General features: G+C 47.0%; 3 protein-coding genes across 5 annotated transcripts; all 3 read left to right on the top strand.

Annotated features, from left to right (window-relative positions):
• Nucleotides 1-4,692: 4,692 nt before the first annotated feature.
• LOC141174109 (catalase-like) lies at nt 4,693-38,005 on the top strand. 2 transcript variants are annotated; one of them, XM_073658777.1, is made up of 13 exons: nt 4,693-4,786; nt 26,587-26,755; nt 28,676-28,786; nt 29,139-29,269; nt 30,429-30,533; nt 32,276-32,401; nt 32,473-32,664; nt 33,020-33,172; nt 33,997-34,135; nt 34,531-34,661; nt 35,144-35,252; nt 35,528-35,605; nt 36,757-38,005. In XM_073658777.1, the coding sequence occupies exons 1-13, from the start codon at nt 4,730-4,732 to the stop codon at nt 37,131-37,133; spliced, it is 1,878 nt and encodes a 625-aa protein (XP_073514878.1). In that variant the 5' UTR covers nt 4,693-4,729; the 3' UTR covers nt 37,134-38,005. The 2 variants fall into 2 exon arrangements, with proteins under 2 accessions (XP_073514878.1, XP_073514879.1); XM_073658778.1 differs by having other exon boundaries at nt 35,144-35,248; nt 35,525-35,605; nt 36,757-36,939.
• An 8,657-nt stretch (nt 38,006-46,662) lies between these two features.
• On the top strand, nt 46,663-60,417 carry LOC141174107 (catalase). The gene is made up of 13 exons (XM_073658774.1): nt 46,663-46,821; nt 51,062-51,233; nt 51,528-51,638; nt 51,719-51,849; nt 52,702-52,806; nt 53,540-53,665; nt 54,176-54,367; nt 54,487-54,639; nt 54,997-55,135; nt 56,356-56,486; nt 56,964-57,071; nt 58,532-58,618; nt 59,955-60,417. The coding sequence occupies exons 1-13, from the start codon at nt 46,756-46,758 to the stop codon at nt 60,018-60,020; spliced, it is 1,587 nt and encodes a 528-aa protein (XP_073514875.1). The 5' UTR covers nt 46,663-46,755; the 3' UTR covers nt 60,021-60,417.
• A 1,240-nt stretch (nt 60,418-61,657) lies between these two features.
• On the top strand, nt 61,658-110,766 carry LOC141174108 (catalase-like). Of its 2 annotated transcripts, none has more exons than XM_073658775.1 (13): nt 61,658-62,734; nt 70,124-70,295; nt 71,473-71,583; nt 73,270-73,400; nt 75,708-75,812; nt 76,615-76,740; nt 77,084-77,275; nt 87,133-87,285; nt 88,206-88,347; nt 106,694-106,824; nt 107,276-107,383; nt 109,789-109,875; nt 110,229-110,766. In XM_073658775.1, the coding sequence occupies exons 1-13, from the start codon at nt 62,702-62,704 to the stop codon at nt 110,271-110,273; spliced, it is 1,536 nt and encodes a 511-aa protein (XP_073514876.1). In that variant the 5' UTR covers nt 61,658-62,701; the 3' UTR covers nt 110,274-110,766. The 2 variants fall into 2 exon arrangements, with proteins under 2 accessions (XP_073514876.1, XP_073514877.1); XM_073658776.1 differs by having other exon boundaries at nt 61,703-62,728.
• Nucleotides 110,767-144,179: the final 33,413 nt, after the last annotated feature.

Here is a 144,179-nt window from a genome sequence, read left to right as displayed (position 1 = left end):
GGCTCTTTCTTTCCCCGCACATTCACATTCAATGGTCTTCGGTCATAAATCAGCTCAGAAAAAAAAAAAGCTAAAAGAATTACAAACTCCCTATCAGACCGAGAGAACGAGCTCACTGACGGATTCTCAGTTAGCTCATTCTGCAGCCAGCCTGCAATAAATAATGCAATGCAGAGGCTATAGAAAGCAAACGGTGCAACATTTTTAATGAAACACATTTAGAAAAAGGATTTTTAGCCCAAAATATATGAGTTTGGCCACGACCCCACTATCAGTATTTGGTCAGTATTTTTTCTCAGGAGTGGAAGCCAAAACCAGGAGTGGGTGATAAATGCAGAATTGGTGACTTGTTTCTATTATTCCTTTTCTCTGTTTGTTCCTCGCCTGGTTTTGGCTCCCACTGCTGAGAAAAAATACTGACCGAATACTGACCAAATACTGATAGTGGGGCCGTGGCCTTATGATAAAAAAAAATCCTCACCATTGACATAGTTGCCAACATTTCCCGGGAACATTCCCACTCCTAAACATTGTCCCTGGAAATCCAGGACCCTTGGCAGGAATGTAATGATGCCAGTGGCTTCAATGAATGTCTCTAGCCCTGGAGGACCCAGCAGGTCCCTGCGTCCCACCTCTGGGACTTGCACCTATCTGAAGAATGAGGCCCCATTTCGTTCCTCTGGGAATAGAGATGTGACCGCACGTGAGACATTCTCTCTATTAACTTTTATGGAAGTTCCAAATAATATATATAACAAGCGCACGCGGCAAATCCCTTTAATTGTAGACCGTAAACGAACATAATGTCTAGGTTAGGAAATCACCTATTAGCTAATAAAAGTCCTCATTATTCCCTGCGCTTTGGCATTGACTGTTTTGATTAACCCTCATTAAAATGACCCATTTGGCCACATTGATTCGTGGAAGAAGGTCGACTGCTCTGACAGAATAGTTAAGGCTGCGATCAGTGATTAGCTGCAGTGGTCCCGTGACTTGCCAACAATAGGACTCTGAGGGCTCACCTCCTCCTCCTCCTGTACAATGACTGATAACACCTCTATATACAGTAGATAACACAGGATCCACCATTCACAATAGGCGATGTCACAGCTCACCACCTCCTCCTCCTGTACAATGACTGATATCACCTCTATATACAGTAGATAACACAGGATCCACCATTCACAATAGGTGATGTCACAGCTCACCTCCTCCTCCTCCTGTACAATGACTGATAACACCTCTATATACATCAGATAACACAGGATCCACCATTCACAATAGGTGATATTACAGCTCACCTCCTCCTCCTGTACAATGACTGATAACACCTCTATATACAGTAGATAACACAGGATCCACCATTCACAATAGGACATATCACAGCTCACCTTCTCCCTCTCCTGTACAATGACTGATAATACCTCTATAAACAGCAGATAACACAAGATCCACCATTCACAATAGGTGATGTCACAGCTCACCTCCTCCTCCTATACAATGACTGATAACACCTCTATATACAGTAGATAACACAGGATCCATCATTCACAATAGGTGATGTCACAGCTCACCTCCTCCCCCTCCTGTACAATGACTGATAACACCTCTATATACGATAACACAGGATCCACCATTCACAATGTGTGATGTCACAATGACTGATAACACCTCTATATACAGTAGATAACACAGGATCCACCATTCACAATAGGTGATGTCACAGCTCACCTCCTCCCCCTCCTGTACAATGACTGCTAATCCCTCTACATACAGTAGATAACACAGGATCCACCATTCACAATAGGCGATGTCACAGCTCACCACCTCCTCCTCAACATGTTTGACCCTTTGTTTTTCACCCCTTGAGATAAGACACAAGGGTTGTCCATCAATGACTTATACCCTTCTCCCACCACCACTGTATGTTTATGGTCCGGCATAGGAGAAGAAGTCAACAAAAGAGAACTTTTATACCTCTGCCGGGAATCTGAGGGGTACAAAGTTACAATTGGCTTCCATAGACTTATATGGGTGTCATATTATAGAGTAGATATAGCATGAATTAAAGGGGTTGTCCGGGACTGACATATTGATGACTTATCCTTAGGACAGCTCAATATCAGAGTCAGGGGTCAGACCGACCACAAATCAGCTGATGCCTGGAGCTGCGACCACGGGAAGTACAGTGCAAGGAGCTGGAGCACCATGGCGCAGTATACGGGACCCGCGGCTCGGCTGCCATTCACGTCAGTCCTAATGATAGTCCTGTACAAGCCATTAAGCCTAAACAAGGTGGTGAGGCTAAAGAGGGATTTGGCCAGTTAGGTTTGAGGAGGAGACTAAGCGCCCATGAGTGCACATTTATAAACAGTGTCGTCTGAATGGCGTCCTGACGTGCGTTACTCCACTTCGGTGCAATGTGTACTTGACAAATGCGTCAATTTTGCCCCAATTTGGTATTTCGAACTGAGCATCCAACTGTAGATAATAACAATTATAGAAATCGCAGCCATCACTAATAGGATTATTAATGACATAAGGTGCAGGGTGAGAGTACCTGACTACCGCTGCCGGATTTAGTCATGCTGTTCACAGTACCAAGCTTACAAGGTGATGCCTTCATTAATGGATTACTTCCAAATCATTAACTTGGCACCAAAGTGACACCACCCCCTGTGTCAGGCAACGTTCACACTGAGTGGATACGCTGTGGATTTTCCGTCATCACTTGGGAGCAAATTTTATGCTTCATTCAGATTTTGCCGTGGATTTACAGCAGAATTTGCTTCCAAATCTGCCACAGTCTTTTATTCTGACCCGTGTGAACGAGTCCCTATAGTGATCATTTTCCGTGCTTGGTGTCAGGATAGTGATTCATTGGACCCCAGACACACATTTATTTTGGGGTGGTTGTGACCCGTAAAGGGATTTGTTTCCAGTTTAAAAATTTCCCTGTTTTCCTAGAGGACAGTTTCTAAAAGTTGGCAAGTTATCTCCTGAGAACCCATTGGAAGAAAAAAGTACCAAATTATTGGCATTGTGCAATCTGGATTCTATGTTGTCTCATTCTTATCCACTCATCATTGGTGCAAATTGATGATTAATTTCGTTCCATATTGCTTTTATATTGTTCTTAATATAAAGAGCTGAATAGTGATTCTGTTACAGTGCACTTTCTTTAATCTGGCGAAAACTGGAAGTTTTAGGTGCTGAACCCTAAGCTATTCTGGAGAAAAACTCACAAAACCCAAAACTTACCCAGAGACATAACTTGTAACTCTTGGGCTGTGTGCATACAGAGTATTTTGTAGGAGGTTTTGGAGCAGAAATTGGCTATGTACACACATCGGCTTATTTTTCAGCCAGTTTCAGACCCAGAAACTGCCTGAAAACCAATGGTGGTGCCACTATAGGAAAAAGCCTCCATCCAAAAACTCTGGTGGCTGCAAGAACACAGTGTACACATAGCCACTGAGCAGAAACTCTCTAAATCCTACTCAAAGTCAAAACTTCTCTAAAACTTGGAAGTTCTGCTAAGTTTTTGCTCCAAAAACTCTGCTTACTTTTAGGAGTTTCATGAGGAGTTTTTTTGAGTGAGTGTATCCAATCCATAAAGAAAATTCTGGAAAATTTGCTTTAAAAAAAAACCCCCAAATGCTTGAAAGACTCAGCTTGCTGTTCATATGTTCAGTCTTTTGAGTGTTTTTTTCCACTTCAAGTTTGGAAAAACGATACGCATGGTGGGGAAAAAAAAGTGCATGACACTTCTGTGAAGCGGCTCTTGGTGGAATCTGCTCCAAATTAGACACCGTCTGATCAAAAGGCTGCAAAAATGCATCAGCAAAAAAAAGGCTCTTCCAAAACTATTCAAAACTGCTTCAGGAAACTAAAAACTCCTCCAAAAAAAAGGAGCGCTTCCTGAAGCAGTTTCCATCAGAAAACTCATCATTTTTGACCACCTCAAAAACTCTGTGTGCACATATCGTTAGTGAAAAATCTGTAGGGTATGTTCACGCTGAGGTTTTTTTTTTTGGAGTTTTTGGAGCACAAATTCTCCAAAAAGTACAAGGCGTTAAAAAAAACATGAGTTTTAATTCGGGCTTTGAAGTATGTGCAGATGACTTCTTTTAAAATCAATAGGGCGCAGTCAGACAGCCATATAAATCGGACTGAGATCGGACCACTATGGACGGACTGGCCGACGAGTCTCCAGACCTGAGCGTGACAGCTTCATATATTTCTATGCAGCTGTTACGCTTGGGTAAGGAAAGCCGCCGGCCAGTCCGAGCTCTGAGGTCCGATCTTGGTCAGATTTATAGGGCCCTCTGACTGCGCCCTAAGACAGACCATCAACTGCTTTAATTCAGCATTGCCCATTAGGGTGTATACTCTCCCAGGAGGACTTTTTGACAATATAGGTATCCCTAGAGTCTTATGTATCATGCAACTTTTCCATGTGAATACAGCTGTATGGACTCTCTGTGCCGCTGACTTTGTTGATGCCCGCTTGCACCATACTGGTAATGTTGGCTCGGGAGTCAGGGTGGATGTGGTGCTCGATCTATCAGGGTGCAGGCATCCTCCTTGTTTTATAATGCCATACTGTATAATTAGGAGGTTTATTACCTGCAATGTTTTACATACCTGAGCTGGAGGGAGGTGTACGTGTCACCAGTACTATATAAATGTCACACTCATTAACTTCAGAGAACACACATTTGTCATCATGGCTGGACGATGTCTGTATAGTGCTCAGTTCCAGAAGGAAGCCCAGGGTGCTCAGGTAATCACGTTCATTTTCTAAACGTTTTTAAATCAGAATGTTAGGAGTATTTTTTTTTACAGGTAAGTGAACTGCTTTTAATGAAACCTCTCCAAAAAACCACCCTCAAAAATGACCATCTCTGATCCAGACCAGAACTTTCGATGATATATTTTGGAATCCCTATCCATACAGGTCCTCCTAAAGAGATGACCACCCCTGATCTAGAATAGATCTTTTGATGGTACATTTAGGAATCTTTATCTATACTGGAACATCTTCTGTTACATGAGCTGACCACCCCTGATCTAGACCAGGTGTTTCGATGTTATGCTATCCATACTGAAACTCTTCTGTTAGATGAGATGACCACCCCTGATCAAGACCAGAATTGGAATCTCTATCCATATTGGACCTTCTCTGATCTAGACCAGATCTTTTGATTGCACATGTTGGAATCCCTATCCATACTGAACCTCTTACAACATATGAAATGACCACCTCTCATCTATACCAGATTTTTCTATGATGAATTTTGGAATTCCTATCCATACTCGACCTTTTCTATGAGTTGACCACCTCTGCTCTAAACAAGATGTTTCGATTAAATATTTTGGAATCCCCTCCATGCTGGACCTCTTCTTTAAGAAGACCACCACCGATCTAGACCTGATGTTTTAATGATATATTTTGAAATCCTATCCATACTGGAGCTCTTTTTTTGAGACGACCACCACTGATCTAGACCTGAACTTTTGATGATACATCTTGGAAACCACAGCCATATTGATCCTTTTCCATGGGATGACCACCAATGATCTAGACCTGATCTTTCAATACTACATCTTGATATCACTATCCATATTGGACCTCTTTTATGAGATGACCTGTTCTTTTGATGACAAATTTTGGAATCCCATCCATACTAGACTTCTTCTATGAGATAACCAACCACCACTGCTCTAGACCTGAACTTTTGATGATACATCTTTGAATCCATATTCATATCGATCCTTTTGTATGAGATGACCACCAGTGATCTAGACCAGATATTTTGATGATATATTTCGGAAAATGATCCATTCTAGACCACATATTTCGATCATACATTTTTGGAATCCTGATTTGTATTGTATCTGGATTTTGGAGATGACCTCCCTGGTAGTATTACTTATAATTCTAAAATATATACAGGTGAAATAGCCTTCTAAAATCATGGCAAAAAAACGGAGAGGTGGTCCTCCAGGGAAGAAGGTTACTGTATGTAAGATATAATGGAAATGATATTCATCTATCTGTACATGGTCAGGGTGGTCTTCTAAAAGAGGTGGTCTTTCAGTGAGGTTTAACTTTGTTTTATTTAAAGGAACCAATCAATGGCGAATTTCTACTGGTTGCTAAACCTCGATTTAGACTACTAGGTCTTCTAGGTCATTGGTAGTTGTATCTCTGAGAGTTTTGTGTGGGGGTCATCTTTATGGACTATGTACAGTAGTTTGATATTCCAATCCAATAATTTAGTGCTGACTCTAGAGATTCTCAGTAGGAAATATTGTAGAACAGTGATGGTGTCCAATATGGCAAAGGAAGAAAAGACTACTTGTGGTCTCCACTGTACATCTGACATTAGGATGATTCCCTTTTTTTTTGTCAACTACCATCACTGCAATGGATGATGATCGCAAAACAAAAATTTGCAACAGTGCATGATCCATTGGCACAGGTCTTATGGGGGTTGCATCGCATTGCATGTTCACCATGCTTTCAAGAGACTAAGAGCCTAGACATGACCATATCCACAGCGCTGGATTCAGGTTGCTTGGAGATCCAATCCCACCTCTGGGATTTGGACCTGAACCCCTAGTGTAGCATACGTGGGGCTGTCTACACTGGGCCGCTCCTTTAGGATTTAGTTCCATACATGCATGGCCCCCGATCAACCTCTGTATTGGTGGATAGGATCATTGAATAGCCATCGGGGAGGACTGGTAGTGAAGACCTACTAGGTCCCCTACGTATTTGACTATCCCCAATTGTAAGACATGCCAACAATTATCATCTCCTTTCCTGACTGCGTAGACCTAGATCAGCCGCCATGATTCGGCAATGACTAATTCCCTGTGCAAATAGGACGCGCTGTGTACGGACCGGACCGCCGTGTAATTAAAGGGCAATGTCATCACCCAGCGTCAGTCTTAGACATCATATTGTCATGCACGAAAAATATTTTCTTTTTGCTTGGAAACATTTAATTACTACTAGTGTTAGATATCTGACGAGGGCGATCTCCTGCATCACGTGCCTTACAGCTGCCCCATCACCTGATCGGGTGCCAAAATCACTATTTTTTTAAGAGAATATGATAATAATAATAATGCTGGTAATAGATGGGAAAAGTTACTCCTGAACAACATTCAGGAGGCTCTTGGTAAAAGAAACATACATGGAAAGATCCACAATATGGAGAAAAGTATGTGCCCCCCACATCCACCTCCGGGGGCTTCTCTGTCCTCATCTACATCCATAGACATTAATATGGAGGAAAGTATGTGCCCCCCACATCCACCTCCGGGGGCTTCTCTGTCCTCATCTACATCCATAGACATTAATATGGAGGAAAGTATGTGCCCCCCACATCCACCTCCGGGGGCTTCTCTGTCCTCATCTACATCCATAGACATTAATATGGAGGAAAGTATGTGCCCCCCACATCCACCTCCGGGGGCTTCTCTGTCCTCATCTACATCCATAGACATTAATATGGAGGAAAGTATGTGCCCCCCACATCCACCTCCGGGGGCTTCTCTGTCCTCATCTACATCCATAGACATTAATATGGAGGAAAGTATGTGCCCCCCACATCCACCTCCGGGGGCTTCTCTGTCCTCATCTACATCCATAGACATTAATATGGAGAAAAGTATGTGCCCCCCACATCCACCTCCGGGGGCTTCTCTGTCCTCATCTACATCCATAGACATTAATATAGAGAAAAGTATGTGCCCCCCCACATCCACCTCCGGGGGCTTCTCTGTCCTCATCTACATCCATAGACATTAATATAGAGAAAAGTATGTGCCCCTCCACATCCACCTCCGGGGGCTTCTCTGTCCTCATCTACATCCATAGACATTAATATGGAGGAAAGTATGTGCCCCCCACATCCACCTCCGGGGGCTTCTCTGTCCTCATCTACATCCATAGACATTAATATAGAGAAAAGTATGTGCCCCCCCACATCCACCTCCGGGGGCTTCTCTGTCCTCATCTATATCCATAGACATTAATATGGAGGAAAGTATGTGCCCCCCACATCCACCTCCGGGGGCTTCTCTGTCCTCATCTACATCCATAGACATTAATATAGAGAAAAGTATGTGCACCCCCCACATCCACCTCCAGGGGCTTCTCTGTCCTCACCTACATCCATAGACATTAATATGGAGGAAAGTATGTGCCCCCCACATCCACCTCCGGGGGCTTCTCTGTCCTCATCTACATCCATAGACATTAATATGGAGGAAAGTATGTGCCCCCCACATCCACCTCCGGGGGCTTCTCTGTCCTCATCTACATCCATAGACATTAATATGGAGGAAAGTATGTGCCCCCCACATCCACCTCCGGGGGCTTCTCTGTCCTCATCTACATCCACAGACATTAATATGGAGAAAGTATGTGCCCCCCACATCCACCTCCGGGGGCTTCTCTGTCCTCATCTACATCCATAGACATTAATATAGAGAAAAGTATGTGCCCCCCCACATCCACCTCCGGGGCTTCTCTGTCCTCATCTACATCCACAGACATTAATATGGAGGAAAGTATGTGCCCCCCCACATCCACCTCCGGGGGCTTCTCTGTCCTCATCTACATCCATAGACATTAATATGGAGAAAAGTATGTGCCCCCCACATCCACCTCCGGGGGCTTCTCTGTCCTCATCTACATCCATAGACATTAATATGGAGAAAAGTATGTGCCCCCCACATCCACCTTCGGGGGCTTCTCTGTCCTCATCTACATCCACAGACATTAATATGGAGAAAAGTATGTGCCCCCCACATCCACCTCCGGGGGCTTCTCTGTCCTCATCTATATCCATAGACGTTAATATGGAGTTGCCCCTCTGCATATATTACGGCTCTCGCTCTTCTGAGAAGGATTTCTACAAGATTTTGGAGGCGTCTATGGGAATTATTGCCCATTTATGGGGTCAGACCCTGATGTTGGGGTGAGGCCGGGCTCACAGTCTCCATTATAGGATGGGGTCGGGGTCCGGAATCTGTCATGTTCCTCTCTCCATGTCTATATGGACCTTGTTGGACCTTGTGCACCGGGAGCAGTCATGGGGAACAAAGAAGGGCGAACCCTAAACTGAAGCTACAATTGTCCGCAATGTCTTGTGCTGAAGATGAAGATTTCCCATCACTGGAGCTGAGGGTCCGCGGCCCCCCCCCCTGATAACAACCCATAGCATCATCCTCCTCCACCATCGGTACAGGGGGCACAATGCAGTCAGGGGGTAACGTCCTCCTGGAATCACCAAACCCAGACACCTCCATCAGATGCAGATAGAGAAGTGCGATCCATCACTGCACAGAACACGTCTCCTCCAGAGTCCAGTGGTGGCGGCTTTACACCACTCTATCCAACGCTCGGCATTGTGCTTGGTGATGTACGGCTGCAGGCAGCTGCTCGGCTATGAAACTCCCGGTGGGGGGCGCAGTGCTTGTGCTGATACCAGAGGAGGTCTGGACTCTGCAGTTATGGGGTCAGCAGAGCAATGGGGACTTTTCTGCCCTCTGCTCCTCAGCACTCGGCCCCCCGCTCTGTAACATTACGCGGTCTCCACTTTGTGGCTGAGTTTCTGCGGTTCCTTCCACTTCCCAATAATATCACTCACAGGTGATGGGGGAAGATTCAGGAGGAAGAAATGTCATGGACGGACTTGTTACCCCGGTGGCTCCTATTACAGGACCGCGCTGGTATCAGGGAGCGCTGCACCACCGCCGATCTGTCACATGGTAATAACAGCAGACGGCATGGCGGGGGGCCGGAGGTTATACACCAGGGGGCTGGACGTTATACACCAGGGGGCTGGAGGTTATACACCAGGGGGCCGGAGGTTATACACCAGGGGGCCGGAGGTTATACACTGGGGGTGATAGGACTAATTGAGAAACCTGAATTCAGTGATCAAGACGTGAGCCCCAATAGTTTTGTCCATATAGTGCATATTCTAAGAGGGCATTGCCTTTTAATATGGACATATATCAGTGTCATTAATTATTCATCATGTCCTGAATTTACTCTAAAATTAGTATTTTTATTCAATATTTTTGTAAGCCATTTTCATATTTTTATGAACAATTTTTGCTTCTGAAGTGTCACATTTTGGCCACAATAATAGGCAGTAGTCAGCCAACCCTACCATTAATGAGAATGATTTTCAGCATTTTGCAATGTTCGGAGACATTTATAACCTCACCCAGGATTCCTAGAAATGCCTCCAGGCCGGGGAATGATGCAGCAGATAAGTATTTATATACTACTGTTTTATGTGGAAGGTCTCATAGCTGCGGCATGTCAGAATACCACATGTATAGAGGTTAATCATTGTATAATGGACAGTTCTGCAAGTTTATTATATACTTTGTGCTTAAATTCTTCATGATCTTCATCTTTTCATGACATAATAGTATGATAAAAACGGAAAATGTCTTAGTGGCACTGGGAGCCAGTACTTACTGATCATGATGGCGATCACAATAGGTGATGTCACAGCTCACCTCCTCCCCCTGTACAGAGAATGATAACACCTCTATATACAGTAGATAACACAGGATCCACCATTCACAATAGGTGATGTCACAGCTCACCTCCTCCCCCTCCTGTACGACTGATATCACCTCTATATACAGCTGATAACACAGGACCCACCATTGACAATAGGTAATGTCACAGCTCACCTCATCCTCCTCCTGTACAATGACTGATAACACCTCTATATACAGTAGATAGCACAGGATCCACCTGTGTCACCCCAGGCCTGGATGCCACAAACAATAATCTGTGTCTGAGAGCAGGAGGGAGGTTCCCTGGTTAGGGACCATTAGCATGCAGCACCTCCTGTCCCAGGCCAGTAGGGGGAGCTGGCTGCCCTATAAAAGCTGGAACTGGGGCAGGGTTAGAGAGACCAGAACCCACTTCTGAAGGGACCAGAAGGGTTCTCAGAGAAGAGGGACAGGTCAGCAGCAGCTGAGGAGTCCGTGAGGCAGAGGAGAAGCTGCGATCCAGGGACAGAGGCGACGAGAGCTGGTCCTGGCTGAGAGAACCACACAACCGGACATTGGGGTCCGAGGTGTCAGGGTTGTAAGCCCAGCAGCAGAGAACCAACCAGCGAGGGATTTCATGTCCCTTGGCCTAATAAGCCTGGAGGCTCCGCCACACAGAGGGACCAGTACAGCGAGGAGAAAGCAAAAGGTACACAAGGCCTGAGTCGCAAGCCATACAGGCGAAGTACACGGCCAGCTCAGGGACGTGGGCTATTACACCACGAAGAGGGGGATAGTCAGAAAGAGCATAGAGAGAACGGTAGGCCTACACACTCACCCTGACCAGTGGGGCTCGCCCGAATGCTCTCAGACACCCAGGCCCATTCCTACCCGGTACCACTGTTGGGTCATTAACCCCTTAATAACATCTGACGTACTAATACGCGTCTGTGCCCTGGGACTTAAGAGCCAGACCCGTATTAGTACGTCATCGCGATCGCGCGCGCACACAGGCTGTGCGGGCGCGATCGCCGCCGGGTGTCAGCTGATTGTCACAGCTGACACCCGGTACTATGTGCAGGGAGCGGTCCTGCACCGTTCCCAGCACATTAACCCCCGCGATGCTGCGATCGAAGTCGATCGCGGCATTGCGGGGGCAAGGGGAGGTGATCGCCGATACTCACCTCCTCTTCCGGCTTCCAGCGCAGTCTGCAAAGGCTTCCCGGGTGTTGCCATGACGACCCGATGTCGTCATGACAACATCCGGGTCACCAGAGAGCAGGAAGATTGCTTGGACATGCGCAGTGCATCTCCAAGCAATCTTCACACTGTGCACTTCTGACAGCCTTCATGGCATAGGGATGGTGCTCCATCCCTATGCTATGCAGGCGATCAGAAAAAAAAAAGTGAAAGTCCCAGAGTGGGACAAAGTAATAAAGTGTATAAACTGTGTGAAAGTGGAAAAAAAAAAATAAAATGTGCAAAAATATTATAAAAAAATAAAAAAAATAATACACCAAAAATAAAAATATAATGTACCCATCAATAAATATTATTATAAAAAAAATAAAAAAAAACAATAAAAGTACACATATTTGGTATCGCCGCGTCCGGAACAACCTGACCTATAAAACTGTCCCACTAGTTAACCCCTTCAGTGAACACGGTAAAAAAAAAAAAAAAAAACGAAGCAAAAAACAATGCTTTATCACCATACCGCCAAACAAAAAGTGGAATAACACGCGATCAAAAAGACGCATATAACTAAAAATGATACCGCTGAAAACGTCATCTCGTCCCGCAAAAAACAAGCCGCCATACAGCTCCATCAGCCGAAAAATAAAAAAGTTATAGCTCTCAGAATAAAGCGATACTAAAAAATATTTTTTTCTATAAAATAGCTTTTATTGTGTATAAGCGCCAAAACATAGAAAAATGATACAAATGTGGTACCGCTGTAAACGTACTTGACGCGCCCCTGGGCCTGTGTCGCGCTGCGTTGCGCACGCGGGAGCTTACCCGGAGCCGGATCTGTTTAGGGTTGTAGTCTCGTGGCGGTGACCCGGTCCGTGCCCAGGGAGTCAAACTGGACGGCAGTCTGTTAGCGGTAGAAAATGGTTGATGACTACGCCACCCGTTGAATGCAGCCAGGGGGCTGCTGCTGCAGGGCAGACCGCTGAGGCCGGTGGAAGGATGGTGCAGCGTGATAGTATAACCCCCAACGGGAGGGGTATGGCCTCAGGGCAGCCGACGTGGATGATGGGGGTAGCAGGAACCACTCAGAGACGGTATGGTAGCGTTCAGGGTCTTTACTGGTAACAACGATAGACCCTCCCGGAGTACTTGCTAGCGAACGGGGCCTGGTCAGTCCTTGAGCAGATGGGATCTCCCCTGGCCAGGCGTAGTTGTAGGCCTCCCAAGCTGACTGTACTCTTCTGGCTACCTTGCTAGAAGCTGATGTAAGTAGCCCACGTCCCTGAGTGTACCGTGTGGTGCTCACCCGTATGGCCGGTGACTCGGGCTTCTGGGCCAGGGGACCTGAAATCCCCTGCCTGACGGATTCTGCTGCTGGGTAGAAGTTAGTCCCCACAGCCTCGGACTCCGGGTCCGGTAAAGAATCTTCTTAGTCAGGGCGAGCTCTTTAGCTGCCAGCCCCTGACTCCTTGTGACTCTGCTGCTTCCTATGCTGCTCTTGTCTCTACTCTTCCTGGACTCACTAACCCTGCCTCAGCCCCGGGTTTATACAGGGGAAGTTCTTCCCCTCCCAAGGCTGGGCAGGAGGTGTGGCATGCACAGGATCCCTGACCAAAGGACCTCCCACCTGCTCTCAGACGTAATATCTCTATCACTGTGACAACCAGACCCCTGGGGTGTCACATACTGACCCGAAGAATAAAGCTACCTCATCAATTTTACCACACGCGGAACAGAATAAAAAAAAACCAAAAAAAAACAATTCCTGAATTGTTGGTTTTTGTTTATTCTGCCTCCCAAAAATCGGAATAGAAAGCGATCAAAAAATGTCACGTGCCTGAAAATGGCACCAATAACAACGTCAAGTCATCCCGCAAAAAAACGAGCCGTCACATGACTGTCTGCCAAAATCTGGAAAAATTATAGCTCTCAAAATATGGCGATGCAAAAACTAGATTTTACAAAAAATGCGTCTTTTAGTGTGTGACAGCTGTCAGTCATAAAAACCCCATATGATTCTGGCATTGCTGTAATCACACCGACCCGAAGAATAAAGTCGTCTAATCACTTATACCGCACAAGGAACGGCGTCAAAAATAAACTCTTGGGTTAGGATTGGGCTAGGGTTAGGGCTGGGTTTGGGGCTAGGGTTGTGCTGGGGCTAGGGTTGTGCTGGGGCTAGGGTTGTGCTAGGGTTAGGGCTGGGGTTGGGATTTTTTTCAAAAGTAAGAAAAAAAGATGACGATATGGCGACTAGTGTTGAGAGCAAGTGCTCGCTACTTGAGTTTGCATCGGGTGCTCTGGTATGCATTGAGTATCGTGGGTATTTGAGTGACATGCTCGAGTCTCTGCCCCATATGCTTCGCGGCCAAAAAACTTTACGGGGATTGCCTGCCATGCACGAGCGATCCCCGCATGTTTTTTTTTGGGTGTCTAATAACCGTGAAACATGCGGAGCAGGGACTCGAGCATGTCACTCGAGCACACGCTGTACATGGTGCATACCTGAGTACCCGATGCAAACTCAAGTAGCGAGCACTTGCGCTCAAGAATAATGACAACTTATTCAATATGATGACCTAATGTAAACAAATTCTGTGCCGTACCTCTGGGTTCAAAATGTTCACTATACACCTTAATAAAATCCTTGAGGGGTATAGTTTGGACACTTGTGGGGGAGCTCCACTGTTTAGGCACATCACGGGCTCTCCAAACGCGACATGGTGTCCGCTAACAAATTGAATGGAAAATCGGCTCAAATTGTTAGCGGACGCCATGTTGCGTTTGGAGAGCCCCTGTGTGCCCAAACATTGGAGCTCCCCCACAAGTGACCCCATTTTGGAAACTAGACCCCCCAAGGCACCTATCTAGATGCATAGTGAGCACTTGGAATCCCCAGGTGCTTCACAAATTGATTCGTAATAATGAAAAAGTGAAAAAAAAAACACTTTTTCATTTTTATGAATCAATTTGTGAAGCACCTGGGGTTCCAAGTGCTCACTATGAATCTAGATAGGTGCCTTGGGGGGTTTAGTTTCCAAAATGGGGTCACTTGTGGGGGAGCTCCAATGTTTGGGCACACAGGGACTCTCCAAATGCAACATGATATCCGCTAACAAATTGTCGGCTCAAATTGTTAGCGGATATCATGTTGCATATCCCTGTGTGCCCAAACATTGGAGCTCCCCCACAAGTGACCCCATTTTGGAAACTAGACCCCCCAAGGCACCTACCTAGATGCATAGTGAGCACTTGGAACCCCTAGGTGCTTCACAAATTGATTCGTAAAAATGAAAAAGTGTTTTTTTTTTCACTTTTTCATTATTACGAATCAATTTGTGAAGCACCTGGGGGTTCCAAGTGCTCACTATGCATCTTCCATTCAATTTGTTAGCGGATACCATGTTGCATTTAGAGAGTCCCTGTGTGCCCAAACATTGGAGCTCCCCCACAAGTGACCCCATTTTGGAAACTAGACCCCCCAAGGCACCTATCTAGATGCATAGTGAGCAGTTGGAACCCCCAGGTGCTTCACAAATTGATTCGTAACAATGAAAAAGTGTTTTTTTTCACTTTTTCATTTTTACGAATCAATTTGTGAAGCACCTGGGGTTGCAACTGCTCACTATGCATCTAGATAGGTGCCTTGGGGGGGTCTAGTTTCCAAAATGGGGTCACTTGTGGGGGAGCTCCAATGTTTGGGCACACAGGGGCTCTCTAAACCCAACATGGTGTCCGCTAATTATTCAAGCAAATTTTACAATCAAAAAGTCAAATGGCGCGCCTTCCCTTCCGAGCCCTACAGTGCGCCCAAACAGTGTTTTTTCCCCAAATATTGGGTATCTGCGTGCCCAGGGGAAATTGCACAACAAATTTTGCAGTCCATTTTTTCTTGTTACCCCTGTGAAAATAAAAAGAATTGGGTCTAAAGTAACATTTTTGTGAAAAAAGTTAAATGTTCATTTTTTTCTTCCACATTCAAAAAATTCCTATGAAGCACCTGAAGGGTTAATAAAGTTCTTGAATGTGGTTTTGAGCACCTTGAGGGGTGCAGTTTTTAGAATGGTGTCACTTTTGGGTATTTTCTGTCATAAAGACCTCTCAAAGTGACTTCAAATGTGATGTGGTCCCTAAAAAAATGGTTTTGTAAATTTTGTTGGAAAAATGAGAAATCGCTGGTCAACTTTTAACCCTTATAGCTCCCTAACAAAAAAAAATTTTGGTTCCAAAATTGTGCTGATGTAAAGTAGACATGTGGGAAATGTTATTTATTAACTCTTTTGTGTGACATATCGCTCTGATTTCAGGGCCTAAAAATTCAAATTTTGAAAATTGCAAAATTTTCAAAATTTTCGCCAAATTTCCATTTTTTTCACAAATAAACGCAAGTGATATCGAAGAAATTTTTCCACAATCATGAAGTACAATATGTCATGAAAAAACAATCTCAGAATCAGGGGGATCCGTTGAAGCGTTCCAGAGTAATTACCTCATAAAGTGACAGTGGTCAGAATTGTAAAAATTGGCCTGGTCATTAAGGTGCAAACCACCCGCGGTGCTTAAGGGGTTAATAATACCTACAATAAAGACCCTGGACTGTTTGAAGTGGACTCTGTAATCTTACTATTGCGGCCTGCACTATCACCCCCAGCATCCACCTACACTGCCCTGAGGCTACACTCTTCCCGTGGGGAGTTATCCTACCTCTGTGCTGCACACCAACACCAGCCTCAGCGGTCTGCCTCGCAGCGGCGGTTATCCCTGACCGCAATCCACGGGTGGCGTAGTCGGACATTCAAAACACTGATAAATAGACTGCCACAATTTGGTCTGACCACCCTGAGCCACGGGATCTGGTTGCCACTACTACCCCCAGCATCGTACAGAAGCCCGGTTCCGGGTATCCCACGGCCCAGGGGGTGAGTCACACCATTCACAATAGGTGATGTCACAGCTCACCTCCTCCTCCTCCTGTACAATAACTGATAACACCTCTATATACAGTAGATAACACAGAATCCACCATTCACAATAGGCGATGTCACAGCTCACCTCCTCCTCCTGTACAGAGAATAACACCTCTATATACAGCAGATAACACAGGACCCACCATTTACAATAGGCGATGACACAGCTCACCTCCTCTGCCTTCTGTACGAAGGCTTCAGTATAAAATATAGAGTCTGAGTTAGTCTATTGCTGTTAATGCACATGTAGATTTCCTGAACCAAGAGGAAGTTGGTTATTTTTTTATTTTAATACAGATTATGATATGAAAAAAAAAAAACATTGACAAAAACCTGATTTAAATAATAGGCCATTTCCTGATGACACATTCCATTTAGAAGTGCAGTAAATCCTCTTAAAATTATATAAGAAAGACAAGCCGCCCACAAAAAAATAAAGAATAAATATGATTACTTTTAATCATAAAAACCAAATAAATACACGTTATACACTGCTCAAAAAAATAAAGGGAGCACTCAGATAACCCATCCTAGATCTGAATGAATGAAATCTTCTCATTGAATACTTTGTTCTGTACAAAGTTGAATGTGCGGACAACAAAATCACACAAACATCATCAATGGAAATCACATTTATTAACCAATGGAGGCCTGGATTTGGAGTCACCCCCAAAATTAAAGTGGAAAAATACACTACAGGCTGATCCAACTTTGATGTAATGTCCTTAAAACAAGTCAAAATGAGGCTCAGTATTGTGTGTGGCCTCCACGTGCCTGTATGACCTCCCTACAACGTCTGGGCATGCTCCTGATGAGGCTGAGTATTGTGTGTGGCCTCCACGTGCCTGTATGACCTCATTACAATGCCTGGGCATGCTCCTGATGAGGCTGAGTATTGTGTGTGGCCTCCACGTGCCTGTATGACCTCCCTACAACTCCTGGGCATGCTCCTAATGAGGCTCAGTATTGTGTGTGGCCTCCACGTGCCTGTATGACCTCCCTACAACGCCTGGGCATGCTCCTGATGAGGCTGAGTATTGTGTGTGGCCTCCACGTGCCTGTATGACCTCCCTACAACTCCTGGGCATGCTCCTAATGAGGCTCAGTATTGTGTGTGGCCTCCACGTGCCTGTATGACCTCCCTACAACGCCTGGGCATGCTCCTGATGAGGCTGAGTATTGTGTGTGGCCTCCACGTGCCTGTATGACCTCCCTACAACTCCTGGGCATGCTCCTAATGAGGCTCAGTATTGTGTGTGGCCTCCACGTGCCTGTATGACCTCATTACAACGCCTGGGCATGCTCCTGATGAGGCTGAGTATTGTGTGTGGCCTCCACGTGCCTGTATGACCTCATTACAACGCCTGGGCATGCTCCTGATGAGGCTGAGTATTGTGTGTGGCCTCCACGTGCCTGTATGACCTCTCTACAACGCCTGGGCATGCTCCTGATGAGGCTGAGTATTGTGTGTGGCCTCCACGTGCCTGTATGACCTCTCTACAACGCCTGGGCATGCTCCTGATGAGGCTCAGTATTGTGTGTGGCCTCCACGTGCCTGTATGACCTCCCTACAACGCATGGGCATGCTCCTGATGAGGCTCAGTATTGTGTGTGGCCTCCACGTGCCTGTATGACCTCCCTACAACGCCTGGGCATGCTCCTGATGAGGCTGAGTATTGTGTGTGGCCTCCACGTGTCTGTATGACCTCCCTACAACGCCTGGGCATGCTCCTGATGAGGCTCAGTATTGTGTGTGGCCTCCACGTGCCTGTATGACCTCTCTACAACGCCTGGGCATGCTCCTGATGAGGCTGAGTATTGTGTGTGGCCTCCACGTGCCTGTATGACCTCCCTACAACGCCTGGGCATGCTCCTGATGAGGCTGAGTATTGTGTGTGGCCTCCACGTGCCTGTATGACCTCTCTACAACGCCTGTGCATGCTCCTGATGAGGCTCAGTATTGTGTGTGGCCTCCACGTGCCTGTATGACCTCCCTACAACGCCTGGACATGCTCCTGATGAGGCTGAGTATTGTGTGTGGCCTCCACGTGCCTGTATGACCTCTCTACAACGCCTGGGCATGCTCCTGATGAGGCTGAGTATTGTGTGTGGCCTCCACGTGCCTGTATGACCTCCCTACAACGCCTGGGCATGCTCCTGATGAGGTTGAGTATTGTGTGTGGCCTCCACGTGCCTGTATGACCTCTCTACAACGCCTGGGCATGCTCCTGATGAGGCTCAGTATTGTGTGTGGCCTCCACGTGCCTGTATGACCTCCCTACAACGCCTGGGCATGCTCCTGATGAGGCTGAGTATTGTGTGTGGCCTCCACGTGCCTGTATGACCTCCCTACAACGCCTGGGCATGCCCCTGATGAGGCTGAGTATTGTGTGTGGCCTCCACGTGCCTGTATGACCTCCCTACAATGCCTGGGCATGCTCCTGATGAGGCTGAATATTGTGTGTGGCCTCCACGTGCCTGTATGACCTCCCTACAACGCCTGGGCATGCTCCTGATGAGGCTGAGTATTGTTTGTGGCCTCCACGTGCCTGTATGACCTCCCTACAACGCCTGGGCATGCTCCTGATGAGGCTGAGTATTGTGTGTGGCCTCCACGTGCCTGTATGACCTACAATGCCTGGGTATGCTCCTGATGAGGTTGCGGATGGTCTCCTGTGGGATCTCCTCCCAGACCTGGACTAAAGCATCCGCCAACTCCTGGACAGTCTGTGGTGCAACGTGACGTTGGTGGAAGGAGCGAGACATGATGTCCTAGATGTGCTCAATGGGATGCAGGTCTGGGGAACGGGCGGGCCAGTCCATAGCTTCAATGCCTTCATCTTGCAGGAACTGCTGACACACTCCAGCCACATGAGGTCTGGCATTGTCCTGCATTAGGAGGAACCCAGGGCCAACCGCACCAGCATATGGTCTCACAAGGGGTCTGAGGATCTCATCTCAATACCTAATGGCAGTCAGGCTATCTCTGGCGAGCACATGGAGGGCTGTGCGGCCCTCCAAGAAATGCCACCCCACACCATTACTGACCCACTGCCAAACCGGTCATGATGAAGGATGTTGCAGGCAGCAGATCGCTCTCCACGGCGTCTCCAGACTCTGTCACGTCTGTCACATGTGCTCAGTGTGAACCTGCTTTCATCTGTGAAGAGCACAGGGCGCCATTGGCCACTTTGCCAATCCTGGTGTTCTGTGGCAAATGCCAAGCGTCCTGCACGGTGTTGAGCTGTGAGTGTTAGAACCCTCCTGTTTGTTTTTTCCATCTTGTGTTTTGCGGTCACGTGACCATCTGCCTTTATATTCCAGCTCCGCCCTTTTGACTGTGTTGGATTTCAGTGTTTGACTGTTTCTCTAGCCTGGTGCTTTGGTGCCTTTCTCTGTCAGTTCGCTTGATCCTTCTGGGACCTCTAGTACCTTTTTGTCAGTTTGTCTTTTTGTGTTCTGCAACAACTTCTTTGTTTAGGAGGTGTCCCATTTTTGTCCCAGTCCTTAGTTCTTTTAGGGACCCCTCCCCTTATGCTATAAGTCTTCGTTCAGAGTAGCCGAGGACTAAGGTGGGTCTGTTCGTTAGGAACAGGCAGCCCGCTACATAGTAGGGATTCAGCTTGGTCTTACTGTAGGGACAGCTTTCTCCTGTCTTTCCTTAGTACTTGTTGCAGATCATAACAGTAAGTCCAGCCAAAAAAAAAACTAAAAGGAAAGAAATTCGGGGATCAGTATGGTTTCCGTCCAGGATTTGGCTTAACGCCTGCAGGGATTGTCTCTGGAGGTGGCCGAGCTACAGCAACACGTGAGTAGCTGTTCCTGGAGCTACTCTTCCCAAGAGTCGTTTATTTAATCTGACTATCCCTGAAAGAAAGGCCTTGGAGGAATACATAGAGAGTAGCCTGGCTGCTGGTCACATTAGACCTTCTAAGTCACCTGTGGCAGTTGGATCTTTCTTTGTTAAAAAAAAAGGACGGCGGTTTACGACCATGTCTGGATTTTCGTGAAATTAATAAGATTACCGTACGCAATCCCTACCCATTGCCGTTAATTCCTGACTTGTTTAACCAGTTAGTGGGGGCCAAGTGGTTCTCTAAGATTGGGGGGCATACAATTTGTTACGAGTGAAGGAGGGTGATGAATGGAAAACTGCTTTTAACATTCCGGTAGGTCATTTTGAGAATCTGGTGATGCCTTTTGGTCTTACCAATGCACCTGCATTTTTTCAGAACCTTATTAATGACATCCTGAGACCTTTGATTGGTAAGAATGTGGTTGTGTATTTGGATGACATTTTGATAATTCACTCTTTGCTAAGCTGGAGAAATGTGAGTTCGCTGTGCAGAGAATTAGTTTTTTGGGCTACATTGTCTCCAGCGAGGGCTTTGAGATGGACCCTCTGAAGGTTCAAGCTGTACAGGAATGGCCTAGGCCTATTGGTTTGAAATCTATACAGAGATTTTTGGGTTTTGCCAATTATTACAGGAAATTCATTAAGAATTTTTCTGTAATTGTTAAACCTCTAACCGATCTCACCAGGAAAGGTGTGAATACGGCCCAGTGGACTACTGAGGCCATTGAAGCGTTTGAGTATCTCAAAGAGAGGTTCAGTTCTGCCCCTATCCTTATGCAGCCTGATGAGACCAAACCTTTTTTGGTCGAGGTTGATGCTTCATCGATGGGGGTCGGAGCAGTTTTGTCTCAGGAGAGCAGGGATGGAGTACATCCTTGTGCATTCTTTTTGAAAATTTTTTCAGAAACCGAACTGAATTATGATGTTGGAAATCGGGAGTTGCTGGCTATTAAACTCGCGTTTGAACATTAGCGTCATTTTTTGGAAGGCGCTAGATTTCCTTTTCAGGTTTTTACAGATCATAAGAATTTGATGTATCTGGATGCTGCCAAGCGCTTGAATGCCCGTCAAGCTAGGTGGGCACTTTTTTTTTCTCGGTTTCATTTTTCTGTTACCTATATCCCTGGTACTAAGAATGTTAAAGCCGATGCTTTATCTCGCAGCTTCTCTCCTACGGTCGGTGCCGAGGAGGAGGAGAGCATTTTACAGAAAGGAGTTGTGGTGGCGGCATTGGACTCCGTTTTGGAGGATGGGATTCTGAAAGCTCAAGATGATGCCCCATCTAACACTCCCCATGGGAGGTTGTTCGTGCCTAGAACCTTTAGGAAAGATTTGTTTGTGGAGTGTCATGAGTCTCGGTTGGCAGGTCATCCAGGAATTTCTGAGACTAAGAGACTTATCAGTCGCAGTTTTTGGTGGCCTGGATGGCAGAAGGAAGTCATCAAGTGGGTGCGTCAATGTACTGTGCGTGCTAGGTCAAAGGCTTCACATACTCCTGCTGCGGGGTTGCTTTGCCCTCTGGAGGTTCCTAGTGCGCCTTGGACGCATCTCTCTGTGGATTTTATTACTGATCTTCCTGTGTCTGAGGGTTTTACTGTCATCTGGGTAGTCGTGGACCGTTTTAGTAAGATGTGTCATTTGGTTCCATTGGTTAAGTTGCCCTGCGCCGAGACACTTGCTAAGGCGTTTGTTAAGGAGATTGTCAGGCTCCATGGCGTTCCCACGGATATTGTTTCTGATGGAGGACCTCAGTTTGTGGCTCGCTTTTGGCGTGCTTTTTGTGACAGGTTGGGAGTCCATTTGTCATTTTCGTCTGGTTATCATCCTGAGTCTAATGGACAGACAGAAAGAAAGAACCAGGATGTTGAACAGTTTTTGCGTTGTTTTGTGGCGGACAATCAAGAGGGGTGGTCTGAGTTTCTGCCTCTCACAGAATTTGCTCTTAACAATCATACATCCTCCTCTGCTGGGTGTTCTCCTTTTTTTTGTTTACTGGGAGACATCCGTCTTTTGGTTCGTTCTCCAAATTGGGGTCGGCGGTGCCGGAGGAGGAGAATTTTTCCAGTGATTTGGAGAGAGTTTGGACTAATGTACGTTGTAACCTGCAAGAGGCTAACAAGAAGTCCAAGAAGTATTTTGACAGGAAACGTAAGGATGTTTTGTTTACTGTAGGTGACATGGTTTGGTTGTCCTCGAAGAACCTGCGGTTGAGGATTCCCTCTAAAAAACTGGGTCCTAAGTTTGTGGGTCCATTTAAAGTGTTTCAGGTTGTTAACCCGTCTGCTGTTAGGTTGGATGTCCGTACCTCCTGGAAGATTAATCCTGTGTTTCATGTTTCCTTGTTGAAAAAGGCTGACGTATCTGATAGGGACGCCACTGTCACAGTTCCTCCTGTGGTGGAAGACGGCGAATATGAAATTTCTTGTATCTTGAATTCTAGATGGCATAGAGGGAGATTACAGTATCTTGTCTCCTGGAAGGGTTTCGGTCCCAAAGACAACTCCTGGGTAAGGACAGATGATGTCTCTGCTTCTAGGCTTGTTAAAGCTTTCCACAAGAGATTTCCGGATAGGCCTGGGCCTGGAGGAGCCGGAGGATCCTCATAAAAGAGGGGGTACTGTTAGAACCCTCCTGTTTGTTTTTTCCATCTTGTGTTTTGCGGTCATGTGACCATCTGCCTTTATATTCCAGCTCCGCCCTTTTGGCTGTGCTGGACTTCAGTGTTTGACTGTTTCTCTAGCCAGGTGCTTCGGTGCCTTTCTCTGTCAGTTCGCTTGGTCCTTCTGGGACCTCTAGTACTTTTTTGTCAGTTTGTCTTTTTGTGTTCTGCAACAACTTCTCTATTTAGGACGTGTCCCATTTTTGTCCCAGTCCTTAGTCCTCCACTTATGCTATAGGTCTTCGTTCAGACTAGCCGAGGACTAAGGCGAGTCTGTTCGCTAGGAACAGTCAGCCCGCTACATCGTAGGGATTCAGCTTAGTCTTACTGTAGGGACAGCTTTCCCCTGTCTTTCCTTAGTACTTGTCGCAGATCATAACAGTGAGCACAACCCCCATCTGTGGATGTCGGGCCCTCATATCACCCTCATGGAGTCGGCTTCTAACCGTTTGTGCGGACACATGCACATTTGTGGCCTGCTGGAGGTCATTTTGCAGGGCTCTGGTAGTGCTCCTCCTGTTCCTCATTGCACAAAGGTGGAGGTAGCGGTCCTGCTGCTGGGTTGTTGCCCTCCTGAGGCCTCCTCCACGTCTCCTGGTGTACTGACCTGTCTCCTGGTAGCGCATCCAGCCTCTGGACACTACGCTGACAGACACAGCAAACCTTCTTGCCACAGCTCGCATTGATGTGCCATCCTGGATGAGCTGCACTACCTGAGCAACTTCTGTGGGTTGTAGAGTCCGTCTCATACTACCACGAGTGTGAAAGCACAACCAACATTGAAAAGTGACCAAAACATCAGCTCAGAAAGCATTGGTACTGAGATGTGGTCTGTGGTCCCCACCTGCAGAACCACTCCTTTATTGAGGGTGTCTTGATAATTGCCAATAATTTCCATCTATTGTCTATTCCATTTGCACAACAGCATGTGAAATTGATTGTCAATCAGTGTTGCTTCCTAAGTGGACAGTTTGATTTCACAGAAGTTTGATTTACTTGGAGTTATATTCTGTTGTTTGAGTGTTCCCTTTATTTTTTTGAGCAGTGTATATCCTTTTAATCTTTACTACTTATAAAATATGTTTAAAGCATAAAATTAGTGAAACTGCTGAAAAGTTAAAAATAGAAAAAAAGCTAAATTGAATTTTTTACATATTCCGCTTGAAAAAAAAGACATTTTTTTTTACAATAAGAAATAAGCCCAGAAATGCAAAAACAAGACCTCACACAACAACGACAGAGAAAAACTACAAAAATGAAATTATGATTGTCAGAAGACACAGAGACAAAAACAGAAAAAAAAGCTGCTTCCTGAAGGGCTGCGTCCTTCCCTAAGAGGTGAAATAATAATGCCTTGCATTGTTCTGATGGGTCTGGTTGTTAAATATTCTATTCATTTTAGTAGCAAACACCCAGAGATAATTGTGGATGATTGACTTTACTAGCTGATTCACAAACATTCATTGTTCGGTGTATGGACGCCCTGAAGGGGTTTTTATGATTGCAACATTGATGGCCTTAGTGTGAACAGTGGCCAAGGGTTCGCGCACCATTTCGCCCCCTCGATCAGTGTGCCTCATACCTCCCCTTAGCATGTCTGACAGCAAGCGAGCTCTGCCTGAGTTGAGTCCTTTCCCCTCCATGTCTGCACGGACACTGCAGGAGCCCAACTGGGTTGCCCCGTCTCCTGTCTGCAACCCTCACTCCTGTCTGTGACCCCCTCTCCTGTCTGCGGCCCCCCTCTCCTGTCTGCAGCCCCAATCTCCTGTCTACGGCCCCAGTCTCCTGTCTGCGGCCCCAGTCTCCTGTCTGCGGCCCCCTCTCCTGTCTGCGGCCCCAGTCTCCTGTCTGCAGCCCCAGTCTCCTGTTTGCGGCCCTCTCTCCTGTCTGCGGCCCCCTCTCCTGTCTGCAGCCCTCACTCCTGTCTGTAGCCCCGTCTCCTGTCTGCAGCCCCCTTCTGTCTGCAGCCTCCGTCTCCTGCCTACAGCCCCCGCCTCCTGCCTACAGCCCCCGTCTTCTGTCTGCAGCCCCCAACTCCTGTCTGCAGCCCCCTCTCCCTAAGCAGAGCGGCCATAGATATGTTCAGGATCCGGCCCTGGACTTGTGAGGCGCTGAGCAGCGTCCGGCCGCCTCCTCCCTGTACAAACTGCACAAATCTCCTGCTGCCTCTATCACTGCAGGAGCCCACAAGATCCAGCAATGTCCGACCTCCCCTGCTGCTCACAGGCTGAAGCTCCTCTTTGGCGGGAGGAAGCAGGTCAGCGAGAGGTGCGTGGTGTCTGCTGTGCTGCAGCCGCCGGGCGGCACCTCTACACATTTGGGTCTGTGTACATGTTGAGTATTTTGTGTGCGGATATTTTTGCACCATTTCTGGATCTCTTGGCAGGAAAACACAGCCTCAAAAAAAGTTGCGTTTTTCATTGAATTCAATGGGTGAAAAAATGCACAGAGAATTGACATACAGCAAATTATTTTCTGCACCAAATCTGCAAGTAAAAAAATAAGCAAAGTGCATGACACTTCAGGTTTCTCATTCACTTTGCTGGCATCAAGAAACCTTTCAGGTTTTGCTAGCAAATCCGCAACGTGTGCACACAGCCTTAAAGCTATGTTCACATGTTGCGTTTTTTTTAATGCAAATTTTAAGCTGCGTTTTAAAGTACCAGCAAAGTCTATGAGATTTCAGAAATCTCATGCACACACCTTGGTTTTTTTTTTAATGTTTTGTCAAAAAAAAAATGCAGCAAGTGACTTCTTTCAGCGTTTGTGCAGCGTTTTTTCCCCATAGAAAACAATGGGTAAGTGCAAAAAACACAACAACAAAAAAGCAGGTATCAAGTCTTGCTGTGTTTTCGGTCCAAAACTTGAGGAAGTTGAATCATTAGCTTTTTTTTTTTTTTATATGCACTAAACTTTATTAGCATGCACAAGAGACACATGTACCCTAACAAAAATGCAGTAAAAACGCATCAAATCCTGCTTTTTTGATGTTGCCTCTTTATCGCCAAGACAGCAGGTTTTGACTGTGGAAAAAAAAATGCAGCAAAAAACGCAACATGTGACTAAGGCCTTAGACACAGTACCAACTGCAGCCTCTTAAGCAGTAGATGGCTGGGCGGCCAACTGCATGGCTACCGGCCTGGGGGGCATGTGCCCCTCTGCCCCTTCTGCCTCTGTCGGTGGTGGCCGTCTGAGGTCTTGGTGGACCCTCATTGATCATAACGGTGACCACAAATCCTATTCCACCATGTTGTGAGTTATCCATAGTGATGTCACCATGGCGGGTCCACAATTGCCCTCAATGTGTAATAGACTTCTATGATTTGCTGTGGAAATGTCCAGTTATTTTATTCTCTGTCTCTCTATAGCCCGAGCTGATGACCACGGCCAATGGGGATCCCATTGGAAACAAGACCACGTCACTGACCGCGGGCCCTCGAGGGCCAGTTCTTCTTCAGGATGCAATATTCATTGAAGAAATGTCTCACTTTGTCAGGGAGCGTATTCCAGAGAGGGTGGTGCACGCTCGCGGCGCCGGTAAGAAAGTCTAGCAGAATGGTGTAATAATAATAAAAAAAAAAATCTAAAATTTACATTTGCTTACTTTTTTTATACTGTTTTCCTATGTACAGATATAAGATGGTCGGCACTGCTATGTATAGCACAAGCGATCAGACAATCGCAGTTTCAAAGTTCCCTAAGGGGACTTTTAACCCTTTTATGACATGGTACGTATTAGTACGCCCCACATCATAATCCCCTGTTTAGAGCGGGCTCCGGCACTGAGCCCGCGCTAAACCGAGCACATGTCAGCTGATCTATACAGCTGACATGTGCCCGCAACAGCCGCGGGTGGAATTGCAATCCACCCGCGGCTATTAAATAGTTAAATGTCGCTGTCAATCTCTGACAGCGGCATTTAGCAGTGCCGCACCGGAAGCGCGTCACTTACCCCGCCCATCGGTGACCCCGTCACGTGATCGTGGGTCACCGATGCTTTGCCATGACAACCCGGGGTCTGCAGCAAACCCCTGTGGTTGTCATGGCCAGATTGCTATGAGCGCCACCCAGTGGTCGGCGCTCATAGCAAGTGAGCAAATCTGCTGCATACAGGCGATCGGCTCGTTGCCTGTATGCAGCAGACGCGATCTGACAGTTGTTGCTTCTAGTATCTTATGGAGGCTATTGAAGCATACAAAAAGTGTAAAAAAAAAAAATAAATAAAAATAAAATAAAATAAAATAAATACAAAAGAAATAAAAAAAAATAAAATAAAAGTTTATATCACCCCCCTTTCGCCCCATTCAAAATAAAACAATAAAAACAAAATAAAAACACACACACATATTTGGTATGGCTGCGTTCAGAATCGCCCGATCTATCAATATAAAAAAAAGAATTAATCCAATCGGTAAACGGCGTAACGAGAAAAAAAATTCTAAATGCCAGAATTACGTTTTTTTTTTTTGGTCACCGCAACATTGCAATAAAATGCAATAACGGGCGATCGAAACATCGGATCTACCCCAAAATGGTATCAATAAAAACGTCAGCTCGGCGTGCAATAAATAAGCCCTCGTCCAACCCCAGATCCCGAAAAATGGAGACGCTACGGGTCTCAGAAAATGGCGACAAAAGCGAAAACCTTTTTTCTTACAAATTTCAGAATAATTTTTTTTTTCACCACTTAAATAAAAAAGAACCTATAGATGTTTGGTATCTGCGTACTCGTACTGACCTGAGGAATCATATTATGGGGTCAGTTTTACCATACAGTGAACATGGTAAGTAGAACCCCCCCCCCCTAACTCCCCCCCCCCCCAAAAAAAAGTGGAATTGCACTTTTTTTTTCCAATTTCACCGCACTTGGAATTGTTTTCGTGTTTCCCAGTACATTATATGGTAGAATGAATGCTGTCATTCAAAAGTACAACTCGCCCCATAAACAGCAAGCCCTCATTCGGCCATATTGACAGAAATATAGGAAGTTATGGCTCTTAGAAGACGGGGAGGAAAAAACGAAAAGGAATAATAAAAAATAAATAAATAAAGGCCTGGGAGTGAAGGGGTTAATTTTTTTTTTTTATTATTATTATTTTATGGATGCCAAATCGGGATAGTCGTTATATAACTGCTATCTAAGCTCCCATAATGCACTGCTCTATGGAATCCAGCACAATTTAAAATTTTAAACTTCGAATATAAATTAAGGCAAGCAACATCTTTACTGTTTGCACGAGAGCAGTTATGCAAATTAGCAAAGCTTTTTATGGCGTGCTGCAAAGTGGATTTTTTTTTTTTTTAAACATTATCATTTCCATAAATTTATTTTTTGCTTTTGATCCACTCTTATCAGACCAGATTTTATCCAGCTTTATGGGAGAAGCAAGACATGATGGGGGGAGTGCGGTGATAAGTAGACCGCCCACCTTAATTTACTATGTTTTTATATTTTAGGCGCGTTCGGTTGCTTTGAGGTCACTCATGATATCACCAAGTATTGCAAAGCCCAATTGTTTCAGTATGTTGGGAAGAAGACGCCGGTAGCTGTCCGTTTCTCTACTACCAGTAAGTTCTAAGCTTTGTTAGAGCAGCGTTTTGTGCTCCAGAGCTGCTCTTCCCACTGTGACAAGTGGCAGAAATGATTGCTTAAAATCTCATACACATTGCCGCTACAGTAAGTTGCAATAGATTTTCTGCCTGAAAAGTTTATGTAAAGTCCTGTGACTTCATTCTAGGAACATAACCCAAGGTAGGACAGTCCACATGATGGCCCACATGGCTCCTGTGAGCTAGAAATGCTAAGCCTTCCTTCTGAGGTTGATAGTAGGAGCAATGAGACATGATGGTTTATACATGAAACATCTCTTGCTCTTCTCTCGTGCGTCTTTAACCTGTTTTTCAATGATTATTTCCGCAGCTGGAGAAACCGGGACGTCAGAACTTGTTAGAGATCCTCGCGGATTCGCTGTTAAATTCTACACGCAACAAGGAAACTGGGATATTGTTGGGAATAACACCCCAATATTCTTCATAAGAGACCCCATCTTGGTTAGTTTGTTCTCCCCCCCCCCCCCCCCACCCTCTATTATATTTCGTCATCTCACTCATTTGTGGTCTCTCCTTATTCTTGGAGCTTCCGGTATAGTCTAGAAGAGTTGTCCATATAGTCTAGAAGAGTTGTCCAGCTCTGGAAAAACTTGCCTGGAAGATCTCTCCTTCTTCTCGAAGCCTCCAGTATAGAAGGAGAGATCTTCCACGCAAGACTCCCGGAACCTGCACAACTCTTCTAGACTATACCGAGGCTCCCAGAAGAAAGGGATACCTTCTAGGAAAGTCTCCCCAGAGCTGGACAACTCTTCTAGACTATACCGAGGCTCCCAGAAGAAAGGGATACCTTCTAGGAAAGTCTCCCCAGAGCTGGACAACTCTTCTAGACTATACCGAGGCTCCCAGAAGAAAGGGAGACCTTCTAGGAAAGTCTCCCCACAGCTGGACAACTCTTCTAGACTATACCGAGGCTCCCAGAAGAAAGGGAGACCTTCTAGGAAAGTCTCCCCACAGCTGGACAACTCTTCTAGACTATACCGAGGCTCCCAGAAGAAAGGGAGACCTTCTAGGAAAGTCTCCCCACAGCTGGACAACTCATCTAGACTATACCGAGGCTCCCAGAAGAAAGGGAGACCTTCTAGGAAAGTCTCCCCACAGCTGGACAACTCTTCTAGACTATACCGAGGCTCCCAGAAGAAAGGGAGACCTTCTAGGAAAGTCTCCCCAGAGCTGGACAACTCTTCTAGAGGAGGCTATACTGGAGGCTTCAAGAAGTTTTAGATGAGTTGTCCAACTCTGGGGAGACTTTCCTTGAAGGTCTCCCTTTCCTCTGAGAGCCTCTGGTATATCAACTAAAAACCACGAGGCCCGTCAGCCTTCCAGTATGTATATTGGGTGGCCATTTGATATTATCCAGACTCTTGGTTCATTCATCCAATATATTGGGGTATCATATGGCATGGGCGGGCCTCAACCCTGGAGATCATGGCCCAGAGTTTGTTGTAGGACACCCTGGACGGGTCATCTGAAATCAATGTTTGGATGCTGGCGTGTCCCATACACACATCTGTAGTAAGGGGATCCACAATATGTTGTCACACAGGACGCTCCTCATGGAGTTTCTTCTGGATTTGAATCCTCGCAACCTTTTCTCTTGTAGTTTCCATCACTTTCCCACGTTCAGAAGAGGCACCCTCAGACGCATCGTAAAGACCCAAACATGCTGTGGGATTTCTTGAGCCTTCGTCCTGAAACCCTACACGAGGTACCAGACATCATCCGCTGCTCATTGTGGGGTTATCGATTGTCCTCAGCTGCTCGCCTGATCCAGTAGTTGCTCCACATGGCTGAGGCCACGGCGCAGGCTGCTCCCGCCATTTTCTAATAGCAGATGCTGATTTGTTTATTGTGAGGACGACAATGAGGAACATGTAATTATTAGGTATTATGGGACGCTATAACTACTTATATCATATGGTCTCTTATGATTGGTATTATGTGTTCTCTATAGCTGTGGGCATTAATATGGGCACCATGAATTATGTTATGTGCGCACAATGGCTGCTATTATGTGCGCGTTAGATCTGGTGTGAACACTAGGGCTGCAGTCGTGGTGCTGTCTGGTTTAGTATTTGTATTCTGACCGGTGGGCACCATCTGGGCACTATCATTAGTATTATGCAGGCACTATAGCTGGCATTATGTGGGGACTATAATTAGTATTGTGGGCACGGTGGCTGGTATTATCTTGGTAGCCATGGTACCAAGATAATACCAGTCACAATGCCCAAATAGTACCATGACTGGCATTATAATTAGTATTAAGACAATACCAGTCACGGTGCCCATATAATACTAGCCATAATGCCTGCATAATACTAATTATAATGCCCACATAATGCCAGCCGTGTTACCCACATATCAGCCATGGTATTTACATAATACCAGCGACGGTGCCCACATAATGACAGTTGTGGTACCAAGATATGTGGGTAACATGGCTGGCATGATGTGGGCACTATGATTAGTATTATGCAGGTATTATGGCTAGTATTATGTGGGCACTGACTAGAATTGTCTTAGTACCATAGCTGGCATTATTTAGGCAATATAATTAGTATTATGTGAGCACCATGGCTGGTATTATCTTAGTGCCCACAATACTATCCATGGTGCCATGTCTGATGTGTGGGTTCCATGGCTGGCATTATGTGGGCACCGTGGCTGGTATTGTCTTGGTACCATGGCTGGCATTATGTGGGCACTATGATTAGTATTATGCCGGTATTATCTTGGTACCATAGATAGTATTATGAGGACACTATGGCTGGTATTGTCTTGGTAGCCTGGATGGCATTATTTGGGCACTATAATTAGTATTATGTGAGCACTGTGGCTGGTATTGTCTTGGTAGCATGGATGGTAGTATGTGGGCACTATGGCTGATGTGTGGGTACCATGGCTGGCATTATGTGGGCACTGTGGCTGGTATTGTCTTGGTACCATGTCTGGCATTATGTGGGCACTATGATTAGTATTATGCCGGTATTATCTTGGTACCATAGATAGTATTATGAGGACACTATGGCTGGTATTGTCTTGGTAGCCTGGATGGCATTATTTGGGCACTATAATTAGTATTATGTGGGCACTGTGGCTGGTATTGTCTTGGTAGCATGGATGGTAGTATGTGGGCACTATGGCTGATGTGTGGGTATCATGGCTGGCATTATGTGGGCACTGTGGCTGGTATTGTCTTGGTACCATAGATAGTATTATGAGGACACTATGGCTGATGTCTTGGCACCGTGGCTGGTATTGTCTTGGTACCCTGGATGGCATTATTTGGGCATTATGGCTGATGTGTGGCTACCATGGCTGGCATTCTGTGGGCACCGTAGCTGGTATGATGTAGCACATTATTATCTAGCCCGTATACCATCTGTTATGACCAGCGCCACCGATACCAGCCGCTGGTTAATGACTCCCATCCTGTCTACCCTGTAGGTCACCCACCTCTTTTCGGACAAAGGCATTCCTGATGGATACCGACACATGGACGGATTTTCGAACCACGCCTTTAAGCTGGTGAACGCGCAGGGGGAGGCCGTGTTCGCCAAGTTCCAGTGCCAGGTGCGTATCTGAGCTCGTACCACCGTGATCGGCCCGACTCTTCTTACAGCGACTTCTCGTATTCCCTCCAGTCTAACCAGGGGCTGAAAAATCTGCCCAGAGAGACCGCGAAGGCTCTGGCGGGAAAAAATCCCGACTACGCCAACACCGATCTACAGGACGCCATAAATAAGGGCGACTTCCCATCCTGGACACTGTGCATCCAAGTGATGACCCCAGAACAAGTCCAGAAGATGCCGTACAACCCTTTCGATGTCACAAAGGTAAAAAAGAAGAGTCGTTTTTGGTCATTCTGTGTATTTTGCCCAATTCACTCCTTAAAGGGGTTGTCCCCTTTTTAGAAACTTTTTCTGATATGTACAGTTCATTGTGAAAAAAACAAACAAAATGTGCTTTACTCACCCTCCCCGGGTCCAGCGATCTCTCCTCTACATCTTGCTAAAATCTATTGAATATATCTATGGAAGAAGTGGGTGAGAGAAGGATCCGACTACACATGGTTTGTTTGTAGTCTGTTACCATGGCAGCACACGAGTCTCCATAGTAGCTGTACACACAAGGTAATAATAGATTTCTTTATTACGGCACCGTTTCTTGTATCACATTTCTTTATTACAGGTTTGGTACGAGGATCAGTTCCCATTGATACCCATAGGAAAGTTTACATTGAACAGGAATCCGGTCAACTTCTTTGCTGAAGTGGAGCAGATCGCCTTCTCGCCAAGTAACACAGTGCCGGGAATAGAGCCCAGTCCTGACAAGGTCCTGCATGTAAGAGACGGATGACTGTATGTATATATATTTTGCACCATTTTGTGTCCTATTTCCTCTGCGCTGCACTGTCTATTGCTGGCTGCAGAATGAGTTAACTGAGAATCCATCAGTGAGCTCAAGATGACAGAATACTTTGTATCTCTTTTATCTGCCTTTTTCTGAGCTCCTCTCAGCTAATTTATAACCACAGACCGAGTCAGAGTTGAACGTACAGAGAAACAAAAAAAACCTGTAAAAATAAAAAGGTGCAAAATGTAATAAAAAACCAACTGCAAAAAAAAAAATGATTTTAAGCCTAATTAAATGCATTTATGTTGGGGAAAAAAAGTCCATGGTTACAGAGTGTTCACTGTGTTTCTGCTGGCAGAAAAGTGGAGAAATATGAATATGAATAATAGAGCAGAAAATATAGACAATCTCAGGAGCCAATTCATCCCGGTGTAAACGCCGCTGTTCTCCTGAATCCGGCGATGTTTTTCTTTTGTTCCTGCGCCTCTCCGTTCCTGAGATATTGCCTCTTTTTTCCACTGTATATAACTTTAGTCTGTTAGCCAAGCAGGTGTGGTCTTCAGCTGTTTGTAGGCGTCGCCTAGAGAGCGCGCATGCCCACTTGGTTAAAAAGACTAGATTTATATACAGGGAAGACAAGGCCATATCTTAGGAACGGAGAGGCGCAGGAAGAAAAGAAAAACATCGCCGGATTCAGGAGAACAGCGGCGTTTACACCAGGTAATAAAAATAAATATTAATAGGTCTTCTTTAAATGAGACCTGCACATATTGTAATTTTAGTCTCTTTTTTTTTAATCTATTTTGATCCAGGGGCGCATGTTTGCCTACGGAGATGCTCAGCGGCACCGGCTGGGAGTGAATTTTGCGCAGATTCCAGTAAACGCTCCGATGAGGTCTAAAGTCGCAAATGTACAGCGTGATGGGTTAATGGCAATGGGTGACAATCAAGGTAAGATCGTGCTGAACGGTGCGTTTCATTTTGATCGCTGCTATACACATGTAGTTTAGGCGTTAAAGGGGTATTCCCAGCTCAGTAAGTGGTCCAGGAGATGACTTGGCGCTCGCTAGGGGTCCCTGCGCTCGACTGTCTTCGGCAGTCCTTGGGATCGGTGGCCCCCAACCATTAGCAAATTATCACCTATCCTGTGGCTATCCTATAGAGACTTGTATGTTCTCTAAGGGATTTTACAGATAAGGGTATAAGGAGGTAAACAATGGGGACCTCTCGAGACCCCTCCATGTATCATATTGCACGGCCCCTTATTTCATCAAAGATCTTGTGATTACTTAATAATTTATCATTTATTCTGATGCCTAAAACTCGTGACTTCATTTTCCACAAAGGAAATGCTCCAAACTATTATCCAAACAGCTATGGGGGTCCCCAGGACAGACGTGAGTTCCTGCAGAGCACATTCTGCGTACAGGGGGATGCTGCCAGGTACGATGATTCAAAAGAAGATAACGTGTCTCAGGTAATTATTCCTCGTGGTGCGATGGGACCAGGCCGGGGAGTGCGGGGAGGCCTGGTCACGGGGCCGCAGAAAGGCCTGGTCACGGGGCCGCAGAAGGGCCTGGTCACGGGGCCGCAGAAGGGCCTGGTCACGGGGCCGCAGAAGGGCCTGGTCACGGGGCCGCAGAAGGGCCTGGTCACGGGGCCGCAGAAGGGCCTGGTCACGGGGCCGCAGAAGGGCCTGGTCACGGGGCCGCAGAAGGGACTGGTCACGGGGCCGCAGAAGGGACTGGTCACGGGGCCGCAGAAGGGACTGGTCACAGGGCTTACAGGGTGGGAAGGTCCGGTACAATTCAGGTGATCAGAGGATAATGTGAGTAGGTGGGCTTAGGAAAGGGGGTATATTCAGGGGTTCTTTCTTGATGTGCTGACCAGAGGCGGCCCGTTGGTCTCCTACCCCACAGTTCTCTCCTCTCAGGTCCGTCCTTCTGGTTTTCTTCCCAGGTGAGAAAATTCTACCTTGATTTGTCAAAAGATGAACGGCAGAGGCTTTGTGAGAACATCGCAGAAAGCTTGTCTGGAGCCGAACTTTTCATTCAGAAGAGAGCGGTAAGCTACGATTCTTGCACGACACTCTATGGAAATCTATGCAGGCAGAGCTGCAGTGTAAAGCATGAGGGAGAGGTAAAGAAACAGTCTGAGCCTCTAATGAGCCTGGAAATTAATTTCAGACCTCTCTAAAGAAAAAGCAGCCAGGCGGATCACAGCTCTGCCCCTGCCAACAATGGCAAAAATAAATGTCCGCTGGGCACTGACAAATGGACGACTGCTGCAAACATGTAGTGTATATACTTCTAAAGTAATCGCCGTATCCTGTATTTCCAGGTAAAAAACTTCTCAGACGTTCATGCGGAGTACGGGCAGCGAGTACAGGCGGAACTGGACAAACTGAGCGCTGCCAAGCAGGTAAAGAGGAAAACATGGCGCAGTCTGGTTATATGGCGGTGTATAGAGGGGGCAGTCTGGTTAAATGGCGGTATATAGAGGGGGCAGTCTGGTTAAATGGCGGAATATAGAGGGGGCAGTCTGGTTAAATGGCGGAATATAGAGGGGGCAGTCGGGTTAAATGGCGGAATATAGAGGGGGCAGTCGGGTTACATGGCGGAATATAGAGGGGGCAGTCGGGTTACATGGCGGAATATAGAGGGGGCAGTCGGGTTACATGGCGGAATATAGAGGGGGCAGTCGGGTTACATGGCGGAATATAGAGGGGGCAGTCGGGTTACATGGCGGAATATAGAGGGGGCAGTCGGGTTACATGGCGGAATATAGAGGGGGCAGTCGGGTTACATGGCGGTGTATAGAGGGGGCAGTCGGGTTACATGGCGGTGTATAGAGGGGGCAGTCGGGTTACATGGCGGTGTATAGAGGGGGCAGTCTGGTTACATGGCGGTGTATAGAGGGGGCAGTCTGGTTACATGGCGGTGTATAGAGGGGGCAGTCTGGTTACATGGCGGTGTATAGAGGGGGCAGTCTGGTTACATGGCGGTGTATAGAGGGGGCAGTCTGGTTACATGGCGGTGTATAGAGGGGGCAGTCTGGTTACATGGCGGTGTATAGAGGGGGCAGTCTGGTTACATGGCGGTGTATAGAGGGGGCAGTCTGGTTACATGGCGGTGTATAGAGGGGGCAGTCTGGTTACATGGCGGTGTATAGAGGGGGCAGTCTGGTTACATGGCGGTGTATAGAGGGGGCAGTCTGGTTACATGGCGGTGTATAGAGGGGGCAGTCTGGTTACATGGCGGTGTATAGAGGGGGCAGTCTGGTTACATGGCGGAATATAGAGGGGGCAGTCTGGTTACATGGCGGAATATAGAGGGGGCAGTCTGGTTACATGGCGGAATATAGAGGGGGCAGTCTGGTTACATGGCGGAATATAGAGGGGGCAGTCTGGTTACATGGCGGAATATAGAGGGGGCAGTCTGGTTACATGGCGGAATATAGAGGGGGCAGTTGGGTTCCGAGGTGGTATATAGAGGGATGGTCGGTGAGGGTCCCAGTCGCCCCCTTCCTCGCTGTCTTATTACTTATTACTCTATAACTTTTCTTGTCTTTAGGCAGAACAGAGCCATCAGACCCCGATACTACAGAAGGTCACCCTGCACTGAGCTCTCCCATCCCCCGCTGTTACTTTCACCCACAGATATTATCACATGTAAAGTTTGGAAGACACTTTTCCTTTTTATTTTGGCAAGAAAACTTTGACTTTTGCCCCTCCCCAGTCTACACAATAACTTCATCTGGATTTGAAAAAGTTTGGCCAAAACTTAATTTTATAAAAGTCTCCCCAACCAATTACAAGCTGGTCCTGTGCCGGACGTCCACGGAACTGGAAATCCTACAGAATGTGAAATCACAATCTACCACTAGATGGCGACATCACAGCGTTCAAGGGATTGTCCCAAATCTGATTATCCGAAGATTAATTCCATAGACAAGATCTGGAGATCCAAAGATCACGGAGCTGCAGAGATTCCTGTAACTCTCCACTATTGTATAGATCTGTGTTTGGACGTATTCTGCCGGCATTTAGCAGCCCGAGAGCAGCAGGGAAGAACTCGGCCGCATTCTTGTGCGGAGAGCTTCATTTCTCTCCACCCTCGGTCAACGTGGAGCAGCCGGCAGATTTTCTATGTCTTTATGCACTTGCATTGAATCAGGCAGTGATCAAATGCTGATAAAACCCTAGGATTATATACATCGCCCCCTACTGGCTTCCCTGCCCTGGACACTAAGTAACCTTCTACTAGGCACCATCTTTACCCTGGACACCGGGTACTGCAACTACATATGCTGCAACCTACCATCTACCTCCACCGAACACTTTTCCTACTTTCACCCCCACCCTCACTTCGTGACATGATCCGTTCCCCCTACTGGACACGAGAGATCACAACTTTGGGGAACTACCCATCATCTCACATTAAGTCCCCACTTATCTCCACTCTACCCTTGGTGACCTTCTTGTGAAAGGCTCACTTAGGGAGGTGGATTCTCTAAGTGATAGAGCAGGATGAGCAGCACGGACCGGAGGCAACAGAGCAGTGGAGTGGACCTTGCTGGACAACACAAGGATTAGTGAGAACCATTATGCAGACAGATAAGTGTACAGATAAGCTGTGCAGGAAGCACCGAATGTAGCAGAGCCAAGGGTGCGGATACACACGAGTGGATGCATAGATAATTCGGAATAACAGCAAACAAATGATTAATCACAGCTATATGTTGCAGCAGGCAGATGGTTAATGGCAGAATCATATGTTTGAAGCAGACAGAGGGTTATTTGGAATGTAATAAAAAAAAATTTTGCAGTTTTTTGAGTTTAGCTTTTATTTTAACAATGTTAACTTTAAAAATGACACGTTAAGTTTGTTCTACAAATCAGCACTATTATGGTAACACCAAATTTATATAGATTTTTTTTTTTTAAATGTTTTTCCATTTAATTTTTATTTTTGGGGTGCCACAACTTTTTTTTTTTTTTTGTTGACTGTGGACTTTTTTTTTTTTGTGGGGCTTCCAGCCACAGGAACGTTCAGAGGGTCGTTGGCTGCCATGATAACACCAACAACACTCCTTGATTATAGTGGTAGGATTCCCACCATATTTAACACCTTAAATGATTTTGCGGTTGACAGTGACATCTAACGAGTTCTACTAGCTGATCGCAGCAGTTACAGAAGTTTAGCTGTAGTTCTAAAAAATGACCACCAGGTGGCATCACTATAATATCTGTGATATAAAGGGGGTATCTGTTTAAGAAAACCTATTTTCAAATATCCTATTAGGAGGTTAATATAGGGGATCCCGTATTTAGGACCCTCCTCTATTAGCTGGAAAGGAGAGCACCCACAAAGAGCGTGTCTTTAACTTCAATGTACGTTACGCACCTTGTAATGCTTCCTTTCTCCTGTGGTGGCGCTGCGGAGGAATTACAGCTAATTGCTGAAGACCCCCCTGTGATATGCTCATAGTTAATGGAATTCAGTAACAAAAAGAAATTCCCGAAAGATGACAACTCCTTTTAGGATGCAGTTATTATAGGCCTTAAAGGACACCGATTTTTTTTTTTTTTTAATTCTTATTATTGTTATTTCAGGACACTTTAACTTTTCCAAGAGCATCGACATATGTGGGCTCATTTATTGGTACCATTTTGGAGGTGATTTAAAGGGAAAAAAAAAGAATTTTTTTCGGTTGTCTTATTTTTGGTCTTTTTAGATAATTTTTCAATGTTTTCACAATGGTGCAAAGTTAAAAAAAATAAATAAATAACTTTTTTCATTCCTTCATAAAGAGCTATAACTTTTTTTTTTATTTTGCCATCCACATAGGAGTACGAGCACTTGGTTTTTTCTTTGGAGGATGCGTTGTTAGTATTTTTTTTTTTTACCAGAAAATGGGAGTTTTGGGTTTTTTTTCAATTTTTTTTTTCTCTTTTGTGCTGTCTACAGTACAGATTAATTTTATATTTCCATAGATCGACCTTTTACAGCCATGGTGATACTGAATGTTTATTTTTTATTTCTAAACTGGGGAAATGCGAGCGATTAAAACTTTTATATTTAATTTTTTAAATATTTTTTAAAACATTTTTCTTTATTGTTACGTTTATTTTTTTTTAGTTCTCTTAGGAATTGCAGCCTGTGATCACTTTTTTTTTAGATTGCAGTAGGTAGAAGAAATGACGACCTCCTATGAAGACTGGTCACTGGGTGTACAAAGATGGCGGCGATGGAGGCCATCAGGTGCCCCCCCCCCCCCAGCTCCTGCAATCGTGTCCTGGGTGGGGGGTGACAGGTGGTCTCATGACAAAAGCACCTCTATATGACGTGCTCTGATTCCTGGATATCTCGCCCTGCTCTTTCGCCTTCTCAGCTATCAACTGAAATACTGAGATTTTACTTATGCATGTATTTTTGCAAGTCCCATAGAAGTGAATGTAGAGAGAAGCCCATGTGCCGCCATCTATTAATGACAACTCAAGACAAGACTGCTTTCTCAAGACAGGTGCATGCTCCTAGAGGAGGGATCCATCAGACATTTATGGCATATCCACAGAAGAAGATCATTGCTAAGCCAGCCTCCTCCTTAGACTAAGCTTTGCCAGAGAAGGGGTCTGGCTTGGCATTGATCTAAGCCAGTCGGCCAACCCCTCTTCATTTACAGCAATGATTAAGTGGAGTTGCCAAACCCGTGCCCGAAGGGGATAGCTGAAGAGGTGGCGCCCGCTGCGCCTCCACTTCATAATATCTTCCATGCAATGGATTTTTCCAGTCTTCGACAAACAAGTCCACGGTTCACATCACCCGGGTCCAAATCTTTGATGTGCAAAAACAGCGGTTAATAAATGATCGAGTTGGCGCTGAGCGACGCTACTGCTCAAATAAAGAGGATGAAGAAACAGATTAACCGTCGGGGCAGAGCGCCAGATTGGGACAAGTGTGATTTTTTTTTTGACCAATAAACAAACAGATGAGCGAGGACTCTGCCCTCTCCTAATCGCTGGATCAAATTCCAGATCAGTCAGGGAGACGGTAATATTAACCTCAGGGTAATATTTGCAGTGTGTGAAGTAACAGGTACGGCCATGGGGTGCAAAACGGTGACCTATAGGCGCACTACGAGCCCGGAGGGGCTATGTAATCCCAGCAGGGCTTTACTCTGCAGTGCAACTTTTACAATATACTGGAAACTAGATAAAGTTACAAGTGCAGGGAAAAATAAAAATGCAATTTTCTGCTTTATATATATATATATATTTCAAAGATGGCAGGCTCGAGCGCCTCCATTAGCCTTTAGGTTGCAACAGAAACCAATGTGCATCCCACGGTTGCTTAATGGGGCAACAATGAGTTGACAAGAGGACCCACCAATCCCTTGTTTAAGCTCTTAGGAGCCCCCCCCCCCCGCGTCCAAACCATCTCCGTGCCCCATATTTATGGTGGTCTGCGCCAAGTCAATAGCTGCAGCACCACAAACAAGGGGTAGGTAACTAGCTGGAAACAAGGGGTAGGTAACTAGCTGGAAACAAAGGGTAGGTAACTAGCTGGAAACAAAGGGTAGGTAACTAGCTGGAAACAAGGGGTAGGTAACTAGCTGGAAACAAGGGGTAGGTAACTAGCTGGAAATAAAGGGGTAGGTAACTAGCTGGAAATAAAGGGGTAAGGTAACTAGCTGGAAATAAAGGGGTAGGTAACTAGCTGGAAATAAAGGGGTAGGTAACTAGCTGGAAACAAGGGGTAGGTAGGTAACTAGCTGGAAACAAGGGGTAGGTAACTAGCTGGAAATAAAGGGGTAGGTAACTAGCTGGAAATAAAGGGGTAGGTAACTAGCTGGACTTTTATCATGGGAACTCCTGGATAATTTCTTGCCGGATGTTCCTTTTGTCATAACAGGTCTTTAGATACATTCACTCCATTTATACAGTAAAAAAAAAAAAAAAAAAAAAGTAAAATAACCATGTACCAAACTGGAGTTTAAATAAAAAAAAATATTTTGAAAATTTCAGAAAGAAAAAAGTGACACAGCTGAAGCAATATACAAAAAAATACGTGGTATTGTTGTAGTGAAATGACACTCCAGCAGATGGCGCACTAGTCAATAGCATGAATTCCTATAGATAACGGTGTCTCCGGCGGTAAGTAGAAGCTACCCTGCACTTACTGGCCTCTCCTCCCTCTAAGGGTTTGTTCATATATTGCATTATTGATGCATTTTTTTATTTACGCACTTTGTCCTGCAGAAAAAAAAAAATCACAATGTTTTAGTTACAGCAAAAGGAATGAGATTTCTAAAATCTTATTCACATGGTGCATTGTTGACCTGTCATGCATTTGTTTTTAAAAACGCAGCTAGTCAATTATTTCAGGGTTTTTACGAGTTTTTCTCTATCGAAATAAAAATTGCTTAGAACCAAAAAACGTGGAAAAAATGCACGGAATTTTCATTTGAGGTTTTCTGGCTTTAGCCTGTGTTATTCATGCAGAAAACCCCCCATAAAAAATCGCTACATGTACACATACCCCGTAACCCTCCCCTCCTCTGTCCCTCTCTCCTCCTCTTGTCACCCTCTCTTTCTCCTGTGTTCCTCTCTTCTCTCCTCTATTATCCTCTTCTTTCTCTCCTCAGTCCCTCTCTTTGTCTTTCTCTCTCTCTCTCCTCTGCTCTCCTCCCTTCCATCTCAGTCTCTCTTCCTTTCTTCTCTCTTTGTCTTCCTCCCTCTCTTCTCTTTCTCTCCTCTATCTGTCTCTTCTTCCCTCCCCTCAGTCCCTCTCTTCTCCCTCTTCCTCCTTCCATCTCAGTGCTCTGTCTCTTCTTTCTCTCCCTGTCTCTTCTCTCTCTCCCCTCAGTCCCTCTCTTCTCTTCCTCTCTCTCTTCCCTCAGTCCCTCTCTTCTCTTCCTCTCTTCCCTCAGTCCCTCTCTTCTCTTCCTCTGTCTCGTCCCTCTCTTCTCTCTCCCCTTAGTCCCTCTCTCCCCTCAGTCCCTCTTCTCTTCCTGTCTCTTCTCTCTCCCCTCAGTCCCTCTCCTCTCTTCCTGTCTCTTCTCTCTCCCCTCAGTCCCTCTCTTCTCTTCCTCTCTCTTCCCTCAGTCCCTCTCTTCTCTTCCTCTGTCTCTTCTCTCTCTTCCCTCAGTCCCTCTCTTCTCTTCCTCTGTCTCTTCTCTCTCTCCCCTCAGTCCCTCTTCTCTTCCTGTCTCCTCTCTCTCCCCTCAGTCCCTCTCTTCTCTTCCTGTCTCTTCTCTCTCCCCTCAGTCCCTCTCTTCCTCTGTCTCTTTTCCCTCAGTCCCTCTCTTCTCTTCCTGTCTCTTCTCTCTCTCCCCTCAGTCCCTCTCTTTTCTTCCTGTCTCTTCTCTCTCCCCTCAGTCCCTCTCTTCTCGTCCTCTCTCTCCTCAGTCCCTCTCTTCTCGTCCTCTCTCTCCTCAGTCCCTCTCTTCTCTTCCTCTCTCTCCTCAGTCCCTCTCTTCTCTTCCTCTGTCTCTTCTCTCTCTCCCCTCGGTCCCTCTCTTCTCTTCCTGTCTCTTCTCTCTCCCCTCAGTCCCTCTCTTCCTCTGTCTCTTTTCCCTCAGTCCCTCTCTTCTCTTCCTGTCTCTTCTCTCTCTCCCCTCAGTCCCTCTCTTTTCTTCCTGTCTCTTCTCTCTCCCCTCAGTCCCTCTCTTCTCTTCCTCTCTCTCCTCAGTCCCTCTCTTCCTCTGTCTCTTCTCTCTTCCCTCAGTCCCTCTCTTCCTCTCTCTTCTCAGTCCCTCTCTTCTCTTCCTGTCTCTTTTCCCTCAGTCCCTCTCTTCTCTTCCTGTCTCTTCTCTCTCTTCCCTCAGTCCCACTCTTCTCTTCCTCTGTCTCTTCTCTCAGTCCCACTCTTCTCTTCCTGTCTCTTCTCTCTCTCCCCTCAGTCCCTCTTCTCTTCCTCTGTCTCTTCTCTCTCCCCTCAGTCCCTCTTCTCTTCCTCTGTCTCTTCTCTCTCCCCTCAGTCCCTCTTCTCTTCCTCTGTCTCTTCTCTCTCCCCTCAGTCCCTCTTCTCTTCCTCTGTCTCTTCTCTCTCCCCTCAGTCCCTCTTCTCTTCCTCTGTCTCTTCTCTCTCCCCTCAGTCCCTCTTCTCTTCCTCTGTCTCTTCTCTCTCCCCTCAGTCCCTCTTCTCTTCCTCTGTCTCTTCTCTCTCCCCTCAGTCCCTCTTCTCTTCCTCTGTCTCTTCTCTCTTCCCTCAGTCCCTCTTCTCTTCCCTCAGTCCCTCTTCTCTCTCTTCCCTCAGTCCCTCTTCTCTTCCTCAGTCCCTCTTCTCTTCCTCTGTCTCTTCTCTCTCTTCCCTCAGTCCCTCTTCTCTTCCTGTCTCTTCTCTCTCTTCCCTCAGTCCCTCTTCTCTTCCTCTGTCTCTTCTCTCTCTTCCCTCAGTCCCTCTCTTCTCTTCCTCTCTCTTCTCTCTCTTCCCTCAGTCCCTCTCTTCTCTTCCTCTGTCTCTTCTCTCTCTTCCCTCAGTCCCTCTCTTCTCTTCCTCTGTCTCTTCTCTCTCTTCCCTCAGTCCCTCTCTTCTCTTCCTCTGTCTCTTCTCTCTCTTCCCTCAGTCCCTCTCTTCCTCTCTCTTCTCTCTCTTCCCTCAGTCCCTCTCTTCTCTTCCTCTGTCTCTTCTCTCTCTTCCCTCAGTCCCTCTCTTCTCTTCCTCTGTCTCTTCTCTCTCTTCCCTCAGTCCCTCTCTTCTCTTCCTCTGTCTCTTCTCTCTCTTCCCTCAGTCCCTCTCTTCTCTTCCTCTGTCTCTTCTCTCTCTTCCCTCAGTCCCTCTCTTCTCTTCCTCTGTCTCTTCTCTCTCCCTTCAGTCCCTCTCTGTCTCTTCTTTCTCCCCCTCTCTCCCCTCAGAGGAAGAGAAGAGAGGGACTGATGGAAGAGAGAGAGAAAAGAGAGGGACTGTCTCTTCTCTCCTCACTTCAATCTCAGTCTCTCTCTCTACCTCTCCTCTGCCCTCCTTCCATCTCAGTCCCTCCATCTATCTCCTGTCTGTCTCTCTTCCTCCCTCCTCTTCCCTCTCCCCTGTATCTTTCCCCTCTGCCCTCTCTTCCTCTCCCCTGTATCTTTCCCCTCTGCCCTCTCTTCCTCCCTCCTCTCCCCTGTATCTTTCCCCTCTGCCCTCTCTTCCTCCCTCCTCTCCCCTGTATATTTCCCCTCTGCCCTCTCCCCTGTATCTTTCCCCTCTGCCCTCTCTTCCTCCCTCCTCTCCCCTGTATCTTTCCCCTCTGCCCTCCCTCCTCTACCCTGTATCTTTCCCCTCTGCCCTCTCTTCCTCCCTCCTCTCCCCTGTATATTTCCCCTCTGCCCTCTCTTCCTCTCCCCTGTATCTTTCCCCTCTGCCCTCTCTTCCTCCCTCCTCTCCCCTGTATCTTTCCCCTTTGCCCTCCCTCCTCTCCCCTGTATCTTTCCCCTCTGCCCTCTCTTCCTCCCTCCTCTCCCCTGTATATTTCCCCTCTGCCCTCCCTCCTCTCCCCTGTATCTTTCCCCTCTGCCCTCTCTTCCTCCCTCCTCTCCCCTGTATCTTTCCCCTCTGCCCTCTCTTCCTCCCTCCTCTCCCCTGTATCTTTCCCCTCTGCCCTCTCTTCCTCTCCCCTGTATCTTTCCCCTCTGCCCTCTCTTCCTCCCTCCTCTCCCCTGTATCTTTCCCCCTCTGCCCTCCCTCCTCTCCCCTGTATCTTTCCCCTCTGCCCTCTCTTCCTCCCTCCTCTCCCCTGTATCTTTCCCCTCTGCCCTCTCTTCCTCCCTCCTCTCCCCTGTATCTTTCCCCTCTGCCCTCTCTTCCTCTCCCCTGTATCTTTCCCCTCTGCCCTCTCTTCCTCCCTCCTCTCCCCTGTATCTTTCCCCTCTGCCCTCTCTTCCTCCCTCCTCTCCCCTGTATCTTTCCCCCTCTGCCCTCTCTTCCTCCCTCCTCTCCCCTGTATCTTTCCCCCTCTGCCCTCTCTTCCTCCCTCCTCTCCCCTGTATCTTTCCCCCTCTGCCCTCTCTTCCTCCCTCCTCTCCCCTGTATCTTTCCCCCTCTGCCCTCTCTTCCTCCCTCCTCTCCCCTGTATCTTTCCCCCTCTGCCCTCTCTTCCTCCCTCCTCTCCCCTGTATCTTTCCCCCTCTGCCCTCTCTTCCTCCCTCCTCTCCCCTGTATCTTTCCCCCTCTGCCCTCTCTTCCTCCCTCCTCTCCCCTGTATCTTTCCCCCTCTGCCCTCTCTTCCTCCCTCCTCTCCCCTGTATCTTTCCCCCTCTGCCCTCTCTTCCTCCCTCCTCTCCCCTGTATCTTTCCCCCTCTGCCCTCTCTTCCTCCCTCCTCTCCCCTGTATCTTTCCCCTCTGCCCTCTCTTCCTCCCTCCTCTCCCCTGTATCTTTCCCCCTCTGCCCTCTCTTCCTCCCTCCTCTCCCCTGTATCTTTCCCCCTCTGCCCTCTCTTCCTCCCTCCTCTCCCCTGTATCTTTCCCCCTCTGCCCTCTCTTCCTCCCTCCTCTCCCCTGTATCTTTCCCCCTCTGCCCTCTCTTCCTCCCTCCTCTCCCCTGTATCTTTCCCCCTCTGCCCTCTCTTCCTCCCTCCTCTCCCCTGTATCTTTCCCCCTCTGCCCTCTCTTCCTCCCTCCTCTCCCCTGTATCTTTTCCCCTCTGCCCTCTCTTCCTCCCTCCTCTCCCCTGTATCTTTCCCCCTCTGCCCTCTCTTCCTCCCTCCTCTCCCCTGTATCTTTCCCCCTCTGCCCTCTCTTCCTCCCTCCTCTCCCCTGTATCTTTCCCCCTCTGCCCTCTCTTCCTCCCTCCTCTCCCCTGTATCTTTCCCCCTCTGCCCTCTCTTCCTCCCTCCTCTCCCCTGTATCTTTCCCCCTCTGCCCTCTCTTCCTCCCTCCTCTCCCCTGTATCTTTCCCCCTCTGCCCTCTTCCTCCCTCCTCTCCCCTGTATCTTTCCCCCTCTGCCCTCTCTTCCTCTCCCCTGTATCTTTCCCCCTCTGCCCTCTCTTCCTCCCTCCTCTCCCCTGTATCTTTCCCCTCTGCCCTCTCTTCCTCCCTCCTCTCCCCTGTATCTTTCCCCCTCTGCCCTCTCTTCCTCCCTCCTCTCCCCTGTATCTTTCCCCCTCTGCCCTCTCTTCCTCCCTCCTCTCCCCTGTATCTTTCCCCCTCTGCCCTCTCTTCCTCCCTCCTCTCCCCTGTATCTTTCCCCCTCTGCCCTCTCTTCCTCCCTCCTCTCCCCTGTATCTTTCCCCCTCTGCCCTCTCTTCCTCCCTCCTCTCCCCTGTATCTTTCCCCCTCTGCCCTCTCTTCCTCCCTCCTCTCCCCTGTATCTTTCCCCCTCTGCCCTCTCTTCCTCCCTCCTCTCCCCTGTATCTTTCCCCTCTGCCCTCTCTTCCTCGCCGCCTTCTTTCCATCTCAGTCGCGACCTTTGTACGTTATTTTACTCCTCTCCGTTCTCACCGCGTATCTCCCCTCCACCAATCAGCGCTCACTCCTCCCAGCGCTCTCGCCCAATCAGCGCCTCCTCTTGCAGTAGTGGGCGGGGCGCCCCTGCTCGGTATTTATCTGCGCTGCCTCCGCTCGGCGCCTGCAGTCAGTGCGGGGCAACATGGCGGATCAGCGGGAGAAGAGCGCGGACCAGATGAAGCTGTGGAAGGAGAGCCGGGGCAACCAGGTATCCGCTGTGACCACACCGGCCGCTAATGACGCGCCTGCGGTTATTGTGCTGCACCGTCTGTACACACCTATACGTGCTCTGCTGTGACATAGACGTGTCAGGGGTTACAGCTTGTGCTATGGCTCTAGAAACCTCCAGCTCCTGCAAAACTACAAGTCCCAGCATGCTGTGCAGTTCTGCAACAGCTGGCCACTGCCCTGAGGCCTGTGTGAGGATGGGGGTCCTGTGTGATGATGGAGGCTCAGCTATAGGGGATTTCAGGACCTCTGCTTGCTGGCAGTGACTGTGGCCCCTCTGGGTGCTCTCACATGTTGCACCTTTTTTTCTGGTGCAATTAGTGCAAAATGTGATAACTGACAAAAAATAGCATCTCATCAACGTTTGTGTGTCCTGATTACCCACAGCTGAGGGTTTGCTACAATTGCATCTGGTTTAGATTACTCTGAGGCTGCACGGAGACCTGTGGCCAAAGCTCACAGCAGCTGAAGATCCGTTGCAGGATGGAAACACTCGGGGACCAATTCATCACTTGCAAAACAGAACGCCTTTCATGAATTTTGCATTGTGCAAAAGAAAAAAATGCTCCAAACTTTAGTCATTTTACTTTTTTTTTTTTTTGCAAATATTTAGTACAAATCGTCTTCTGTTCTGCTAAAGTGGTGCAAAAAGTCGCATGGAAAATGTCAGATGTGCATAAAATCACTGTGGGGGGAAGGGGGATGGGCTGGAGTGTTTTTGTGCAAAAAAAAAAATCTTTGCAAGTTTTTAAAAAGTAACAATTGAGGAATCGACAAAAAGCATCTGCAAACCACCAACACCGTCCACAACAGAGAACATGCAAAAAAAAAAACAGGGGAACATATAAAATAGCCTGTAAAGCGCTGTGGAGTTAATGGTTCTATATAAGCGAGTAACATAAATAATTAAATAAAAGAATAAGGCGCAAATGGGGGGGAAAGAAAAAAGTTGGAAATTGACAAAAACAAAACGCGCAAATGCAATAATGCATCGGCCATCAATGTGATCAGTATTAGATCTGAAAAGCTGTTCTTTTTAGCTTCTTGATCTGTGTCCTCCAACTGTTGCAAAACTACAACTCCCAGCATGACTCTGTGGCCAGTTACTGTCCATTTACAGGAGTAGTTGTAACTTTGCTACAGCTGGAGAGTTAAAGATCTCAAGATCTGCCTGAAGAGCCTCATACACATGTATCAGGTTGTTGGTTTGGGTCAGGAGACCCATTGTTGGTCCAGAAATCGTTGTCCGTGCAGGGGCCGTGTGAAGCTGACCTTACTGGGAGGGAGGAGGCAATGACCTCCCTCTATATCTGTTGGAAGAGCAGAACCTGAAATGCGTCGTTTCAGAAACAAAGTGCAATTTTTCTGGTAAAATGACAAACCTTATTGACCCCATTATATTCAGCGGGGGCTGTCTTTTTTTCTTTTCTTATGATGAATATGCAGAAGTGACGCCTGACTTATGTGCAGAACATAATCTAGTGCAGATAAGTCGTCTGGAAGGGGCAGGTCGGTTATGGTGGTTCTCCGCGTGTAGAGCTCGTGACCAGGGCACAGATCAGTGACCGCGGTATCAGCGATCCTCTGCATATCCTTCGTGTCATCTGTGCAGCGGTTTGGACTTTGGCTGCTGTCACTGCTGCGTTATCTGAAAATGCGTCTAATATTATCTAACCGCTTTTCTATGTACCACAAATGGTGAAATTCCTTTAATTCAGGATATTGGTGACATTGATAAGCGCAAAAGATATTGCCTTGGATTTCTGCATTATTTTTTTTATTGGGATTTTGCAGCAGATTTTTCGCTGCTGGATCTTTTCAGTGGATACGTTCTGAGAATCTGGATGGAAGCTGCGATGATCTGCAGATCAGGCGGACATTAGTGCAGTCGCTGCTGATTATTCCTCCAGACGGGGGACTGATATCCACGCTGTGTCTGGTGGACTCTGGCCCTGTGGCGTCGTTGTTTTGACTTTTGTTCTCGCTGTGCCGTTTGCTCTAGTTGCTTTTCTCGTGCAGATCATTCTTGATTGTTTTTCTTCTGTTACTTACATTGGCAATGGATCACGTCCTGCGGGATTTACCAGATGTTGTGCGTAGAGTCCGGGCAATTGTGAAAAGAAGCCAGATAAGAATAATATTGCTTTTGGAAAGAGTCAGCAAGCCTGCTGCCCGTCAGAAACCTAGGATGACTACCAAGTTAACTGAAGGCACTTGTTTGACCTACAGCTATTCCTCCTGACCGTCCACATGCGCACTTGGCTCTACTGAGCCTACATGTGTTCTCTAGGGGCAGAAGAGCAATAAGCTGATTCCAGACCCTTCTCCCAGACTGACTTTTTTTTTTTTTCTTCTGGGACAGACACATTGAAATCCAACATGGTCAACCCTCTCCATTCCCCTATACCCCGACATCTGCCACCAGGGAAGAGATGAGGACCCTTCCTAGTGTTTGCAGACCCCCTATTTTTTGCAGCTTGCGCAGGAGGTTTCTAAAAGTGTCACTGTAAAATGCATCAGATTTTCTGCAGGCGAATGCACAGCAGAAATTGTGCTGCACGGTCGCAACTTGGGAACATGGGAGGCAAAAAGATCAGAACAAAAAATGCAGTTGGGGAAGATTTGTGACTATTACTGCCGGCTGGTATAAAGGAGGAGGCGCGGGCAACCTTTATGTAGAGACTGACGCTATGCTGGGGCGCACGGTGGCCGCACCACTGCACAGGTCGCGGGGGCGCACGGTGGCCGCACCACTGCACAGGTCGCGGGGGCGCACGGTGGCCGCACCACTGCACAGGTCGCGGGGGCGCACGGCGGCCGCACCACTGCACAGGTCCCAGCAACCCGTCAGCTGACTCTGGATCTCGTCTCATGACTGACTACATCCACAGCTGCAGAGCGGAGCCCTCGGGCTGTTTATATAATGTGGGAAGGATTGGCTCGTGCCGTAATTCTCACATCTGTGTCAGGTGGAAGCCGAGACAGGATTACCATAATGTGATTTGGGAAATTTCATATGCACATGACCCTTAGTCATAGAGACGGAGATGACCCCATTACAGCCCCTCTGCTCTACAAGACCCCTGCGCAACGGCCACGGCTGTAAAGCTTCATGCACATCATAGGCTTCATTCCTCATTGTTATACCTCTGAGGCACACCACTGTATATGCATGTGTCATATAGCGATGCAAGCTGTACTGTAGAATAAAGGTGCTTGGTGGCCACCAAAAGGGCACTTTTAGCATACGTGGAGCCCATAGAGGTCTGTAGATTCATTTGATTTTGTGTGTGTGTGTTATGTAGTCATACATACCCTGCATTGATTACGGCTTAAGACAGAACAGATCTTTAAAGGGGTTGTCAGATTTCTGGGAGTGAGGGGAGGTGCAATATGCTCCGGCAGTCCCTAGGACAAGCTGCCAGCTCGTGACTGCTGCAGCCGATCACTGGTCTTGGCAATTACGTGCTGTAATTGCGGTGATGCCATTAGTACGTTCTGTGGCTGCAGGGGTCTTGTGATGGCAGCTTGTGCAAGGGGCACCCAGAGCATCTGCATTGGATACATGGCGGGTTGCAGAAAAGTCATCTGTGGGTTGACAAATCAGGATTTGCAAGAATCACCGCCGCAGAAAGAAGCTCCAAAGAGCAGCCGAATCCCTTACATCACACGGATGTGAATCACACTGACCGCCTCTTGACGCCATGCAATTCTTCACTTTTTCTGTGGGGGAGCTGCAGGGGATTTGTGTTGATGGGCTCCGCTAGCTGTCCATACTCCATCCATTATGTAACACGGCTGTTGTAACCCACACAACAGTAAATAGAAGCCTTTGTAACACTCAGTCACAAGTTTTCAGGCCTTGACGTTGGTGTAATCGTTCTGTATCAGCAATTTGACTTGGCTGCGGCCGTATCCCGTGATCGGAGCCATCTCCAGATTATGCAATGCTGGGACGTACTGGCAGCGTGTCATGTCTGGATTTAGGTTATGTACAGATCTTATCATACGGCCGGCCCGTCAACACATCTGCAATGCGTTTCTAATTCTTTCCACCATAGACAATTGTGGGATATGCAGTAAATGTTTTATAATCGGGGTCCCACCTATCAGGATAAGGGTCCTGCTGCCCAGTGACCGCCCCCATCTGGTGAGGGTCTACATGACGCTGCCTGCTCCGATGCAGTGGAATTGAGTCCATTGTTTCTATGTTCCCTCAGAAACCGGATGTCTTGACGACAGGCGGGGGGAATCCGATATGCGATAAGCTGAATCTTATGACGGTCGGACCCCGCGGGCCGCTGCTGGTCCAAGATGTGGTGTTCACCGATGAGATGGCGCACTTTGACCGGGAAAGGATCCCCGAAAGAGTGGTGCATGCTAAGGGAGCTGGTAAGAGCGCGTATTTATCCACAATGTATAATAAATGTTAAAAGAAAATTATATATATATATATATATATATATATATATATATATATATATATATATATATATATATATATATATATATATATATATATATATATATATATATATATATATAATTAAATTAAAAAAATATTTATTTATTTTCTACTAATTTTATATTTTTAAAGCTGGTGCTCACAATCTTGCGTGCCAAAGTTCGCATATGGGATGACCTGATGGGGACAAGATGTTATTGTCGATTCTTTTATTTTTCCAGGGGCATTCGGCTACTTTGAAGTGACTCACGACATCTCAAGATATTCCAAGGCCAAAGTATTTGAGTACATCGGGAAGAGGACCCCAATCGCCGTGCGCTTCTCCACTGTCGGTGAGACTTTTATCTTGTCTGGATCTGGGAAGCTTTTAAGAGATCGTCATCTTCAGGATCTTTATTTTTTTATTTTTTAGCTGGAGAATCTGGCTCATCCGACACCGTGCGAGACCCCCGTGGGTTCGCTGTAAAGTTTTACACGGAGGATGGAAACTGGGATCTGACTGGGAATAACACCCCCATTTTTTTCATCCGTGACGCCATGTTGGTGAGTGTTTTGTAGGTTCACTTTCCAACATGCCTACAGCTTTGATGCTGTAGGAACCTTCCCTATAAGCTTCATTACTGGGGTCTCGAGGACAGTGATGCCCATCAGCCTCTCTCGCTGAGGTCACCTACTAGGTAGGAGTAGTAGTACAGTACTTGCTAGGCGGCTGAGTTATTCTTGCAATCCTCCTCCGATGACTTTTTGCACCCTAGGAGACATTTAAAGGTGCAAACACCCTTTAAATCTTCAGCCCAAATGCCCCATCTGGTATCTAATAAGCCTCGGCATAGTCATCTGCGTTGCCCTCGAGGCACACTAAAAACACTTAAGGAATTGACAACGGCATAAGATGTGATCCCAAAACTAATTGTACATTTATAGGGCCGGGGTTCTTGTACGCGAGTCCTCTGCACTGCATATTTATGTACATGACCGCCTCATCGGGGGGCCGGGGCTTATGAATAGACCATTAACCCCTCCTGATATTCCTCTACTGCTCAATGTTCAGTCCGTCCATTGGTGGCCACAATGCTCCAGTTGCGCTGTGTAAATCCTGATAAGATCAATGTACATGCCTACAGCTTTCCTCCATATATTATTCATGGCTCTTCCTTTCCTTGAGACGATGCTTCATTATTAAATGGCCCCGTGCATTATTTGCCGCAGAGCCCATCGACTTCTTCGTCTGGGTCTGCAGACAACTGAACGTCTCGATTCCTAGGTTACCCAGAGACTAGTGGTGCCCGGGGTTTATGGCTGCTGCTTATCACCCTGGGCTTTAAGGACCTGGGTGTCTGGGAAGAACTGCTTTCATGTCTAATATATGTACTTTTTTTTTTTCTATTTTCTTAGTTCCCATCATTCATCCACTCTCAGAAGAGAAACCCCCAGACTCACATGAAAGACCCGGACATGGTGTGGGATTTCTGGGCGCTGCGTCCTGAATCTCTTCACCAGGTAAGAGATGATCATTACCAGCCTGGTTGGCACTAAAGGGATGTTTTGGACGTTCTTCATGCTCCCTTTTGGGAAAAACAGATGGGGGGGGGGGGGGGGAATGTCTTCTACTCTTGCAGTCTTGAGGTTACACATCATTTTGGGGCCAATAGGATGTCCAGTGTGCTTTAAAAACTTTTAATATGTAAAAATTATTCGTTTTTATTTTGTCTTTATTCGGGTAATTTTAATAGACCCCATGCAGTAATATTTTTTCTTGCAAAAGTTGCTGCTCTGGAAAATGTGTTTGCAGTCTGACTTCCTCAATGGCCATTTTTTATCAGAAGGTCCTGGCTGCTTCTTGTTAAGATAGAGCCCCTCTTCCTATGATTTCGCTATGATGTGACCATCCCAGGGATTCAGCAGTGTCAGATTTTCCATAGCTCAATAGGGGCAATGTATGGAGGCAGAAATTATTTTTGCAATGCTTCTAGGCTGAGTGCACGCAGCTTTTCTCTCTGTCCTGCCCCAGGATTATGCAGGACTCGTATTTATTGGCTTTTTATACAGCTTCACCGAGTAGACTCATAACCTCTGGCGTAGGACGGGCGCAGACTCCTTTTGACGCATATTCAGGATCTCCTCCACATTTGCCATCAGCCTGTTTATAGAAGAGAACCGTAAAATATACATTTGTGAATATAAATGATTGGAGCCGCCATCTAATCTCTGCTATATATCTTTACCCTCTCAGGTCTCCTTCCTGTTCTCCGACCGTGGGATTCCCGATGGCCACCGGCACATGAATGGCTACGGCTCTCATACCTTCAAACTGGTCAATGCCAAAGATGAGCCCGTGTATTGCAAATTTCATTACAAGGTCAGTCCTGACAGTCGCTGTGCATGTAGTGTGTGTGTATATAATGTAATTTGGTGCAATATTCTACCAGGATGAGGCTTATAAGGGCTGGCCACTTGCTGAAATGATATGAACGGGCATCGCTGATCTCACTCTTTACCGCAGCATTGAAGCCCCCGTACTAACCAGGGGTACTGATATTAAACACTGGACATGTCTACACCTCCCAAGGTGGCAGCAATCATGTGCGTTACCTTCTGCATCCCCCTCTGTGCAGGCACTGAAGGTGTTCGGAGCAAGCACAGATACAGGCAACATTTTTTTTTTTTTTTTTTTGCAAAAGGGCCTTTTGGAAAATGCAGCATTGCAGTAGGAAAGTAATGGTAGGTTATATGGTTATTGTAGAGCTCAACAGTTTTAGGGGATTTTGGAGATTTGACTATAAAGTGACCAGTTATGTAAGGAGCCTTGATGGGGGGTAGACTATACAGGTCTTATCAGATTTTCATAGTCTTCCTCTGTTCCTTTTAGACTAATCAGGGCATCCGAAATCTGACTGTGGAGGAAGCCAATCGCTTGGCAGCTGCGGATCCAGACTATGGAATCCATGACTTGTATGAAGCCATTGCCAATGGGAACTATCCTTCCTGGACCTTCTATATCCAGGTCATGACATTCGAGCAGGCAGAGAAATACCCATTCAATCCCTTTGACTTGACTAAGGTGAGTAGTAACCTCTGCAATCTGACTGTAAACCGTCCAGAGCTCGGGGTGTAATCCGGATGTTTTTCACCCCATTCTCTATGCTCTTTTTTTTTTTTTTTTTTTTTTTTTTTTTTCAGATCTGGCCTCATAAGGATTACCCCCTAATCCCCGTGGGGAAGTTGGTTCTGAACCGTAACCCAGCCAACTACTTTACAGAAGTGGAGCAGATTGCCTTTGATCCAAGTAACATGCCTCCTGGAATAGAGCCGAGCCCGGATAAAATGTTGCAGGTAAGATCAGGGATAATGTTTTTTTTTTTTGTTTTGCAGTGATCACTTTCCAAAGCTCTGCAGGGTTGGGTTTAGCTTGGGAACTACGCAGCAACAAGTCATTCAACTGAAAAAAAAAAAAAAAAAAAAAAAAACATCTGTGCAACTTGCACGTAACCGGTCGTTGCAGACAAGTCAGTCACGTGCAACTTGCATTGAAGTTTATGCTAACAATGAAAGATAATCCCAGCACATTTGGAAATGCTTACAACTTGGTTGCATTAAGTCACAATATTAACGTTGCCATAACCTCATGCGGTACACTTGGTTCTAACTCTTAGGATATATCTTTTTAACCTTAATTATGACTTGTTGCAGGGTCGTCTCTTCTCCTACCCAGACACACACAGGCACCGCCTGGGTGCCAACTATCTACAGTTGCCTGTGAACTGTCCCTACAAGGCTCGTGTGGCCAATTACCAACGGGATGGACCTATGTGCTTCTCAGACAACCAGGGTATGTGTCCACGCATTTCCACCCCCATGACCATCATCCCTTGTTCCTTCCAACTTGCAAATTTTGATGTCATGTTTGTCTAAGTGCATTAACCTGTCAGCAGGTTTTTAGATTCCCAAAGTAACGTCCTCTCAGTAAAGTACTCCTCTCCGTGACCTGCTACCCCCGCCGACATCTCGTTCGTGTGCCATCAATCCTAGGAGCGGCGCATGCACAGTGATGTCCTGCTGACATCAGGAGAGTAGGACTATCTTATCTGTACATGCGATGCTCCTGCCGGGGGAAGCAGGTCACAGAAGAGTGACCTGTCAATCACTGGTTTCAGGAGGACTCATTTCCATAAAGAAACAACAGACATGGATTTGTAATATAAAGGTGTGGAAGCAATAACCATTACAGGTACTTATGACGTTTCTTTGGGGTGTAAAACCTGCTGCCAGGTCTCTTTTAAGTGCATGAGCTGTAACATGGAAGGCTTCTAGGTCGGGCTCCCCAGGAGCATGGAGGCCCCAACCTGTCATGAGACGCTAACTAAAGGTCCCAGCTCATTTGGGTGGATCTGTCGGCTTATTATTCTCGCCACTCTAATAATGAAAATGACAACTACAGTTCTGGTGCATTCAGGAGTCATCTGGAGCGTTCCTCTCCTTGCCCCTTTCTGCAGTTACTGCCAGGCTGCTGTGAATGGCAATATACCACCACTCCCTCATAAATGCACTAGGCTCGGTGATTGATTAGTTTATCTTGGTTATCTGGAGCAAGGACCTATAGCTGTAATGATCTGCCTTCATAGACTATAAGAAGCCGCTCTGGTTACTGCTACTTTCCAAGCCTGTGTTAATACATGGTGATTGCACTGCAGATTTGCGGTCTGGATTTGCAGATATAAACACTGAGATTTTCCCGTATCCCATCCACACACTACTGAAAAAAAATCCACAACGGACGGAAATTGACCTGTAGTGCAAAATTTTATGCTGCAGATTTTGCACTGCGTAGGATAAAATCCACAACAATTCTGCATAGGCTTTCCAAATGTAAACTGGGTTGGGGTGGCCTCGGGCACCCTGTGGTCAGCTCTGCTCGGGGAAACGATGGAGCGAGGATTCGATGATGGATGCATGATGGTGGATATGATATGATGATGGATGCATGATGATGATGTAAAATTATTATCATATAATAAATAATATAATTTTTTTTTCTTTTTTTTTTATAAGGTGGAGCTCCAAATTATTACCCAAACAGCTTCTCTGCTCCCGACGCTCTGCCTTCTGCCCGAGAATGCCGTTTCAGTGTGTCCGCAGACGTGGCTCGCTTTAATAGCTCTGATGATGACAACGTCTCACAGGTGAGGAGCGATCACACGTTATTTCAGTTGGCAGGAGCGGTGGAGTCATGTCTTTTTTTTTCCCAGAAGGCCTGCCACTGCCACTATTACTCTCATTTGGTAGCGAATGGTTGCACATGACTGTGGCATTAATGCAAAAGTCATTTGCTCATTGGTCACCACATCTCGCTGTGGATTTCGGCTGCATCCGGAAGCCAATGTGTGCAATTAATAACTATGGCCTGTGTGTGGCTAGAGCATATAGATGTAATGGAAGGCGATTTACCCCATACGTGCAGACAGCAGCCTCACAGGAGGGTCTGTTCTGACCTATTGATTATCATTGTAGCCTTTTAAATACGTTGGAAGACATTGCGTCACTGAAATTTTATGGCTCTATTGATGCCTCTAAATTGGTCTACTGCCTCCTAGTGACACTATGGAGAAATAATCTGTGCAGAGTCTGTTCCTGATTTGCTGCTCGTTTTTCCTCTGCAGGTCCGTGACTTTTTCAACAAAGTGTTGAGCGAGGAAGAGCGCCAGAGGCTGTGCGCGAACATCGCTGGGCACCTGAAGGACGCCCAAGTGTTTATCCAGAAGAGAGCTGTGAGTATATATCGCCCTCGCTGTGATGCACAGTTCTCAAAAATTAAACCGTTCTTAAAGGCTCTGTTCAAAGACGCTCACGTCACATCTACAGTTACTTGCGGAGACTCATGCACACGTCCTACTGGGTAGATATGATCTAATCTGCGCCCACCCCCCTCCGGTGCAGTGCCAGACAAACCCCTAAATATTAGGTTAATTGGCTTCTAATAAGGTTGGCTCTAATTCAGGATGGCCTGCATTGGAGCGAATTATCACAATGGCATACTGGGAGTATTTTCTTATCCATTTAGGACTGCAAGTCCCAGCCCAAGTGCAGGGGATTCTGAATTAACGGCATCATAGGCATCTATAAAGCTGCTAGTTCGGTCACAAGTTGGGCCTCAACTTGCAGTAGTAATAGATCATAAAATATGTTCTCTGTTCTGTCATGGGAACCTTCCCTTAGCCTTATTGCAATTATTCTATCTATAGTTGGACCTTGTTCACATAATGCTGTTTTTGCATGCACTGTGTAAACTAGACCAATGTTTACTGGGTAAGCCAGGAGTTAATAGTTTTTTTTGTTTTTTTTTTTCTTATTTTGTACAGCAAAACCAATGCTTAATCACTGAAAAGATGACATTGAGGGGTGTATTTAAAGAAACCTGGCCTGTATAATAATTTAGCTGTGAAATTTCAGGACATGAAGTGATCCCCACTCTTGCAAAATCTGCAGTCTGGCAGGACACAGACTCTCTGTAAGGCTGGTTTCACACGTCCTGATTTTTCCGGTACTGGAGATGTCCGTGTGTGACAACCGTGTGCTGCAACAGGAGCACACGTACCAGCATTTGGGAATCTGTGTACAGTTAGTGCTGTTCCCAAGTGCCGGGTGCTGAATTCTGCCCTCATCATTGTCCCTTGCTCTCGCTGTGATCAGCATGAGCAAGGGACAATGTTGGGTGTAGTAGTAGTCTGCTCCCACAGTGTCCATGTGTAAAAGAAGAATAAAATAATAAAATCCTTTTACTCTCCTGTCCTGGAACAACCTAAACTAGATATGTGGATCAATTTCTAAGACCCTGTTGCAGCGGCCACATCAGTAGTCTGCATCTGCCGGCTGGGAGCCCTGCAAGCCTCCTCCTATTTGCTGGAATCCCCACCACCTCTTCTGAATTGTAGGCCCAGTGCAGATAATTGTTGCGGTCTAACCGATGCATGACTTCACACTGGGTCTATTGGTCAGAAGAGATGCCGGGGGTCTTGGCAGGTACATGGTCGTGTGCAGCGTTTCCGTCCAGAATCCAAGTAGTACTGACGTGTCCGATGGACCAGGGGCCTGTGAATCAATTTGCTGATCTCTACTATAAACCCAATGATAAAAGTATCAGCATTATTGCCTATGAAACCTGTTGTGTCTTAAGGATGATGTGCCCTGAACTCATTGCTTTATAGCTTCTGCATTTCTCTTCTACCAGGTGAAAAATTTCTCTGACGTTGACCCCAAATACGGCTCCGGTATTGAAGCTCTGCTGAACAAGTACAATGCAGAAGGCCACGTTAAGGTAATGACCCCTTCTATGACTAGCCGGAGCAATGCTTTGTAAATGCTGCCTTAATTTAGTGATCAGAGAGGTCTCTCCCATAAAACAAACCACATCTTCATCCTAAATTATAGGCGGCATCAGCTGCAGGCGAATAATCCCATTTAAGCTAAATGCACGGTTAGTGAAGCCACACGCCCTCATTCAGCGAGCCTACTGTCTGGTCGCTCATCGCTCCAGTCGGTAAGGTGAATAAATGTCATTGCGGCTGCCATCTGCACATGTGCAGCTCCTGGATGTCTGGAAACTAGTGCACAATTTCAATACAAGACTTGTTTAGTGATGCGGCCCTCCATCCGCAGACATCATGTGGACTGAACAATATTGCAAGCGAGACCAATAAGAAAATAAAATGCAGAACTTCAATAAAAGATATCAGTAAGTTAGTGATCATGTGGCCTCACTGTTTAATGTGAGCTAGCAGGTCTGTATTAATGGTGACCAGGAGCGGGCTGCAGCTTTACTGGAGGTACTCTGAAGGGTTTTTACTATGTTGATGACCTAACCTCAGGATAGGTCATTGATATCAGCTTGGTGGGGGTCCCACACCTGACACCCCTACACTGTGTGGCACTGTGCCATCTGGCTGTTAACCCCTTGACCACCTTTTTTTTTTTTTTTCTTGTTATTTTACGTTTGTTTTTTGCGTCCCTTCTTCCCAGATCCATTTTATTTATTTTTTTTGTCAATATAGCCGTATCGGGGCTCCTTTTTTGTGGGACGAGATGTCTTGTTGAATGACACCATTGATTTTACCATATAGTGTACTGGAAAACTGGGAAAAAATATTCCAAGTGTGGTGATATTGCAAAAAACGTGCAATAGGGGTAGATATGATGTTTCGATCACCTGTTATTGCATTTTATGGCGGCAACGTTCATATGAGATTTACAAAGACAGGCGTGGGGGTCTTCTGCAGGTCCCTGGCTGTTATGACAACCCATTGGCGCCCGGTGATCATGTGACTGGGGCACCTATGGGCGGGACTTGTGACGCGCTTCTAGCTTGCGCGAGTTAAATGCCGCTGTCAATCTGACATGGTAACAGCCACTTATGGATTGCGGATCCACCCGCAGCTGTTAGAGGTGCATGATGTACCTATACATCCAAGGTCATAAAGGGGTTAAATGTTTACATCCAGCCCCTGCTACAACTGAAAACTGCTCATGTGGGGTTGTCGGGTGTCGGACCCCCACTGATCCGATATCCATGAGCTCCCTGGAGTATAGGTCCTATCATAAGCATGGAAAACTTGTGTAATAGAAATCCCTTTTTTTCTCTTTTTCTACTTTTACAGAAAGTTGTGAAGACCTACACCCAGCATTCCTCCTACACGACTGCAAAGGACAAGTCCAACCTGTAGACCACGTCTTCCTCCGGTTGATTCGTCCACAAGATTTTTACCTTCCATTTAATTGTAGCCTATTGCTTAGATAAGACCATATCGAATGTTCTGCAATACTTGGACTCCTCATTACTAATCCTTTAGACAATATAAGCAGATTTATAAACGGGCAAAGTGACGAGCTCTTAAGCCGATGATCGCACAATGAGAAGCTAATGGTAGCGTCTAATACAGTATAATTGTCAGCGCTGTCATCGATTGATTGAATCCAGCGATCGGCGCTGCACAACTTGTAGTTTTATAGAACTGACATTTCAATAACTTTATTAATAAGCACTTTGCATCGCGTGCCTTCTCTAATTGCAGTTTAATATGGCAACAATAATTGCACTTAAATATATAGCATTGAAGTCAACGACCCTCAGTTCCCAACTCTCATGGGACGTGTAGTTCACCAGGGCTACATACAGCTAGTGGAACATGTCGGTAAATGTGACCAATATGGCGGCCGTCCATCCGTTCTGTTTGATGGGGGGGGGGGGTTTCTGTAACTGGAGAGGCAATGTCAAATGGAAATTATATAATTGTGTTTTTACAATAAACCCATATGCAGTTAATATATGGATTGAATAATTTTTTTTTTTGTTGAAAAATATAAAATTGGTAGACATATTGGGTGCCAGAAACCATATAACAAAAAAAATAGCGCCACAATTGCTGTTTTTTATTCCAAGACCCCTCCGAAAAAAAAATTAAGTACCAAAAGAGTACTAATGAAGTTACAACTCTCCGTGCGTACAGCTACATCGGAAGGAAAAGAAAAACTAAACTATTCTGTTTTAATGATTCAAAAAAAACGGGTCAGACCTTAAAGGGATTGTTCATGGTTTAGAAAGACATGACTGTTTTGTTTTTCTTTCTCAAACAGCGCCACCTGTGACCATAGGATGTATCTGGTAATGCAACTTGGCCCCATGGAAATGCCTGGTGCAGAGCTGTAATATCACACACAACCTATGGGAGCTGCTTGTTAATAAAAGAAGCCATGTTTTGTTTTGTTTTTTTCGTTCTCTACAAACCCAGTTGGAAATAGATTTTTCTGTGGAGGTGGAGAATGGCAAGGAGTCGCATGTCCCTTGCTAGTCACTGTCTAATTTTATATTCACTCATTAAATATCAGTGGTCCTATTGATAAGTGTGTAGTAATAAATTAGGCCTCATTTTCTAGGAAAGACTGATCATGTTGCCCATAGCAACCAATCAGAGCTTGGCTTTCATTTCTCAAAGTGCTCTGGAAAAAAGAAAGCTGTTCTGTGATTGGTTGCTATGGGCGACACGGCCTTTCTGGAAAAAAAAAAAAAAAAAAAAAAGAATGAGGCCTAATGTGTAAAATGGTAAAAAACATAAATGTCTCCAGATAGAAATAATCTTTCATTTTACGCCATGTTTTGAAGTGTTCACTGTGACTTGGCAATAATGTAGGTGTTTATTTTCCTGGTAAAACAGAAGTGGATGTTGTGTAAGCGGACCACCTTGGTGTGATCAGCCCGGCTTCCTGTGTGAGCAATTAAATCGTTGCAGAAGGGGGGGAAGAGATTAAGTTTCTGTATTTACATCATAATATGAGTGTTTCTGAAATCCAGCAACTGCAGATGTAGCAGAGCTGAATTTATCGATCATGTTATCACAATGTGTCCATTCAACACAAACCTGTTGCCTCTTCCAACCCCCCGAGTTGTAGACATGGTACAGAAATGTTTCTAGGAATGTACTGGCTGACAACCCCACTGAATAGACGGAGTTGCAGAATCTGGCATGTCTGAACATGGCCGTAAAAAGCAGCTTGGCGTTGGTCATATACAATATACAATCCAGCTATGTCACTTATTCTGGGGCTGCACAACGACTTTGGCCACAGTTCAAGTTGCGCGGACATAGGTCACAGGGGAATGGGGTCGCATTGCAACCTGCAAGGTACAGAGACCATGACAAGCAAGTCATAAAAAAAAAATGACTCTAACTTGCTTGTCATGGTTGCACTACCTTGCAGGTTGCAATGCAGCCCCCATTCAACTGCATTACACTGCAAAGAGCCATCAATGCCATAGTCCCGGTGCAGCCCCTGCGTTGCACTTCTGACTGCTAGCATCATTAAAACAAAGTCAGGTTCCCCTTTAAGTGAGAGGTATGCATGACCTAAAATGAAAATGGACACAGTGGTGATGTAGCAGAGCTGATCCTAGTAAGGGTAAGATCTTCAGGCATCCTTACTTGTCATACGGCCACCATTGATTTATAGGATGTGTATAGATGTAGCAGAGCTGAGATCTAACTTTTCTGCGTATTTTTTCTGCAGATGGATAGCTCTGCTACATCCAGATAACCCTGCTATGTTGTGCATTAGAAATAAATAGATATAGAGGGGGAAAAAAATAATTTTAATATTTTATATATTTTTTGCACTACTTTTTATAAGGTTTCGTACCATTCCCTGTGCTCTGAGCACTTGTGTAATGGATGTTTCCGGGACAGAGGAGGAAGATTGCGACATTCTTTGGCAGTAGCAGCCCCGTTATGATGTAGAGGAGGGAGTGGAAATACAGAGAGGGCGGTTAGGAAGTTAGATAAATTGACGGTAGTATTTGCTAAAGACAATTACTCAAACAGGCGAGTGCCAGAAGAAGCCAGAGACTCTCATCATGGACAAATCCAAACAGCACACCAAGGTATCAGTAAGTTTCCCGAACGTTAAAAGGGTATGGAACATACATGGGTGGCAGAGCTCTGTGCCATGGAGGCAGTAATTCGGTATGGGAGTCCTGCTGACACGCGAGCCCTAGGAATGCCACACTTGTGCCAAGTGTTGTAGGATAGTTGGGATCATGACAAAAAGAGACTTGGAGGAGTTTGGTTTCCAAAACGTCGCTCTTCAGATGTTGCAAAACTACAATTCCCAGCATGTCCTGACACTGCACTTGTGCACCACTGCCATAGGGCAAGGGTTAATATAAAGTATGTTAACGGGTTAATATTTTATGGATTGTATTGGGTGTGTCATCGGCTTAAGTAAATCAAAAACAGAATAAAAGGTTTTAGTTTGCGACGGGTGAAGCGTAACGTAGGGGTGTAGTCGGGGTGAGGTGCGGCTGCTTTATCTTAAAGCTTTTATGAGCTAGGGTATTAGTCGGAATCAAGGTTAGCAATAGGACAGATTGCAGGTATTCTGGGACCTGTAGTTCTACTTTTTTTTTTTTTTTTTTTTTTTTTTTTAATCCAGGGGTTTATATAGATAGATATAGAGAGAGAGAGATATATATAATATATATATATATATAATTTGCTAAACCTCAGGATCTGTAATATAGCTCAAATCCTGCTTGTTAGCCCTTTCTTCAGACATCCGTGTTGCACATACATATTCTATCCACATCTCTCCACGGATAGAGCACGCACACATTCTAATTTACGGCGCTGTTCACATGTCTGTGTGTTTTCATACATTGTTTCTGTGTATAACTCATGGAGATGTTCGTTTTTCTCTGTTATCACTGATGAAACGTGCAAATATAAGTCTATGGGTTCGTGGACCAGAGAAGCTTTGTAGTTTATTTATCCATCCGTGTAAAACACTGACGGTAAAAATGGACACACGGACCAAACACATGACATCGGTACCATTTTTTTCACATAAATATTTAAACACGGACGTGTGAAGGAGGCCTGTGCGCACATTAAGTATTTGCTGCAGAAATTTCTGCACCATTTCTGCATCTCTTGGCAGGAAAAACAGAGTAAAATACGCCCATTTTTGCCATGTTTTTGTTGTGTTATTGCCGATTTTTTTTTTTTTTTTTCCCCACTCATTAGTATGGGTGAAATCTAATGCAAAAATTTACATGCTGCAGATTTAAGTTTGCAAGTAAAAAAATAAGGAATGGGTGCATGAGACTTCAATAATGTCATTGTCATTGCTGAGACTTTGGAAATCCTTCGGGTTTTGTGACAAAACTGTGCAGAAAAAAAGACAAAAACTGCAATGTATGTACAGACCCTTACAGTGAGCCAAAGTTTTGTCTAAAATTTGCACTTGTTTATTGGCATTGACATCATTACCAGGGCCGATAATTGGGAAAGAGCAGTCTTACGAATGCAGACCATTTTCATGTGTCAGATTTGATTTTCACCCATTTTTGGTCCATATACTGTATATATAATAGACATGTACATTTCCAAGCTTCTCCAACCAATTAGTAAGTAAAAAAATTTGTCTCGGCAGACACATAGTTGGTATTTTATTTTTTTACAGTCACTTGATATATTATCATCTTTGTCTAGCAAATTAGATGAAAAAATAAAAAAAAGTGACATGTGGCAGGTTTAGTTATCCTGCTCTTCCCAGCACTATCAACAGAATACATTTGCTGTTTGCTGATCTTGTGTTTTACTAATCCAGAATATATAGTGTGACACTTCCTTCTAAAAAACAGCTCCGCGCCTGTCCTCAGGTTGTATCTGGTATTGCAGGTCAGCTTTACAGAAGGAAATGGGACTAAGCTGCAGTTAGAGACATAACCTGAGGACAGGGGTGGTGCTGTTTTTCTCGTCCTGTACAGCTCTGTTCAGCCCATTACTGCAGAGTCACTATAACTTATTTATCTAATGAGGCAGACGGCAGAAGCTGGAAGATAAATGGCACCGCAGGCTTCGTGAATTATAACTGCCTTCTGGCCTGTTTTCGGGTTTAGTTTTTACACTTTTTATTGTGGAGTAAAAATGAGCTGGTAACGCGATTCTCCAGGACGGTACAATTATGGTGATACCAAAACTTTTTAAAAATATTTTAGCAGTTAAAAAAAAAAAATAATTTTTGTTTTGTCGCTATGTTCTGAGATCCATAACTTTACTTTTCCATTAATGGAGCTGTATGAGGACTTGTTTTTTCCATGGCGAGAAGTCACTTCCATTAGTATAATTTTGGGGTACATATTTTATTATCCCTTTTGTATTAGCTTTTTTTGCAGCGGTGATGAAAAGAATAAACCAGTAATTCCAGTGTTCAGATTATTATTTCTTTACAATATTTACCTTACGGGTTTAGTAATTTTGTATTTCGATTGGTTAGACTTTTTTAGTTTTTTGCTTTTTTTATATAGAATATAAAAAAAATTATATTTATATATATATTTACTATTTTTTAAATATTTTGGGAAAAACTTATTACTTTAACTTATTCACAAGAGCACCAATATGGTGGTTGAAAGGGACAATGTGTGCTGGAACAGTCACCCCACCGTGACAACGCCACTGAAATACCACTGTCAGCGATTGCTTGTGGTTGAACAGCTACATCGTGTTGCTACTGTTAGAGGCAGGTGACGGCTGTATAACACAGGCAACATCTGCCCTGCATGGAGAAAGCTTAGTTTCAGAGTCTGTGCGCTGTACACAGTACACCTACGCTCCCTCCATGACAGTGCGTCATAGGGAAGATGGTAATAAAAGTTTGGCGCCCCCAAGCACGCGACTTGCACACTAAGGGCTCATTCACACTTGCAAATAAATTAGTCTAATACAATCCGATAAAAAAATCGGATTGCATTCGGACTAATGTTACTCTGATTCGGTGCTCATCTGCATTCTTTTTTTCAGATCGGATCGAGATCGGACTGAAAAAAAAAAACTAAAGCGCAGCTTGCTGTAATTGCATGTGAAAGTTTGATGGCACACACCCATATAAGTCTAAGGCTGTGTGTCAAACATCACACTGCACTCTGATATCACCCGAGTGCAGTGCAATGGAGGAGATGGAGAAATTACTTTCTCTGTCTCCTCCGCACCTGTGCTCCGATTCCGTCATGCGAGAGGATCAGAGCACTGACACTCGGGTCACGCTCGGAGCAGAGCAGGATTCGAGTGTCATTAGCGCATCGCATCGGATGTGATTCGTTAATGGGACTCCGGCCTAAGTATCAAAATCGCATGAGTGAATTGGCTATGTGATGACTGCTGGAACCGGCAAACAGAGCTGAATCCTGACCGTGAGTATATTATATGCTGTTAAGATCGGCATGATACAGGGCTTCATTTTATAATTGTAGGGCTTGTCAAGGTTTGAGATGAAAGTCTGCAGTCACTTCAAGTGACTTCTGAATTCTCACAGCGCATGCACTTCACACTTTCAGGATTCTTCCTTGCTGGTGGCAAGAGTGGACGGTCATGTCAGCACAAGTATGAGAATTGTATACTTCTGGCCCCATTCCAACTAGACATGTCCAACTTTGCTCAATTCATGTTCATTGAGTAAGGCCATGCATGACTAGTTGGCATGTGACCGCATATCTACAAATCACCAGTAGGAGAGAATCCAGATAGTGCACACTGTGAGAATCCAGAAGTCTGCAGTCACAGAGAATGACTGCAGACTCATCGCAAACTTGCATAACCCCTTTAATGCACCTAACATAAATAAAAATATGAGAATTAGTCAGTATCACAAATAACATTTACCTCCAGGTACCTGATAGATGACGTCTCTGGAGTCATTCTCTTTTCTTCTTCATCTTGTCCAGATGCTATGGTGACTTTTCTCATCCACAGCCCGTCTCAGCAGACCTCCATCTTCTCCGGTCTTCCTACACGACGCCCTTAAAGATAGCAGTGGCATTATAATGCTCCTAAATAAAAATATCTGCCCTATGCTGAGCCCCTCAATATACAGTTGCCCCTCACTATATTCCCTGCACAAAATATGACCCCCCACACTGTCTCTCTTATGGTACATGTGTCCATGGGTGTGTCAGATGTGACAGGCAGTCGCCCTGCAGTTGGTTGCAGGAGATCTCTACGTTTGGCATTACAGACATCTTAGAGGCTGGCTGTCTCTGGGACCCAGCAGCTACCTCCCTCTGGCTAATTAGCTCCCTGGCCTAGGTGTATAAATTTTGCCTGCTGTGTCTGACAGGGAGGTGCCGGCGAAATTCATTACTACTTGTGAGGCTTTAGCAAGGGAGTACTTTGTCCTCTTTGGAGCTTGGGGCCGTGTACGCATTTGTCTGGAGTCGTCTAAAGCTAAGCAATTCCCCCCCGTTTGCCTACCCTTGTTGTCTATAGAGTTTAGTGGAGATCGACTAGTGCTCATCTCCTCCCCTCCCTAGCCTTAGCCATATGTTAGCGAAAGACAGGGCGAGGCACGCGTGCGGCGATTGGTGAAGAGCCAAAATAGGGACGATAGTTGAGACAGTGTGACACTAGACCAGACTAGGAGGTCTCCACACACCCCTTTCCCTAGTGTCTGGGCTCCCTTTGCCTCTTCCCTCTGTGTTGCACTAAGTCTTTCCCACATCCTGCGTGACAACATACTCTCCACACTGCCCTCTCCTTTCCGTACTGGGCCCCCTCTTCACACTATCATCACACTGTGTCCCCCCCTATAGGGCCCATTCTCTATACTGTGACCCCTCATCAGACTCCCCCCTACTTGGCTTACTGTCCCATCCTGGCTGTGACCTTACACTGTCCTCAAATACTACCCCACCCCACACTATTCAGTCTCTATTCTGTGCCCACTCACCCTTTTCTGCCCCTATCCAGTCTCCTCACACTATTCCCCTCAATAGCCTCCTCACACGTTTCCCCCTTCCTCCTCATATTGACTCCTCTCACATCCCCTCTTCTAACCATACTGTCTCCCCATATATTTACCCCTTCACTCTCCATACAGCCTCCTCACACATCCCCCCCCCCAACTCCCCATACTGTGTCTGCACATGACGCGCCCCCTGGGCCGTGCGTGTGTGTTAAAATACCCGGAGCCGGGCCTCTGTGCGGCGCTGGGGTTTGTAGTCTCCGTGGCGGCGACCCGGTCCCGTGCCTCAGGGCGGTCAAACCAGTTGCGGATCTGTCTCCTTGGTTTTGTAATGCTTAAATGTCCGACTACGCCACCCGTGGATTGCGGTCACTGAGAACCGCTGCTGCGTGGCAGACCGCTGAGGCTGATGTAGTGTGCACAGCAGAGGGTAGTATAACTCCCCATGGGAGGAGTATAGCCTCAGGGCAGTGAGTGCTGATGGTGGGGGTGATGGTGCGCGGGAGCAACAGTAATGACTCCGAGTCCAGTGATGCAGTCCATGGTCTTTACTCACAGTTTTACACTCCAAGCCACTTCTGCAGGTGATGGCTGCCCACGTCGTGCTGTGCTCACCAGGTGAGGGACTCGGCCAACTCCCAGGTACCTTTGGAATACTTTCCAGGACCCCCTTCGTGTGTCCTTTCTCTGGCCTGTCGTACCCCACAATTGACCACGTTTCTGTCCAGCTGCCTCGGGCCTTGGCGGGCAAACGTATGTTCCGTTTCCCTGGGTCCTATGTGGTGCCTTCCTAACGGGTGTAGTGGGGGGCCGTGCACGTACAGTGCCACGGCCTCCGGTTGCTAGCTGAGGGTTGTTGCTCTCCTCCACTAGATGAGGGATCCGGTTCCCTTTCTTGGCCTGACCCCCCTACTCTGGTAGCGGCGGGCGTGTGGTGGCGGCTGGCCGGTCCGCACCCCTGGGGTCCCTTCAGTCTTCTCCTAGAGCTTCCTCCGTTCCTCTCCTCTCCTTTCCTCTCCTCCAGGACCAGGCCTTGAGACTTGGCCTGCCTGCGGAGCAGAGCCCATGCAGAGCCTCTGCTCCCAGCCTCCTTCTCTCTCTGCTCTCTCCCACTTTCTACTCCCTGACTCTAAGATGGTGCCCACCATATATACTCCCCTATACAGTGCACCCTGGATCTTCTCTCCCCACCCACACACTACCGGGTTCCCCCTTTCTAGGTGTTCCCTCCCCCCACTCCAGCCAGGGACAGGGGCAGTTGTGCTCACTCTTGGGAGCATTGTCGCCCTGTCCCCCGGAAATGTGGTGTAGTGCATGTGGGTGTTAGGGTCCTGAGCCACACTCCATCCTTACCTGGAAGTGAGATATCACACCTCTGGGTGAGATGCAATACCTCTGTAGCGACCGAAACCTCGGGGCGCTACACACACATCCCATCACCCTCGCTCCCCATACTGTGTCAGTATACATTTTCCCCCTCGTTACTGATAATGTGCCAGACTCGCTCCCCATACTGTGTCCGCATACATTCTCCCCTTTCGCTCCCCATACTCTGTTCGTACCCATCCCCCGCATTCCATGTCTGCACCAATCCCCACCTTATACATTCCCCCCCTGACTCCCCATACTGTGTCTGCACACATCCCATCACCCTCACTCCCCATACTGTGTCAGCATACATTTTCCCCCTTTCGCTCCCCATACTCTGTTCATACCCATCCCCCCCTCGCTCCTCATACTGTGTCAGCATACATTTTCCCCCTCTTTACTGATAATGTGCCTGCACCCATACCCAGACTCGCTCACCATACTGTGTCCGCATACATTCCCCCCTTTCACTCCCCATACTCTGTTCGTACCCATTCCCCCCCCTCGCTCCTCATACTGTGTCTGCATTGATGACTGTATAAGTCAATAAGCAGTGAGCTCTCCCTAGTGGTGGCTGTATAAGTCTATATGCCACAAGCTCCCCCTAGTGGTAGCTGCATTAGTCCATATGCAGTGAGCTCCTCTTAGTAGTGGCTGTATAAGTCTATGCAGTGAGCTCCCCCTAGTGGCAGCTGCATTAGTCCATATGCAGTGAGCTCCTCCTAGTAGTGGCTGTATAAGTCTATGCAGTGAGCTCCCCCTAGTGGCAGCTGCATTAGTCCATATGCAGTCTGCTCCTAGTGGTGAGGATTTGGAGCTTGGTGGCTGAAGAAATAAAGTTTTGACCAAAATAAAAATGAATGAAGAATAATTTTAAGGATGGCTGTGAATAAAGAGGAGGGGTCACAAAGATATTAGTTCCTTCCACCATATAATTCTGGGACAGGAGTCATGGTCTTCCTTTATATCACTTGTGTGAAAAATGGGAAAGTTCCTTACAGTTTTCCCGATTGCTGCATGCTCTGTGATTGGAATTCTTCTTTGTATCCACCAGGAAATAGAACCTTCAAATCTTGCAGTTTTCAAATGTTCATATAAACTTTTTCGTCTTCTGTCATTAAACAACAGGTATGAGAATCTCAGGTAACTTTAATGTGATTGCCTCTAGGGGTCTTCTGTCCTCACCACCGGGGCAGGCATTCCCACAGGGGACAAGCTGAATATCCTAACTGTGGGCCCGACGGGGCCACTGCTGGTCCAGGACACTGTATTTATAGATGAGATGGCCCATTTTGACCGGGAAAGGATCCCTGAAAGAGTAGTGCATGCTAAAGGAGCAGGTGAGCATAACCGCAATGGAGTACACATACTCTGGGTCTTATGGTGTGACATAAAGCTGTGAAATATATCTTTTATTATTGGAATGTCTCACCTTCCATGGCTTCCGGGTGCCAGAACAGCCTATTTTAGTTTCTGCAGACTCTTTATAAATGTCACAAACCTCTTCAGTCCCTGAAATATAAAAAATAAAGGAAGGAGAGAAGAGGAGGGGGATGCAGCTGCAGGTTTTTTTTTTTTGAGACTGCATGCTGTGGGAAGGGAAAGATAAGAAGATTTATGGAAACACTGAACAGAAAAAAATGTGCATTTTCAGAAGGCCAAGATGGAAAAATTGCGAGACATATGATAAGTTGTCTCAGAGCTAGTGGGTGAAGAGTAGCAGCAATGATGTTTCCCATACACGGCACACGCAGACGCAGAAAATAATTCCTGCTCTCTTGTCTCTATGCAACACTTGTTCAGGAGCAGCAGCATGGAGGACATTTTGCAGAAGTAGTGCGAAGTGTAGCTGTGAATCCAGCTATGGGGCGAGATAAAACACTTATTAAAAAGCAACAGCATGGTGGACATTATACAGCAATACTGAGCAGTATAGCTGTTAATCCAGCTATTGGTTAAGATAAAACACTTACTAGAAAGCAGCTGAACAATCGGTACAATTTCTTCTCTTTCTCACTCTGCTCCCCGCTTCTCCTCCTCTTTTCCTTTCCACAAACTCTCCATAAATGACTCATAAGTGGAAAAATAGGCTTATTTTCCCTAACAAGATATATTACAATGTTTCTAATATTCACACTATGTACTATTGATTTATGCAAACTTTGTTGAAACGACAGCACAAATAAGACAACCCTTAAAAATGTTAAAGTTCTGCCTATGTTCAGTCACCACTAGGGGGAGCACACTATCATTATTAAGATCAGTATATAAGACATGCACTTATCTCCCTCTAGTGGTGGCTGCAGAAAACTTCAGAATTTTAAAGCTTTGTATTAACCACATTCTGAATGGTCTTGACCTTCTCAAATGGATAGATGGAAGTTTGGAGTTGCTGGAACTTCTAGTTCTCCTCAATCTGCACCATTTCAAGATGACAAGACAAGAGAACCCAGGATGATATTTGGGGCCTATAGAAACAAGCTGCACACATTTCTCCTATGTGTCTTCTCATTTCAGGAGCATTTGGATATTTCAAAGTCACCCATGACATCACCCAGTACACGAAAGCCAAAGTGTTTGAGTGCATTGGGAAGAAAACCGATATTGCTGTGAGGTTTTCTACTGTAGGTAAGACCCCATTACATGGACTTAAAATCAGGCCCTTGCTGTAGTTTATTTTTTTCATTTAATTTTGCTTTGCTATTTTCTACAATAAGGATCAATGGAGAAAACTTGCACAAACGTCACTTCTAGAGCATCCTGAAAATTAAAGGGATTGTCCACTTTGAACTACTTTTCGTGGCTTTGTCAGGTCACCTATACGAGGGCAGCATATGATGCAGGGGGATACCCTGAGCTCATGGATATAAAGTTTTCTATTACTTTTTTCTTTCATTTTGATATAAAAAGTTTCTTAAGTGTTACCAGGACTCATAAAAAAAGCCTGTGAGTCCTCCTAACCCCGTCCACATACAGAATGATTGACAGCTGTATATATATATATATATATATATATATATATATATATATATATATATATATATTTAAACAGTATTACCTAATTTTGTCTGGTCATGCTCCCGATTTAGCATTTACACATTATCTAGTTCCATTTTCTGACCCTCCTAGTCTTTATCCTGGCATCCCCAAGACTCCAGGACACAAGGACCCTGATTACTGGGAGGTTTTATGCAGGAGCCGAAAAATTTGCTGACTTTTCCGGGAATCCAAGACGTCTCATTTTTTTTTGTAGGAGCCGCCAAGACTCCTGTGAGACTTGAAAAGTATGCTACAAACTCACCCAGGGAAGACTGTCAATCACTATATGTGGGCGGGGCAACGAGGACTCACAGGCTTTTTTCTATGAGAAAACCTACATAAGAAGGAAATTCCAAAATCTAAAGAGATATAATAGCCCACGAATACCACAAAAATATATATACACCCCAAAAATCTGTATAGTTACTATAGAAATATTTTATTAATGTTGAAATATACAACCAATAAAAATAAAAACACAAAACAAAAGGATAATATGAAAAAATTGATGAAAAAGAGGGAGGGGGATTGGACGTTCCCTAATAGAGTAAATGGGATCAAGAAGTAGCTAGTGGCTGACAATATAGAAATATAGGACAATTAATGACATGAACAATATAAATAAATAATAAATAACTAAAAATGTGTAGTTAATAAAGTATGATTAAATAAATGTCTAGTAAGAAATGAAAAATATACAGTATATATCATGAGTATATTGCACAAAGCCAAAATGAGGTAGCAAAATAGAAGATGTCAAGGTATATAAAGGTACATATTATAAATATATATTTATATATTCTAAATATATAAATAGAGCTGACCATAAAGGGCACGTCACAACCTCCTCTCCACAACTCCAACGCACGTTTCGCTACCGCTTCATCAGGGAGTTTTTCTATGAATCCTGGCTTCATTTCAGCCACTTTCTACGTAAAATATTAAATAATAATCACAAAAAACTATATATCCCCGAACTCAACCCCTTCCATTCTATCCTATGCTTCGCACTGGTTAGAGACCTGAGGACACCACTTAAAGGGCAGAAAGCAGGGATGAATGGGGTTCTCTGCATTGTTCCCTCCTCTTTTACTCAGAAAAGAGAGCTGCTGCTGAGTCCCTCTCTCTGAAGACCAGAAGTCACTTTTTTTTAGCAATACTAGTTGATGGCTGTTTCTTCCAGACTATACAAGCGAAGCTGCAACTGTTCAGGCCGGACAACCTCCTAATGATATGCACTTAAACCCAATGTCCTATTGTCTTTGCACCCAAAAGCTGGAGAACTTGGATCCGCTGACACCATCCGTGACCCACGAGGATTCGCAGTAAAGTTCTACACAGATGAAGGCATTTGGGATCTTGTGGGCAACAACACCCCAATATTCTTTATTCGGGATCCGATTCTGGTAAGTTGGACAGTCTGGGCACCTGGTGAAACCTGCGCTAATAATGAAAATAGGCACCTGGTGTAACCTGCGCTAATAATGAAAATGGGCACCTGGTGTATCCTGTACTAATGATGAAAATGGGCACCTGGTGAAACCTGCGCTAATAATGAAAATAGGCACCTGGTGTAACCTGCGCTAATAATGAAAATGGTTACCTGGTGTATCCTGTACTAATGATGAAAATGGGCACCTGGTGTAACCTGTACTAATGATGAAAATGGGCACCTGGTGTAACCTGTACTAATGATGAAAATGGGCACCTGGTGTATCCTGTGCTAATAATGAAAATGGGCACCTGGTGTATCCTGTACTAATAATGAAAATGGGCACCTGGTGTAACCTGTAGTTATAATGAAAATGGGCACCTGGTGTAACCTGTACTAATAATGAAAATGGGCACCTGGTGTATCCTGTACTAATAATGAAAATGGGCACCTGGTGTAACCTGTACTAATAATGAAAATGGGCACCTGGTGTATCCTGTACTAATAATGAAAATGGGCACCTGGTGTAACCTGTACTAATAATGAAAATGGGCACCTGGTGTAACCTGTACTAATAATGAAAATGGGCACCTGGTGTATCCTGTACTAATAATGAAAATGGGCACCTGGTGTAACCTGTACTAATAATGAAAATGGGCACCTGGTGTATCCTGTACTAATAATACTAATAATGAAAATGGGCACCTGGTGTAACCTGTACTAATAATGAAAATGGGCACCTGGTGTAACCTGTACTAATAATGAAAATGGGCACCTGGTGTATCCTGTGCTAATAATGAAAATGGGCACCTGGTGTATCCTGTGCTAATAATGAAAATGGGCACCTGGTGTAACCTGTACTAATAATGAAAATGGGCAACTGGTGTAACCTGTACTAATAATGAAAATGGGCACCTGGTGTAACCTGTACTAATAATGAAAATGGGCACCTGGTGTAACCTGTACTAATCATGAAAATGGACACCTGGTGTATCCTGTGCTAATAATGAAAATGGGCACCTGGTGTAACCTGTACTAATCATGAAAATGGGCACCTGGTGTATCCTGTGCTAATAATGAAAATGGGCACCTGGTGTAACCTGTACTAATCATGAAAATGGGCACCTGGTGTATCCTGTGCTAATAATGAAAATGGGCACCTGGTGTAACCTGTACTAATAATGAAAATGGGCACCTGGTGTATCCTGTGCTAATAATGAAAATGGGCACCTGGTGTAACCTGTACTAATAATGAAAATGGGCAACTGGTGTAACCTGTACTAATAATGAAAATGGGCACCTGGTGTAACCTGTACTAATAATGAAAATGGGCACCTGGTGTAACCTGTACTAATCATGAAAATGGGCACCTGGTGTATCCTGTGCTAATAATGAAAATGGGCACCTGGTGTAACCTGTACTAATAATGAAAATGGGCACCTGGTGTATCCTGTGCTAATAATGAAAATGGGCACCTGGTGTAACCTGTACTAATCATGAAAATGGGCACCTGGTGTATCCTGTGCTAATAATGAAAATGGGCACCTGGTGTAACCTGTACTAATAATGAAAATGGGCACCTGGTGTATCCTGTGCTAATAATGAAAATGGGCACCTGGTGTAACCTGTACTAATAATGAAAATGGGCACCTGGTGTATCCTGTGCTAATAATGAAAATGGGCACCTGGTGTAACCTGTACTAATAATGAAAATGGGCACCTGGTGTATCCTGTACTAATAATGAAAATGGGCACCTGGTGTATCCTGTACTAATAATGAAAATGGGCACCTGGTGTATCCTGTACTAATAATGAAAATGGACACCTGGTGTAACCTGTACTAATAATGAAAATGGGCACCTGGTGTATCCTGTACTAATAATGAAAATGGGCACCTGGTGTATCCTGTGCTAATAATGAAAATGGGCACCTGGTGTAACCTGTACTAATAATGAAAATGGGCACCTGGTGTATCCTGTACTAATAATGAAAATGGGCACCTGGTGTATCCTGTACTAATAATGAAAATGGACACCTGGTGTATCCTGTACTAATAATGAAAATGGGCACCTGGTGTATCCTGTGCTAATAATGAAAATGGGCACCTGGTGTAACCTGTACTAATAATGAAAATGGGCACCTGGTGTATCCTGTGCTAATAATGAAAATGGGCACCTGGTGTAACCTGTACTAATAATGAAAATGGGCACCTGGTGTAACCTGTACTAATAATGAATATGGGCACTTGGTGTAATCTGCTCTAATAATGTTCTCTGTGCAGTTTCCATCCTTCATACACAGTCAGAAAAGGAACCCACAGACACATCTGAAGGACCCTGATATGGTTTGGGACTTCTGGAGCCTCCGACCGGAGTCCCTGCACCAGGTGAGTATTATCCTTTGGGGAAATTAAACAAGTGAGGTTAAAAACAGGTGCAAAAGATTGCGCACAATTTCCAATGTCCTTATCTAAATAAAGGAGATTTCGCATGGTGTCTTTCTGGCCGAGGGCCACACCTCACACCCCGAGGCCTGATAACTTGTTGTTGAGTCCAGTGCCTCTTGCACCTCTGTCCTCACCATCCGTATCTTTCTAATACAGAGGTCATTTTCATATTTACATTCGCACAAGTGGTGTACAGCCCTTATACAATATATCTGTCTCCATGGTAACAGACTACAAACCAACCCTGTGTAGTCTGATGTGTTTCTCCACTCATCCTTCCTGCGCTTCTTGCTAGCAACGCCCAGAACAGGGAGCAGATGGAAGACATTTAGGCCGCGGTCACATCGGCAGGCAGATTCCCACTAAATGACACAACCTGAGACCCCCTTTATATGTTGACAGATCTGATAATGCTTTGTTCAGCAGAAAACACCATGCAGGTAAATACAGAGCGTGCAGGTTCACACAACACTGGGATGGTCAATAGTCTGTGACCGTGTAAACACATAGGTCTGCATGGGAGCTGTATACATAAAACGGTAGAAGAGTCCTAATCGAGACTATTGCAAAATTATTTTTAGATGCATTTAATCAATATGGCTAAAAGCTTGTACAAACTATGAGATTGATGATCTGTCTGATAACCTAAGGATAGATCATCAATATTTTACTCCAGGAAAAGTCCTTTATGAAAGTTTATTGTACCATGGATTGCTTTTGATCCTTTCTTCTCCTGCCCCAGGTGGCTTTCTTATTCAGCGATCGCGGCATCCCTGATGGGTATAGGTTTATGAACGGGTACGGATCTCACACCTTCAAACTGGTCAACGCCAAAGGAGAAGCCGTGTACTGCAAATTCCACTACAAGGTGGGCTTCCTGCATGGGAGATTATAGAGGGGATGGACAGGTGGGGGCCGAGTGAGGTCCGGTATTAGTCTCTGACCCACAGACTTGCATTGGTGAGATTGATCTGAGAATCGGACATGTGAACTATGCCATAGAATATAATGGGCACGAGATCTATCTGTAAAAGCACCGATAAAACTTGTATGCAAAAAAACGGATTAGTTGCTTTCTGTGTAATCTTCTCACGCCGTCCTCATTCCCTTTCTGTTACGATCCTAAGACCTATTACAATGATCATTTCTGACCATCTCCGTGTATCACGGGTCCACATGTGGCGGTAAAAGATATTGTGAATTTCCTGCAGTCCTATCAAGGCATCAAGAATCTGTCGGTGGAAGAAGCGGACAGACTAGTGGTAAAAGATCCTGATTACGCCATCCGGGACTTATTCCAGGCCATTGCTAAGAAGGAATTCCCATCGTGGACCATGTACATCCAGGTCATGACGTTCAAGCAGGCCGAGCTGTGTCCTTTCAATCCATTTGACCTCACCAAGGTGAGTGATGGCCGCTTCTCTGTGTGTATTGTCTGGGCCATAAATCTGCACGGTTATTACTGCAGAATTTGGAAGATCGGCAGCCAGGCGTCAGGTTATAGTGTCACCCAACTGTCCTAAAACATTACTTATCTTTTGCTTAGCTACATCCTGTATTATACGCCAGAGCTGCACTCACTATTGTGCTGGTGCAGTCACTGTGTACATACATTACATTACTGATCCTGAGTTACATCCTGTATTATACTCCAGAGCAGCACTCACTATTCTGCTGGTGCAGTCACTGTGTACATACATTACACTACTGATCCTGAGTTACATCCTGTATTATACTCCAGAGCTGCACTCACTATTCTGCTGGTGCAGTCACTGTGTACATACATTACACTACTGATCCTGAGTTACATCCTGTATTATACTCCAGAGCAGCACTCACTATTCTGCTGGTGCAGTCACTGTGTACATACATTACACTACTGATCCTGAGTTACATCCTGTATTATACTCCAGAGCTGCACTCACTATTCTGCAGATGCAGTGACTGTGTACATACATTACATTACTGATCCTGAGTTACATCCTGTATAATACTCCAGAGCAGCACTCACTATTCTGCTGGTGCAGTCACTGTGTACATACATTACACTACTGATCCTGAGTTACATCCTGTATTATACTCCAGAGCTGCACTCACTATTCTGCTGGTGCAGTCACTGTGTACATACATTACATTACTGATCCTGAGTTACATCCTGTATTATACTCCAGAGCTGCACTCACTATTCTGCTGGTGCAGTCACTGTGTACATACATTACATTACTGATCCTGAGTTACATCCTGTATTATACTCCAGAGCTGCACTCACTATTCTGCTGGTGCAGTCACTGTGTACATACATTACATTACTGATCCTGAGTTACATCCTGTATTATACTCCAGAGCTGCACTCACTATTCTGCTGGTGCAGTCACTGTGTACATACATTACACTACTGATCCTGAGTTACATCCTGTATTATACTCCTGAGCTGCACTCACTATTCTGCTGGTGCAGTCACTGTGTACATACATTACATTACTGATCCTGAGTTACATCCTGTATTATACTCCAGAGCTGCACTCACTATTCTGCTGGTGCAGTCACTGTGTACATACATTACATTACTGATCCTGTACTGATCCTGAGTTACATCTTGTATTATACCCCAGAGATGCACTCACTATTCTGCTGGTGCAGTCACTGTGTACATACATTACATTACTGATCCTGAGTTACATCCTGTATTATACTCCAGAGCTGCACTCACTATTCTGCTGGTGCAGTCACTGTGTACATACATTACATTACTGACCCTGTACTGATCCTGAGTTAAATCCTGTATTATACCCCAGAGCTGCACTCACTATTCCGCTGGTGCAGTCACTGTGTACATACATTACATTACTGATCCTGAGTTACATCCTGTATTATACTCCAGAGCTGCACTCACTATTCTGCTGGTGCAGTCACTGTGTACATACATTACATTACTGATCCTGAGTTACATCCTGTATTATACTCCAGAGCTGCACTCACTATTCTGCTGGTGCAGTCACTGTGTACATACATTACATTACTGATCCTGTACTGATCCTGAGTTACATCCTGTATTATACCCCAGAGCTGCACTCACTATTCCGCTGGTGCAGTCACTGTGTACATACATTACATTACTGATCCTGTACTGATCCTGAGTTACATCCTGTATTATACTCCAGAGCTGCACTCACTATTCTGCTGGTGCAGTCACTGTGTACATACATTACATTACTGATCCTGTACTGATCCTGAGTTGCATCCTGTATTATACCCCAGAGCTGCACTCACTATTCTGCTGGTGCAGTCACTGTGTACATACATTACATTACTGATCCTGAGTTACATCCTGTATTATACTCCAGAGCTGCACTCACTATTCTGCTGGTGCAGTCACTGTGTACATACATTACATTACTGATCCTGAGTTACATCCTGTATTATACCCCAGAGCTGCACTCACTATTCCGCTGGTGCAGTCACTGTGTACATACATTACATTACTGATCCTGTACTGATCCTGAGTTACATCCTGTATTATACCCCAGAGCTGCACTCACTATTCCGCTGGTGCAGTCACTGTGTACATACATTACATTACTGATCCTGTACTGATCCTGAGTTGCATCCTGTATTATACCCCAGAGCTGCACTCACTATTCTGCTGGTGCAGTCACTGTGTACATACATTACATTACTGATCCTGAGTTACATCCTGTATTATACTCCAGAGCTGCACTCACTATTCTGCTGGTGCAGTCACTGTGTACATACATTACATTACTGATCCTGAGTTACATCCTGTATTATACTCCAGAGCTGCACTCACTATCCTGCTGGTGCAGTCACTGTGTACATACATTACATTACTGATCCTGAGTTACATCCTGTATTATACTCCAGAGCTGCACTCACTATTCTGCTGGTGCAGTCACTGTGTACATACATTACATTACTGATCCTGTACTGATCCTGAGTTACATCCTGTATTATACTCCAGAGCTGCACTCACTATTCTGCTGGTGCAGTCACTGTGTACATACATTACACTACTGATCCTGAGTTACATCCTGTATTATACTCCAGAGCTGCACTCACTATTCTGCTGGTGCAGTCACTGTGTACATACATTACATTACTGATCCTGAGTTACATCCTGTATTATACTCCAGAGCTGCACTCACTATTCTGCTGGTGCAGTCACTGTGTACATACATTACATTACTGATCCTGAGTTACATCCTGTATTATACTCCAGAGCTGCACTCACTATTCTGCTGGTGCAGTCACTGTGTACATACATTACATTACTGATCCTGAGTTACATCCTGTATTATACTCCAGAGCTGCACTCACTATTCTGCTGGTGCAGTCACTGTGTACATACATTACACTACTGATCCTGAGTTACATCCTGTATTATACTCCTGAGCTGCACTCACTATTCTGCTGGTGCAGTCACTGTGTACATACATTACATTACTGATCCTGAGTTACATCCTGTATTATACTCCAGAGCTGCACTCACTATTCTGCTGGTGCAGTCACTGTGTACATACATTACATTACTGATCCTGTACTGATCCTGAGTTACATCTTGTATTATACCCCAGAGATGCACTCACTATTCTGCTGGTGCAGTCACTGTGTACATACATTACATTACTGATCCTGAGTTACATCCTGTATTATACTCCAGAGCTGCACTCACTATTCTGCTGGTGCAGTCACTGTGTACATACATTACATTACTGACCCTGTACTGATCCTGAGTTAAATCCTGTATTATACCCCAGAGCTGCACTCACTATTCCGCTGGTGCAGTCACTGTGTACATACATTACATTACTGATCCTGAGTTACATCCTGTATTATACTCCAGAGCTGCACTCACTATTCTGCTGGTGCAGTCACTGTGTACATACATTACATTACTGATCCTGAGTTACATCCTGTATTATACTCCAGAGCTGCACTCACTATTCTGCTGGTGCAGTCACTGTGTACATACATTACATTACTGATCCTGTACTGATCCTGAGTTACATCCTGTATTATACCCCAGAGCTGCACTCACTATTCCGCTGGTGCAGTCACTGTGTACATACATTACATTACTTATCCTGTACTGATCCTGAGTTACATCCTGTATTATACTCCAGAGCTGTACTCACTATTCTGCTGGTGCAGTCACTGTGTACATACATTACATTACTGATCCTGTACTGATCCTGAGTTACATCCTGTATTATACCCCAGAGCTGCACTCACTATTCCGCTGGTGCAGTCACTGTGTACATACATTACATTACTGATCCTGTACTGATCCTGAGTTGCATCCTGTATTATACCCCAGAGCTGCACTCACTATTCTGCTGGTGCAGTCACTGTGTACATACATTACATTACTGATCCTGAGTTACATCCTGTATTATACTCCAGAGCTGCACTCACTATTCTGCTGGTGCAGTCACTGTGTACATACATTACATTACTGATCCTGAGTTACATCCTGTATTATACTCCAGAGCTGCACTCACTATTCTGCTGGTGCAGTCACTGTGTACATACATTACATTACTGATCCTGAGTTACATCCTGTATTATACTCCAGAGCTGCACTCACTATCCTGCTGGTGCAGTCACTGTGTACATACATTACATTACTGATCCTGAGTTACATCCTGTATTATACTCCAGAGCTGCACTCACTATTCTGCTGGTGCAGTCACTGTGTACATACATTACATTACTGATCCTGTACTGATCCTGAGTTACATCCTGTATTATACTCCAGAGCTGCACTTACTAATTCGCTGGTGGAGTCACTATGTACAGTGAGTACGGAAAGTATTCAGACCCTTTTAAAATTTTCACTCTTTGTTTCATTGCAGCCATTTGGTAAATTATAAAAAGTTCATTTTTTTTCTCATTAAAGTGCACTCTGCGCCCCATCTTGACTGAAGAAAAAACAGAAATGTAAATTTTTTTGCAAATTTATTAAAAAAGAAAAACTGAAATATCACATGGTCATAAGTATTCAGACCCTTTGCTCAGACACTCATATTTAAGTCACATGCTGTCCATTTCCTTGTGATCCTCCTTGAGATGGTTCTACTCCTTCATTGGAGTCCAGCTGTGTTTAAACTGATAGGACTTGATTTGGAAAGGCACACACCTGTCTATATAAGACCTCACAGCTCACAGTGCATGTCAGTCCAAATGAGAATCATGAGCACAAAGGAACTGCCCAAGGAGCTCAGAGACAGGATTGTGGCAAGGCACAGATCTGGCCCAGGTTATAAAAGAATTTCTGCATTACTCAAGGTTCATAAGAGCACAGTGGCCTCCATAATCGTTAAATGGAAGAAGTTTGGGACCACCAGAAGTCTTCCTAGACCTGGCCGTCCAGCCAAACTGAGCAATCGTGGGAGAAGAGACTTCGTGAGAGAGGTAAAGAAGAACCCCAAGATCACTGTGGCTGAACTCCAGAGATGCAGTAGGGAGATGGGAGAAAGTTCCACCAAGTCAACTATCACTGCAGCCCTCCACCAGTCGGGCTTTTATGGCAGGGTGGCCCGACGGAAGCCTCTGCTCAAAAGCAGAAGGCCAGCTTAGAGTTTGCTCAAAAACACATGAAGGACTCCCACACTATGAGAAATTAGATTCTCTGGTCTGATGAGACGAAGATAGAACATTTTGGTGATAATTCTAAGCGGTATGTGTGGAGAAAACCAGGCTCTGCTCACCACCTGCCCAATACAATCCCAACAGTGAAACATGGTGGTGGCAGCATCATGCTATGGGGGTGTTTTTCAGCTGCATGGACAGAATGACTGGTTGCAATTGAAGGAAACATGAATGCGGCCAAGTACAGAGATATCCTGGATGAAAACCTCTTCCAGAGTGCTCTGGACCTCAGACTTGGCTGAAGGTTCACCTTCCAACAAGACAATGAAGAATGGCAGAGGATCCCCAAATCCAGGTATGAAAAACTTGTTGCATCATTCCCAAGAAGACTCATGGCTGTACCAGCTCAAAAGGGGGCTTCTACTCAATACTGAGCAAAGGGTCTGAATACTTATGACTATGTGATATTTCAGTTTTTCTTTTTTAATACATTTGCAAAAATTTCTACATTTCTGTTTTTCTTTCAGTCAAGATGGGGTGCAGAGTGTACTTTAATGAGAAAAAAATGAACTTTTTAGAATTTACCAAATGGCTGCAATGAAACAAAGAGTGAAAAATTTAAAGGGGTCTGAATACTTTCCGTACCCACGGTACATAATGATGTGGCCAATAGTTTTAAGGCTGACACAAGGTTTGGTGCTTCAGTGTCTTTAGATCTTTTCATCATATGTTTCTCTTGTTACTGAAGTACAATTATAAACTTTTCATAAGTTTTTACACTTTTATTGCCAAATTCATGAAGTTTCTGTGACGCCTCAATATTCCCAGCGCTGCCCCTTATTTCTCCTGACTTCTGCCCTTCCCTCGGCAGATGGATGTCGGCTTCTGGGCAGATCCTGACTGATGGCCGCCCGTTTTTGTCTCATTGGAGTTCAGACTTTATCACAGTATCTGGGTTTCTGTTTTGTCGTCTTTTGAGGACTGACCGCAGGTTCTCAATAGGATTAAGATCTGGGGAGTTTCATGGACTCAAAATGTCACTGTCTTGTTCCCTCAGCCTCTTAGTTATCACTTTTGCCTTTTGACCTGGTCTCCATCATGCTAGAAAAAAAATCATCACCTCATTGTCCTGGATGATGGGAGAAGTTGCTTTTGGAGGAGGTTGAGATCCCGTTCTTTATTCATGGCCATGTTCTAAAGCAAAATAGTGAGCGTCCACTCCATGGATGAAACGCAAGCCCACACATGAATGGCGTCCTGAAATCATTCTTGTGGGGGGGGGGGGGCTTCTTATCCATGGAGAGGGATCACTCACAATTATACCTAAGACTACGGCCTTGAGTACAGAAAGGGATCTAAACCTCTTCCGAGAGCAACTTCCTCCATCATCCAGGTCTATGTTGTGGTGATGCTTTTTCCAGCATGACGGAGACCAGGTCATGAGCCAAAAGTGATAACTAAATGGCTCAGAACAAAACTGTGAAATTTTGGATCCCGGAAACTGCCCAGATCTTAATCCCATTGAGAAACTGCGGTCAATACTTTATAAAAATAAAGATTATTATTATTAAAAAAATAAGCGGGGGGCATACCGTACCCTCTAAGGATCTATCTATAATTACTGTATATTACCGGAATCATATTAATGGACATGATCTCCATCCTTGGAGGTCAGAGCCTCACTATCACAACACTGTTGCAGGATATCCCAGAGCTAGGGGCTCTTTCCCTAGCCCTCAAGCTAGGGGGCGTCCTAGTCTATCCCTGCTCCCCGGATTACTTCTGAAGGTGAAGACGCCGGGGCCACGTGCCTTGCTGTGCTCTTAGATCAACCCTTAAATCTGTCCACCCAGGGAAGTGGGGAGTAGAATAAACCAACCTGACGTACAGGGTTAAGTGAAAATACCAATCAGAAAAAAACTGCATTCACAAATAACAGAGTGGAACACCGGGGAGTTAAGGAAGGAAAAAACAAATAGGAGAGGATGAGGATGAGCACACAAACAAAACTCCAAGCAACATTCTTCTGAACAACTCTCCAAACAATAAACACCTCCAACTCCAGAACCAGGCAGTATGAACTAACACTGGCAATCCCTGAGTATATATAGCAGAGGGGAGTGGCCGACACTGAACAGCTGAGACCATCAAAACTGGAAAGCTCCAGGAGCTCTCAACTGAACAGATTAACCCCTGCACTGCTAGAAGAAACCTGCACTGTTTAATATGATGGTGAAGTGCTTCTAATCAGTGCTGGAGTATGGGAAATCAGACACCGCAGTCTTCTGGCCCCTCTCTGTCGCGGTAAACCCGTGACACTTGCACACAATACAAGGATCTGTACTTGTATAATACCTAAAGCGGCTCAGATTTCCTAATGCGAAGTCACCCTCTGTTATCACGGGTAGAATTTCTAAGACTTTGAGAACAGAGTAATAATCTGACAGCTGCGGATCAGTGGTAACACGATAATAGAAAACTCCGGATCTGTAATGTGACCAATAAAGAAGGGCCCAAACACCTTCAATAGCTTTCATCTGAAATCTGTTCCTACCGTTACCCTCCCCGCACTTACACATGCACGCTCAAGGTGGACTACATCCAGGGCCAGCGTAAGGGGGTGGCAAACTGGTCAAATGCCCAGGATCCCACCACCAAAAGGGGCCCCCTGCTTCTGCAACCCCTTTATGAAGTGCATAGAGGATGTACAGCATTACTTCTACATCTGTGTATTTTCAATGAGCAGAAAGGGAGTATTTTAGTGATATATTAGGGCATCCCCAATGGCATGCGAATACAAAACACATAATTTATTCTGGAGCAATGCTGTATAAGAGGGGCACAGAGCGAATATTGCTGCACCCTCTGTAGCGTGCACCGAACATGCACTGGTTCCCAGACAAGAAATGAAAGTTTAAGAAAAGTTCATCCAACATGGAGGCACTCTAACTTTAACGTTGCACGACTGCAGAACTTTTCCAAAACTATGCAAAGTCTCTGGTCTCTTCACCTTTCCTGAGCTCGTGTCACTCCTGGGCATCACACCTACATGGTCACTGGCAATCACTTGCTCCCAATCTCAGTGAGGGTCACTCCTACACCTGCGGCTGCTCTCTGTGTCAGTCGGTGTATTTGTGCTTCCAGCCCTCCTGGGCATTACACCTACATGGTCACTGGCAATCACTTGCCCCCAATCTCAGTGAGGGTCACTCCTACACCTGAGGCTGCTCTCTGTGTCAGTCGGTGTATTTGTGCTTCCAGCCCTCCTGGGCATTACACCTACATGGTCACTGGCAATCACTTGCCCCCAATCTCAGTGAGGGTCACTCCTACACCTGCGGCTGCTCTCTGTATCAGTCAGTGTATTTGTGCTTCCAGCCCTCCTGGGCATCACACCTACATGGTCACTGGCAATCACTTGCTTCCAATCTCAGTGAGGGTCACTCCTACACCTGCGGCTGCTCTCTGTGTCAGTCGGTGTATTTGTGCTTCCAGCCCTCCTGGGCATTACACCTACATGGTCACTGGCAATCACTTGCCCCCAATCTCAGTGAGGGTCACTCCTACACCTGCGGCTGCTCTCTGTGTCAGTCGGTGTATTTGTGCTTCCAGCCCTCCTGGGCATTACACCTACATGGTCACTGGCAATCACTTGCCCCCAATCTCAGTGAGGGTCACTCCTACACCTGCGGCTGCTCTCTGTATCAGTCAGTGTATTTGTGCTTCCAGCCGTCCTGGGCATTACACCTACATGGTCACTGGCAATCACTTGCCCCCAATCTCAGTGAGGGTCACTCCTACACCTGCGGCTGCTCTCTGTATCAGTCAGTGTATTTGTGCTTCCAGCCGTCCTGGGCATTACACCTACATGGTCACTGGCAATCACTTGCCCCCAATCTCAGTGAGGGTCACTCCTACACCTGCGGCTGCTCTCTGTATCAGTCGGTGTATCTGTGCTTCCAGCCTTCCTGAGACACAGTCTTTTCCACCATGCTTTACTGTCATAGCTACCTTACATGGCATGCATTGCCCTGTTTTCCCGGCTCCTTTCTCCTCTCAGGTGGACACTTTCTATCAGTAATGTTTCCTCTCCTCTACGTATGATCTGTCTTTTAGGCCTGGCAAAGTTGCAGAGGAAATATTCCCCCTGTAACCCGGTGCAGCAAACAGTTGAGGATGTTTTTCCACTACTCAATAACATGGCTTTTGCTCAGCACACAGGCTTGTAGCTTTGCTGCCTGGGATCTCCATGATATTGATCCAAGTATGAAATTTAGATCTTAATCCATCATAATCCTCATCATTTAACAAGTGTATAATTTCCCCATCAGTTGTATTGCGTCATAAGAACTTGTGTCTGAAGGGAACCAGCGCTACAGCCCCCCATGAGAATCCCAGAGCTGCCGTCATTTAATAAAAACGAGCTGCAATACCAGTAGCAACCTTTGGACAGGGGTGGCGCTGCTTTATGAAGACTATAAACATTTTTCTAATCTCTTTTATCAAATAGATCATGTTCTTTTAGGCTCTTTTTTTGTGAAACTATAGAATGAGACGACGAGATGAACACAAAGGGTAGCAGTATAGGATGATGAGCAGATTTAGTATTTACCATATTATTATTATTATTTTTTTTTTTTGCAAATCTAAGGTCTGGCCTCATAAAGATTACCCCCTCATCCCCGTGGGTAAGCTGGTGCTCAACAGGAACCCTAAGAATTACTTTGCAGACGTGGAGCAGATCGCATTCGCCCCCAGCAACATGCCCCCCGGGATAGAGCCGAGCCCGGACAAGATGCTGCAGGTGAGAGGGGCTGCTGGGATTCTCGGGCAGCACATTATTCATTTATTCACATTATTAAAAGTGTTTTCCGATTGCAAACATTAGGGGCATAGCCGAAACGGAAGGAATATCTCATAATTTGGGGTCCCGCTCCTATTGCAATCTGATGGATAGCTGGCGACATCCCGTGCCAAAATGCACCAAGAAGCACAGACGGTCGTCCAGGATTAGAAAAACATGGCTGCTTTCTTTCACCAACAGCGCCCCTCCTGGCCCATGGCTTGAGTGTGATATTACAACTCAGCTCCATTCACTTCAATAGGGCTGAATTTCAATACCAGACACAACCCATGATCAGTGGGGGCGCTGTTTGTGAAATAAAGCAGCCCTGTTTTTTTTTTTTTTTTCTAAACTTGGACAACCCCTTTAAGGTCCACTTATACCGATGAGCCCTTGTACCTGATCATCGACCTGAGCCAGAAAAAAAGAGCTCAGAGTCTGTTTCTCGTGGCTCAGACCACTGCTGCCACCACCGCCAATGTTCCCGCTAGTGGATAGTAAGAAGTGGTATTATGTCGCCATCTAATGTCAGAGCATGCAATTACATCTGCACCTATCCTACCGGTTTTTAGGACCTATCATTGTCATAAGTAGTTTGCTTAGAAGCCTGGATCTGGATAATCAGCGACCCAAGATCTGCCCCTTTACCCTTGAAGAAGGTGCTGGCACAACTCCACAGATAAAGGGCAATATACGGCGAGATGCCACAGAATTAATTGCCACTGAGTGTAATAGAAAACCACATCCGTTGCCCCATTCTGTCTGGATATAGCCCTGGTGGCAAGTGGGCATTTATAGCAATAGTTGGGTATAGAGCTGGAGCTTGTACTGACCTGAAGGTGTTAAATATGATTGCATTAATCTATGTCTCTGTCTTATAGGGGCGCCTCTTCTCCTACCCAGACACACACAGGCATCGCCTTGGCGCTAATTATTTACATCTACCAGTCAATTCCCCTGGGAGGTGCGCCAAAGTCTCCAACTACCAGCAGGACGGCCCTATGTGCATCTACAGTGCCCCAAGTAAGCGCCACGCTGAGGGTATAATGGCTGTCTGGTCCTATAGCTACGGAGCCTGGGTCTCACTTGTGCCCAGTTGTGTGGCTCTATGGGTGCATTGGTAATAGCTGTACCTGCCCCTTAGTGCCCATATGTCAGATAAGAGTAATAAAGTCGTATGTGTGATGTGCAATGCCTTGGGATACCCTGGGGTTACATATTTTGCATTAGGGTTTAGATAAGAAACCTCATTGGCACGGGTGTGCCCACAGGAAAGGGAATGTATAAATAGATAAGTAATAATAATAATATTACCCCCCTCCCCGAAAAAAAAAAGATCATAACTGCAGTACTAAGCCTTGACCACAAGGTGTGCTGTTAAACATAAATAGTGTTGAGCCACCCCCGTAGTGTTCGAGTTCGGTTCGGTTCGTCGAACACCTTCGAACACCGTTAAAACAAATGGCAGGCAAACAAAAACACATAGAAACACATAGAAAACACCTTCAAAGGTGTCCAAAAGCTGACAAACTGCTCAGAAGACACAACTAACACATGGAAAAGTGACAAGTACATATAGTCATGCGAAAAGAAAAGAGGTGGAGGAGTAAAAGGAGGGGGAGACACAGATATAGGCATGTCATGCCCTTCTAAAATCCAAAAAGTGAGAAGCCGACACGTTCAGTCCACTCCTGCCCGTGCCACCTCCGTGTCGCCGGGTTTGTGCCAGAGCCGCGGTGAACCCTGATGGCCAGCCCCCCTCTCCCAATACTGGTGCCTGTCCGCTGGTGGGTCGAGCGAGCCCCCCTGTGGTGGAGGCAGCTCTAAGCTTTTTAATTTAAATTGTCCCTCTAATTTGAATGAATACACTTTAAATCCATTTACAAGGATCTATTGGAGGGCAAGTCTCATGCCAGCAGCCGCGTAATTCCAGCTCCAGTAGCGTCCACTAAAGCTGCTGCAGTTAAAAAGCTTTTATAAGGATCGAGCTCGGCTGTCCACCGCAAGGCATCCTACTGCCAGTCCCAGCCCCTATGCCTTGGGGTGCCTCCTGATGCTCTTCACTGAGTATCCCGTGGTCCCGAAGCATTTCCTTTGAAAAAATGAAGTGTCCAAACTACAGGTGGTGTAGCTTGCTTAACAGCCGGGATAATCCGCTGACTAGCAGACACTGCTACTAGGCACAAAGTATTTCCTGGGCTAGATGCAGTTAAAAATTTGTAATTAGATACTCTCGTTGGATGCTGAGAAAGCATTCCATAGAGTCTCCTGGCACGCCATATATGATTCTCTTAAAAAGCTTGGGGTAGGGGTCTAGGGAACCCTTTTATAGCCAAAATCACGGCCCTGTATCACAATACGTCACCTAGGCTGAAGATAAATGGAACTGTAGCACCCTGAGGGCTCGGTTGCTACAGAGGTATTGCACCTCACCCAGAGGTGTGATATCTCACTCTCAGGTAAGGATGGAGTGTGGATCAGGACCCGACACCTGCATGCATTACACCACATTGCCGTGGGGCAGGGCGACCAATATGCCTCTGAGATGGGCACGACAGTCCCTGTCCCTGGCTGGAGTGGGGGGAGGGAACACTGAGGAAGGGGAACCCTGTAGTGCAGGAGCAGGGAGGAAGCAGTTCCTGGGTGCATTGAGAAGGGAGTATAAAAGGTGAGCACCATCTTAGTTCAGTGCAGAGAAGTCTGAGCAGAAGTGGCAGAGAGCAGGGGCTCTGCATGAGCTCTGCTCCGGAGGCGGGCCTAGTAACAGAGGCCCAGGCTTGGAAGAGGGAGAAGGAAGGAAGAGGAGCGGAGAAGGCTCCAGGAACGAGGAATGAAGGGATCCCAGGGGTGCGGACGGGCGAGTCGCCACCGCACGCCCGAATCCACCTGCGTGGAGGGGTCAGGCCAAAGGGGGAGACCGGTCCCCGAACTAGTGGAGGCAGGAAACGACCCTCAGCTAGAAACCGGAGGCTGTGACATTTTATGTGGCGCAGCCCCTCGCTACACCCGCTAGGAAGGCACCACATAGGGTCAGGGAAACTGGCGCCAAGTTTACCAAGAGGAGGCCCGAGGCAGCCGGACAGAAGGGTTGGTAAGAAAGGCCAGACAAAGGACACACAAAGGGGGTCCTGTGAAGCGCTCCAAAGTTATCTGGGAGTTGTCTGAGCCCCTCACCTGGTGAGCACAGTACGACGTGGGCAGCCGTTACCTGCAGACGTGGTCTGGATAATAAGAACTGTGAGTAAAGGCCCTGGACTGCATCACTGACTCCGTGTCGTTACTGCTGCTGCCCTGCACCATCACCCCCATCCTCCGCATACACTGCCCTGAGGCTATACTCCTCCCGTGGGGAGTTATGCTACGCTCTGCTGCACCCACAACACCAGCCTCAGCGGTCTGCCCTGCAGCGGCGGTTCACTCTGACCGCAATCCACGGGTGGCGTAGTCGGACATTTAAACATCATAACCACATAAATAGTTCCGCCACTGGTTTGACCGCCCTGAGCCACGGAACCGGATCGCCGCCACGAAGACTACAACCACCAGCATCCACCAAAAAGGGTCCGGCTCCGGGTGTCCCAAGGCCCAGGGGGTGCGTCAGAACATTTTCATCACCTTTCACAATCACCAATGGGACAAGGCAGGGATGTCCTCTGTCCCCTCTCTTATACATCCTAGTGACGGAGCACCTGCTCTCATCAATTCGCCATAACCCCAATATTAGGTGGATTGAGGTTGGAGGCACCGAGTACAAGTGCTCTCTATTTGCTGATGATGTCCTAGTATATATCACTCAATCACATATATCCATCCCTGCTGTTATGGCTGAAATAGATCACTGTGTTACATGGTCAAATTTTAAAATCAATGCAGCGAAGTCTGAGGCCCTCGATGTCTCCCTCCCCAAATCCATATAGGATTCCATCCAGTCCAACTTTCCCTTTGCCTGGCCCTCACAGGGTATCAAATACTTAGGAATTCCTATTCATAGAGACCTCTCCCATCTATGTTATCTTAATTTTGGGCCCTTTATTGAACAACTCCATACAGACCACGGTTGGCAAGTTAGAACTGTAAGATTCACTACGTGAACCACTGGTGTTTTGTGGAAAAGCACATGTACACTGTGTTCCAAATTATTATGCAAAAAGTGTTTAGGAGTGATAAGGGAAGAATTTGTTTGTTTGTCAGTTAAACTCATTAATGGTGATGTGTGTCAGGGCTCTTTATATCACTGTAAGCAATTGCAGACACCTGTGCTAATTAGTTTGGCAGGTGTGTCCAATGAAAGGCAAGACTACTTAAGAAGGCTGTCCCACATTATTAAGCAGCCTACATTTTCTGCCAAAATGGGAAAGAAAAAGGATGTGTCGGCTGCTGAGAAGCAACAAATTGTGGAGTGTTTAGGTCAAGGCATGACTACAATCAACATTGTGCGATGATCAGGATGAAGTGTCTTGGCAATCAAGAAGTATGTAGCTGATTCACAGTACACACGTGTGCGTGCTGATAAGGGCAAATTGAGGACTCTTTCCTACAGGCAATTACGTCAGGTTAAAAGAGCAGCGGCAAAAAAGCCTTGTCATAGCAGCAGACAAGTTTTTGAAGCTGCTGGTGCCTCCAACGTCCCCCGAACAACAAGCAGAAACGGCTCCAGTGGGCCAAACATTACATGAAGACTGATTTCAAAACTGTTTTGTTCACGGATGAGTGCCGTGCAGCTCTCGATGGTCCAGATGGATGGAGTGGAGGATGGCTGGTTGATGGACACCCCACGCAAACACGGCTACAGCGCCAACAAGGAGGAGGTGGAGTAATGTTTTTGGCTGGAATCATGGGGAGAGAGATTGTCGGCCCCTTTAGGATCCCTGAAGGCGCTAAAGATGAACTCCATAATGTATGTGGATTTTCTCAAACAGCACTTCCTGCCATGGTTCAAGAAGAAGAACCGTGTATTTCACAGCAAGATCATTTTTTGGCATGATAATGCACCATCTCATGCTGCACATAAAACATCTGCATCTCTGGCTGATATGGGCATAAAAGGGGACAAACTTATGGTGTGACCCCCATGCTCCCCTGACCTCTACCCCATTCAGAACCTCTGGAGCATCATCAAAAGGAGTGTCTATGATGGCGGGAGGCAGTTCACATCTAAGCAACAGCTCTGGGAGGGTATTCTGTCCTCATGCAAAACAATTGAAGCAGAAACCATCCAAAACCTGACAAATTCAATGGATGAGAGAGTTCAGAAGCTCCTTTCGAACAAGGGGTCCTATGTGAAAATGTAACATCACCTAGAATAAAGTTTTGAGTTGAAAACTGTTTGATTTCAGTTTCTAATAACCTGCTAATGCTTATAATTTCAAAAATGACCATTTTTTTGGTCTTTATTAAAATGAAAAGGTTGATCGAAAAGTTTGGGGGATCTAAGAGTGTGGCAACCCAGTAGTCATGATTACTTCGAATTCTGACAATATGAGGGTCATGTTGCAGGTAGTGCAGCAAGAAGGCACTTATGTGTCTTGCGCATCTCGGAGCCCCAAAATTATTTTCCAGGCTAGATGCAGCTAAAAATTATTATTAATTTTAAATCTGGTGGAGCTTAGTATAGATGGCCTAATAGGATCAGTGCTGCACACTGCTACAAAGCCCAAATTATTTTCCAGTCAAGATACAGATAAACATGATTAGTAATTTTAAATCTGGTGGAGCTTATTATAGATGGCCTAATAGGATCAGTGCTGCACACTGCTACAAAGCCCAAATTATTTTCCAGTCAAGATACAGATAAACATGATTAGTAATTTTAAATCTGGTGAAGCTTATTATAGATGGCCTAATAGAATCAGTACTGCACACTGCTACAAAGCCCAAATTATTTTCCAGCCAAGATACAGATAAACATGATTAGTAATTTGAAAGCTTAAAACGGTTGGTAGGGTGATTTTAACCAATCATCAAGCTTTTACTCTCCCCAGGATGACACAGGGGTAGAAAAGTCGTTTCGGATCCATGATTTGTTCATCTTTATGAACGTGAGTCTGTCTACATTATCAGTGGAGAGAAGCGTGCGCTTATCTGTCAGCACACCACCAGCAGCGCTGAACACACGTTCAGACAGAACACTGGCTGCGGGGCATGACAAGATCTCCAAGGCGTAAGTGGCTAGCTCCGGCCATTTATCCAGATTGGAAGCCCAAAAAGAGCAAGGGTCCAGTGACACAGTCATGGCTTCAATGTTTACTTGGAGATACTCCTGTACCATCGTCTCTAGGCGTTGACTATGTGTCAGACTTCTTGTCTCCTGTGGCCTTGCAAAGGATGGGCTAAAAAAGTGGTGAAATGATTCCGCGAAATTGATGTTACCAGCAGATACTGTGGTTCTGTTACGGTTTGAGTGCTGAACACTTGACGGTCCCACGGTTGGCAAGTTGGAACTGTGAGATTCACTACGTGCACCACTGGTGTTTTGTGGAAAAGCACATGTAAGATTCTGCAACAGTCTCTGCTGATACTCCTGCATGCGTGCATCCCTTTCTATGGCAGGAATAATTTCTGCAAATTTACTTTTGTACCGGGGATCTAACAGTGTGGCAACCCAGTAGTCAGGATTATTTCTGTTAGAACCTTGCTCTTAGTTTTTTTTTCCTTTGCTGGTCACATGACCTTGTTGGCCTATTTAATCCTGCTCCGCCCTTCTGGCTTTGCTGGACTTCATTGTATATCTACTTTCTAGCTAGCCTGTGCTCTGTGTCTTGCTCTGTTAGTTTGCTTGGTCTACTGACCTCTATGTTCTATATATTTTGTTTGTTCGTCTGTCTGCTACTATTTCTGTTAGGAGGTGTCCCATATTCCTCCCAGTCCTTAGTACTTGTAGGGATTCCTTCCCCACATCTATAGGTCTCCGTACAGACTAGCTTAGGACTTTAGCAGGTCTGATCGCAGGATCAGGTCCCCTGTTACATCGTAGGGATTCAGCTGAGTTCTATCGTAGGGACAGATCTCCTCTCTTTCCTTAGCTCTGGTAGCAGAACATAACAGTAAGTCCAGCCTGCAAATTCTCTAAGGAAAGATTTTTCTGTTCCATCATGGTGTCGGTTCAGGATTTGGCTCATCGCCTGCAGGGACTCTCTCTGGAGGTGGCCGAGCTCCGTCAGCACGTGAGTAGCTGTCCTGGAGCACATTTCTTGGAGCCTAAGGTATGTTTGCCGGATTTATTTTTTGGTGAACACCGAGAATTTTTTTCATTTAAAAATGCTTGCTTATTGTATTTTCGTTTGAGACCTAAGTCCTCTGGGGATGAATCCCAGCGCGTAGGGTTCATAATGTCACTTTTGCGCAAAGAGCCTCAGGAGTGGGCCTTTTCTTTGCAACCTAGTGATACATGCTTCAGATCAGTGGATAGTTTTTTTTCTGCTTTGGGACTATTATATGATGATCCTGACCGTGTCGCATCAGCTGAGACTGAGTTGAGACGTTTAAAACAGGGATCAGGTAATGTGGAAAAATATTGTACTCATTTCCGTCGTTGGTCTACTCAAACAGGGTGGAACGATTCTGCTCTGAAAAGTCTATTTCTTGCTGGGCTCAGTGAAAGGGTTAAAGACCTGCTAATTGCTTATCCTACACCTGAAGATTTGCAACAGGCTATGCAATTAGCTATACGGGTGGATAGAAGACTGCGTGCAAGGGTTAATGAGAGCAAATCCTCTGCTATGTCAGTTTCTGGTTATGAGAATGTGTGTACTAACAGTGGTGAACCGATGGAGATTGGATCGGTGGCACCTCGCTCTCAAGAAAAAGACCGTCGATTTTCTGAAGGCTTGTGTTTCTATTGCGGAAAATCTGGTCATTTGATTAAAGGCTGTGAGCTTCGTATGAAGAAAGAAAAAAAAAAAGGTCAGTCACGCCCGTATTGCCTGTTTAAATTCCAAGGGTGTATTTTTAGCTGCTTCCACGATTGCTCAGAAAAAATTAATGGAATTTCGGGTGTTTGTTGATTGCGGGTCTACTCTGAATGTAATTGATGGGGGATTCGTGGAAAGACTCAATTTAAAACCTGAACCTTTATCATCCCCCATTGCTGTGGTTTCTGTGGATGGTTCCCCTTTGAAGAATATTACTCTCAAGGTCTGTGAATTTCCTCTCACTATTAATGGTGTTCACCATGAGAAATTGGATTTGGTAGTGTTGAATAACTTGCCTTCTCCAGTAATATTGGGATTGCCCTGGTTAAAATTTCACAATCCTGTACTGGATTGGTCTACCAGTGAAATTAAATCCTGGAGCCATAAATGTTATGACAAGTGTTGTAACGGGCGTATTGCAGCTTTGGATAGGGGAGAATTGCCTGTTCCTATTCAGGATTTTTGGAGAGTTTTTTCTGAGAAGGAATCGCAGGTTTTGCCTCCCCATAGAGACTATGATTGTTCTATTGAATTTGTCCCTGGAGCGACTCTTCCTAAAAGTCGTTTATTTAACCTTACTATTCCTGAGAGGAAGGCTTTGGAGGAATACATACAGACAAGTTTGGCCGCCGGTCACATTAGGCCCTCTAAGTCTCCTGTGGCGGTTGGATTTTTTTTTGTAAAAAAAAAGGACGGCGGTTTACGTCCTTGTCTGGATTTTCGTGAGATTAACAAAATTACTGTACGCAATCCTTACCCACTGCCATTGATTCCTGATCTGTTTAACCAGTTAATGGGGGCCAAGTGGTTCTCTAAAATTGACCTTAAGGGGGCATACAATCTGTTGCGCATGAAGGAGGGTGATGAATGGAAGACTGCTTTTAACACTCCTGTGGGTCATTTTGAGAATCTGGTTATGCCTTTTGGTCTTACTAATGCTCCTGCATTTTTTCAGAATCTGATTAATGACATCCTTAGACCTTTGATCGGTAAAAATGTGGTTGTGTATTTGGATGACATTTTGATTTATTCGCCAGATCTGGAGTCTCATTGGCGGAGCGTGTGTGAGGTATTACAGTTATTAATGGACAATTCGCTTTTTGCTAAGCTGGAGAAATGTGAGTTCGCTGTACAGAGAATTAGTTTTTTGGGCTACATTATCTCCAGCAAAGGTTTTGAGATGGATCCGGTTAAGGTTCAGGCTGTGCAGGAATGGCCTAGGCCTATTGGTTTGAAATCGATACAGAGGTTTTTGGGTTTCGCCAATTACTACAGAAAATTCATAAAAAATTTTTCTAGTATTGTCAAACCTCTGACTGATCTCACCAGGAAAGGTGCTGATGCGTTTCAGTGGTCTTCTGAGGCCATTGAAGCTTTTGTGTATCTCAAGGAGAGGTTCACCTCTGCTCCCATCCTTATGCAGCCTGATGTTACTAGGCCGTTTTTGGTTGAGGTTGATGCTTCCTCTGTGGGGGTTGGCGCAGTATTGTCTCAGGATAACGGGGATGGATTACATCCCTGTGCCTTTTTTTCAAAAAAATTTTCGGAGACTGAACTGAATTACGATATTGGTAATCGGGAATTATTGGCTATTAAACTCGCATTTGAACACTGGCGCCACTTCTTGGAAGGTGCGGAATTTCCCGTTCAGGTTCTTACGGATCATAAAAATCTGATATATCTTGATGCTGCCAAGCGCCTGAATGCCCGTCAGGCTAGGTGGGCACTGTTTTTCTCGCGGTTTAATTTCTCCGTTACTTACATCCCTGGTACTAAGAATGTTAAGGCGGATACCTTGTCTCGCAGTTTTTCTCCCATAGTCGGTGCTGAGAAAGAGGAGAACATTTTACAAGAAGGTGTTGTGATAGCTGCTTTGGACTCCGTTTTGGAAGATGAGATTCTTAAAGCTCAGGAGAATGCCCCTTCTAACACTCCTCATGGGAGGTTGTTTGTGCCTGGGACCTTTAGGAGAGATTTGTTTGTTGAGTGTCACGAATCTCGGTTGGCAGGTCATCCCGGAATCTCTGAGACCAAGAGACTGGTGGGTCGCAGTTTTTGGTGGCCTGGATGGCAGAAGGAAGTCATTAAGTGGGTGCGTCAATGTACTATATGTGCTAGATCTAAGTCCTCACATACTCCTGCTGCGGGGTTGCTTTGTCCTTTGGAGGTTCCCAGTGCTCTTTGGACACATTTGGCTATGGACTTTATAACTGACCTTCCCCCCTCTGAGGGTTTTACTGTCATCTGGGTGGTCGTGGACCGTTTTAGCAAGATGTGTCACTTGGTTCCTTTCGTCAAACTGCCCTGTGCTAAATCTCTCGCTAAGGCCTTTGTCAAGGAAATTGTCAGACTTCATGGCGTTCCTACTGACATTGTTTCTGATAGGGGTCCTCAGTTCGTGGCTCGTTTTTGGCGTGCCTTTTGTGATAGGTTGGGAGTTCATTTGTCGTTCTCGTCCGGATATCATCCTGAATCTAATGGCCAGACAGAAAGGAAAAACCAGGATGTTGAGCAGTTCTTGCGTTGTTTTGTGGCAGACAATCAAGAGGGGTGGTCTGAGTTTCTGCCACTTGCTGAATTTGCTCTGAACAATCATACATCTTCTGCTGGTTGTTCGCCTTTTTTTTGTTGTTCTGGGAGACATCCATCGTTTGGGTCGTTCTCCAAGTTGGGATCTGCCGTGCCTGAGGAGGAGAATTTTTCCAGTGATTTGGAGAGAGTTTGGACGGATGTGCGTGGTAATCTTCAGGAGGCCAACAGAAAATCTAAAGACTACTTTGATAGGAAACGACAGGAGGTTTTGTTCGCTGTTGGTGACATGGTTTGGTTGTCCTCTAGGAATCTGCGGTTGAGGATTCCTTCAAAGAAATTGGGTCCCAAGTTTGTAGGGCCCTTTAAGGTGCTTCAGTTTGTCAACCACTCTGCTGTTAGGTTGGAGGTTCCTACCTCCTGGAGAATTAATCCGGTATTTCATGTCCCTCTGTTGAAAAAAGCTGTTGTATCGGATTGTGACGCCTCTGCCTCTGTTCCTCCGGTGGTGGAGGACGGGGAATATGAAATTTCTCGCATCCTTAACTCTAGACGGTATAGAGGTAGTTTGCAGTATCTTGTGGCCTGGAAAGGTTTCGGTCCCGAGGATAACTCTTGGGTGAGGTCGGATGATGTTTCCGCGTCCAGACTTATCAGAGCGTTTCACAGGAGATTTCCTGATAAGCCTGGTCCTAGGGGATCCGGAGGATCCTCTTAGAAGGGGGGGTACTGTTAGAACCTTGCTCTTAGGTTTTTTTTTCCTTTGCTGGTCACATGACCTTGTTGGCCTATTTAATCCTGCTCCGCCCTTCTGGCTTTGCTGGACTTCATTGTATATCTACTTTCTAGCTAGCCTGTGCTCTGTGTCTTGCTCTGTTAGTTTGCTTGGTCTACTGACCTCTATGTTCTATATATTTTGTTTGTTCGTCTGTCTGCTACTATTTCTGTTAGGAGGTGTCCCATATTCCTCCCAGTCCTTAGTACTTGTAGGGATTCCTTCCCCACATCTATAGGTCTCCGTACAGACTAGCTTAGGACTTTAGCAGGTCTGATCGCAGGATCAGGTCCCCTGTTACATCGTAGGGATTCAGCTGAGTTCTATCGTAGGGACAGATCTCCTCTCTTTCCTTAGCTCTGGTAGCAGAACATAACAATTTCTAATTCTCACAATTCGAGGGTCATGTTGCAGGTAGTGCAGCAAGAAGGCACTCATGTGTGTTGCGCATCCAGGAGCACCAAGTCCCTGTTGTTTTGGTGGCGAGGTAACAATCATGCTTCCTTCCTCTGTCCTCTCCCCCCAACCTCGCACAACAGAAATGTGATCAAGGTCTCCCTCATCTGATGAGTCTTCCATCAGTTCGTCCTCCACTTCTTCCTGGGCTCCTGCACCTTCCTCACTAGTTTGGCTGCTACCATGCACCCTGGTAAAACCATCTCCCCCACCCTCACATGGCTGCCGCCTTGGTGCTGCCGACCGTCTGGACCTTGCAGATGTTAGCCCTTCTGCATACAACTCCTCCTCCTCCACTTCCTCCACCTCCTCTTGTGCCACCACCTGACTCCGAATTCTCTTTAACATGTGCTTCAGCATGTAAATCACCGGAATAGTCATGCTGATAATGGCATCGTCAGCACTAAACATCTTCGTCGCCATTTCAAAACTGTGCAGAAGGGTGCATAGGTCCCTGATCTGAGACCACTCCTCCAGCGTGATTTGCCCCACCTCTGAATCTCGTTGGCCCAGGCTATACGTCAGAACGTATTGCACCAGGGCTTGTCGGTGCTGCCACAGTCGCTGCAACATGTGCAGAGTTGAATTCCACCGGGTAGGCACATCGCATTTTAGCCGGTGAAGTGGCAGGCCCAACGACTTCTGTAGAGATGTAAGTCGCTGAGCTGCGGGATGCGAACGGCGGAAGTGAGCACACAGCGACCGTGCCCTCTGCAGAAGGCCATCTAGTCTGGGATAGTGGGCTAAAAATTGCTGGACAACCAGGTTCAACACGTGAGCCATACAAGGCACGTGTGTGACATTGCCCCGGCGAAGGGCCGCACCCAGGTTTGCAGCATTGTCGCACACGGCCTTCCCTGGTTTCAGGTCCAGTGGAGACAACCATTCATGAAATTGGTTCTCCAGAGCTGACCACAACTCCTCAGCTGTGTGACTCACATTTCCCAGACATTTCAAAGTAAAAACCGCCTGATGACGTTGAGCCCTACTGCCAGCATAGTAAGGAGGTGTGCAGGATCCCTTCTGCGCAGTTAGAAAGCTTGTGGCATGACCAGACAGGCTTTGGGTGCAGGTGGAAGACCGAGAGGAGGTTGAGGAGGCAGAAGCAGTGGAGGAACTTTGACATAAAGAGGATTGACGCACAACTCGTGGGGACGGCAAGACTTGGACAGCAGCCCCTTGTCCTGCTGTCACCATAGTTACCCAGTGCCCAGTCAGCGACATGTAACGCCCCTGTCCATGCCTACTCGTCCAAGTGTCTGTGGTGAAATGCACCCTGTCACACACAGAGTTTCTCAAAGAAGCGGTGATGTTGTGTGCGACATGCTGGTGGAGCGCAGGCACACCTTTCTTTGAGAAGTAGTGCCGACTGGGCATCTGGTACTGGGGCACTGCGACGGACATAAGGTCTCGAAAATCCTCTGTGTCCACCAGGCGGAAAGGCAGCATTTCTGTAGCCAAGAGCTTGCAGATGGTGAAATTCAACCTCTTAGCTTTCTCATGGCTAGGAGGAAATGGTCTTTTACTTGTCCACATCTGGGGGACCGAGGGCTGGCTATTGTGCTTAGACGGGGTTGATAAGGGTGTCCCCGGCAAACTGCCGGTCTGTGAGGAAGATGCAGGCGGACATGTTAGGTTGCCTTGATCCAAAGGTGGTGCTATCGATGTCGGACAGCGCTCAACACCAGCTGGTGTTACCACCTCCAAAGAAAATGATGACCTGCCAATCACGCTGGCTGTTGCGGGTAAAGAGGTGGCAGGTCTGCGCCCCAAAACAGGTGTGACTGCTGTCCCCCCAGTCACAGAGGATGAAGAGGCCGCGGATGCACAAGATATGGCAGACGGTGGTTGGCCCGGCCGGCTAGGCCGCATTGTAGCACACTGAGCTTCCCACTGCAACTTATGCTTCATGTCCATGTGCCGGTTCATGCATGAAGTACTCAAACTATGTATTTTTTGGCCTCTACTTAGCTTTTGCTGACAAATGTTACAGATAACACGAGTTGGGTCATCTTTATCGATCTGAAAAAATGCCCAGGCTATGCAAGGCTTAGCACCCATGCGACCTGAAGAGCCACCACGACTTGTGGTGAGAGGCAGAGTTGTGTTTGAGGATGCAGTTGTTGACGTGCTTCCAGTACTACGTCTCTGTCCAGGAAGGCGCAACCTGACCTCGTCGTCACTAGCATCTTCCTCCACCTCCTCTGCTGACCTCATCTCTTGGCTGACTGTGGGTTGACAGTAAGTGGGATCTCCAACCTCATCATCATCACCCTGTGCGTTATCACACCCGTCATCCTCAGAGCCAACCTGTTCCTGCCCTGACAAAAAACTAAAGTTGTCGCTCCAATCAGGTATTTGAGTCTCATCATCATCTTCCTCATTGTCTCCACCAACAGGAGTTACAGTTTGGGAATGAGGGTCTACATTATGGTCAGAACCTTCTGCGTCTGGTCCTGGATCCGACTCATAAAGATTCTGGGCATCAGTGCAGATCATTTCCTCGTCTGGATTCACAGAAGCGCTGGAGTCGACCTCTGATTCCCAGGCTATAGTATGAGTAAACAGCTCTGCAGACTCAACCATCTGTTCTACCTCATACTCAGACGGGCAGCTGGAGATTTGGGAGCTGTGAGGAAGCAAGTGCGATTGGGTGACACCTTTGAGGACTGGAGTGTTTGTGATGTTGAAGTTGATGTGGAGGAGAGCCCACTTAAAGGAGCACTTGATATCCGTTGAAGCACCTGCTGTTTTTGTGCCTCATCTGGAATTTGTAGTGATTGGCGTGGCCGTAAGAAAGGGATCTTATCACATTGTCCGCTAAAAGAAGTAGACATTTTAGTTTGGCTGGAAGATGGTCTTTCTTCTGCAGATGTTACTGTTGCTTTAACACCTACCCCACGGACACAACCTTTTTTCCCCTTCCCAACACGCCTATTCCCCTTTCCACCAGCAGCAGGCCTTTTTCCACTCATTTTGGTGGTTAACTAATTCACAACTCTGGAGTTGTTTGCACAAAAAAACAATGGATGGGAACCGAGCAGAGCTGAGTGGCCAAACTGTGGTATTAGGCCAAAACTATTGGCTGGGTTAGATGCAGAAAAAAAATTATATTCAATTTGCAACCTGATGGAGGTCAGTATAGATGGACTAATAGAACAAGTCCCACACACAGCTAGAAGCCCAAATATTTTTTCAGAGGTAGATGCAGAAAAAAATTATATTCAGTTTGCAACCTGATGGAGGTCAGTATAGATGGACTAATAGAGAAAGTCCCACACACTGCTAGAAGGCCAAATATTTTTTCAGAGCTAGATGCAGAAAAAAATTATATTCAGTTTGCAACCTGATGGAGGTCAGTATAGATGGACTAATAGACCAAGTCCCACACACAGCTAGAAGCCCAAATATTTTTTCAGAGGTAGATGCAGACAAAAAATTATTTTGAATTTGCAACCTGATGGAGGTCAGTATAGATGGACTAATAGAGAAAGTCCCACACACTGCTAGAAGGCCAAATATTTTTTCAGAGGTAGATGCAGATAAAAATTATTTTTAATTTGCAGCCTGATGGAGGTCAGTATAGATGGACTAATAGAACAAGTCCCACACACAGCTAGAAGGCCAAATATTTTTTCAGAGGTAGATGCAGAAAAAAATTATATTCAGTTTGCAACCTGATGGAGGTCAGTATAGATCAGGGGTCTCAAACTCGGCTGGGTATATGGGCCGCACATGGAAAAAAATTGAATTTGGGGGGCCGCATTCTTTGTTCAATGTGACATTTTTAGTGATACCATTTTTTTTTCGTATACACCTTTTGAACATTTTTTCCGTGTTTATTTTTTTATGGCTTGGGTCGTTATGGATGTGGCGATAATAAACGTGCACTTTTTTGTGTTTACTTTAGTTTACATATAAAACAGCATTTTTAGTGCCCAATATTTTTTCATGCTTTATTTTTATTTTTTTGATTTTTACAATTTTGTTTCCCCCAATTGGCCACATTCAGTAATATTGTTTTACAATTAGCATCATATAGTAATAATGGCAAACATCTTGTAGTAATGTCCCCATCCAAGTCCCCATCTTGTACTAATGTGCCCCATCCAGGTCCCCATCCTGTGGCTATGTGCCTCATCCAGGTCCCCATCTTGTGGCTATGTGCCCCATCCAGGTCTCCATCTTGTGGCTATGTGCCTCATCCAGATCCCCATCTTGTGGCTATGTGCCCCATCCAGGTCCCCATCTTGTGGCTATGTGCCCCATCCAGGTCCCCATCTTGTGGCTATGTGCCCCATCCAGGTCCCCATCTTGTGGCTATGTGCCCCATCCAGGTCCCCATCTTGTGGCTATGTGCCCCATCCAGGTCCCCATCTTGTGGCTATGTGCCCCATCCAGGTCCCCATCTTGTGGCTATGTGCCCCATCCAGGTCCCCATCTTGTGGCTATGTGCCCCATCCAGGTCCCCATCTTGTGGCTATGTGCCCCATCCAGATCCCCATCTTGTGGCTATGTGCCCCATCCAGGTCCCCATCTTGTGGCTATGTGCCCCATCCAGGTCCCCATCTTGTGGCTATGTGCCCCATCCAGATCCCCATCTTGTGGCTATGTGCCCCATCCAGGTCCCCATCCTGTGGCTATGTGCCCCATCCAGGTCCCCATGTTGTGGCTCTGTGCCCCATCCAGGTCCCCATCTTGTGGCTATGTGCCCCATCCAGGTCCCCATCCTGTGGCAATGTTCCCGATCCAGGTCCCCATCTTGTGGCTATGTGCCCCATCCATGTCCCCATCTTGTGGCTATGTGCCCCATCCAGGTCCCCTCTTGTGGCTATGTGCCCCCTGTGCTGTTCTTCACACACACAAAAAAAAAAAGATGATTCTCACCTGTCCTCCGTTCCCTCGGCGGCCTTCCTGCAGATGTGGCCGCAGGCACCACAGAGTCCGACCCCTTGACGATCCCGACCTGGTCCAGGAGGAGCCGCCGACAGCAGCGCTGCATTGCCGCACAGAGACCGTCTCCCAGCACAGCATTTTCAATGTCAGCCGCCGGCCAATCAGAGGCCAGCAGCTGACATCTGCATATGGCAATGACGTCATACTCGCTGCGCCGACACGCAGATATCAGCTGCTGGCCTCTGATTGGCCAGCGGCTGGCATTGGAAATGCAGTGCTGGGAAACAGTCTCTGTGCGGCAATGCAGCGCTGCTGTCGGCGGCTCCTCCTGGACCAGGTCGGGATCATCAAGGGGTCTGTGCCTGCGGGCCGCATAAAGCAGCCTCAGGGGCCGCATGCGGCCCGCGGGCCGCGTGTTTGAGACCCCTGGTATAGATGGACTAATAGAACAAGTCCCACACACTGCTAGAAGGCCAAATATTTTTTCAGAGGTAGATGCAGAAAAAAATTATATTCAATTTGCAACCTGATGGAGGTCAGTATAGATGGACTAATAGAATGATGCTATGCCCAAAAGATTTTACTTCACTAGGTGCAGTAAAAAAATTGGTATTCTATACACAGGTGTTATATCTTGCAACACAGATAGGCTACTCCACTGACTAACACACTCTGCAATAGGCCAAAAAGGATTAGCTTTGCTAGATTCAGCCAAATGCTGTGAAAAAAACTTGCACAGCACTGGCACAGACCTGCCTGGCAAAAACTGATAGGAACTGATGTAACCTAGTCCTGAAAAGGACTGCAATTACAATTAGTCTTTACTCCCACAATCTATCTATTTAAGAGCACAGACCTGCCTGATAAAAGTCGTAGGAAATGCTGTAACCTAGTCCTTAAAAGGACTGCAATCACAACTATTCCCTACTCCCAAGCTATCTGTAGATTTGTGCGAAAATTGGCTTGAAATTAACAAGGTATAGCGCACACAGCAACAGCGGTGCCGTCCAACACGCAGCTGCAGCAGTGAGAAAATGGTGGCGACAGGGAAAATGGCTTGGTCTTATAGGGCAAGGACATGTGACATACACTGCCAATGACACATGCCCTTGCTTGTGTGAAAAAAAGCACTTCGCTCCGTGTGTGCGCTGCTGATAGGCTGACAGATTGCACCTCCCCACTGCAAATGCGGGAAAGAGAAAAAAAAATGGAGATCTTCATTGTTCCTGCAGAGATCCATCCCCTGCCCCTCCCCCCGCCCCGCTGTACACTCAAACTGCGTATTAACATTAATTTTCATCATTACTGAGAAAAAATCCAGTTATGATTTTGGTGCACGAACAGTTATCGAACATAACCTCGAACAGCCGAATTTTTCTCAAATCGTTCGTGTTCGCCGAACGGCTCGAACACCGCCCAAAACAGCTCGAATTTGAGATTGGCGAACAGTTCGAGTCGAACAACGCTCATCTCTAAACATGAACTAACCATGCAGAGGATTTTACTCTGTGCACCACCTAGTGGTCAGAGAGAATATAGCAGTCATTTATCTTTGCTGTAGAAGAAAACATATAATAATTTTATTTAAATAGCGCCAACATATTCTTCTGCATTTACAACCACTTGTTCTATCACTTTGTGAAGCGTACATGGTGACATGTATAAAGAGGATATAAAGTCTCTTTACTTGAAATAAAAGGGCACAGTCATGGTATAAGGAATAGGTTTTTTTTTCTTTCACCTGGGGCGAAGGATTCAGATGGTCATCCCAGCTTTGTATCTTATGACTTGTTGGCGTCCCTCTGACACCGCTGGCTGTGCCCCCGTATAATGTGTGTTCTTGTGTGAACCCTTTTCTTGTTTTCGGCTTCCATGGCAGTCATCAGGTTTGTCCTGTGATTCATTGATCACATGCTGCGCTCTCTGCTGTCAGCTGCTTCTCACACTCCCTGATCAGCATCCTGCCCTATCATAAAAAGAAACTTCACAAAAGTTCTCACCCAACTTGGAAACTTTGCTTGATAATCCTCGGGCTCCTCAATGGCTTTGAGCCGACATCAGGAATACTTAGTAGACTTCATTTAATCTTTTAAAATTAGAATTTGTCGGGTTCAACAATTTTTATTTTTTTTTTAAAAGTCAATTCACAGAAAATTTGTTCGCTTCAAATCACGATATTGAAAAGCCTCCAACTGCCCTGAAAAGACGCCTCCGAAGTCTCCAAGAACTGTATCAGACCTCTTTCACCATCTTTAACACAAACACCAGCCTTAGCAATGTCCAAGTGACCTCATCATAGAAAAGGATGGTGTAATAATAATAACAACACAGTGCACTATTACACTTCATGTTTTTAAATTGCAAAACTGGTCCAAAAATTATCCCTCTTGGTCCTTTGCGCTGACAGTGTCGCTGTCAGAGGTAACATCATCCTCCTGAGACAAGTGATGTCTCATATATTCCATACCACCCTTCGCTTCCTTCTCACTAATACACTTGATGGACTCTAGGAGGCTAATTGTAACCTACCTTTGGCAGTACTACTGGCCTTTGCCTGGTGACAGCGGTGGTGACAGCGGTGGTGACGGCGCTTCTGCTGTTTCTGGCGGTTCTCACATTCTTAGCCGGGGCATGAGTTTTTTGTTTTCTTTTACACTTCCCCATTACCATGCGTTTTGTACAATACCATAATTAACTTTTGACAATCTTTTTAACCCCAGTTATTCAATCAGAGCCAAAGATCACGTCCTTACTTACATTGTAGGAGATATTTAATTTTTTTTTTAATTATTTTGTTCTGTAGGTGCTACCCCGAATTATTACCCGAACAGCTTCAGTTCTCCCCAGCATGATCAGAAGCACAAGGAAATGTCGTTCTGCACCGCAGGAGACATCGCCCGCCATGACAGCAGCGCTGAAGACAACGTGTCTCAGGTGAGCAGGAAGGCTTGAAGCAACCCACTGGGCTGTAATGTGATGTGGGAGGTAAAGTTAATATATTCATGATCATAAAGTTTTCTCACTGAAGGTTTCCAGTGCTCGAAATGTTCTGAGCTGCAGTTTAAAGCATGGTGGTGCCCATCTTATCTTCCCATGCAATGCAGGCAAGGGGGTGCCGTTTGGTTGCCATACTAGACCAAGGGCCTGAGTCCCCCGTCACCACTTCTTGATCCAGTATATAGTGCAAGCTAATGCAGGTTCAAGTCCCCTATGGGGACTAAAAAAATAACATGAAAAGTAAAAAAAAAAAATGTTTTTTTTTTAAATGTAAAATAAACATAAAAAAATCATTTAGAAATGAAGATAAAATAAAATAGTCCCAATCGGTATCGTTTGGGATGAATTTTATGCCGTCATCAGTGACCTCATCAACGTCTGGTTGCAGGTGAGAGATTTCTACAAGAAAACGTTGAATGAAGCCGAACGCCAGAGACTGTGTGAAAACCTGGCCCTGCACTTGAAGGACGCCCAGATCTTCATCCAAGAAAGAGCGGTAAGTGACCGCCTTGTGATAAGAGCAACATGATCTGTCTGTCCTCCAGTTTTCACAATACCCATCCCACGGTTGGTTCAGGGGGTGGCGAAACATCTGAGTGGGCTCCTAATCAGGTAATCCTGAGTACACCTATGGTGGCGCACCCAGATAGTGGATGTAGGAGAACCTCAGCAGAGGACAGCGCTGTTACTGAAAATAATCTCTATACAAAGACCAGCACTGATATTACCGTCTTTTCCATCTGGCCCAGACCAACACGACGACTTCTCCATCCAGGACTCAGAGTCTCAGGTCTGCAGGGATCACAACAAAGACACATTTGACTCCTTACATTTCAGGCTCCGTCCCCATCTATTCCCAACCTGCACAAACACCTCATCCTGCTGATTCCCCAATACTGAGCCGCTGCCGTATGTGTCTCTATTACTGCACCTGCTGTGTGCCATCTAGATGGTAAAACAAACTCTATAGTAATGCCGTGTGCTAGTGCCCTAGAAAACAGTGCCCACATTGTGCCCCATATAAAGTAATAGTGCCCTCTGTGTGCCCCTTTGACAGTCACAATAACCTGAGTTCCCCTATAACGATAAGTGCCCACTTAACATTTAATAATGTCCTGAGTCTCCCCCCTGTACAGCTCCCCTATACACAGTATGATGCTCTCCTATACACAGTATAATTCCCCCTCACTGTATAGTACCCCCCACACAGTATACTGACCCTTTAGTAGCCTCCAAACTGATGGCTCCAACACTGTATGATGAACCCCACATTATCTCCCACACTGTATGATGGTCCCCACACTGTGCAAAGACCCCACATTGTCTCCCACACTGTATGACCCCAACTGTAACCCCCACACTGTATAAATATCCTACATATAGTATAGTGCACCCCCATAGGCCTCTATAGTATAATGAACCCCCATAGACAGACTATAGTGTAATGCACCCCATAGGCAGACTATAGTATAATGCACCCCCACAGGCCTCCATATAGTATAATGCACCCCCATAGACAGACTATAGTATAATGCACCCCATAGGCAGACTATAGTATAGTGCACCCCATAGGCCTCCATATAGTATAATGCACCCCCATAGGAAGACTATAGTATAATGCACCCCCATAGGCAGACTATAGTATAATACACCCCATAGGCAGACTATAGTATAATGCACCCCCATAGGCAGACTATAGTATAATGCACCCCATAGGCAGACTATAGTATAATGCACCCCCATAGGCAGACTATAGTATAATGCATCCCCATAGGAAAAAATATAATAAACACAATACTCACCTCTCCTCCTTGTTCCCCTGCTGCTCCGAGCGCCCGCACATCTCAGAACAGTGGGCGGGCGCCAAGTGATGACGTCAGTGACTGAACTTGTGGTCACGGGTGGGGGGGCATGATGTTGGCCCCGGGGGCCCCCTCCTCCTCAAGGGCCCGACAGCGGCCGCTGGGCAATGCAGGGATATAGTGTCCCTGCTCTGCCCCGATACAGTTAAACTAGCATAGCTCCAGGTGGGCCCCAGAGAGCGCGGGGCCCGGGCCACCGCCCCCTCTGCCTCCCGGTAGCTGCGCTACTGGTCCAGCACTAAGTCCCCATCCTCTGCTTAGACAGCGCTGTAACCAATCATTGAACTGAGTGGCTCTAGCCAAGATGATGGCATGATCCGCTTAGAGCTGCTGACTGGTTGCAGTGCTGCAGACACTAACAGACGCTGGGAGCAGCAACAAAGACTCAGCACTGGACCTGGGGAGGGCGAGTGAAGAACCATGATTTTTAAGTCAAACTGCAGCCAGGGGGAAAGCAAAAAAACCCTTTTCAAAGGGTTTAAACCCAAAAGTACAATCGTGGTCATCGTCTTTTAGTTATCGTCTTACCCTTGGACCGTACTCACCAGGAGCAAGAATTTTAATAACTTCATTAGCGGACATATCCTGTAAGACACCGCAGATGATTATTTGGTGACGCAGACACTAACGCATTGGTTTTGGAGTAAGAAGAACCAAAGTCATAAAAATGAGAGTGCGCGTGTCAGTGAATTTTTATTACATCGTTCAGCGGTCGCATGTTATCACAATAAATGCACTCCTGGCAGGGAGAAGTCGTGATTGAAGCTACTTTTTCACCCCCTCCGGGTAAGTGCCGGTCACTTTTCAAATAGTAGCCGGAGTTGGCAGGACTGTGAGTCACAAAACTGCGAGCTGCGCAATAAATGCACTACAGGTCAAGCAGGTTTACTCCAGAATCTTGCTGAAAACTCCAATGAATTGCTGCCTAAATATCAATTTTGGAGGAAGGAAACTTTTTTCAATACCCATTTTTTTGTGTAAGTTTTCTGTATCTTTCCTACTGATTAAATCTTATGTCCTTTTTTTTTCTTTTTTAAAGCTGAAAAACTTCCGAGACGTGGACCCCTCTTTCGGCTCTTGTATCCAAACCCTCCTGGACAAACACAATAAGACTTGTGGAAAGAAGGTAACAGCCCAGGAAACACGATATTCAATGGAAACGGAGACAATAGCTAAATAAAAGAAAAATAAGTTTCCTCCGCTTCCTTCCTTCTTCAGCTCCCAAAATCTTATTAGTTAGAGGGGAAACATCTGACCCCTGACACCTCCATACAATGCATTAATTCCTATGAGATACTTGTAATGCTTTATTTGCCCTGCGGGGGCAGTGAAGGGAAATTGAACACTTTTAGGGAGATCGCTGCTAATTGCTCGGTCGCCTGTGGTGGTCAAGGACCTTTCTAATAAATACATGTAAATAACCCCTTTAATAAAAGTGAAAAAAACCCCACTAAACTAATTTTCTATTCTTTTTTCTAGGAGCCGCTGCACAGTTACACACGGTGTCATCCTCAAAAGTCATAAAAATGATCGTACAAAGAAAGCGAGAATATCCGACCACGATAGATTCTTTTTAGTTAATGTAATGTAATATCTTTTATGCTTTTTTTATTCAGATATTTGCTTTTTTTGAGCGTTAAACTCTTATTCCCATCGCAGATGTTTATGGGACATCCCCAGAATAAGCCACAAATGTCTGATGGGTCAATGGAGAGAATTGCGCATGCGCAACCACTGTTCACAGCAGAGTGACCTTGTCCGTCCATCAATACACGGTCATGTCCCCTACTGGGTCCACTCCAAGACGCAGCACCGCAGCGCCGGCTTTCTTCCTCCATTGTGACTGTGTCCCTAATTGAAAATAGCTGCAACAGTGACATCTACAGGTCATAAGTAGCAACTACAGCCACTTAATACTATACATTAAAGGCTATATACACCTATGCACAGATTTTATTTTTTTATCAATCATTAAGCAATTTTCTTTCAAGCCTTCATTAAAAAAATGTTTACCATTTGTCTGAGTGTCTATAAATCCTTTATCTAGGTCAGTTCATTTGCGTAACTGATACTAATCAATCAGAGCTGCAGGTTCTGACTGTTCTTTCTGCTGTACCCTCCCTTCTCTCAGTGCTAGAGATAGCAGCAGTGAGGGGCAAAGGTTGTACATAGATCTGCAGTGGAGAGGGGAGAAAGTATCTAAAATCGTATGCAGAGCTGAGAAAATAAGCTGCAAATGAGGAGGAAAGCACATGGAGAGGTGACAAGTGCAGGATCTAAGCTGTGCCTGCATTACTAGGAGAGACACACAGAGCTCACATCCAACCTATATTACTGGGAGAGACACACAGACCTCACATCTAGCCTATATTACTGGGAGAGACATACAGACCTCACATCCAGCCTATATTACTGGGAGAGGCACACAAACATTACATCTAGCCTATATTACTGGGAGAGGCACACAGACCTCACATCCAGCCTATATTACTGGGAGAGGCACACAGACCTCACATCCAGCCTATATTACTGGGAGAGACACACAGACCTCACATCTAGCCTATATTACTGGGAGAGACACACAGACCTCACATCTAGCCTATATTACTGGGAGAGACACACAAACCTCACATCCAGCCTATATTACTGGGAGAGACACGCAGAGCTCACATCAAGCCTATATTTCTGGGAGAGACACGCAGAGCTCACATCCAGCCTATATTACTGGGAGAGACACACAGAGCTCACATCCAGCCTATATTACCGGGAGAGAGACACAGAGCTCACATCCAGCCTGTATTACTGGGAAAGGCACACAGACCTCACATCCAGCCTATATTACTGGGAGAGACACGCAGAGCTCACATCCAGCCTATATTACTGGGAGAGACACGCAGAGCTCACATCCAGCCTGTATTACTGGGAGAGACACGCAGAGCTCACATCCAGCCTATATTACTGGGAGAGACACGGAACTCACATCCAGTCTATATTACTGGGAGAGACACACAAACCTCCAATCTAGCCTGTATTACTGGGAGAGACACACATACCTCACATCCAGCCTATATTACTGGGAGAGACACACAGACCTCACATCCAGCCTGTATTACTAGGAGAGACACACAGACCTCACATCCAGCCTGTATTATTGGAAGTGTCTGTAATAGTAGTTCCCTTTGCACCACTCCCCAGGTTCTGTGCTTCCTTGGGGCAACTTCTCACCGAGTTACCAGCAATTTCAGAGCTGTACCAGACATTTTGTTTATGCTTGGAAAAGGCCACATGCTGGCCAAAACATTGCTTTTGTGATGCATTTTGGATCAATAAAAGAATAGAATCATCTCTCTCTGGTGCCTTGGAAATGATTTGTCTCTGTAGTACTCACATCCGGCCTGTATTACTGGGAGAGACACACAGACCTCACATCCAGCCTGTATTACTGGGAGAGACACACAGACCTCACATCCAGCCTGTATTACTGGGAGAAACACACAGACCATACATCCAGCCTGTATTACTGGGAGAGAGAGACACAGGCCTCACATCCAGCCTATATTACTGGGAGAGACACGCAGACCTCACATCCAGCCTATATTACTGGGAGAGACACACAGACCTCACATCCAGCCTACATTACTGGGAGAGACACACAGACCTCACATCTAGTCTATATTACTGGGAGAGACACACAGACCTCACATCTAGCCTATATTACTGGGAGAGACACACAGACCTCACATCTAGCCTATATTACTGGGAGAGACACACAGACCTCACATCTAGCCTATATTACTGGGAGAGACACACAGACCTCACATATAGCCTATATTACTGGGAGAGACACACAGACCTCACATCCAGCCTATATTACTGGGAGAGACACACAGACCTCACATCTAGCCTATATTACTGGGAGAGACACACAGACCTCACATGTAGCCTATATTACTGGGATAGACAAGCAGACCTCACATCTAGCCTATATTACTGGGGGAGATATTCAGACCTCACATCCAGCCTATATTACTGGGAGAGACACACAGACCTCACATCCAGCCTTTATTACTGGGAGAGACACGCAGAGCTCACATCAAGCCTATATTTCTGGGAGAGACACACAGAGCTCACATCCAGCCTATATTACTGGGAGAGACATACAGAGCTCACATCCAGCCTATATTACTGGGAGAGACACACACAGCTCACATCCAGCCTATATTACTGGAAGAGGTACACAGACCTCACATCCAGCCTATATTACTGGGAGAGACACGCAGACCTCACATCCAGCCTATATTACTGGGAGAGACACGCAGAGCTCACATCAAGCCTATATTTCTGGGAGAGACATGCAGAGCTTACATCCAGCCTATATTACTGGGAGAGACACAGAGAGCTCACATCCAGCTTATATTACTGGGAGAGACACACAGAGCTCACGTCCAGCCTATATTACTGGGTGAGGCACACAGACCTCACATCCAGCCTATATTACACTGAGAGACACGCAGAGCTCTCATCCAGCCTATATTACTGGGAGAGACACGCAGAGCTCACATCCAGCCTATATTACTGGGAGAGACACGCAGAGCTCACATCCAGCCTATATTACTGGGAGAGACACACAGAGCTCACATCCAGCCTATATTACTGGGAGAGACACGCAGAGCTCACATCCAGCCTATATTACAGGGAGAGACACACAAACCTCCAATCTAGCCTGTATTACTGGGAGAGACACACATACCTCACATCCAGCCTATATTACTGGGAGAGAGAGACAAAGACCTCACATCCAGCCTGTATTACTGGGAGAGACACACAGACCTCACATCCAGCCTGTATTACTAGGAGAGACACACAGACCTCACATTCAGCCTATATTACTGGGAGAGACACACAGACCTCACATCCAGCCTGTATTATTGGATGTGTCTGTAATAGTAGTTCCCTTTGCACCACTCCCCAGGTTCTGTGCTTCCTTGGGGCAACTTCTCACCAAGTTACTAGCAATTTCAGAGCTGTACCTGACATTTTGTTTATGCTTGGAAAAGGCCACATGCTGGCCAAAACATTGCTTTTGTGATGCATTTTGGATCAATGAAAGAATAGAATCATCTCTCTCTGGTGCCTTGGAAATGATTTGTCTCTGTAGTACTCACATCCAGCCTGTATTACTGGGAGAGACACACAGACCTCAGATCCAGCCTGTATTACTGGGAGAGACACACAGACCTCACAACCAGCCTGTATTACTGGGAGAGACACACAGACCTCACAACCAGCCTGTATTACTGGGAGAGAAACACAGACCTTACATCCAGCCTGTATTACTGGGAGAGAGAGACACAGACCTCACATCCAGCCTATATTACTGGGAGAGACACATAGAGCTCACATCCAGCCTATATTACTGGGAGAGACACACAGAGCTCACATCCAGCCTATATTACTGGGAGAGACACTCAGACCTCACATCCCACCTAAATTACTGGGAGAGACACACAGACCTCACATCCAGCCTATATTACTGGGAGAGACATGCAGAGCTCACATCAAGCCTATATTTCTGGGAAAGACACGCAGAGCTCACATCCAGCCTTTATTACTGGGAGAGACACACAGAGCTCACATCCAGCCTATATTACTGGGAGAGACCCACAGAGCACACATCCAGCCTATATTACTGGGAGAGGCACACAGACCTCACATCCAGCCTATATTACTGAGAGAGACACGCAGAGCTCACATCCAGCCTATATTACTGGGAGAGACACGCAGAGCTCACATCCAGCCTATATTACTGGGAGAGACACGCAGAGCTCACATCCAGCCTATATTACTGGGAGAGACACGGAACTCACATCCAGTCTATATTACTGGGAGAGACATGTAGCACCCTGAGGATTCGGCTGCTACAGGGGTATTGCACCTCAACCCAGAGGTGTGATATTCCACTCCCGGGTAAGGATGGAGTGTGGACCTGAGCTCGGTAGGCTGCATGCACTACACACATCCCATTTCCGAGGAGCAGACCGACGGTACTCCCACTTAGAAATGTGCAGGTACGACCGAGTCTGTTCCTGGCTGGAGTGGGAGGGGGGTGGTACATCCCAAGTAGTGTAGGGGCAGATAGGGGGAGCAGCCTGGGTAAAGATAGGAGCTCATTGGGTGCTGGTCACCTGAGCTCACACATAGAGGGTGTATATAAGGTGGGCACCATCAGAGAACAGGGTCAGTCAGTCTGTGAGTCTTTGCAGAGAAGCCAGAGGAAGAGGAGCAGAGCAGCCCTGGAGAGAGAGAGAGAGGAGAAAGAAGGAAAGACCCAGAGAGGGGACAAAGAGAGGACTCTGAGAGCCCAAATTCAAGCTACGGGTGAAGAGTCGGCATCAGGGTACCGGAACCCAAGCTGGTGGGGGCAAAAAACACACCCCAGCCAGAGACCGGAGGCCGTGGGCAGCGTCTGCCACGGCCACCCACCATATCCACCACGAAGGCATACCACGTGGAGGGTCAGGGAACCCAAGGCCAAGGGTCACCCAACAGAAGGCCCGAGGGAGCTGGACCTGGGTGGATCAATAGTGGGGACGGCCAGAGAAAGGACAGAAGGAGAGCTCAGGGTCACGCTCCGGACTCGCTTGGGGGTTGGCTGGATCCAGGACCTGGTGGACGCAGCACGGCTCGGGAGGTCACTTGAAGCTGGAGTGACCGGAACATCAGCAGTGAGTAAATACCCTAAACTGCACAACCCGACTCTGTCTTCCTTTAACACCTATGCTGCACCACCACAACCCCCATCCTCTGCACCTGACCCCCTGAGGCTATACCCCACCCGTTGGGGGTTATACCACCAAAAGCTGCACCTACACCATCAGCCTCAGCGGACCCTGCTGCAGCGGCGGCCATAGTGACCGCAATACAACGGGTGGCGTAGTCGACAATAAAGAACTTATAACATCTGTAGGACTGCCACATACAACTGAGTTTGACACCCTGGGCACGGACCGGGTCACAGCCACTCGGAAGACTACAACCCCCATCTGATCCGGCTCCGGATATTCCCACTAAAGAATATGGCCCAGGGGGCGCGTCAACTTTGGCGTAGTCGGCAGGATTACGTGCCCGCAACACCCGGGTACTGCGTGCCTGAAGAAAAGTGCAAGTTTACCTCAAAAAGAAGTCTCCTGCCGGTTCCGGAGGGTCCCCGCCATCGGACTCCATCACAGGTCGATTCCCGCCGGTTGTCCGCCATTAACAGCTTTTTCCCGCCATCTGCAGAGTTTCCCGCCACTGGGAAGCGATTCCCGCCATTTCCAAAGGTTTCCCGCCTTGTCAGAGCGGACGCCATTATGGGCGTGCCAGAGGGTGGCGAGAGGCCACCTCCCATCGTGGGCCAGGACCGAAAATGGCGCCAAAAGTGGAAACCGCCCCCACCAACAGAGACTGTGATGCTAGAGGTGTCTGTCAGCGTGAAAGAACAGCCCCTGGAGCTGACAGTCACCAAGTGGCCCCGGTACCGCCCTCGAAGGGGGAGGAGACGAAAGGAGAGAACAAAGATGGGTGTCGCTTGGAGCAGTCTAGAGCGAGCGCACCCGGAGGCAAGAAGCCGGGAGAAGAATATCGGAGGAGCTTACCCGGAGATGGCGAGAAAGCAGAGCAGCACCGGCCCGTTGGCCAGGAGCCTGCTAGAAACAGAGGAGGGAGAGCAGAGCAGCACCGGCCCGCTGGCCAGGAGCCTGCTGGAGACAACAGAAAGAGAGCAGAGCAGCACCGACCCGTTGGTCAGGAGCCTGCTGGAAACAGCGACCCCACTAGGCCTAGTGGAGGTCCTAGCACAGCTCCCCCGAGACCGGGAGTGTGCGCAGACCGCTCTGGAGGGCCTCGCAAGGAGGATGGCCCGGGTGCAGCGAGAGACGTTGGCGGAGTGGAGCCGTGAGATGGCCCAGCAGACCGAGACCTGTCAGCGGAGCACGCCACCCAAGACGAGGAGACAGACCACCTCTGAGGATGGCGCAGGAGGATTGAAGGCCGGAGACGGCGCCGAGAAGGGAGCCGAACGAGTGGAGGCAGGTAAAGGGGACGTCTATACCCCAAACCGGGAAACCGCGTACCTGCCCCAGCTCCCCGTCGCAGAGCCCGAAGTCTATCCTGCCGTGCCCGTCGCTGCAACGTCACCGCCGCAGACTAGGCCTCAAACCGCAGCCGCGACCCCTGTGACGTCACACGCCTCGACCCCGGGCGTGACCAAGCAGGAAGTACCACCAGCCTGGTCGCAAGGCCTAGTACCCCCGGGCGCCGCAATACCAACAGCGCCCCCTACCTCCGCGGAGCCCCCGGCCTGGTCGCAGGGCCAAGTAGCCCAGGGCGCCGCCGTCCTTACGGTGCCCTTTACCTTCCAGATACCCCAGGCCTGGCCGCAAGGCCCGGGCGACCCGGGCGCTAACACCACCGCGCCCATAAGACCAAGAGTGCCGCATCTGGGAGAGGACCTGTACGCCCAGCGTACGTGCCTGGACGGGTCTGAAACTAGAGCCAAAGGTAACAATAAAGAAAGAGCAGGAGGACGCCGTCGTTAAGTACAGCGAAGCAGGAGCTGTATATAGTTGCCCGTCGGGGCACCATAAACTGAAACTGAAACTGTTACTGCTGCTAATATAGTCCCCGTTGGGACCAGCAAGTGTGAACTGTTACCCGTTTAACCCCTAAATCCCACTGACCGAGGACTGAGAGCGGTCATCCCTATTCCCATTACCTGGCCGAGGACTGAGAGCGGCCACTACCCCTGTAAATAGTTGCGCGTCCTAAAGCGCCCCCTACCGGTTTTATAGGAAAACCAGTTTTCCAGAGAGACTGTCGCACTTTACCCGGTCACACGTTGCACAGTGACCGGAGGAGGAGCCTGAGGCGACGAGAATGATTATATGAAAAGTTTTATATGATGTTTTATTATGTTTATGTTTATGAAAAAAAAAAAAATGTATGTTTGTGGATGTTTTGTCTTACAGCCCGAGGACGTGCTGTGATTTACCAGGGGGGAATGTAGCACCCTGAGGATTCGGCTGCTACAGGGGTATTGCACCTCAACCCAGAGGTGTGATATTCCACTCCCGGGTAAGGATGGAGTGTGGAACTGAGCTCGGTAGGCTGCATGCACTACACACATCCCATTTCCGAGGAGCAGACCGACGGTACTCCCACTTAGAAATGTGCAGGTACGACCGAGTCTGTTCCTGGCTGGAGTGGGAGGGGGGTGGTACATCCCAAGTAGTGTAGGGGCAGATAGGGGGAGCAGCCTGGGTAAAGATAGGAGCTCATTGGGTGCTGGTCACCTGAGCTCACACATAGAGGGTGTATATAAGGTGGGCACCATCAGAGAACAGGGTCAGTCAGTCTGTGAGTCTTTGCAGAGAAGCCAGAGGAAGAGGAGCAGAGCAGCCCTGGAGAGAGAGAGAGAGGAGAAAGAAGGAAAGACCCAGAGAGGGGACAAAGAGAGGACTCTGAGAGCCCAAATTCAAGCTACGGGTGAAGAGTCGGCATCAGGGTACCGGAACCCAAGCTGGTGGGGGCAAAAAACACACCCCAGCCAGAGACCGGAGGCCGTGGGCAGCGTCTGCCACGGCCACCCACCATATCCACCACGAAGGCATACCACGTGGAGGGTCAGGGAACCCAAGGCCAAGGGTCACCCAACAGAAGGCCCGAGGGAGCTGGACCTGGGTGGATCAATAGTGGGGACGGCCAGAGAAAGGACAGAAGGAGAGCTCAGGGTCACGCTCCGGACTCGCTTGGGGGTTGGCTGGATCCAGGACCTGGTGGACGCAGCACGGCTCGGGAGGTCACTTGAAGCTGGAGTGACCGGAACATCAGCAGTGAGTAAATACCCTAAACTGCACAACCCGACTCTGTCTTCCTTTAACACCTATGCTGCACCACCACAACCCCCATCCTCTGCACCTGACCCCCTGAGGCTATACCCCACCCGTTGGGGGATATACCACCAAAAGCTGCACCTACACCATCAGCCTCAGCGGACCCTGCTGCAGCGGCGGCCATAGTGACCGCAATACAACGGGTGGCGTAGTCGACAATAAAGAACTTATAACATCTGTAGGACTGCCACATACAACTGAGTTTGACACCCTGGGCACGGACCGGGTCACAGCCACTCGGAAGACTACAACCCCCATCTGATCCGGCTCCGGATATTCCCACTAAAGAATATGGCCCAGGGGGCGCGTCAGACACACAAACCTCCAATCTAGCCTGTATTACTGGGAGAGACACACATACCTCACATCCAGCCTACATTACTGGGAGAGAGAGACAAAGACCTCACATCCAGCCTGTATTACTGGGAGAGACACACAGACCTCACATCCAGCCTGTATTACTAGGAGAGACACACAGACCTCACATCCAGCCTATATTACTGGGAGAGACACACAGACCTCACATCCAGCCTGTATTATTGGAAGTGTCTGTAATAGTAGTTCCCTTTGCACCACTCCCCAGGTTCTGTGCTTCCTTGGGGCAACTTCTCACCGAGTTACCAGCAATTTCAGAGCTGTACCAGACATTTTGTTTATGCTTGGAAAAGGCCACATGCTGGCCAAAACGTTGCTTTTGTGATGCATTTTGGATCAATGAAAGAATAGAATCATCTCTCTCTGGTGCCTTGGAAATGATTTATCTCTGTAGTACTCACATCCAGCCTATATTACTGGGAGAGAGAGACACAGACCTCACATCCAGCCTATATTACTGGGAGAGAGAGACACAGACCTCACATCCAGCCTGTATTACTGGGAGAGACACACAGACCTCACTTCCAGCCTGTATTACTGGGAGAGACACACAGACCTCACATCCAGCCTATATTACTGGGAGAGAAACGCAGACCTCACATCCAGCCTATATTACTGGGAGAGACACACAGACCTAACATCCAGCCTATATTACTGGGAGAGGCACACAGACCTCACATCCAGCCTATATTACTGAGAGAGACACGCAGAGCTCACATCCAGCCTATATTACTTGGAGAGACACGCAGAGCTCACATCCAGCCTATATTACTGGGAGAGACACGCAGAGCTCACATCCAGCCTATATTACTGGGAGAGACACGGAACTCACATCCAGTCTATATTACTGGGAGAGACACACAAACCTCCAATCTAGCCTGTATTACTGGGAGAGACACACATACCTCACATCCAGCCTACATTACTGGGAGAGAGAGACAAAGACCTCACATCCAGCCTGTATTACTGGGAGAGACACACAGACCTCACATCCAGCCTGTATTACTAGGAGAGACACACAGACCTCACATCCAGCCTATATTACTGGGAGAGACACACAGACCTCACATCCAGCCTGTATTATTGGAAGTGTCTGTAATAGTAGTTCCCTTTGCACCACTCCCCAGGTTCTGTGCTTCCTTGGGGCAACTTCTCACCGAGTTACCAGCAATTTCAGAGCTGTACCAGACATTTTGTTTATGCTTGGAAAAGGCCACATGCTGGCCAAAACGTTGCTTTTGTGATGCATTTTGGATCAATGAAAGAATAGAATCATCTCTCTCTGGAGCCTTGGAAATGATTTATCTCTGTAGTACTCACATCCAGCCTATATTACTGGGAGAGAGAGACACAGACCTCACATCCAGCCTATATTACTGGGAGAGAGAGACACAGACCTCACATGCAGCCTGTATTACTGGGAGAGACACACAGACCTCACTTCCAGCCTGTATTACTGGGAGAGACACACAGACCTCACATCCAGCCTATATTACTGGGAGAGACACGCAGACCTCACATCCAGCCTATATTACTGGGAGAGACACACAGACCTCACATCCAGCCTATATTACTGGGAGAGGCACACAGACCTCACATCCAGCCTGTATTACTGGGAGAGACACACACACCTCACATCCAGCCGATATTACTGGGAGAGACACACAGACCTCACATCCAGCCTATATTACTGGGAGAGACACACAGAGCTCACATCCAGCCTGTATTACTGGGAGAGGCACACAGACCTCATATCCTGAGTATATTAGTGAGAGAGTCTCACATACATCACATCAAACCTTTATTACTTGAAGGAATATAGACCTCACATCCATCCTACTTAACTGGGAGAGACACACAGAGCTCACATCCAGCCTGTATTACTGGGAGAGACACACAGAGCTCACATCCAGCCTGTATTACTGGGAGAGACACACAGAGCTCACGGTAAATAAACAAAAAAGCCGCCTCACCGTGTCCTATTTATATGACTCAGTCCGTCTTACAATGTTATGAGTCTCCAACCAGTAGCCGTGACTTACGGCTTCACATAAGAAAAGAATTTTGGTGAGTCCCAAAAATAATTAAAATCCTCATTTTATTTCAAAATAATTTAAAAGATCATACAGGTTGGGAATACATCTCAACGCGTTTCTGGCACAAAGCCCTTATTCACTGAGATACAGATTCCTTATGATACATGGTATAAAAACAATTGGTAACCAACCGTTGATCAATAAACACATATGTTAACAATCGATCACATTTGAGAATAATTAGCATAATCACAAGGCAAAATCACAAGGAAAACCAGAAGAAGAAAAAAAAAACCCACACAAAAAAACAAAAAAAAACACCTGCATTCAAATCCCTAAAATTTAAAAATGTAATATAGGTAAAGAGTTTCATTCCTATGGTTCATGTCGTTGGGGTATTTTGCATCAAGTTTAATGATCCAAAATAATTCTTTTCGGAGTTTTTTCCTCCAATCCCCTCCTCTAATAGGAATATCCACTTTTTCTAGCCCATAGAATGAAGAATTGTTTAATTCCCCTTTATGTCTCTCTACAGAATGCTTGCATGCTCCTGAATAGGATGCCTTTTTATTTTTGATGTTGGTGACATGTTCTGCCATCCTTTTCTTTAATTTACGTATTGTGCAGCCAATGCATTTTACTTTACATTCTTTGCAAAATATGCAACACACAACATCATTTGTATTGCAATTGATAAATCCAGGGGCGGACACAGACTGTAGTGGGCCCCTGTGCAAGAAATTTTGGGGGGCCCCCCCTGCCCTTCATAAGGCAACAGAGTTATGTAAACATAACCCCCCATGTGCACCTCTCACCCCCCCATGTGCAGCTCTCATCCCACCCATGTGCAGCTCTCACCCCCCGTGCAGCTCTCATCCCCCCCATGTGCATCTCTCATCCCCCCCATGTGCATCTCTCATCCCCCCATGTGCATCTCTCATCCCCCCCATGTGCATCTCTCATCCCCCCCATGTGCATCTCTCATCCCCCCCATGTGCATCTCTCACCCCCCCATGTGCATCTCTCACCCCCCCCATGTGCATCTCTCATCCCCCCCGTGCATCTCTGATTCCCCCCACTCCTAGTTAATTAATTGTATTTAAAAAAAATAAAACTTGTTATACTTACCCCCATGCAATCCCTGCAGAATCCTGGCGCTCGTCCACGTCGCTGCCACCAGGTTCTCCTGACGTTCGGCCATGTGACGGCGCCACATACATAGCCATCAGCTTTTGTTTTGGCCAAAAGATTTTTAAAGCCGCCACCACGATAAGGTAGACTCTTCTGGGCGGGCCCTACTCTAACCTATTAAAATTTTCTTAAAATATCCAATACTCTTTTTAGATATATTTTTATTTAGTTTTCTCTAACGGAATGTGTCATATACATTTTTTTTTTAAATGACCAATAATACCACATACAGGGAATACCGCCACACCATGACCAGACCACATATTACCACAACATAGTGACCGAATAATACCACACAGAAGGGAGAAAAACTGCCACACCATGACCAGACCACATATTACCACTACATTACTAATATTACCACCACATTACTAATATTACCATAAGTGTCATTATACACGGGAGCTCTATACATGGTATGTATAATGTAAGTGTCCAGGTAATCTAGTGATCACCAGTGAAATTATACACAGGAGCTCTGTATATAGTGTCAGTGTACAGGTAATACAGTGATCACCAGTGACATTATACACAGGAGCTCTGTATATAGTGTACAGGTAATACAGTGATCATCAGTGACATTATACACAGGAGCTCTGTATATAGTGTCAGTGTACAGGTAATACAGGGATCACCAGTGACATTATACACAGGAGCTCTGTATATAGTGTCAGTGTACAGGTAATACAGTGATCACCAGTGAAATTATACACAGGAGCTCTGTATATAGTGTCAGTGTACAGGTAATACAGTGATCACCAGTGACATTATACACAGTGTACATGTAATAGACTGACTCACCGGTGACGTCTCTAGGTGAAGTCCTTCATCTTCGCTTTTCTCCTTCATCCAGCACAGACCGCCATCACGTCTTCCAGCCAGGACTCGTCTCTGCATAAAATAACACAGTTATCTAGAGCACATTCCCCAACTTCTACATTACGCAGCTGAATACAGACGTGCATTCACCATCAATATATGGTTAGTTATTATGCAACCTACCATTCCAAATATAAATTGTAATCCACCACTGTGCCCCCATTAACTGTAAATAGGCACTTAATATATAATTTAATTAGAACCTCTACTCTTTCCGCCAATTTGTTACCAGTCACACTCCTGCATCCGCAACGCCCCCTACTCTATACTTCCTGCTCCCCGCATTCAATATTTACATGCACCCCCTGCCCCAATTCATTATATCATGTCCGTGCTCTCCCCACCCCATCATCATTTATCATTTACTCTCCCCCACCCCACATTCGTTATGTGCAGCTCATTATCCCCCTACTCCCAATTCCCCCATGTGCAGCTCTCAAACCCCCCCATGTGCAGCTCTCATCCCCCCCATGTGCACATCTCTCACCCCCTCCCCCACATGTGCCCCTCTCGTCCCCCTCCCCCACATGTGCACCTCTCTCATCCCCCTCCACCACATGTGCACCTCTCTCACCCCCCCACATGTGCATCTCCCATCTCCCCCCACCACATGTGCATCTCCCATCCCCCCCCACACATGTGCATCTCCCATCTCCCCCCCACCACATGTGCATCTCCCATCCCCCCCCACCACATGTGCATCTCCCATCCCCCCCCACACATGTGCATCTCCCATCCCCCCCCACACATGTGCATCTCCCATCTCCCCCCCCACACATGTGCATCTCCCATCTCCCCCCCCACACATGTGCATCTCCCATCTCCCCCCCCCCACACATGTGCATCTCCCATCTCCCCCCACACACATGTGCATCTCCCATCTCCCCCCCCCACACATGTGCATCTCCCATCTCCCCCCACACACACATGTGCATCTCCCATCTCCCCCCCCACACACATGTGCATCTCCCATCTCCCCCCCCACACACATGTGCATCTCCCATCTCCCCCCACACACATGTGCATCTCCCATCTCCCCCCACACACACATGTGCATCTCCCATCTCCCCCCCCACACACATGTGCATCTCCCATCTCCCCCCACACACATGTGCATCTCCCATCTCCCCCCACACACACATGTGCATCTCCCATCTCCCCCCCACACACACCTGTGCATCTCCCATCTCCCCCCCACACACACATGTGCATCTCCCATCTCCCCCCCACACACACATGTGCATCTCCCATCTCCCCCCCACACACACATGTGCATCTCCCATCTCCCCCCCCCACACACATGTGCATCTCCCATCTCCCCCCCCCCACACACACATGTGCATCTCCCATCTCCCACACACACACACACACACACACACACACACACACACACACACACACACACACACACACACACATGTGCATCTCCCATCTCTCCACTCCTAGTTAACTGTATTTTAAAAAAAATAAAACTTGTTATACTTACCCCCATGCGATCCCTGCAGAATCCTGGCGCTCGTCCAAATCGCTGACACCAGGTTCTCCTGACTTCCGGCCATGTGACGGCACCGTCACATGACCGGAAGTCAGGGGAATCATGAAGGCGCTGCTGCAACAGTGCAGCTCAGCGCTGAAATGTCCCGCACCCGGCGCATAGCATGGGGCCGGGGGCCCCATGAGGAGAGAGACGCACAAGAGGGGGGCCCCCGAGGGGGCCCCTACCGGCCGGGCCCCATACTGGAGTCAGGGCAGTCATGCCCTGATGGCGGCCCTGCTGGAGGCTGGAGGGGCCCCCTCTCCCTCGGGGCCCCCGTTCAATGAACCGGCTGCACGGGCGGTAGTTCCGCCCCTGGATAAATCTTTTAATATCATTGGCTGCATCAATTCTTTGAGTTTGCAATGTATATTGGCACATGATACATTTGGAACATGCACATTTAAAAAAAACCTTTACAACTTAGCCAGGTTTTTCTTATCACTTTTTTGCACTATTTTTGTGGCATGTATAGACTTGGGGAAAGAGTAGCACCTATTGATCTCCCTTTTCTCGGCACACACACTAATCCATTTTTCAGGATTTTATTTAAGTCCCGATCTTGGAAATAATACAGGGACATATCTGTTTATAATATTTTTTATTTCCTGAAATTGGCAGCTATATGGGGTACTGAAGATGTTTTTTTTGTCCATATTATTAGATTTTATTGTTATTGGTTTCTGGTTGTTATTAATATCATCATCTCTGTTGTTTAAATGAGTATTTCTTACAAGAACTTTTTTTTAATGCTGAATCAATGTTTTTTCTTATACCCCCTTTCTATGAATCTAGATGTTGCTACCTTTGCTTGTTCATTGAATAGTGTGATATCAGAGCTATTTCTATCAATCCTATTTAATTCCCCATAGGGGATTGAATTCACAGGATGGGCGGGTGGCAGCTGTTCACACTAATAGGTTTTCTATAGTTGCGATATCTCATCTTTTGTTGTTTTACATACCCCATGAGATACAAATCCAAAATGCTGATTTTATCTTGCGGTTCAGTATAAGTATATTTTAAATTTACATAATTAACATTGATATAGGATAAAAAAAATATGGGATTTTTTCCACTTCTCCTACCCATATTAGTAAAACATCGTCCAAATATCTAACATATAGTTCAATGTCATTTTTAAAAGGATTTTTATCTGTGAAAATAGTGCTTTCTTCCCACCATGATACAAAAAGTACGGCTAAAGATGGGGAGAAACATGAGCCCATTGGGCAACCTTTGATTTGGAAATAATATTCTTCATTGAACATAAAAAAAAAATGATGCTCAAGGAGATATTCAATAGTACGGATAGTCATTTCCTTCGTTTCGTCCATTTTGTAAATGGTGGAACACAGCAGTTAATGCTAGATTATGTGGAATAGATGAAAACAGATTTACCACATCACATGACAGAAATTTTGATTTTTCAGACCATTTTTCATATAATCAATTACTGATGACTAGTGATGAGCGAGCACTAAAATGCTCGGGTGCTCGATGCTCGGGTCGAGCACATTGGAATTCTCGGGTGCTCGACCCGAGCAACGAGCCCAATGTAAGTCTATGGGAAACTCGAGCATTTTTCAGGCGCCTCCCCCCGGCGGTCTGCAGAGGGTCTAAAAATTGCCCAAAACGATGGGAACAGTGCTCAAATGACATGGGAACAGCATGGGGAAGACCCCTGGAAGCATCTCTGACTCCCATATCACTGCTGTCAGCAACATGGTCAGAGTATTTCACCACTTTTACAGACTCACAATAAAACATACAAAAACGAAACCAAAACGGATTTTCCTGTGAAATATGTTAAGGAACATCCTTTCCAGGGTAATGACTTGTATAGAAGGCAAAATAAATATACAAAAACCAAAAGTACTACCCCACACCTTGGGCTATGTTCACACGTAGCGTTTTTGATGCGTTTTTGCACTTTTGCATTGCTTTCAACCAAGACAAATGTATTCACTGGGAAATGTCATTTTAACATTTTACAACCTTATCTGGCCATGTGCTGTGTGACACATCATCAGACACATGCATACAGTGCTGAAAAGACATGGGAACAGCATGGGAAAGACCTCTGGAAGCGTCTCTGACTCCCAGGTCACTGCCTAAAAGTGTGCCCATCATAAGTGATCCTTGGCACATACGAAGATGCCTCCCGCCATGCACCTGTCGTTGCAGACTTGCAACAATCACTGTCCACGTCCTTGTCCCACTGCAGCGTTCAGTTGTCCCTACCCCATTCCTTGGAATGTAAGCGCAAGTATGCAGCCAGCCACCCACCCACCCACAGGCTGCAATACTATACTGCCAAATTTTTGACAGCTGCTTGCACTTGAAATGTGGCCTATTAAGCTCGTGGAGGCGGAAGCTTTTCACAACCTCATGCCGGCGGCGACCGGGTGTCCATACTCGGTCCCCAGCCGCCACTATATTTCCCAGTATCGCCTCCGCCTTCCACAAGCACGGGTCCCACAACATTACCCATGCCCTCCCCAGTGCACTTACTGGGAAGGACCGCCTAACCACAAACACGTGGACAGGACAGAATGTGGCCAGGGACGGTACGGAGCCAGTCCACAACTTTTTTTGCTGAGTTGTATTTAGCTCGGTGAAAGGACTGGCATAGAGGGAAACCGTATCTACCCTGCATGTCATTTCTCCCAGGAAGTCCTCTAAAGCTGCTTGCACTTGAAATGTGGCCTGAACATTACAACTGGTACTTTTCTGTGGGAATCTGCTTGCCTCCTAGCAGCCTGGAATATTTCCAGCAAACTATGGTACGACGCCATGGTATTAGCACTGCCCCCAGTACCAGTTCCTTCTCAGGAATTTTATTTGGTAGACTGAGTGGCTGCCCAAATACATTTTCTTACAAAGGAGCTGAAGATAGAGTGGCAGTAGGTGCAAGTTTCTCCAGCCAGTTAGATGTTAGAGTGTGAAAGGCAGCACATTGGATCAGTGGTTAGCACTGAAGCCTTGCAGCGCTGGGATCCTGGGTACAAATCCCAGCAAGGACAACATCTGCAAGGACTTTGTATGTTCTCCCTGTGTTTGCGTGTGTTTCCTCCTCAGTAAAAAAGAAGCCATAGAGTGTCTGGGAACCTTCCCACACACTTTTATTAGCCAGGACTGCTTCTCGGCAGGGTTGGACAGTCCCACCAGAGAATCCTCTGGTGTGCCTTGGCTTCTACCTCAGGAGAGTCCATGATAGCGCTAACTTTGCAGCTGCTATGGGGTTCTTGAGCGGGTGAGAAAGGTTATCCCTCAGGATCAAATCCTCTGGTGGGCACAATGATTTTCAATCTGAAACAGCTTCTCAGTGGGAGTTGTTTTTCACCACAGCCATATTCTTTAGCTCGGTGAAAGGACTGGCATAGAGGGAAACCTTATCTACCCCGGCTGTCATTTCTCCGTCACCAGGTTCCGCCCATTGTCACACACCACCATGCCTGACTGTATGTTCAGCGGTGAGAGCCACAGATCAGGCTGCTGTGTTACAGCTTTCAACAACTCTGCAGCGCTGGGCGGTTTGTCAATTAAGCATTAAGCATGTTATCTTCAGCACAGCCTGTTGCCGCTTGGCCAAGGCAATGCTGCAGTGCTGTCAGCTTGTGACTGATGTGGTCATTTCGGAGATGGAGGAGGAGGTGCAGGAGCTGAACAATGTGATTACATTGAGGTTAAATTGGTGACGCTGTTTTTTATACTAAAGAAAGATCCTATTGTTTTGTTTTTTTTTTACGTTATTTTTTAAGACAAATGCATTCACCGGGAAATGTCATTTTAACATTTTACAACCATATCTGGCAATGTGGTGTGTAACACATCATCAGACACATCCTGTTTTATTTATGATGGAGGGACTCTGAAAGTCATAAAGCCTATTTTTGTAGGGACATCAGACGGCCCTTACTATTCTAAAAAGGCCAGCAGTCGGCCCTCGCTATTGTTAGAGAGCCATCAGCCGGCTATGCTTTGTTGTTCCCATTATTAACAAGTGGGCTTCCTATACTGTTATTGCGTATCCAGTGACTGCAATGGCTGCCAAAAATTTGAACGCAACCCAATACCCCTTTGAAGAGACATAGAGGAGGGTCTCAGTAAAAAAAATGTTCCCATTAAAAAGGAGTGGGTCTCCTATAGTGGTAATGCCCATGCTGTGACTGCAAGGGCTGCCAAAATTTGGGAAAAACCCCACTAAGAATTTAAAGACACATAGAGCAGGGCCACAGTAACAAGGTACGACATGCTCCCATTAGAAAGGAGAGAGTCTGCTATACAGTTATAGGGTATGCAGTGAGTCCAACGGCTGACCAATTTTAGGAAAAAACCCACTAAGAATTTAAAGACACATAGAGCAGATCCACAGTAATGACAAATGACGCGCCCCTGGGCCTGCTGTGTCGTGCGGCATCGCGCGCACGGGGGCTTACCCGGAGCCGGATCAGATGGGGGTAGTAGTCTCGTGGCGGTGACCCGGTCCGTGCCCAGGGAGTCAAACTGAGCGGCAGTCTTTAGCAGTAGATGTTAGAATGTTCGACTACGCCACCCGTTGAATGCGGCTATGAAGCCGCCGCTGCAGGGCAGACCGCTGAGGTCGGTGGTAAGGTTGTGCAGCGTAGCTGGTAGAACCACCAACGGGAGGGGTATGACCTCAGGGCAGCAGATGTGGATGATAGTGGTAGTGATGGTGTAGCAAGGAAGCTCAGAGACGTGTGGTGCAGTTTCAAGGCTTTTACTCACAGGTGTTGCTCCGGTCACTTTGGCCAGCAGTGACCACCCGAGCCGTGCTGCGTCCACCAGGTGCGGGACTCGGCCAACCCCCAGGCAGTTCCAGACCGTGGTCCCGAGCTCCCCTCTATTCCTTCCTACGGGCCGTCCTCACCGTCCTCACCAGGGACCCACCTTTGTCCGGCTCCCTCGGGTCTTTTGGTGGCGAAACCTTTCCCGGCTTCCCTGACCCTATGCGTGGTTTGCCTTCCTGGTGGATATGGTGAGGGGTCGCGCCAAAACTTGTCCACGACCTCCGGTTCCTGGCTAAGGATGTTTTGCCTCTACCAGTTTGGGATCCGGTACCCTCTTCTGCCAACCCTTCACCCGTCTTAGTTCACTTGTGGGATCTCAGGGTTCCCTCTGCTTGTGTCTCTGGGCCTTTCACTGGGTTTTTCCTCTTCTTCCTCTTTCTCTGCTCTTCAGGCCTGGCCCTGGAGCTGGGCCCAGCCGGAGCCACAGCTCCCTGTCAGCCCTCTCTGGCTGAACTCTCCCTCAGAACAGACCCTGTCTCAAGATGGTGCCCACCTCTTATACTCCCTCTGACACCCGAGCCCAGGTGACTAGCACCCAATGGGCTCCTACCAATGCCCAGAGTCCCTCCCCTGTCTGCTCCTACACTACTGGGATGTTCCTCCCCCCCTCCCACTCCAGCCAGGGACAGACGCTGTCGTACCTGCACATCTATCTAGTGGGAGTACCGTTGTTCTGTCCCCCGGAAATGGGATGAGTGTAGTGCATGCAGCTACTGAGCTCGGTCCCACACTCCATCCTTACCCGGGAGTGGAATACCACACCTCTGGTTTGAGGTGCAATACCCCTGTAGCAGCCGAGTCCTCGGGGTGCTACATTCCCCCCTGGTAAACCACAGCACGTCCTCGGGCTGGAAAAGAGTAAAGACATTTAGACATACAAAATTTTTAAAGTACACACTAACATAAAAAACATTCTAAAAAACATTATCAGAAAATATAACGTTACGGGTAACTTCTTATTATATAAAACTCTTTTATATAAAATGTTCTTGTTCTTCCAGCCACGGTGCAACTTGTGACTGGGTAAAGTGCAACAGTCACTAGAGAAAAACAGTTCTTTATAAAACCAGAAGGGGGCGCTTTAGGAAGCGCAACTATTTACAGGGTATGGCCGCTCTCAGTCCTCGGCCAGTGGGGAATAGGGGAATGGCTGTTCACAGTCCTCAGCCTGGTAAGGGATAGGGGCACACAGGAAACAGTTCCTTTAAACAGTTCCACACTAGTCCCAACGGGGACCATACTCTGATTAGCAGCATGTCAAGTACCCTTACGGGTAACTATTTACAGTACTTTATTTGGGCTACTTCCCTTCAGTAGCGGTGTCTTCTCCTTGGCTCCTCCTGAGGATAGTCTTCAGACCCGTCCGGGTCCTCTTGATCTTCCCCATACTGCAACTCCTCCTCCGTCAACCGGTGCACGTGAAGGGCGTATGGTCCTTTGGCACACTGATGCCGGGTGAAGGTGACCTCATCACCCGGGTAGAGGTCACGTCCTCGGTGTCCCTCCGGCAGGTGGCTCTCAACATCCCTGCGGGTAACAAAGACATCGCCGGGGGTTCTGTGATCCCGGATAAAGCCCCAGTCATGCTCCAACTGGAACTTTATTACGGTCACGGTGGCGCGGGGACCGTGGGCCGCACGGGGGTTGACGTACTCCGGTGGCCACACGAAGGGCAGCCCGTCCGGGCTGGTATGTTGTGCAAACAGATCTGCACCCAGGGGTGGCACTGTGGAGGTTGAGGGCGCCGTAGGGGCGGCAGCGCCCGGGGGTATTCGGCCTTGCGACCAGGACGGTGGCGCTGTGGAGGTAGAGGGCGCTGTGGAGACTGCGGCGCCCGGGGGTACTCGGCCCTGCGACCAGGCCGGGGGCACTTCCTCTTTTGCCGCGCTCAGGGTCAAGGGGTGTGGCGTAACAAAGCGCACGACCGCGGCTCCTGCCGCTTGAGGCCTAGTTGGAAGCAGCGGCGGTGCGGAAACGGGCGCGGTAAGTGGAACTTCGGGCTCTGCGACGGGGAGCTGGGGCAGGCTTGCGGCTACGGGGCACGGGGTGATGACGTCCCCATTACCTGCTTCCATCTCTGCGGCTCCCTGTCACGGGTGTGTCGCCACGAAGATCGTCACGATTACACAGCCTGACTTCTCACAGCTGACTTTTTGGTGCTTTGTGTTTTTCAGCAGTGAGGGAGTTAATTCTCTCTCTCTCTGTGCTAGACGAGGTCCAGCCTCGCCCAGCTGCAATCAATGCTGCTGTAGTGAGACTCCTTCAAATGCCTGCTGGTCTGTTAGGGAAGTGTCGGTGAAAGCATTTCATGCAGACTAACAGAGCGGATCGTGGTATTTGGAGTTTCAGAGATAAGTGTATTTGGAGTGTTTTTTCCCTTCCTCGCTTTATCATTTATCTCCTTTCCCGTTGGGTGTTCCCTCTGTTGTAGTTGTGTAGTTTTTGTATGCAAGGTGGTTTTGGTTTTTCCCTTGTACTGTCTCGTTCGTCTAAGTACTGTGTGTGGGCATATTATTACTTGTCACCTTTTGTTGTGATCGGGGTCCTTCTCAGGACTAGATTACTTAGGTGCAGGGATCCTCAGGAGGTAGGGGTTACGCTGGCGGCCTGGACCTCTGTACCTTTAACAGTACCTCCAGGTTGAGGGATTAGTCAGGGCCAGGGCTTAGGGTCAGCTTAGGCCCCCTACCTCCAGTATACAGAGACAGTGTGACATTTTCACCGACCCACTTAGTTTTTCTCCAGCTACCATGGATCCAGTAGCCGGTCTAGCTCGGCAGTTGCAGAGTTTGTCCATGGAGCTGGCGGACGTTAGGTCCAAGGTTTTGTATCCTCGGGAGCAAGCCGGACCAGAACCTAAAGTAGCTCTCCCTGACAGGTTCACTGGGGGGCGGGACAAGTTTTTTGTTTTCCGGGAGGCATGCAAGTTGTACTTTCGGCTGCGGCCTCGGTCATCGGGGAGTGAAGAACAAAGGGTGGGAATTGTCATCTCGCTCCTACAAGGGGACCCACAATCTTGGGCGTTCTCTCTTCCCCCGGGCTCCCCGGCTCTCCAGTCAGTGGATAGGTTTTTCGCTGCTCTGGGACTCGTATATGATGACCCAGATCGGATCTCCCTTGCTGAGTCTAAGTTACGTAGGATCCAGCAGGGAGATCGTCCGGCGGAGGAATTCTGTTCGGAGTTCCGTAGGTGGGCCACGGACACCCAGTGGAATGACCCGGCTCTTAGGAGCCAGTTTTGTCAAGGTTTATCCGACAAATTACAGGATGTGTTGGCACAGTATGACTCTCCCGCGTCACTGGAAGCCGCTATGGCCCTTGCTATTCGCGTTGACAGACGGCTTCGGGAGAGGTGCGGCATAACTCTACCCCCTGTGATGACTCCACCTCCTACAAGGTCCCCTCATATGGTGGTTCCCCTGGTCAGTCCAGAGGAGCCTATGCAATTAGGAGGGACATCATTTCGGGGGAGGGGACCGGTGGTGCGCCATAAGACAGGAAGGTGTTTCTTCTGCGGGAGAAAGGGACATTTTATTGGGGGGTGTCCATCCCGTCCCTTGCAGAGTGAAGAGTCGTCGGAAAACTGTTGATCCCAGGTTGTGTGGTGGACGGCAATCTGGGAGTAGGTATTTCGTCCCTAGGTTCGTCTCAGTTTCTCGTACCGGCGGAGGTGGTGGTGGGTACGAGAACTGAGAGGATATCTGTTCTTCTGGATAGTGGGGCTGGGGCTAATCTGGTTGATGCTCGGTTTGCCCGGGTTCAAGGTATGCGATTGAGTGAGTTGGCTAAACCCATCCCCATATTCTCGATCGATGCCAGGCCTCTCGGTCAGGGAAGTTTTTTGCAAGCTGTGCATGACGTAAAACTTCAAGTGGGGGCGATACATAAAGAACTGTTGTCTTGCTACGTGTTGGAGGGTCTTCCCACTCCTATAGTGTTGGGCCTTCCTTGGTTAACTAAGCATAACCCGGTTATTAATTGGCAAACCAGAGAGATAAGCCAATGGAGTAAATTCTGTAATAAAAACTGCATGAACACGGTCATCGGTGCGGTTACTCCTTGGGTCTTACCTCCATTTCTGGCGGACTTTGAGGATGTATTCTCGGAGAAAGGGTGTCAGGAACTACCTCCTCATCGCGAGTATGACTGTTCTGTAAAACTGCTCCCTGAGGCCAAGTTACCTAAAGCTAGGTTGTATAACCTTTCTGGTCCTGAGAGGCAGGCCATGAAGGATTATATTTCAGAAAGTCTGGCTAAGGGGCATATTAGACCTTCATCTTCACCGGTGGCTGCGGGGTTCTTCTTTGTTAAGAAGAAAGATGGAGGCCTACGCCCTTGCCTGGATTTCCGTGAACTTAATCGGATTACGGTCCGAGATCCGTATCCGCTCCCACTTATTCCCGATCTCTTTAATCAGATCGTGGGCGCCAAATGGTTCTCTAAGTTGGATCTCAGTGGGGCGTACAATCTGATTAGGATGAAGGAAGGGGATGAGTGGAAGACGGCGTTTAACGCTCCGGAGGGGCATTATGAGAACCTTGTCATGCCATTCGGTCTGACTAATGCCCCGGCGGTGTTCCAACACTTTGTTAATGACATTTTTCGCCGCCTGGTGGGACAGTTTGTTGTCATATATCTGGATGATATCTTAATTTACTCGCCGGATCTGGTGTCTCATCAGGAGCACGTTAGGCAGGTGTTACAGATCTTGCGGGATAATAAACTGTATGCCAAATGGGAAAAGTGTGTGTTCGCTGTACAGGAACTCCAGTTTTTAGGCTTCCTGGTTTCAGCGTCCGGTTTTCGTATGGACCCTGGGAAAGTGCGGGCAGTTCTTGAGTGGGATCGGCCAGAGAATCTTAAGGCACTACAACGTTTCCTGGGGTTTGCTAATTATTACCGGAAGTTCATTCGTAATTTCTCGTCCATGGTTAAGCCTCTCACAGACATGACTAAAAAGGGGACGGATTTTTCTAGGTGGTCTGACAAGGCTTGTCAAGCATTCTCCTCCTTGAAAAAATGTTTTGCCTCGGCACCCATACTCATTCAACCTGATGCGTCACAGCCATTCATTGTAGAGGTAGACGCTTCCGAGGTAGGGGTGGGAGCAGTATTGTCACAAGGTTCGTCCCCTGGTAAGTGGCATCCGTGCGCCTTTTTCTCTAAAAAATTGTCGTCCGCTGAGAGGAATTACGATGTCGGCAATAGGGAACTCTTGGCCATTAAGTTAGCTTTTGAGGAGTGGCGCCATTTTTTGGAGGGGGCAGTCCATCTGGTCACCGTCATCACCGATCACAAGAACCTGCTATATCTGGAGTCCGCGAAACGTCTGAATCCCAGACAAGCTAGGTGGTCATTGTTTTTTACCAGGTTTAATTTTGTCGTTACATATCGTCCTGGGTCAAAAAATGTAAAGGCGGATGCCTTATCTCGTAGTTTCCCTGGGGCCGGGAATATGGACGACCCGATTCCTATCCTTCAGGAGGGGGTGGTGGTTTCGGCAGTATGCTCTGAGCTGGAGGAGGAGGTATTGGAGGCTCAGGGGGACGCCCCTGTTGGACCTCCGGGGAGACTGTTTGTTCCAGATCAGTTGCGACAAAAGGTGATCGAGGCACACCATAACTCAGTTTTTGCAGGACACCCGGGGAGTAGAGCAACTGTGGATCTCCTCTCGCGTCGGTTTTGGTGGCCTAACTTACATAAGGAGGTGGTAACTTTTGTCGCGTCCTGTGGGGTTTGTGCGCGCTCTAAGACCTCACATACCCGTCCGTCTGGGGCCCTCTTACCTTTGAAGATCCCGGAGCGTCCTTGGACTCATCTGTCTATGGACTTTATTACGGACCTCCCTCCGTCTTCGGGCAAAATGGTCATACTCGTTGTAGTGGACAGGTTCAGCAAGATGGCACATTTTATCGCTCTTCCGGCTCTCCCTAATGCTAAAACTCTTGCGCAGGTGTTCATTGGGGAGATTGTGAGGCTTCACGGGGTACCCTCCGAAGTGGTGTCTGATCGGGGGTCTCAGTTTGTGTCCAAGTTCTGGAAGGCGTTTTGTGCACGGCGGGGGATGCATTTGTCGTTCTCATCGGCTTTTCATCCTCAGACCAATGGTCAGACGGAACGTATGAACCAGAGCTTGGAGACATATCTCCGGTGTTTTGTGTCAGAGAACCAGGAGGACTGGGCTTCTTTCTTACCTCTGGCAGAGTTTGCTCTTAATAATAGGCGGAGCGAGTCCACTGGTAAGTCCCCGTTTTTTGGGGCATATGGTTTTCACCCCCAGTTTTGTACTTTCAGTAGGGGGGCTCTTCGGGGGTTCCTGAGGAGGAACGATTTTCCTCATCACTCGCTTCAGTATGGAGAGGGGTGCTGAAGAATCTGAATACTATGGGGAACCGATACAAACGTATGGCTGATAGGAGGAGAGTGTCTGGTCCGGACCTAAGTGTGAACGATCGGGTATGGTTGTCTACCAGGAATATAAAACTTAAGGTTCCCTCCTGGAAACTGGGTCCCAGGTTCATCGGGCCGTACAGAATCAGTTCTATTATTAATCCGGTGGCATTCCGTCTTGACCTCCCCCCTACGTTTAAAATTCACAACGTGTTCCACAGATCGTTGCTTAAGAGGTATGTGGCGCCGGTGGTACCGTCACCTTTACCTCCCCCTCCAGTGGTGGTCAATGGTAACTTGGAGTTCCAGGTATCGAGGGTCATCGATTCACGCTTTAATCGCCGGTCCCTTCAGTACCTGGTTCATTGGAAGGGGTATGGTCCTGAGGAGAGGATGTGGGTTCCTGCGTCGGATATTAACGCAGACCGATTAGTTCGGGCCTTCCACACGACTCACCCGGATAAACCTGGCCCTGAGGGTCCGGAGGCCCCTCGTAGAAGGGGGGGTACTGTCACGGGTGTGTCGCCACGAAGATCGTCACGATTACACAGCCTGACTTCTCGCAGCTGACTTTTTGGTGCTTTGTGTTTTTCAGCAGTGAGGGAGTTAATTCTCTCTCTCTCTGTGCTAGACGAGGTCCAGCCTCGCCCAGCTGCAATTAATGCTGCTGTAGTGAGACTCCTTCAAATGCCTGCTGGTCTGTTAGGGAAGTGTCGGTGAAAGCATTTCATGCAGACTAACAGAGCGGATCGTGGTATTTGGAGTTTCAGAGATAAGTGTATTTGGAGTGTTTTTTCCCTTCCTCGCTTTATCATTTATCTCCTTTCCCGTTGGGTGTTCCCTCTGTTGTAGTTGTGTAGTTTTTGTATGCAAGGTGGTTTTGGTTTTTCCCTTGTACTGTCTCGTTCGTCTAAGTACTGTGTGTGGGCATATTATTACTTGTCACCTTTTGTTGTGATCGGGGTCCTTCTCAGGACTAGATTACTTAGGTGCAGGGATCCTCAGGAGGTAGGGGTTACGCTGGCGGCCTGGACCTCTGTACCTTTAACAGTACCTCCAGGTTGAGGGATTAGTCAGGGCCTCAGCTTAGGGTCAGCTTAGGCCCCCTACCTCCAGTATACAGAGACAGTGTGACACTCCCTCCGCGTCGTCGTCTCCGGCCTCCGTTCCTCCTGCACCATCCTCAGGGGCAGACATGCTCCACGTTGCGGGTTGTGTCCTCTGCTGGCTGGTTCCAGCCTGCTGGACCATCTCTCTCCTCCACTCGGCCAGCGCTTCTTGCTGTACCCGGGCCATCTTCCGGGCCAAGGCCTCCAGCGCGGTCTGTGCACGCTCCCGATTTCTGGGGAGCTGTGCCAGGATCTCCACCAGGCCTTCTGGGGTGGAAGCCTGCAACATGTTCCGGACCACAGGGTCGGTGCTGATCGACTCTTCCTCCATCTCCGGGTGCGATCTGTCCAGACTCCTCCAGGCCGCACCCATCTTCTTGGTTTTGTTCTGTATCCGCCCCCATTGAGGGTGGTCCCGGGGCAACTTAGTGATTGTCAGTTCCAGGGGCAGCCCTCTCACGCTGATGGACATTTCTATCATTGCAGTCTCTGCTGGTGGGGGCGGTTTCCGCTTTTGGCGCCATTCCTGGACCTGGCCCACGATGGGAGGTGGCCTCTTGCCACCCTCTGGCACGCCCACAATGGAGTCCTCTCTGCCAGGGCGGGAAATCGTCTCAGATGGCGGGAATCGTCTCCTTATGGCGGGAAACTCCGTGGATGGCAGGAAAAGGCTGCAGATGGCGGGCAAACGGCGGGAAACGATCCGAGATGGCGTCCGATGGCGGGGACCCTCCGGAATTGGCGGGAGACTCCTTTTTACGGTAAATGTGAACTTTTCTTCAGGCACGCAGTACCCGTCGGTTGCGGGCACGTAATCCTGCCGACTACGCCAAAGTTGACGCGCCCCTGGGCCTGCTGTGTCTTGCGGCATCGCGCGCACGGGGGCTTACCCGGAGCCGGATCAGATGGGGGTAGTAGTCTCGTGGCGGTGACCCGGTCCGTGCCCAGGGAGTCAAACTGAGCGGCAGTCTTTAGCAGTAGATGTTAGAATGTTCGACTACGCCACCCGTTGAATGCGGCTATGAAGCCGCCGCTGCAGGGCAGACCGCTGAGGTCGGTGGTAAGGTTGTGCAGCGTAGCTGGTAGAACCCCCAACGGGAGGGGTATGACCTCAGGGCAGCAGATGTGGATGATAGTGGTAGTGATGGTGTAGCAAGGAAGCTCAGAGACGTGTGGTGCAGTTTCAAGGCTTTTACTCACAGGTGTTGCTCCGGTCACTTTGGCCAGCAGTGACCACCCGAGCCGTGCTGCGTCCACCAGGTGCGGGACTCGGCCAACCCCCAGGCAGTTCCAGAGCGTGGTCCCGAGCTCCCCTCTATTCCTTCCTACGGGCCGTCCTCACCAGGGACCCACCTTTGTCCGGCTCCCTCGGGTCTTTTGGTGGCGAAACCTTTCCCGGCTTCCCTGACCCTATGCGTGGTTTGCCTTCCTGGTGGATATGGTGAGGGGTCGCGCCAAAACTTGTCCACGACCTCCGGTTCCTGGCTAAGGATGTTTTGCCTCTACCAGTTTGGGATCCGGTACCCTCTTCTGCCAACCCTTCACCCGTCTTAGTTCACTTGTGGGATCTCAGGGTTCTCTCTGCTTGTGTCTCTGGGCCTTTCACTGGGTTTTTCCTCTTCTTCCTCTTTCTCTGCTCTTCAGGCCTGGCCCTGGAGCTGGGCCCAGCCGGAGCCACAGCTCCCTGTCAGCCCTCTCTGGCTGAACTCTCCCTCAGAACAGACCCTGTCTCAAGATGGTGCCCACCTCTTATACTCCCTCTGACACCCGAGCCCAGGTGACTAGCACCCAATGGGCTCCTACCAATGCCCAGAGTCCCTCCCCTGTCTGCTCCTACACTACTGGGATGTTCCTCCCCCCCCTCCCACTCCAGCCAGGGACAGACGCTGTCGTACCTGCACATCTATCTAGTGGGAGTACCGTTGTTCTGTCCCCCGGAAATGGGATGAGTGTAGTGCATGCAGCTACTGAGCTCGGTCCCACACTCCATCCTTACCCGGGAGTAGAATACCACACCTCTGGTTTGAGGTGCAATACCCCTGTAGCAGCCGAGTCCTCGGGGTGCTACACAAATTCCCATTAGAAAGAAGAGAGTCTCCCATAGTGTTGGCCTATGCAGTGAATGCAACGGCTGCCAAAAATTTGGAGGCACTTCAATGCCCCTTGGAAGAGATGTGGAGGAGGACCTCATAAAAAAATGTTCCCATTAGAAAGGAGCGGGCCTCCTATACTTGTAATGCCCATGCACTAAGTGTATGGGCTGACAAACATTTACCCCTGGTGGGTATACATGAACATACTGTATAAAATTTTTTTTTACCGGCATCATAAACACCCTTTAAAAAAATTATGTGGGTGTTGCATCACGGACCACAGTCACCCTGGTGATATGCTGGTGGAGGATGAGGAGAAGGAGGAGGACAAGAGCGAATAGTCAAAATCAGGAAGCATATGTGGCGCCCCTGAGGGTTCGACCGCCACAGGAATGTTGCACTTCTGCAATGGAGTGTGGTGTTCCTCCTCCGAGGTAAGGCCGGTGTTATGGTAGTAACCTAGCCTTTTGCATCCAACACCACATTTCCACCAGAGGGAGCTAGTATGCACTAGCTGCTGCTCCCCTGGTTACAGGGAGACTGGGGAACACAAAGTGGTAGGAACCAGTTAGTGGGTGTGGGTGGAGGAACACTAGATAGTGACACTTTAGATTTCATATTTAATAGAATGCCATCTTGGTTCTGGTTCTTGTTCGTCTTTGTGGTCTCAGACAGTCTGTCTGTCAAGTGGCTGTCACTGTGCTGTCAAAATACTGTGTGTAATGTGACTTCCCTCCGGGAGCGCAGATCCTGTGTGGGCCTGCACCGGTATGGGACACAGCCGTCGTACCCTGATATTGGGACGAGAGGTAGGTTGCAGACGACGAATGTCTCAACCCGGCCAAGGACCAGGATCAAGAAGGCCCGGGAGCTTTAGAGTGTGGCTCCCTAGCAAATGGGTCCCGGGGGGAATGCAGACGGAGCGGAGTACGCCACCTGTCCTGGCCTACCTGATCTATTCAGAGGGATTCCGGCTGCAAAAGGGGTACCGGCCCCCAACACCCGACCTCGTACTCTACGTCCTGGACGGGAAAGCTCGGTTAGGCCATGAGGATCCCACCGGGCATCGGATGGAGAGGAATTGCCACCCGAGCCATTCACCTGAGAGGAGCTCAGAGGGAGACCCGGCCTATCTACACACGCACAGACGGGAAAGGGTGAAGTCTGTAGTGCAGGAACACTCAGGTGTAGGGTCGCTACCGAACACTGGACTGTCTCGGAGGTAGTCGGACCCCCGTCCCTGGTGGCCGCAGGACTCCGCGAGGAGCAGGGAGTCGCCTTCCCGCTAATACATCTAAGTGAGTAAAGCCTTGGAAGTTCACCCCTATGGCCTCCGGACTGTTCATTACGCGCCATACCACGCGACGCGGTGCCCGTACTCCCCGCGCTAATACTACTACCCCCCTTCATCCTGCCTTGCCTGCCCTGAGGCCACGCTCCGCCTGTGGGGAGCAGTGAGAACTTTAGCCGCCATGACGCCGGGCCTCAGCGGACTGCTAGCGGCGCTGGTGGCTCATCACCAGACACCACAGGTGGCGTAGTCGACAAATACCACTCAACCCTGAAAGCTCTTACATCCTTTTTAATGTGACGGCCCTGGGCACGGAACAGGTCCAGGCCACGGCTGCATCCCCCTCAACATCTGACCCGGCTCCGAGTATCCCCCATCTTCCCAGGGCAGGGCTGCGAGCGTCACACATATACCCATGTCTGGGTGTGAAAAGGTGCATGGGAATACACCTCCCAAGAAAAACACTGGTTTTGAGTTTATGTTACGCTGCTATCATTCGGTGGTGTTGAGAAGTCTGGCCCAATCCAGCCCTTGTTCATTTTTATAAGAGTCAGCCTGTCAGCATTTTCAGTTGACCCCAAGTCTTTAAAAAACAATCAGACTCGGGAAGACCTAACAGTTGTACTGGCAACTTCCTTCGTGTTGGTGTTACGGGGAATGGTTGTCTGCCTTCTGTCTGCGGCCACCACACTGCTTCTTCCTGCCCCCTGTGTGCTGCTTTCCTCGCTCCATATGTCCTCCTGCCAGGTTGGGTCAGTGACTATATCATCCACCACCTCGTCTTCCACTTCCGCACCCTGGTCCTCCTCCTGACTTTCTGGCAATTGTATTTCATCATTGTCCATCTCTTGTGACACTTTTCCACCGTCGCCTTCGTGTGACCGTGGCTGCTCAAATATTTGGGCATTGCTACACGCGATCTCCTCTTGCCCCGCTTCAAGTGGATCGGGCGAGAGGCCCGAATCTATAAATGGAAAAGTGTACAACTCTTCAGAGTGTCCAAGTGTGGGATCAGTTGTCTCTGGGTACTCGGCATGGTGGGAGGAAGGAGGATCAGGGTGAGGAATATGCGGTCCAGAGTCACGGCTACTGAGACTTGACCGTGTGGAAGACAGGGTGGTGGTGGTGGTGATGGCTAAGTGACTGGAAGCATTATCCGCTATCCAACCAACAACCTTTTGACACTGCTCTGGGTTCAATAGTGGTGTGCTGCGGTCCCCTAGAAATTGGGACAGGAAGGTCAGGCGAGAAGATGTGGGTGTTTGTTGTGGCACAATTTCGGCTTACCCACGGCCTTGTCCTCGGCCTCTGCATGCACCATTACCATCACGTCCAGTTCCCTGTCCCTTGCCACGTGCCTTGCCCATTTTCAATGGAGGACAGTATCTTCCACGCTCACTACAAATGACTGAGTTTGGAGCGAACTTATATGTGATCCGTGTGATAGAGAAAATAGAGTTAAATACCTGGCCTGTAGGTAAGTAGTTTGAACAGCAAACTGCTGTGAATTGCTTCACTGACACACTGAAAGCATTTTTTAATGGAGGCCAGAAATGGCAGTATTTAAATAGCTGGATTTCTAACGCTGTAATATGGAAAGGACCTGGCTGTATTCTGCAGTGCCAACAAGCAAATGGTGCAGAAAAAATGGTGTTCTCTGGATTGCTTTTTAAGCAAATAATGAGGATTAGGATGCAAAGAAAATTATTCCTCGCCCCTGAGACCTGGGCCTTTGTATAGAAATATCTAACAGCAGCAGAAGGCAGAACTGGAATGGAGCCTCTTGTGCTATATGCACTGCAGTCTGCTATATACACTGCCTGCCTATACACCCTGCCTGCCTGATATCTCTGCAGATGGATTAGTCCTCAGAAGGACTGTTTGTTAAGATGGATATGTGTAATGTTCGGTTTTTCTCCCTACACTACCTAATACACAATCAAATCTGTCCCTGACACAGCAGCAGCTCTCCCTACACTGTCTGATCGGGAGTGACTGACGAGCATGGCGGCGCCAGGTCTGATATAAACTTGATGACGCTGTGCGGCCAGCCAATCACTATAATGCCCACAACCAACATGGGGCTACGGCATTACTGTGAGTGGCAGGCAATCCCTGTATGTTCATTGGCTCTCTAAAGAGCGCCAAACATGCAGGGAGGGAACTCGAGCTCCCGCCCGAGCAACCCGGAAATACTCGGCGAGCGCCGAGCATCTGGAGCAGTGAGATGCTCAGGCGAGCACCGAGCAGTAGCGAGCATGCTCGCTCAACACTACTGATAATCCGATAACACCAATTTTTCATGGGCTCCCTAAAACCCACAAACTAGAATTTCCTACACCATTGAAAACAAAGCCCACATTTTGCCCCCTACAAAGTAATAGTGCCCTCTGTGCGCCCCTTTGACAGTCACAATAACCTGAGTTCCCCTATAACAAAAAGTGCCCACTTAACATTTAATAATGTCCTGAGCCTCCCCCCATGAACAGCTTCCCCCTACACAGTATGATGCTCTCCTATACACTGTATAATGCCCCCTCACTGTATAGTACCCAACACACAGTATACTGACTCCTTAGTAGCCTCCAAACTGATGGCTCCCACGCTGTTTGATGGCCCCCACACTGTGCAAAGACCCCACATTATCTCCCACACTGTATGACCCTAACTGTAATCCCCACACTGTATAAATAGCCTACATACTGTAAAGTATAATGCACCAGATAGTCCTTCATATAGTATAATGCACCCCCCATAGGCAGAGTCTGTAGTATAATCCCCCCCATAGGCAGAATCTGTAGTATAATGCACTCCCATAGGCAGAGTCTGTAGTTTAATACTCCCCCTCCATAGGCAGAGTTTGTAGTATAATGTCCCCCCATAGGCAGAGTCTGTAGTATAATGCTCCCCCCATTGGCAGAGTCTGTAGTATAATGCTCCCCCCCATAGGCAGAGTCTGTAGTATAATACTCTCCCCCCATAGGCAGAGTCTGTAGTATAATGCTCCCCCCCATAGGCAGAGTGTGTAGTATAATGCTCCCCCCCATAGGCAGAGTTTGTAGTATAATGCTCCCCCCATAGGCAGAGTCTGTAGTTTAATGCTCCCCCCCATAGGCAGAGTCTGTAGTATAATGCTCCCCCCATAGGCAGAGTCTGTAGTATAATGTTGTCCCCCCCCCGGCAAAAAATGAATAAACACAATACTCACCTGTCCTCGTTCCCCCGCTGCTCCGAGCGCCTGGCTCGTACATCTTCAGAACAGCAGGCAGGGCGCCAAGTGATGACACCAGTCGCAGAGGGGACTGATGGGAGAGGGAGCGTTATGGTCCCTCTTTCATCACTTAACTTGCGGTGATGGGCAGGGGGGCCCGATGCTGGCACCGGGGGTCCCCCCTCCTGCTCATGGACCCCATGGCCGCCGGGCAGTGCAAGGACATAGCTCTGGGTGGGCCCCCTCAGAGCACGGGGCACCGCCCCCTCTGCCCTCCCAGTAGCTATGCTACTGCTCCAGCCTATATTGTTGGAACAGACATACATAGCTTACATCTAGCCTGCATTACTGGTAGAGACACACAGACCTCACATCCAGCCTGTATTACTGGGAAAGAAACACAGAGCTCACATCCAGCCTATATTACTAGGAGAGACACACAGACCTCACATCCAACCTATATTACTGGGAGAGACACACAGACCTCACATCCAGCCTATATTACTGGGAGAGACACACAGACCTCACATCCAGCCTATATTACTGGGAGAGACACACAGACCTCACATCCAGCC

This window comes from Phyllobates terribilis, unplaced genomic scaffold (genome assembly GCF_046119375.1).
Source record: "Phyllobates terribilis strain yellow unplaced genomic scaffold, ASM4611937v1 Scaffold_13__5_contigs__length_258822181, whole genome shotgun sequence".
In the NCBI taxonomy this organism is placed as follows: domain Eukaryota; kingdom Metazoa; phylum Chordata; class Amphibia; order Anura; family Dendrobatidae; genus Phyllobates; species Phyllobates terribilis.
This window is presented reverse-complemented; position numbering and strand designations above follow the sequence as displayed.

Bases quoted from the DNA above. Each gene is read 5' to 3' on its own strand.
- LOC141174107 (XM_073658774.1), top strand. From the start codon at position 46,756: ATGGCGGATCAGCGGGAGAAGAGCGCGGACCAGATGAAGCTGTGGAAG. The intron at 52,807-53,539 runs GTAAGAGATGAT...TTACCCTCTCAG, and splicing joins GTCCTGAATCTCTTCACCAG to GTCTCCTTCCTGTTCTCCGA. The intron at 54,368-54,486 runs GTGAGTAGTAAC...TTTTTTTTTCAG, and splicing joins ATCCCTTTGACTTGACTAAG to ATCTGGCCTCATAAGGATTA.
- LOC141174108 (XM_073658775.1), top strand. From the start codon at position 62,702: ATGGACAAATCCAAACAGCACACCAAGGTATCA. The intron at 62,735-70,123 runs GTAAGTTTCCCG...GATTGCCTCTAG, and splicing joins AACAGCACACCAAGGTATCA to GGGTCTTCTGTCCTCACCAC. The intron at 73,401-75,707 runs GTAAGTTGGACA...TTCTCTGTGCAG, and splicing joins TTATTCGGGATCCGATTCTG to TTTCCATCCTTCATACACAG.
- LOC141174109 (XM_073658777.1), top strand. From the start codon at position 4,730: ATGGCTGGACGATGTCTGTATAGTGCTCAGTTCCAGAAGGAAGCCCAG. The intron at 32,665-33,019 runs GTAAAAAAGAAG...TCTTTATTACAG, and splicing joins ACCCTTTCGATGTCACAAAG to GTTTGGTACGAGGATCAGTT. The intron at 35,606-36,756 runs GTAAAGAGGAAA...TCTTGTCTTTAG, and splicing joins AACTGAGCGCTGCCAAGCAG to GCAGAACAGAGCCATCAGAC.